At 39.1% G+C, this 121,896-nt stretch overlaps 2 protein-coding genes across 4 annotated transcripts; both read left to right on the top strand.

The window, feature by feature from the left end:
* Nucleotides 1-3,143: 3,143 nt before the first annotated feature.
* tfpia (tissue factor pathway inhibitor a) lies at nt 3,144-46,095 on the top strand. The gene is made up of 7 exons (XM_084908878.1): nt 3,144-3,276; nt 25,672-25,875; nt 38,791-38,967; nt 39,877-39,930; nt 40,647-40,721; nt 43,986-44,153; nt 44,550-46,095. Exons 1-7 carry the CDS (start codon nt 3,198-3,200, stop codon nt 44,636-44,638), a joined length of 846 nt encoding a protein of 281 aa, XP_084765004.1. The 5' UTR covers nt 3,144-3,197; the 3' UTR covers nt 44,639-46,095.
* Nucleotides 46,096-48,349: 2,254 nt separating this feature from the next.
* On the top strand, nt 48,350-81,543 carry LOC146370264 (calcitonin gene-related peptide type 1 receptor). 3 transcript variants are annotated; one of them, XM_084908876.1, is made up of 13 exons: nt 48,350-48,553; nt 65,614-65,722; nt 66,251-66,404; nt 66,541-66,651; nt 67,427-67,539; nt 69,896-69,987; nt 70,093-70,219; nt 70,388-70,541; nt 70,629-70,689; nt 70,824-70,890; nt 72,518-72,736; nt 73,351-73,392; nt 77,632-81,543. In XM_084908876.1, exons 2-13 carry the CDS (start codon nt 65,648-65,650, stop codon nt 77,851-77,853), a joined length of 1,437 nt encoding a protein of 478 aa, XP_084765002.1. In that variant the 5' UTR covers nt 48,350-48,553; nt 65,614-65,647; the 3' UTR covers nt 77,854-81,543. The 3 variants fall into 3 exon arrangements, with proteins under 3 accessions (XP_084765002.1, XP_084765001.1, XP_084765003.1); XM_084908875.1 differs by having other exon boundaries at nt 48,350-48,570; XM_084908877.1 differs by lacking the exon at nt 48,350-48,553 and having other exon boundaries at nt 65,611-65,726.
* Nucleotides 81,544-121,896: the final 40,353 nt, after the last annotated feature.

The following is a 121,896-nucleotide window of genomic DNA, read 5'->3' as shown; positions in this document are numbered from 1 at the left end:
TTTATCTTCCTTTGTGCCGTCGCTAATACAGTTGCCTATAATTGTGACTGGTCAGACACTGCTGGCACCTCCCCATTCATTCTTACAGAGTTGACAACCACCTTCAAGTGACACTTATCCTGATTACCCATCTTAGGGTAACTGAGTCCAGGTAATGGAAAGATACCCGGAGCATGCTGAGCTCTCTTCATAGTAGCCTCAGGGAATAAACCATAAGAATGAGGGTGGGGTTCTAAAAACAAACAAAATGGGGAGGATGCAAACACACTCCTAGTTGCTAAGGAAAAATAAAAGAGCACATGAATGATTCATTTAATGTAACACATCAATCTTTCAATCTATATTAATGAAAATGCATCCACTTGAACCACATGCACAATATGTTTTGAATCTATGTGAAAACACAATGACATTGGTCTATGAAAAAGGAAATAGTCACAGTTTACTAAGGGTGTGTTAATGTCACTTAGTCATACAGTTAATAGCATCTCCATAGGGGTTTCACCCTCAACTATCTTGGTTTGTTTTATTTTCATCATTTTATTGTGAAATAAAAAAAATCTTCCACTTTTCCCATTTTGCATCACACACACAAACTTCCATGCAGTCCCTCCAGGGAGCTGACCAAGTCTGACCACTATCCTGCTGCCGGCTGTTTACGAGCTCCATGGGAGCAACTGGGGTTTAGGAGGCTGGCTTGATGGCACCTCAGAGGGCCTTTGGGGAGAAGAAACAAATATTAACTTTCCCTGCAAAGATTTTTCCAGCTGTTCTGAGGACTTGAACTATGACCCGCTGTCAAAGTCTTGTTCGGAAAAAAAAAAAGTTTGTCTTGGCGACTGGAGAGAGCTCATAAAGTTTTAGTGGATCAGTCAGTTATGGAACAATGACAATTTACTTTTTTTTTTTTTGATAGTACCTGCTTTCTAAACACTAATGTAATTCAGTTGATCAACTGCAAAATTTATAACACGTATTTGTCTAAAAGCCCAACTCTCTAGTCAAGCCTTTGGGTAGTATGAAGTGTTTATGGTTGTAGCATTCAAGTAAATGTCTCCTATGCACGGATTAGTCATTAACACCAGTTTCTCAGGCTTCAGTATTTTCACAAACCATTTCCTTGTTAACAGTTTCCTGAAAGAAAAGCCAGAGAAAGAGTCATGCTGAATCACCTGAGCTCTACATTTGTTCTTTCAGCGATTCAAACTCATTGGTCAGACTTCTGTTCTGATCAAAATCACACCAGTTGCCACCACATTTAAAATAACAGAGTATGTTTTGTCAGTGTTCATGTTTCATGGCATGTTTGAACCTGAATCACAATCATTTCCTGAACCTAATCTAAATAGTTTTACAGTGTAAATCTCACCTGAAAAACAACTGGTGCCTAAACATCCAACGAAAAGAGTAAGGGGGGAAAAAAATCAGTGAATCAAAAAGTCACAACAAAGCAAAATAAAGCAGCAAACATAAAACTCATAAACAGGACACAAAGTGTAATCTCCTGGCTGACAAATACACTCTGCTGTCACCTCTCTGTCAACCCTAATGTGGATTTTATCACCTCTTTAGAGAAGACCATTTCTCTGTAACCAGTATCGCCATGAGTGGTGCATTAAGGCACCAATACCAAAGGACACCTTGTGCTTTTCTATAATGGCCCTGAGGGTGTAAACTATAACAACAAAAAGGAAAAACATAATAGCATTCCAGAAAACACCAAGACATAAAAACACAACATTATTCAATTTACTTGAGAATTAGGTAAAAAAAAAATTCTTGTTTTTGGCTATTTTCTGTTCCTGTGCTACTCTGAGCTATGCCCTGTGAAAGGATGGGAGAGTCAAGGGAGTATTTTAACAAAAGACATTAAACAAACTAATGTCTGTAGAAAAAATATTTTTAAACCTGAAAAGAATATTCCATAGCTTAAAAGAAATGTTTCCAGTTTACAGCAGATGAGATGTGGTGTGCAGCAGAGTTCGACTCTCCTTTTGGCCCGAGCCTTTCTGTGTGGGGCTTGCGTGTTCTCCCTGTGTTTGCGTGGGTTCTCTCTGAGGACTCCGGCTTCCTCCCACAGTCCAAAGACATGCTAGACACATGTCAACGTGTTAACTGGTGATTTTAAATTGGGCATAAGTGTGAATGGTTGCCTGTCTCTCTGCGTTAGGTGTACAGTACAGTACTGCACTCTCTCCCTATAGTAGCTGGGATACGCTCCAGCCCCCCTGCAACCCTGATAAGGATAAGCTGAAGAGAATGGATGGATCCTAAAACAACATAGCGTCTTAAGTGTTCACAGCACGGGGCAAACACCTTTAATCTCTGACAGATAAAGAACATCTCCACCAAAGTGTTCTATGTGACAGTCAAAGCACTGATTTTTTATTGTTGTTGACCCCCCAACTGTGACTCAAATCCTCAGCCTTGGCAGCAGTGCAGCCACCTGCATTTAACAAAGTGTGCTTTGTACATAAATCCACCCCAGTGGATGAATCCATCCAAGTTATGAACATTTGTGGGGAAAAGAGGCTTGCAGACTGTAATTTCAGGCTATATGAGCCAACTCAAAGCTCAATTACAGCTTGTGTCACCAGCAGAGGCCTGGAGGCGCTGGAAAAAGAAGTGTTTCAGAATCTTTCCAAAGGCTCAGGTACACATTTTCTGCATGAAGCAGACAGCTGAGGCTCTGTAATGCACTTCGGATGAAAATTTCTCATCACAGGGAGATGAATATGTGTCGCATCTTTGCAGCCCTTGAGGAGCTGCAAAGATGCAACCGGCTTGATGCAAGTTCATGAGTTCCCGAGCTTGTGTGTGAGAGAGATGGATTTTCTCCCGCTGTAAAGTTTCTGGCCAACCCTCTTATTACTCTTGTTATGATTACATTTATGTAACATTATTTACTTGAAAAACATGATAAGAGATATAATAAAACATTCCCATCTTCATACAATCCATTTCAATTCTTTGTAAGTGTTATGAGTCAGAGTTTATTCCCTTCTATCGATATATCCCAGGAAATTATTGGGAGTTTCAGTGACGTAGGCAGTGTCTACGGTCTCAGTGTTATCAAACGGAAGTACTCACCCTCCCATACACGTGCACAATCGTGAGCGCGCGCTACAGCACTTCAACTTGTTGAAGTTTCCCTCTGAACTTTACATTCCGCGCGGACCAGCCCCCCGTTCAGCAGCATGCCTCTCTCCAACAAGTGGTGGATTTTGTGCGCAGTTTTGCTCTCCTGCCTGGTCCGTTTTGGGTCTTGCAGAAAAGGTAAGACAAATAAGACAAAGTTTGTATGTGTATATGCATGCGGGTTCTTTTTTAAACTGGCTTTAGTTAGCTCGCAATTTGTTTTTGTTGCTATACGACCGTGCTTTAGGAGAAAGTTCTCCTCGCGAACCTCGTGCGTAAAATACGACTGCGCTCAGGGTTTATACATATTCACTTTCTTATATTTATCACTTAAGTTTTATTCCTGTTGAAATGCTGCATGGATGTGTTAGGCATTAATGCGTGTTATTGTGTACAGCAGTACAGTCCTGTACTATATTCATATATTCGTAAAAATTGCAACAAAAAAACATGTTAGAAATTACGCGTAAATGTTCAAATATACTCAATAGAAACTATTGTGTCAATTTTTTAAATTTTCTTTTTCCTTTTTATTTATTTTTTTGCTTAAGAAGTTTTTAAGTATTACGTGTAAAAATCCAGAAAATGTTGAGACGTGACCCCATACTTTAATCAATGTCTTTACTGAGGTCCTGGCAACAACGTTTGTTTTGCTGTGTGTGACCTTTTAAAGTCGAGATGTGGCGTCTGGAGAGGCCAAAGTCCAGAACAAATGCAGTTCTCATACTGGCCACGACCCACACCTGAACCGCTTGGCACCTCCTCTCGTTCTGTCACGTCGCAACAACAGCCTTGCGAGCTGTAATGAGACCGATGGGATTGGATGTCAGATACCCAACAAGCTGTGAAAGGTGTGAGTTGTGGCAGGTCTGGTCCAAAGTGGTGAAGAAAATGTAGCCTAATATTCTGCTTTCACTTCTCCTTTCCTGAAAGCAAATACCGGTAACATTCACTGTATATCTTTAATGTCAGTGTCTGCTTTCTTCTTATCTCTCAAAGACATACAGCTCCTTTTTGCATCATTTCCAAGCATGGAAGGAACATTTTAAAGCTATAATTAGAATTTGTAAGCCAGACGCTTTGTTATGTTGACAAACTTGACATTTCCCCTGATAAATACAAATGTACATTTAATGTCCAAGCATTTTCCTGGCTTCTTGTAAGATTTACATTTTAGTGAAACCCATGGAACAGTTTGAAGATGAGGGACTGCCAGAAAAGTTGATAGACCTTAATTGCAAATAGACTACGATAAAAATTTTCTTTGTAAAGATTGAATAACAACAAACTTAAAAACTGCTCTTAATGGGTGGCAACTTTCTAGTCCTTTGTCCAGAGGTGATTCAAACCCCATGTGGGGCCTGAGGCAAAACTTAGCTTTTTGATTCCACTGATACGACTCTGTGGAGTCTCCAAGCAACCTGTTGTGATTAATTACAATTCACTTAAAATGCACATACATGGAAGAATGCATTGTTCTATTCCGTAACCAGAAACTAAGTCCTATTCCTGCAATATAGTTTATTAACTTACACTCAATGTTGGTATTATAAAAAGCCCTGTACACTCTCAAGACTGTATTTATGATATGTGCTGTAATCTGTGAAAAATACTTCGTTATTGAGGCTGCTGAATATGTAGTGGGTCTGTAGCTCGACTACAAATTACAAAACAAACTGAGGAAGGAGAAAATTTTGACTGACTGGACTTTATTTAGTTGGAAATGTGTTAAAGCCCAGTAATTTATTTTGTCAGCCTTCAATTTTTTAGGTCTGTGGGATATAGAGTGGAACTCGGTTGCCACTCCCTGTGGGTTTGAATGAGAAATACAGTCATGTATCATCTGCATATAAATGGAAAACAACTTTAAATTACATTGCAGAGGGGCAGATTTAGACACGTTTTAAAACTCCAGAGTTGACAAAACACCAGAATCATAACCTCTGTAATGATATAATCAGAGCAAAACACCACTGATATGTTCCCGAGTGACCCAAAACATAATCTTTCCAATATAAGCTGCGAGAGAATACATTTCCCTCCAATGGTAATTGAGAAACTAATTTCACTTGTACAGAAGAATATTGTGGAAGCAAGACTTCTTATTTTTCAGATATACTTTTGACATTTTAGCGTTTACTGGACTGGATAGTAAAGAAAGTTTGCAGAAAAACTGGGAGAGAGTGTTTGGCATTGCCACAAAGGAAATGGCCTTGGGTTGGCTCAAACCAGTCACTCCAGTAGCTTTCAGCATATAGGTCACCTGCTTATTCAAGCGTCCTATATCAGCACCCATGACTTTTTTTTTTAAGCATCTAAGAGACATTATTTTCCCTAAACCATCATTTTCTATTTATTGATGATTAACATTGTAAACATACAGGTCTTTTTAACCTTAAGGCAACAACTTTAAAAATACTAAATGTTTTCTTAAAGTCATACAGATATTGTTATAGCAAACACGACCAGGGGCATTTTTATTTTTTAGCCACCCAGTAGTATGAGAAAGAAAATCTTCGGTAAATACAGAGAGACAATTTGTGTCTTTTGCCCTATAGTGGCCTTCAACAATGTTTTGCTCACAGAAGAACGTTAGCTTTTACTATTTGCATATCATTTAGGTGCTCTTGAGAGGTAATACAATAAGGGATTCACTGAGCCAGTTTGGGACTAAACATCGGTATCATTGGAGCACAGTTCTGGTCGTATCACTAATCGTCTCATGGAGGCGTAAACACTGTCTCATTAATTTGTGGAGGAATTTAATTAGAAGCTCGCTAGCTGTTTGAAGTGGCCCTTTTATTAGAAAGCCTCAGGCCATAGAAAGAAAACACTGTAGCATGTGCCATCTTAATTAGCGTCTGCAGTAAGGAGCAGACTTGAGAAAACTACAAGCCTTAGAATGTCACTAAAAACATTTTACCACAAGATCATTTCACCTATAACTGGAAAGTCTTCTCTGCACTGACTATTAGCTACAGACTAATGTTTCATGCTGGCAGTTTCTTTAATAAGGAATGTTAGTTTTGTCTCGACATGAAGCTCACCAAAAAGTGGCTCCACTGCAACATTACCAGCAGCCTTTCCTCAGGGTCATATAAGCATTAAAATGCAAGAGGCACGAAATCTCTCTCAGTGACGTAATTCATTGTTCTGCCTCTGTTCTCCGTTTGTGGATGTACCAACTCCTAGTTTTTCAAACTTTATACTTTCGAGAGAGAATTTTTTGTTCTGTTTTTTTATGCCTAACTTTTATGTAATTTCACTTTGCCATGCAGACTTCATTATTTCTTCTTCATAACTGACCCTTGTGGTCTTCAATGTCCCCACATACCCAACGCGTAATGGAAAAAGTAAACGAACTTACAAATTTTCCGCATCCGAACTTGCCGTGTACTGTATGTGCACACTGTATGTGTTGCATTTTTGCAGGAAATTTGGCTTCAAAAACACACTGTGAAAAGAAAAAATGAAGTTGACATCAAGACATGATTAGCTGGTCCTGTAAGAACGTGAGATTCTGGGTACATTCAGTTCTCATGAGAAAGCAGCAGCAGGAACAATTTCATGGTTTGATCCATGTTGAAGCTGTATCACGACCACTTTTATAAGTTTTCAGAATGTCAGTGAAGCAATTTGAGGTCTTGTTGGCAGATTTGGGAACACATCTTAGCAGGTAGAAAAATGATTTCAGAGAGCCAGTTGACCCGGAGCATGGTCTAGCTTTGTGTTTGAGGTAAAACATTATTGTTTTACTATTTCCAAATCACTGTATATTTAGTACTGGTGTGCGATTTGAGTTACGAATGTGCTTGATGCCAAATGTAGTGGTCTGATTGGTCAGATCGTTTTGTGCAGATTCAAAAAAATCAACCGTGTTTCTAAAAATTCTAAAATACCGCAAATTCATCCAGTGAAATTATGTGATTGGTATGTGTGGCTGCATTAAGAAAGGTGAGTCTGAAAAATGTTTTTAATGCACAAATTATTCACACAGGTTTTAGATGTTTTTACAGATGGAACTGAAGCCAAAAAGTGAAAATGCTAAAGGGAACATTTCTTGTAGACCTGCAGGTAGTGAAGAAAGGCATTGCAAAGTTTTGTTAACTTGGAAATTGCTGCAAGGCATGAATAATTAATAACATAAATGGGACTTTAAGAACATCTAAATTGCCTCCTAAAAACATGGAACTGCATCACCACCAGAAAAAAAAAAAGATAGAGCTTAAAAGTTCAGATTTGGGAAGCTTAGCACTCTGAGGATGCACTGTAAAAAACTTTATGGAAGGACATTTATATAGCACTTTTCCAGGCTTACTGATAACCTAAAGGCACATTCTATAATAGAGCCAAGTCTCCGTAAAGATATGGGCACAACAGACTCTGATTTCCTGTGTCTGGGTCTTATTTCATCCATTTTATTTTCTTGTGATGTTTCCTGTAGGCTGGGCAGAGGAACAGCTTTAGGTCCAAGCTGACTTAGCTTAATTCTTATCCCTCTCTTTCTGGGTCGATCACATTGCCTGCAGTGATTTTTGGACTGCATCCTCTGCCTGGCTGGTCAGATGATAAAGAGGTCAGCGATGGGCTCAAAGTCTCTTAATCCAGTCTCTGAGGAAAATTTTCGGGTATCTAGTGCATTGACTGTATCTTCATTTTGTTGAGTTCATAACTTTAGTGATACCTACACAACACTACAAAAGACACCCAGTACTGCTGTTTTAAAGCCTTTTCATCATTGAGAGGGAGTATTAGGCTCTTAAACTGAAAAACACTCAAGATTGTACTCTGTCCTGACCTAGGGCTGCTCGATTATGGCAAAAATGATAATCACGATTATTTTCACTGAAATTGAGATCTCGATTATTTGACGATATTTATTTAACAATAACAATGTATTGAATAATGACTTTAAAGATTGTAAAAAAATAATATAAAATAGTGTGCAAATACTGATAACAGTGCAAATGTTTGCAATATAAAAAATAAATGAAAAATGTAAACATCTATGTTTAGTGAACTTTGCAGTGTTGCTCTGCAGTGCAGCTACGACACTGTAGCAAAGTTTACACACTATGTCTACTTGATCCACGTCTGACTCCGCGAACCCATAATGTTTCCACACACTGAAGTTTTTTTTTTTTTACCTCTCTTTTCAACCAACGGCAGTCACTCTCCTCTCCAAATAACCTATGCTTAGCTTTCCGAGCTTCCCTTGGGTCCTCTTAATCAGCGGTCCCCAACCCCCGGGGCTCGGACGGGTACCGGTCCGTGAGTCGCTTGGTACCGGGCCGCGAGAGTTGAGGCTCAGGTGTGAAATGTATAGTTTTCAGGGTTTTTATCGGTTTTCAGCGTTATTTTGTTATTGTTTTTATTGTTAACTCGGTTTTCCTTGGTCTTTTCAGGTGTGTTATAAATAAATTTTCTTTTTTTCGGTACCGGTACTAGTTTTATTTTGTTGTATTTATCCGCGACACCTTAAAGGCCGGTCCATGAAAATATTGTCGGGCATAAACCGGTCCGTGGCGCAAAAAAGGTTGGGGACCGCTGCTCTTAATTGTTGTGACACGTGTTCGAAATGCAGAGAGGTGCGCTCGATTTGCCACACGAATCAGCGCGAGAGTAAAGCACGAGGGAGGGGCTAATAATCGGCTCAGTCATTTTTAATGATCGTTGAAAGCCCAGATCGTATTCGTGATTAAAATTCGATTAATTGAGCAGCCCTATCCTGACCTGACATGGATTTACTTTCTATAACACAATTTGAACGTCATGTAAAAGACCTGAGGATGGAGTTGAACTAGTCTAAAGACCTGAAACTTTCTCTTGAACATGCTTTGAGATATGACTGCAACCTGAGACTTCTTTCAGTTGCTCCTGTAAGGCATCACGACGGCGGGTCATTTGCCTCCATCTCAGTTTATCCCGAGCATCCTCCTCTGTCACACCAACCCTTTACATGTCCTCCTTCACTACATCTGTTCAGTTCAAGTCAGTGTGATTGATATAGCGTCAAATACAAACAACAATCACCTCAAGGTGGTTTTTACTATAAGGTAATAGTAGCCCTACAATACACAGAGTAACAATCATACAATCAGACAGCCCCCTATGAGCAAGAAGGGTTGGGAAAAGTTAATCTCTCCTTTAGTATTCTTAGCCCCTAGATTTAAAGTCTCTCACTTCCATTGTCCTACTTTTCCCTCATTCTTGCTGCCTCTAAACATGCCTTCCTCCTTTCGTCTACTTCCTCTGGCTTTGCCCAAGAACTTTAACCATCAAACTGATGGTCAACATCAGGAGGATGCATTCAACCAGATCATCACTTTTATGCAAAAATTATGCACAACAATTTTACACCAAATGTCCTTTCTGATGGGAACCTCCCCATTTATCCCATCTTGAGACCAGCAGTAGTGCATTGGTGTGTGACCCCCTGTGGCTGGGTTCTAAAAGACCTGCTACAAGGCTTGAAAATGAGGCAAAAGATTTAAATCAGCTACAACTTGAATTTCTTGAAGACAGGGTTGAGGCATGTTGTCTGCCATATTTCCATAACACATTAAATTGTCCCAGCACATCTGTTATTGTGGTAAAATATTTAAATAAATTTGCTTTTGTGGTGCTTTCTGTAGGGCGTGTGGTTTAAATAATAATGGTCATTAGTGGAATAAACTGTGTGAGTCATAATAACTGGAAGTTGTGCTGTAACAAGATAATTTAGAGCCCATTATTCGCAGCCTTTGAGTGTCTTTCCGGTTTTGTTACTTCAGCTTTCTGAGCGTTGCTGCCCTGTGCGACACCAAAAACATAAATATGTGACAATGTTCTGAAGTAGAAGCATATTTAATTAAATATGATTGTTTTATGTGGCCTACATCCTCAGCTTTTGCCCACCACAGTATCACTTTAAGTTAGGCAGAGTGTTAAAATTCTGCTTGAGGTGATGCCTCTAGCTTTGCTGGTTGACTAATTAAAATGTGTGTCTCATCTTTTTCTGTGAATATACAGTGCATATCGCTAAGAAATATAGCATGTGTAATTGTAGCCTACACACCTGCTTGAGCAGGAACCATAAACTCATTGTGATACACAGTTACATAATTTAATTGGCTGGGAACAGCTTCTTATTTTATTTGACCTCATGAACTTTAGAAAGTTACAAATTTCAGAGTTCAAAGGTCCTTGCTGATTCATCTGCTGCAGAATATAAAACACCTCAGCGTACATCAGAGCAGCAGGAACGCTAGTCGAGAGCCTATATAACACCTGCTTAATCTCTGAGCTTATTTTATATCTATGTGACAAACACCTTAATGAAAACTTAAGGTTGGGTTACTTAGGCCTTGATCTATAAAAAATGAGGACACAATGAGAAAACTCAGTCACTGAGAGGAAGAGTTCATATATTCATGCAATTTATTATTTTTGAACAATCGTTTGAATTTTTGTATTGATGTACTTGTCTTGATTTCATCTGTACAGGTGTTCCACACACTAACTCCTCTGACTGTAATGCTATGATATTTTACATTTGTCCTTACTACTGGCTTGCTGAACATAAGGATTCCTCTCAGGTCATGAGTATTTGGTCTTATTTGGAACAAGTTCTGAGTGTTGTGGGGCAAAGATTTATTCGCTGCTTTGTACATTGTTTGCGCAGTTCTGAGGTCAACCAAATCTTTAAATTTGAGAATATTTAATTTGATAAAAAGTGGATTTGATGGTTCTCTTGAAGTAGCTTTATTTAAACACAGAACTCCAAGAAATTGTCCGTACACTAAGAGTAAGTAACAGTAACACAACATTTCCACTTTTGATTTATGATGTGCAGAATACAGATACTTGGAAACCCAGAAACATTCCAGTGCAAAGTTGTTCTGGGCATCAGATCTTTGTGCCGCTATTACCCTATTTTCAGATAAAAAGCTGACTGCAGTGCGTTTTGGTGAATATACGTGTCCTTTGAGAGAAAATACCTGTCCACTCCAGTTTGACAGAGCTGGGGGAGATGATAAATGTACTCTAAGGAGCATCCAGCGCAGGTTAATCGGTGAGTCCTGTGCACTGTCACCTGTAGAAGCTGGCAAACGACACTACCTTGCCTCTGTATTTAGAGGGAAGATGCTGTCTCTATAATCATTTCTCAACTCACCTGACAATATTTCGCTAGTGTGTTCTTTCACAGCTACAGAGGCATAGCCAGAACATCTGGAAATGCATGTACCAATTGCTCAATAGGAGGAAAAAGTGGCTCAACAAGGGATAGAAACAGTACTTTCAGTATACTAGCTTCCCATTATAGGCGTCAGTGAACACATGGATGTACTTTTAATTTAAACTGTGTTGTTAAGTAATTTTAGGGCCACCCAGGAAAGGTTTGTAAAGAGACTCAAAGTCAGAAGGTCTTTTTTCCATTACTGAATATTCACTACCTGAAAAAAGGAATTTGTAATATCTTTATTGTAAACAGCAAGCAAAAATTTAGGTCTTAAGTTAACTCTGGGATAATATTCTCAACCTGGGTCAGATTCCTTAAAAAAAAGACCTGTTGCTATTCATAATTTTCAGTGAATGGCACAGAGACATGAAGGGAAAAACGTGTGCAAAAGTACAGATATTTATCTGGAACATGGACTTGGTTATACTAATAATTTTGTAGTTTTGGGATGTGAAAGACAAAAAAAGGATATTAATATTTTAATAATATATTAATAATAATTGAAAAAAAGAGCGTCCTAATTAGCTAACCTTACTTAGGGTCGCTGTACTCAGTAGGTTGATGACGTGAATTTGAATCAAAACGAATAATTTCAGTCGAAATGATCAAAACTGACAATCTGCTATTATTTGTGAACCGACAGAGTAGCAAGTTGTTACTGGCCTGGATTTAACAACCATCTGGCAAACCTGATAAAAATAACTGGAACACGTTGGAGAAAAACCTTTGTTTTGTCCTGCTGGCTGACGCTCCTATAATGACGTGACGTAACATGACAGCTCCGAATTCCACTGGTGTCACTCTGATGAATAAAGGCCATCTGTAGTTATGTAGGTTGTTAAAAGAGGCCCATTTGTGCCTTTTTTTTTTTTTTTAACAAGACATGTTTAATTTCTGCCTTTTGTGTTGTTGATGGTGTTGTTTCATCCCAAGTACAAAACCAAACAAAGCTGGCCTTTTGTTCAAAGCTTTTCGTCCCTTTATCTGTCCCTGCACAGTGTGCTCTATCTTGAAGGAGTCTGCGGCTGACGGAGCTTCATGCAAGCTGTAGCGACATTATTAACGTCGCTGTAGCTTGCAGGAAGCTTTAATCTCGTAAATGTTGAGTCATAATTGGCATTTTGCACAGGGGGTGAATGACACCGACATGGTAACTAATTAGGTCTGTAGCCTTATGCCTTCGCGAATGACTCACATTTGTTTGTTTAAAAAAAGATAGTGCTATCCTTTTTCCTTGACTCTGGAAAGTTTTTGCAGCCGAGCTCAACTGGCTGTCTGCAAGTGGATAAGGCTATGGTAGCATTTCCTGTTGGTGGAACTGACAATAAATGTAAGGTTTGTTTAAGGGGGAGTGTTTCAGGAAGTTATGCATCTCCCAGGATGCTGAACTTGTGGGAGATAATGGAAGTGGAAATATGGCTTGAGATATGGGAATGGTGGTAAATAACTTGTGCTATTGCATTATTTCGTTTTATATATAAATGCTGTATTTGTGTATGTTGGATTTATGTTGCTGGGGGAAAAAAAGAAAAAAGAAGAAGAATCTCATTTCTTAAGAAGGTGTGCTGACTTAACTGTGCTCTAGCATAGCAGCAAATATCAGCAGAGTGGACAAAAGGTTTGGGGAATAAAAGACAGAGGTGAACCAAGTCTGAACCTGTTGGAGGAGCAGTCAAGCAGAGTGCCTGATGAAAGGCCAATCACTTCTTCTGGTTTGTACCAGTTCAGACAAGGCACATGTGGATGATGGGTTTCTTGTTTTTGACTGCTTGACGTTGATAGTCACTGAAATTGAGCTTACGCCTCTTTCGCAGTCCCATGCTGCTCAGACTGATCTGATCTACTGAAACAACTCGAATGAAAGACCCGAATGAAATGTGAAAAACAACAGAGTGAGGTTGAGTTTATACCAAAGTTTAAGGCAAACGAAGGCGTCAGCTGTCCGGGCTCCGGGCTGCAGTTGGGTCTGTTTTTGTTTACCTTCAGCCGTGCAACCTTTAACTTAAATATTGCACACATATCAACACGCAGAGCAGTGTCAGGTTCAGAGCAAGTCCGTCAAATGCAAGTCCATCACAAAAATGAAAACACAACACACGCTGCACGAGTACACCATCTTTAAATGCCACCTGCGATCTTGGCTTTACCCCAGTGGTACTTTCAAATCAAGTGCAAAATCTTTACACAAAAACACAAGCAAACTGTAACAAATCTCGATACTGCTACTCGTTGATATTTCAAACATTGTTGAATGTATGAACTTGCGCAACTGAACTAAATATATGTAGGCAGTCTTAACGCCGACTGGGAGAGTTAAAAACATGCAATAAAAGGCAACGTTTTATTATGAGAAATGTGGCATTTATAACTCCACACTGAGATTTGTGAATATGTGCTCAGATGAACAGCAAGATATTGGTATTTCTGGGCTTCTGAGCATATTGAAATATAACAAATAATAAATTATCAAGTTGTATCTGAACACACTGTTTCTTAAGCCTCCCACTGTGTCTTTCTGTCTGCTATTTCTCTAAAAAATGAGTTTTCCATTTTACGCATAGTGCAAAGTCAGACACAATCAGTTTTTCCTCTGTATTTGTAACACCTCTGACTTATTCCCTACAGCTTCTTTCTTTTCCATGCACTGTAATGTGAACAGATTGGTACTGCTCAATTTTGAGAAACAAAACATTGTTTATTTCTCTTATTTGTGGTTTTGTTATTCGGTTTTAGTCATGGCAAAGCCATGACCGGGTCAGCCTGCTGGGCGCTCCGGACTGAAACATTTCATTGTCGTCTTGGTTGTTCTGACGATTGCATTATTTTTTTTTTTTTTCCACCCGCAGTGTCACCATTGTTTTGAGTTTTGATTTTCTATCATCTTCAGGTCATCTTCTATTATTGTGGTTTAACAATGATGCAAATACATAAATAGTCATTTCAACTGATGAAAACTCCACTAGGTTTAGAAATCATTGAACAGTCACAGCTGACAAAGCATCATAGCCACAGATTAAACATGGAAAAGCGACTAGCATCACTGGCACTGCGCAGGGGTTTGGGGCAAAACAGCACCAGAAAATGTTCAGTGAGCTACATTTTCATTCAATTTGTGTCTTTGGTGGGCTTTTTCATGTCTTGCATCATATTTATGGCAAATTCTTGCAGCTGTAATGATGTTTAGAGATAATAATACTTGAATAGGAAAAAAAAATATGTTATACGTTAACTATGGTGACAACTATGGAAGCCCGTTTCCACCACCAAAAAAAACCCCAACCAATTATCCATAACTCAAAATTTCGAGTTAGTGTTGCCAATCAGTAATCTATGTGAATTACATCAATTCCTTGTTAACCAGAAGCTGAAGCCCTCAGCTACAAATGCTACAGCTAACCAGTATTACAGCCAGTCATGAATGCACAAATTGTTGAGTATTTTCAGCATGGCTTCACAAATGACGAAATCCTTGTGTTATTAGCTGAATCGTTACTATCGTGGCGTTACTATCGTGGCGTTACTATCAGCAAACGTACTCTCGAAAGCGCCAAATTGTTGCAATCCGGTTTTGAGTGCGCATTCCTCTGCGCCATATCCTTCCGGGTAACAAGAAAATGACGTCATTATCGTAGATTACTGATTAGCAGAGCTAACTTGAAATTTCGAGTTACTTTTCTCAAAATTTTGAGTTAATAAGTCGAAATTTCGAGAAAGATAACGAGTTATGGATTGTTTTTTGTTTTTTTTGTTTGTTTGGTTTTTTGCCCTTAGTGGCGGAAACAGGCTTCCATACAAAAACAGTACTGTGCTAAGTAGCTTGCAATGCTGTATAATCTCAAGGTGTGTTCACATAGAAACTGAAGTTAAATTGAATTCGCTGTAATGTTTGTATTGTGTTGCCCTTGAAAGTCATAAAGCTGATTCATTGGAGCCTAACTGTCACAGGGTGAGAGGCTAGTTACACCCTGGACAGGTCATCAGCCTGTCACAGGGCGAACACAGAGACATGCAACCATTGCTCACATTCACACTCATTGTAATTATAGAATAACCAGTTATCCTAACCTTATGCACACAGTTCGCAGTATTCAACATATTTGAATAAAAAAATAAATGTTGTCATAGTTTTTTTTGTGGAGCTTTAAAAAGACATCATGTCATTTGTTAACCTCCAGGTCATGACTAAACCACTTAGGTGCAAAGTTGGGTTCAGGTTGCATTTCAGCCACCTGCTAACCAAGCACGTGTTAATTTGAGAAAGGCTTGATTACTGTTAGAGAGACTTAACCAAACCCAAATCATGTAATGCAGCGGTCCCCAACCCCCGGGCCTCGGACGGGTACCGGTCCGTGAGTCGTTTGGTACCGGGCCGCGAGAGTTGAGGCTCAGGTGTGAAATGTATGGTTTTCAGGGTTTTTATCGGTTTTCAGCGTTATTTTGTTATCGTTTTTATCGTTAACTCGGTTTTCCTGGGTCTTTTCACGTGTATTATGAATAACTCTTCTTTTTTTCAGTACCGGTACTAGTTTTATTTTGTTGTATTTTTCCGCGACACCTTAAAGGCCGGTCCATGAAAATATTGTCGGGCATAAACCGGTCCGTGGCGCAAAAAAGGTTGGGGACCGCTGATGTAATGGAATAATAGTGTTTCACAAAGGGGACAGTTTGGATAGATGTGAACCTAAACATACAGGTCAGTGGAGACCAGCTGGCTGTGAAGAGATTAAAAAATGAAATTAGTAAATGATCTCATTTTTCAAGCTTAAAATGTCTCTTTGTACTGGTTATATTTTATTTTCTATAAAACTGGTCTGCCCATGCTGCCATCCATCCTGCTAATCTTTTCAGTTGATAACATAATGGCGGTGACCATGAGACCGTGGATTGAAATGGATGCTGCTGATGTGAACAAAGTGGAAATAAAACAAAAGTGAACTTTCAGTGCCATTCGGCTGCGTTATCCTCAGGTGTCAGTGCAGGAGCAGAAGGCATAATCCTTCATATGAGAGCATGCTTTCAAACTTAACTTTTAGTCTCACTTCTCCAATCGGTAATAGAAGAAGGACTTTCTTTTCTCTCATCTGTTTGTCTGAATTATAACCTGACTGTAGAAAAAGGCTGCTGTATTGATCTCCTAATCTAATGAGTGTATCTACAGTACAATCGGTTGAGGATGGCATTTGCACAGATGGGGAATGAGCCACTTTCTCTCTGACCCATTGATTCAGCTGCACCATCAGAACCACATCAAAGCCAAAAACATTAATGACCGTAGTCCTTAGAATCCTTCAGGTTCTTTTCAGTGCTTCATTGTACCTGGAATATTGATGCATCTGGAAAAAAACAAAACAAAAACTTTTAGCTAAGTTACTTAAAACAGCCAGTATAGCAAACTGTGAACCTGCGTCATGATTGTGATGTGCAGGCCAGCATTGTTTTTCTTCAGCCATTTACACCTTCAGCAGCTATGGGTTGTCCTGTCTAAATTATGAGCTGTTTTTATCTTTCTTTAGAACAATAAATCCTCATATTAAAAAATTTAAATATTTCACGTGTACCAAATATAACATTTATGAAAGTTTACCTTCTTGAATGATGGATGTGAACGTGATCAGGGCTTATAGCTATGAACCAACAAATCCTGTAGCGAAGCCTCTGTACCTCTTTTTCTCTTTAACCTATGTTAGACTAATCTGATGTTGCCTCTGGTTCAGGTTTGATATTAGCAAAGACATCAGCATTTGGGGGCTCTTGATGCACTGACACCACCCTGTAAAATATGGCTGGCTTTCATTGTACGCACTCTGAGATAATCAGTTTTTTTTTTTTTTGTTACCCTGAAATAAATAAATGAACTGATTTATTCAGATAAATAGTTCTAATCGGTTAAAGACAGCAGTTACAAGTTTTAATCTAATCCGAGTGTGTTATATCAGCGTGCCTTGTAATGAAAGTTTTCCATTACTGGTCTCAACACTGCCATTTCTGAGAATGATTTGGTTGTCATTGCCAGTGACGTGATGAATAATTGTGAGTCTTTTTGTAGCTGGGACTTCCTCACTATGGCAGATGGTGCTGTTGTATTTTCTCCCCCAGCGGCTTTTGCAACTTATGTCAAACTTATGCCTGCATCATTGTCTGCCATATGCTCCTTCTGGACTGAGAAGTCAGTCTTCTCTCAAATTAAAGGGACCAGACTATAATTTTGCTCGTACCGATGTAAACTTAATTTCTTGCAGTGGCACACACAGGTGTGCAGATAACTGTCACTAACCTGCGGTTCAGCTAATCACACACATCCTATTAGAGTGGCATCCAGGAAACATGGTTTGTCTGGTTGATTGGCTGAGGACCGGCTGAACCAGACTCTAATTGGCACTGAGTGGGATTTTTTGGGGTCGGCAGTGTTTTGCCTTTGCAAATGTCACAGCACGGAATTGGAAGAATCACTGAAGCGAGAGGGATTTGTGGTTCCCACTATTGTTTTATTATCAAGACCAAGTGGGAAACAGGTAGAGGCTCAACTTAGATATTGCCAGGAATAGATAATGCCTTTGCAACGTGGAGTGATTTCCACCACTGAACTGAAATAGGAGAAAAAGTCTCTTCAGGTTTGCAAGATATATGAAAAAGAGTTAAGATCATAAAGAAAAGGCAGACAAAGTTTTTGGGTTTATCTCACCAGGCTCTCAGAGAAAGAGAAGAACAAGCTAACAAAGAAAAAGTGGCCCTGGGTTAAAAAAACAAAACAAAAACAAGGTAAGTGAAGATAAGTGTTAAATCTGGCTTGGCATGGACAAATGAGTCCACAAAAGCTATTGAGTTGTGGAGCAACAATTATCTTGCTCATTGCATCTCTCCTCCCTCCCCACCTGCCACGCCATCACAGAGGTTCTGATTAAAAATGCATGGATCCCACAAGCCTTTTGGATAATTAAGCAGGTTTTCTTGCAGCCTAAAGCAAAGCTCTGTTGCAATCTTTTTTAGCAACACCAGATAAAACATACTATACACCGAGATAAACAGAGCTCTGCATGATAACTTTGGTGTAAGTTTGGCGGCGATTGTGAAGTTTAACTTCACAAAGGTTTTTAACTTGGGTGTCTCCAGCAGCAGTCAAGCCACCAGTTGTGGCAGGGTTTTGTCTATTCTCTGTGAACTGAGCGATACAGGGACCCAACCCATGGCTGCCCAGACATGAACTGGTTCACTACTCACTCTGGCTTCAGGGTAGCCCCCGGTTTGTTTCCCGACCACACAACCTGAACTTTCAAAGCTTTTATTGTTTGTAGAAATGGCAACACTTTTGTCCTGGAGGCATGAACGTGTCAGTGTTTCAGGGGGATTCCTTTGATCTGCTGGCAAAAATACTTTAAAAGGTGCTTGAGGCCCTCTTTGATCTCTCAGCATGAAGAGCCATTGGAGGAACTTCCTCCTGCTTCCACGATTGATGCAGGAATCAGGTCATCTTTCTGTGGCAAAGACCCAGGTCTGTTGCTTTAATGAGCTGAATGCGGAATGATGTGCAGGATGATTTTTCCTGTGTAACCTTTTTTTTTTTTTTTTTTTTTTTTGCTGACCCACCCAGTATCTTGCCGTTTGTAGCCTCAAGCACACTAATTGTGTACACTTGCTAAAGTGAGCTCTGCTCTGTTAATAGATTAACCGAAAACAATTTGTGAGAGTGTAATTCAAAATGACATCATCTGCAGAAGAAATTCACCAGTTTGATTCTGCAAAAAAACAAACAAAAGAAAAATCTATTTATAATTTATTGTGCTTTTTTGTTAAAAACTGTGAAGTCACGCCTGCAACGAGGAAAAACAGACAGTGTTTAGTATAATTACTTCAAATAAATGTATTTCTTTCACCTAATAGATTGAGTTTTCCAACAGTCTACCCCACCCAAATATTAGAGCAGTGTTTTACAGCACTTATTGTCAATTTTTGTCCTTGATGCTTCCAAGGTTAAACAATCAAGTTTAAGTGATAAATTTAGTTTTTTACGTTTCCAGTACCAGTTTTTTTTCTAGTGTTCAGTTGTAGACATTTCCCTGATACTCTTTCCTTTTAAGTGGCTTAACTTACCCAACATTTAAACCTACGATGTCAATTACAGCTTCTGGAAACACTGCTAAGCCTGTTTTTTCAGGTTTTAATCTGGATGCGTAACACTGTCATAGATAACATCCAATCAGGAAGCAAATGCGGGTGTGTGTCAACTAGATGTCCTTCCCTGATTTGTCCCTTTTTGCCAGAGCTGACAAAGACTGTTAAAGACCTCGTGTGTAAATGCCAAAGCATTCAGGGAGCAGAGATGTATCCTTCTGTGCTCTAAAAAGAGAACGAAACTCTCCTGAAACCAAGTTACAAAACAAATGCATGTTTGGAAGTGTGTATGTATGTGCACACACACACACACACACACACAGGCAGAAACACATACGCAGTGAGGGTGGCCTTATTTGCTCTGAGGTCAGCTGTAAAATCTTGGGACACACTGTGACTCACTGACTCGCCCTCAGCCCTTTGTCCACTGGCCTCAGGGCAGGGCTCTGATAAACACACAGCATTCCTTAAGTCTCGGGCCTATCTACACTGGCACGCTGATGCATCCTTTTGATTTCTTCATAAATGTTTATGCATATTGACCCAAGTGTTGCAATCCAATATCAGTTTTATTTATTGGAATTTGCACTTGTTAAATATTTACTGAGACGAGTTAGTAAAGAAATGAATTTTCCATAAGCAGCTTTTTCAAGCAATGTTCACCATTTTTTTCCTGTCTTAAATAAACTCACCAACCAAGTAATGATTATTTTATCTCATCAAGCCTTAAAAGGAATGGGCATAAAAAAACCTCCTTTAAACTCATGGATCATGTCACTGATTGCAGATTGGGTCCTCGGGCAATGCACTCAGACATGAGTGAATCTGTAGTTTGTCAGGCTTTCTATGAAGACTGCCAGTGATGTTTCCTAAATCATTACTTCCACAGTTTGACGTACTGTTTTTAGTGCATAAGTAAGTAAACACATGGAGTACTCTATGAATACCTGAACTGTGTGCTCACAGTTGTCAAATAGCTGAGCGTGGATTAGCGCAGACGTCTTGCACTCGTGCGTGAGATAAGATAAAGAACTTAAAACGTATAGACTGAACACGATGTTGGCTACACAGGAATATGAAAGCCTCTTCAGCCAGTAGAAGGCGGACTCTTTATCAGCACGCGCCATGATGTCAGTGCTACTTAGCTTGGCACTAATAAAATCAGACATTGTGTTGTTTAGTATATGTGCCTGATAAGTGTTGTTTTCAGTGCACTGGAGGCATTTCTTATTGTGTTGATACTGTGGTCATTTATTCAGCTTAGTGAGTAAATGTTCTCTTTCTGCTGTTTCTTTTCAAATCTCAGCGCATGGGGAAATGTTAAAACCAGACTATTTCCCTTCCTGCAGCGAACATTCATACAGTTGATGCTATAGATGACAAATGCACTGGGAGCTGTCAAAACTGTGGCATTACTCTGCTCTTTATCTTTGTTTTCCATCTTTATTTGTCTCACTTTCCCAAGCTTGTCTTTTAGCACATCATGTTTAATTGTCATCCTGATGATGGTGCGTGCTCTTTCGTATTTTCTCTTCGACTCTTTCATGGGTTGCCTGTTTTTGTTTGCTGCTTTGTGGTAATTCAATCCTCTTTGCAAAGGGCCCTAGAAATGAAGACGCGGGATAATCTTCTGTTACACCGAACAAGCTGGGACTGGGTTTCAATCAGACTCAACCTGCCCAGGGAATTACAGAGGTGCTCAGCACAGCGCACATGTTGAGCAACTCAGATCTTTATCCGTCCATATGTGTACGTACAAATCTTGGCCAAGCTGAACTTGTCAGCAGTATTCAGACGAATAGCCATCAATAGAAATCTGACGTGCCTGAAATCTGCTTCCTGATTCATTACGCTTCATATTTCAAGAAGCATGCTAATAGGTCCAAGGATTTTTCTGATGCCTTTTGTGAACAATATTTACTTACCCTCTGTTCAACTCTGTAGAGGATTCCTGATGACAGATCCAGAGCTTTGGATGGATTTGTAGATTGCTCAGAGGGGTGTGAAAGTGTGTGTTTTTTTTTTTGTTTTTTTTTTATTGAATTTTACCCCGGCATACTTTAAAGATTTAATTTTAGTTTGCAAATTGCATCATGTAAAATACAGCTTATAGCTTTTTACATACATTTATTAATTTTTTGATCATAATATATAATTTTCCACCAAGAAAAACAGCTTGGATTGACAAAAATAAAAACAATATTATTGCTGTTCATTCAGAATTATTTAATGTTGAATCTCTTTGGCATTTAGCTGCAGTTCTATGATGCTGCTCAAGAAAACCTGAGCTGGAATGAGGGTGACTAGAAGATTGCTCATGTCACGCCAACCATTCAAAAACTCTCAGCATTTCTTTCTTTAATGGCATCTATGTAATTAATTTCAGCCTTTTCTTCTTTGCGGCACTCCTGATTGTACTTGATTGCACTGATGGGTTTTCCATTAAAAGGGTGCATAAAAAAGGAGGACTTCTTAATTGTAAAATACTGGAGGCAGTGGCGAATTTCATTTATGCTAGCCTACCATTGTTCAGAGGAAAAGCTACTGGGAATACCTGACATGACTCGTTATCTGCATCCATAAAAGGAATGCTTTGGAAATGATCTTTATTCTAACTTTATTCTGAACCTATCAAGAAAAAAATCTGATCGTTGCAGGTCTTGTCATTTTTTCCAATTTAAAAAAACAAACAAACCCCAAAACATTAAATGAAAATGTAGGATTGGGCAGGGGTCAGGCTTCAAATCAAAGGAACCGCTGTTGGCTGACATCTCATGACATGAAAAGAAAATGGCACTTGTTTGAGCTGAGTGTACTGTATGTGTCTTAACATGTGTCTTAAAGTTGTAAATCAATTCAGGTTTAATTATAGCATTTATTTATAACAGTCACCTCAAGGTATAAGGTAAAGATGCTGCAATAATAGAGAGAAAACCCCAACAATCAGATGACCCACTCTGAGCAAGCACTTGGCAACAGTGGGAAGGAAGGCTCAGGGAGGGGCGGCCATCTGCTGCGATTGGTTTAGGGTGAGGGGAGGGAGATAGAAAAAAGACGCTGTGGAAGAGAGCCAGAGATAAATAATTACTGATGAATAAATAGAAAATGGTGTATGAACACATAGAAAGGGAAATGAGGCACGTGAGGAAGAAACACTCATCATGGGAAGTCCCCAGCAGCCTAGGACAGTGTAATTACTTGAGGGTTCAGGGTCACCTGAAGCCGTAACTATTTGCTTTATCAAAAAGGAAAGCTTTAAGCCTGAAATTAAAAATAGAAGGTGTCTGTCTCCTGAATCCAAACAAATTCTTTAAAGGAAGTTTTGAGTCACCACATGGAATTGGCTGGAATTTTTTGGTTTCCCTGCAGAGAAAATGTCTTCATTTGTGTGTCAACGTTGTCTTCTGTTGTGTTTCTTTTACACTGCCTCCCAATGCTTCTGTCTGAATAATGAACATGAGTGATAGAAGAAAAGACTCCTTATTGCTTTGGTCTGGCTTAGAGGGGAGGAGCAGAAATCAATAGGAGGAACCTGTTTCCTTTCAGTCTCCTTGGAAAGTCAAATTCTGGCTTATTGACCATTGCTATTTACAAGACACTGTAACACAAAGCCCAGTCTGCACCATGTGTGCATTTTTATTTTTAAAGAATTTTTTGTGCTGTAACCATGGTAGCCCGAGGCATTCGATCTCAAAGAAGAGAGCAAACAATTGTGACTTGCCATCTTTCTCTTTAAAGTTTGTTCAGTGTGTTTCAGTACTAAGGTGCGTCCACATAGCCTGTGTGGGGTACCAGACAGACTCACTTCACCTATGTCAATGTGCAATTCCTCCCTGTCTGCTACTGCTTATCAGCCTCGGCAAGAGGAGCATGAACAAAAATACCACAAGACTCTTCAGGGAAACTCTGCTGGCCTCACCACATGCATTAGTAGTAACACAGGTTGGCTGGAAAGAAGGAGATTGGGAATATCTGATTGGTATCCCCAATGGCTGGTTGCAAGCTAGAATTGGACAGGTAAAGGAGGAGGACAGGCTGAAAGGATGAGCTGCTGCCCTCATTACCTTTCCTGGCAGAGTGAGTGTTTGTTGACTGCTGTGCTGATAGGAGAGGGGTTAGGGTAGGTCCCATTAGAGGACCTGTTTTGATGAAACTCTGTAGCTTTCAGAAAACAAACCTTGTTTTTTCATCCCAGCTGCAAAAATCTAAAGTGGGTGATTTTTTTTAAAACATCAATATATATATTACTAGATACATTATATAGCCTTGAAATCTTATTAATTCAGTTCTGTTCCTTGTGTATGCTGGTACAGTAATGCAGGAGTTAACAGTGTCACTTTACTGGAAGAAGGTTCCTGGTTTAAGCCCTCCAGCCAGGAGAGGCCTTTCTATAATTCCACTCTGATTCCACCCCCCATTTGCTTGTTAAATTATCTGGTGAATTTGTAGTTGTCTGACTGTGTTCTTCCTGTGATGGACCGGTGATCTATCCTGCTTCTACCATGCCTCTTTGCCTGCAGCCCGCAGGAGATGGCCCTCAGTTTGATAAGCTGTAAAAAATTGATCTTTCTTGTGCATTTTTGGTTGTTTTAACACTTGTCTTCACTTTACTTAGGATTTCCTTTTGTCTTTTAAGTAAGCCATTAATACAGTGGTTGCCTTAAGCATCTGAGTAAATGGAGGAAGACTGGGAGACTACCCCAGAAGCAGAGGCAGAAGTGAAAATGGCATAGGCACTGGAAATTTTGAGTGCTCACATGCAGCTCCAGCAGGAAATAGTTTTGGGTTGCATTGCATGTGTGAAAATGTCTCTAGAGAGCTCAGAACTTAACCAGTATTCTTGGAATTTTTGCCTCACAATGTGACTTGCTAATCAGATCTAGGACAAGTCCTGAGAATGACAGTGAAAATAACAATGAGTGACAAACGTGGCTATATTTACCTCAGACCTTCTCTGCAGAATAGGCAGCATAGGTGGAAATTGTCATGCATTCTTTAAGACAGTTGAGCACCACCACTTAATGGGGATCCATAGCAAAAGCAATCAATTTTTGTGTCTGTGTGCATTTGCGATATTATATTTTTTCATTGTGCAGGATTGCGCGAGTATTGATTCACACTCCCAGGTTTCAAAAATCACTCCTCTCTGTGCTCGTACGTGAAAAAAGCAGGGAAGGTAGGAAACACTGAGTGAGAGATTGCAACACATCGATTTATTTATTACATTAGCATGTGCAGAATCCATAAAGACATTTTTAAATGCTGTGGTTCAAGCTTTGACCATCTGCAAACCCCTTTTGGACAGATATCCAACAAACCAAAGAGATCTCAGTGGGTTTTGAAGTAACTGCACTGCTGCAGGCGAGCATAACAGAGACCTGACCTAAAAACAGCAGGGATGAGGACAGAGAAAGCTATTTCCCAGCAGCACACGGAGACAGTGATTTAACATTCGCAACGGTGGTTAGTAGAGCTCAGAGGGTTTCGTGTCACCTTTTTTTCATGGATCTGACAAAGCCAGCTTTTATAAATATTAATGACATTAGAGAACGCTGTCTGTGCAAAGCTCCATTGTCCACTGATCTTAAAAGTTGTGACCTCAACCGCCTAGTGATCAAGAAAGTTCACCTCAACAGGCCCGGTTATTTAACACTCTAATGATCCGGTCTCGCAGTTTGTGCAATAAATAATTTGATGTGCTGCAGTCCAAGCCATCGCTGTGTGCAGCATGCTGGGAAATTTGTGCTGCCTTCACTCAGTCTTTTCCTTCCAGCTGCCACCTACCTGGATCTGATCTGCTTTTATGTCGCAGGGGAGTTTTGCTGGTTGCTGGTGCTTCCATATTTTCAGTGCAAGTCCAAAAAAAAAGTATGCCAAAAGTAGAAGTTTTATTTTAAGTTATTGCATAAAAATAAAATATGTGAGTAGCTTTTCTGACTAAATATTTGCATATTTCTAATTATTTTGTCAGGTCACACGGCGTGCTGTTCTTGTGTCTAAAGTGTAAACGTCTGAAAGCTGACTGTCAGCTGTTTACACGAAAGTCTTTTAAAAATTATACTGCCATGCAACTTTACCTTATCTCAAAGCCTGAGGTTAGAGTTTGATGCTGTGACCTAATTTCTTTCCTCACAAAAAAAATCCATTTTACTGGATGCCAAAAGAAGCCGAGCACTAAAAGTTGTGTTCTTGTCCCACAACAGCACATGGAGTGCCAGCTGAACCCGTCATCTTCAGTGAGTTATGTGCCCTGAAGGACGAGCCGGGGCCGTGCAGGGCCATAAAGGACAGATACTTCTTCAATGTCGACTCCGGACGCTGTGAACTCTTCGAATATGGAGGCTGTGGGGGAAACCAGAACAATTTTGAGACTTTGGAAGAATGCGAGGAAACATGCCTCGTCTCGGGTGAGTCTAACTTTTTTTTGCTGACTAAATGATTTTTTTGACATTTTTTTGAAAACTCACTTGAGCAGTGAACACATCAATCAATCAATCAAGGCTTTATTCGCCACGTGCAGGTTGCCCTGCAGTGAAATGGGACCCCTCCCCCGACCTTACACAAACAACACAGACATCACATGGGGATACAGGTCGGAGATCGTTAGCGTTACAGAAAAAAAACACTACATATACACTACAATGGGAAAGTACAAGAGGAAAAAAAGAGACCTCTACTCATGCTGGGCTCCTGGGAGGACAGCATGAGAACAGGAAACAAAAAAACTCCTCTGCACAAAAAAGCACATAAATGTCCACAGCACAACATTATGGAACACGTGACAAGCCACAGGGTTGGGTGGGGGGTGAGGAGTAATCCGAAGCAAACACAGCAGCCATCCTGCCCAGCGCTACCATTCCAGCGCGGGCTCAGACCCGCCGTGTTCCCAGGAGGGCACAAGCATCGAAGGCGTTCGGAAAGGGAGGGGGGATCAGTGTATATGTATGTGTGTGCGTGTCCAGAGTTCAGCTGAGACGGTGTCCTTCGCCCTGCTAGGCTAAGTAAACAGTCTTCCAGCCAACCCAGGTGGCCTTGCATGGAATGGGAAGAACAGTCTAAATACAGTCGTTATCAGGGTGTTTTTGTTCGGCTCCAGCCTTGCGACCGCAGCTGGCGCCGAAAGGGTATCCACATGAAGTGATGGTGCTTTTTACTTTAGTGCGAACAGCTCATATGAATTTCAAAGCTGTTCTAACAGTCCAACACTGGTCTCTCAATCTCCCGTTGGAAAGCCGTGAGCTTCTCCATGATGTTATCAAACTTGCGCTCCGTGATGTTGTCATTCTTGTGCTCAAAGAGCCGATTCTGAGAACTCACGACCACAGTGAACTTCTCCAAGATGTGATCCAATTTGCGCTCAGAGATGTTATTCCGAGCGAGCCCCTCCAAGATGTAATCCAGTCTGTACTCAGAGATCTTATTCTGAGTATTCACGGCAGCCGTAAGCTTCTCCAAGATCTTATCCATGCTGCACTCAATGAGCCCATTTTGAGAAACTCACGCCTCTTCCCATCGTTTCAATCCCAGCGGGCAGCCTTGTGGGGGTTTGAACAGCCGGTTCCACTTTCTTAATTCTTCGATAAGTCAGGGCCAAGCCAGCTCCGATCAGCAAGAACCCTGTTATCATGGTTCCGAATAGGTAGATATCTTCAGCACTCAGGCTCACCCAAGCCCAAACTTCTCGTTGAGAAAGGGGTGTCAGTTGCATTTAGGGACCAGTTGATCAAATCCATAATTCCTCTTTTAGGTTTTAGAGAACAGACTGTGAGAGAGTGTTCCAGGGAAAAGTAATACAAAAAACACGAGACTAGACAAGGACATAAGAGGCTAAGCAGGGAAGCTAAGGGAGAGGAGGAGGAGGAGAAAAGTGTGACTGCCTTCGTCAAGAGCAAGAGCAGAAAAAAAGGACACCTATGACACACAGATAATTTTTCATAGTGAGCACGCTCAGACCGAGGATCGTGGCACTGTTGTTGTTAGCAAAGGATCATTTTTGTTTTCAAGGACTGCTGTTCCTCATTAGGCTTTATTGCCTCCTTGGGCATAAAATCCTATTATAAAGTCATTCTGCTGGTATGTTGCTAACACGGAACCTTGCCAGCACATTAATTCTGAACAGTTTCGCAGAAGCCATCTGGTTAATGTATAAAAGGAAACTTGGAAGATTGATTTAAGTTTCTGGGTCATAATTATGTATAATTTGACCTTTTTTTTTTTTTTTAATGAAAACTACCCAGCTTGACCCTGAAAAGGTCACTTAAAAAATTCACAACTGTCACCTTTTTTACTAGAGGGTAAAGATCTTACAGATATTTGAGAGAAATCCCCAACAGTCAAATTACTATGGGTGACTGCTCGGGGATGGTGGGAAGGAAGAACTTCCTTTTAACAAGAAGAGACCTCCAGCAGAGCCAGGCTCAGGAAGGGCCTGAAGCCAGCTGGGAGGTCTGGGGAAAACACAAAATTTAATGACATTCAGAATTACTATATGAAGATACTGTTAATGCTGAAGTGTATAGAGGATGACCCAAATGCTGCACAAGCCTGCATACAAACTAGAAAAAATAAAACACAACAAAACAAGACTATTTGGGTGAATTTTAATAACAAACAATACCCAGCATAAACAAAGTATGGCTCAGTCCAAAAAACAAACAAAAAAACATTTAGGAGGAGTAAAATACGACACGTAGACATGGCTATTTATACACACTGGGGTTGATAAGGAAGGTGGAGACAGGTGGGGAATGAGGCATAACTAAGCGTAATCATGATCCAGGAACTAGTTATCCGAATAAATCAGAAAATCACCGACAACCATTATTGATAAAAACACTGTGACACACAGAGGTAGTGGAAAGATGTGATTTTAGTGGGTCATGGGAAGTCCAGCAAAGCAAAGTCTGTAGTAGCATAATCAAGGAGGGTTCAAGGTCACCTGGCCCAGTCCGAACTATAAGCTTTATCAAAAAGGACAGTTTTAAACCTAATCTTAAAAACAGGCGAGAGACTGAAGCCAAACAAGGAAACGGCTCCTTAGAAAATTTTAGCATGGTACACTGATATCCTCGTCAGATATGACATTTGAAATTGGTTGTTTTTAGGCAGGAGACAAAGCTACCTTGCAAGTAGCTTTTATCACTAAATGGTAATTACATTAATAACAGAAAATCAGGATCTTTTTTTTTTTCAAATTGAGAGGGCTGCAAAATATTAGTCAGTATGCATTTAATAACTCCAAATGTGCTATTATTCACATGCTGAAGCATGAATTTGCATCATTAGCCTGTCTATTGTGTGTAAAGGACATGAAAAAGAAGGAGCAGCATTGTTCTTGGCTTTAGAAACTAAAAACTGTGCCTGTTTTTCCAAGGATTATAGCAAGAAACATGACTAGGATTAGCAAGGTAAGTAGCTCCATGGGTGCTAAGGTATCGGTACTTGTGCCAGCCACAGAAATCTCTAAAGTATTCATTATTATTAATGCTGAAATATATGTGCCATATTTCACTTTTGCATTCAGGATGTGATGCAAAAAATGTATTGAGGGAAAGCTAACAGAATATATAAGAATATAAGAATCTGTCTATCCTTCAAGCTCGGGTCATCTACCAGTGGCCTGGGATCTTAAGGGTCCTGCGCAATATCTTAGCTGTTCCTAGGACTGCGCTCTTCTGGACAGAGATCTCAGATATTGTTCATCTGGGATCTGCTGGAGCCACTCGCCTAGATTGGGAGTCACTGCACCTAGTGCTCAGATTACCACTGGGACCACTGTTACCTTCACCCTCCACATCTTCTAAAGCTCTTCGCTGAGCCCTTGGTATTTCTCCAGCTTCTTGTGTTCCTTCTTCCTGATGTTGTTGCATATTGATTCTTTTAGTGCAAAATATTAGTGTTCAAAAACAACTCTCTGTCACACTAAACAGTTATTTCTATAAAAATAAATGCAGTGTATAATTTAACCTTAAGCTAGAAAGCAACATGGGAACACTCAAGTAAAGTACCTTTAAACTGTGCTCATGAATAGTAAGTAAAAGTGTTTACTGACGTTTCCTTATGAGACCACAAAAGGATCTTGTGGAATAAAATAGTGGCTTCCTCCTGTTGCAAGAAGCCACTTTTAGTTGTTTTAGTCTTGAATGGCCTGTGAGCCTGCAGGATAGCTGTTTGTCTTATGCTGGAGCTCGGGATTACCAGTTACCTGTAGACACAAAGCTAGTTAGTCCCCTATGCTGGTGTCACAAGTTTGCATTTCAACAGACAAACACCCATTTTTTTATCCTCTTTATATCCCTGCTGTCTGGAAATAATATTCCAGAGCCACACCTCTGAAATCTCTGGAGCACTCTAAAGCCTTACAGGCCTCGTGTACATAGTTAAGGTTTCTAAGCCCAAAAATACAGTTTAATTCCCCAAACTGCCAAAGCTGTGTTCAACATCTAAAAGTGAAAGCAAACAGGAATCTGCTTACATCATGCAGTCACGCACCACAAACTGCCGGTAATAGGTTCGTCAGAGGCAATATAGCCATTTTAAATTGCATTTAGATTAGATAAAAACTATTACTGGGAAACACATGCATCAACCATATATACAGCAATCAAGATTGTACAGAAGGAAGAGGGCAAGAAGGAATGGCTTTTATAAGTAGTGTGCACATAGGCAGTGCTTGTTTATCTGTCTGAGTTGCTCGAATAATTTTAAGATGGGTGCAGATTCACCTCAGACTTACCGTAAAAGATTTGGGATGACTTTTTCTGGCTCAATTAGAGTGAAATCAACAATCTAGCTAAAAATACTTTTTGTCCCACTGGGTTCTGACTAGGAGGGAAGATTTTCTCTATGGTAGCGTTCCCAGGTAAAATCAAAATGCGGATGTAAAATTGTGGATATTTATAACACTGCTGCGGCTATTTCTCTCTCACTCCTCCCTGAAACATTGTGTGAGATGCCTGCTGCATATAGAGAAGATTGCAGATACTTCTATAAATTCCCATTAGGCTGTTGATAGCATGCAATCAGTGTTGCCATAAAGCACACCTGCTATTGTGCGCCAACTGTCAGATTGCAAAACAGACAAGTCGAGATGAGTTTCTTTTTTTCAACTCCCTTTTTTCTTGGTGAGATGGAAAATTTTATTCAACCCTCATTATTGCTAAACTTCGCTTAACCTCCACGCTGAAAGACGCAAGTTCAAACACGTTATGCGGTAGCTGTTTTTCTGTAGTGTGGCGTGACTGGGCTTAATGGATATATACACACACGCACATGCAAAAAAAGCTTAGAACTAAATCCTGAGTGCACTAAAAGTAAAGGTAGAAAGGCCACTCTGAGTATGAGTGTGTGTGTGTGAAACTATGAGTAAAAGATGGACTAAATAAAAGGAGTGACAGGACCCCTTCATTGATCCCTTCTGTATCCTCCCAAATCAATTGGTGACGGTGAAAGCACCGTGACACCTGCTAAGTGCAGCCTTGACAGCACAGCAATACATCCTGTCACTCATTGCACTGCACTTAGCTTTTGTTAAGTGGGACGACAGTAATATATCATAAAACTGTCGCACTTGAAAAGCAATCAAAGCCGCGATAATTAGCCCCGTTCACAATTGGAAGTTCAATTTATCCACAGTCAGGTTGTGCCGCAGCGCCTCACTCCAGAAGCACTTCAGGTGAATTCTGAAGTATGTGTTGTGAAAAACACTTGAAGTTGACAAAAGCGAACTTGGGAATGGGTGAGGAGCAGCTTTGTCTCGGTCCTGGAGCTGCGTGCAGAATTTATAGCATATAAATAATACACTTTTAATACTGAAGCATGTCTGATCAAAGTGGAATATGTTTCTCTCACAGTAAGAAACCTTTACTTTTAGCATGTTATGGGATGCTTAATGTAGACAAACAAGAGGATCATGACTGGATTTGCATCCTCCAACCATTGTTACATACAGGAAATGCCTCCATCTGATCCACACTATTGCGTGAGGCCACAGGATAACTGGTCTGTGTCTAAAGTCTCACACAAGTTTGAAACTTGCGGTCTTTTGGTTATAAAGAAAATATCACTGCATTAAATGCAGCTATAAATGTAACATATCTGTATGATGGCATTTAAAGGGCACTTCCAGGACGGCCTTTATTGGTTTTTGGTTGAACAAATAAAAACATGTTAGAGCGCACTACAAGCAAGGGACAGCGTGTAGTGGTGGCTTTTATCTAAATTGAATCGCACTTTCAGGAGTGTATCCTTTTTTTCCAGCGCTGGGTGATGACTTTGGTTTAAACTCAAAGTCGAAACTACAATGAAAGGAAATAAGCCAACAAATTGCTGTTTCATTCATGCTGATTCACAGCAGGCTTTAAATGCTTACAAACACAAATATAAAGGAATCTGGTGCGTGTATCATTCAAGAGCTTTAACTTGGTAACTATGTTAACTCAATACTTTTCACTTAAATATTTCTTACTTACAGTATTTTAGTTCAGGTTTGGGTAGCAGTGATGACTTGGTTAGCTTTTGGAAAATATTGTGGTTTGGCTTGTGATTGGCCATCTTCACTACAAGTTCTTTAAAAGGATCCATACGGGAGGAGTTATTACTGATGCCACAGGACACTTTATGAGTTGCAGCTTTGACAAAAGGGATCATGCATCACAATGATCCCACTAAAGCCAGATAACAAAACATTAAAGAATTTCATTTTATGAGAAGAGGCTACATAAAATGAAATTCTTTTTCATTTTATGTAGCCAGAAATCCAGGACTGTTTTATTTTATTTTTATTTTTTATTTTTTTATTTTTTTTATTTACATGAAAACTGCAGGATTCCTGTAAGTTCATTAAGAACAGCCATTCTTAGAAAGATATGTTGCCTTAATGACAACAACAGTTGCCAAGAATAATAACTAACTCTAAAGAGGAGAATGCAGAAAATTAAAACTAAGAATATATGCCAATTTGTTTTTAAAATACACACGTATCTTTCCATAGCACATACTGTATAGGTAAGATTGCTTTAAACAACTCAAGCCATTCATAACATAACTAAGTAGCCTTCAGGTCCACATTAGTAAAACGAATATCACATTTGTGTTATTCAGTCTGATGGGTTTGTAAATTAATTTGAAATTAACCTAAATTAGCATCAAAATTTCATTAGCACTACCTGTTAGTGTGCTCTCAACTATCCAATTGGCCTTTTACAGGATATGTTTGTTTGTATGATGGAGCACATTAAAACCTTCACTCAGCGACTCTGTATGGTTTTGCCAACAGGAATACAAAGCTAGACTTTTTCACAATGAAACCTTGAAAATGTGATCACTAATTCTCAGGAATCCGATCTTTAAGATCCAATGTCTTCCTCTGTGTTTTGACTCATTCTGTGCAGCAGGCCTGTCAAATCAGCAACCCTTTATTTCTCACTGCACATGGCAAAAAGTCTGCACACTCTGATTTGATTTATGCCACCTGTACCTTCTAAACTTCTTTACACCAGATGACAAAGACATAGACAGCTTGGCGAGAATCTTCTTGTAAAGGTCAGAAACCGATGTGAGGAACATTGTGGCTTACCCCAAAAAAATCACCAGGTCCAAAACTCTTCTTTTAGTTTGCTTTGCCTTTTATAGCTAAGCCCGCAGAGGTCAGGGAGACAAACAAGGGTTTCTCTGTCACTGATGTGCTTATTTGTACTTACCTCTTACATTCAGTGTGTGAGCACAGCTTTTTATACACCAAAGTGAAAAAAGAGATAGCAGCAAAACTGTAACTACACAAACGGTATTATATTGCTGGAGGTCTTTGAAATGTCAAATTTGTTAAGGGTGTGGAAAAGGCCTGTGTACTAAACAACATCATTATACAAGGGTAAGCTGTTTTTACATTGTTTTGCAGTGACTATTTGGGGACTGAATTATGTTTTGGAGGTGGTTAAGTAAACCAGTAAATAAATCTTACCCCCGAAATCCATCATTTTTGTTGATTTGTTTATTCCTCATACTCCAGCAGTGTATGAAATCTCAAAATCATAGAAATGTATTGTTTTTATTAAGGTTTTACAAATATGTTGTGACGTTATTATGCTAGATGAAAATTAGCAAAGGCAATGTTGTAATTTCCAGATTTGTCATCTCACTGCTGCTGGACACAGTGGTACAGAGGTGTGTTATTTGGGCTGTGACATAATGATGTTTGACAGGTTAAAGGTTTAGTTTGTTTAGTAACAGCATTTTCTTAAAGGATTTTTATACCACCTCATCTGTACTGTGCCTGAGGCTGTGGATAATGTGGAATTCAGTTATAGTTTATGTAATTTTGTGTCAGATGTTACATTTAAGAGCAGCAGAAAGCCATTTAGAGCACATATTAGGCAATATTTGCAATACTGTAAAGAGCATAAATGTAAAAGCACATCCAATTAGGTGGCCCAATAGATGTATGTAATATCAGTTTCATGTACTAGAGTTACATCAGCTGCCCTGATTCTGTACCTCTACAAGTAGTCTTTTGTTTTCCCTAATCTGAAGGGTTTCCAGTGAACCAGTAACCACAACGATGAGCATGACTGTGATTATAGTTCCCATCTAATTTGGGTTTCGTATGTTTCAATTAGAAGCTTCAATGTGGAGTTAAGGGAAATAAAACATATGCAGTAAGCAAAAATGCCAAACAATTTCTAGTTAGAGTTTCTTATTTAATTTCTTTATGCCAGTGAATTACTATATTGAAGAAGCTGGACAGTTAGTGAGGGAAATTCCCCACTGAAATCCATCCATTTAGTCTTATAGGAAACTGTTATGAGCCTTTCCACTGTTCACTGCATTCTTTCCTGATTCACTGGCAGAAGAATTGCTAATGACAAGAAAATGTTTTCAATAATAATTAGTTGCATTCTTGCTTAACTAACAGGCATGTGCAATTTTAGAAAGTAATTCGGGCCTTCCAATTATTGAGTTTTTTGACATTCTTTTTTTCTGCTGAGATAAGACAGACACTCATATAATATTTCTTCTCCTCGCAGCTCAGCCTGCAAGCCCTGACCTTTATCAGTTATAGGCTGGAAGCTGCATTTATTTATTACTTTTCAATCACAAAAATAGCATAATAACAATGTAATCAGAAGCATATCGCAATATATTTTGAATGAAAAAATTGCTGTTAAGATCTGTGTCTGTCATCATCAACTGGAATTCACAGGCTTCAATTATTTTTCCACCCTGAGTTTGTTTATTTTTCTTTATTTACTCTTCCATTACAGATCAGCTGTCTTTTCTATCCACATGAGGCTTCACTGAGAATGTGTAAGCACAATAAAGACCTTTCAAAATACGGTGACGTGTACTGACAAAAAGAAAATATGAAGGAAGAAGCAGAAAGAAAGTAAATGAGCAAGCGAAGAGATAAAGAAGCGATGGGCTGATCTGAAATGTAGTCTAAATATTCAGCTCGTCCCATCAAAAGAGTCATTGTACATTGTTCCAAAATCTCATCTGTCTCCTCGTTCTGCAGATAACATTTAGGCAAAATATGAAAACATACGTGTTTTTCTTTTTTTCTCCACACGTAATCCAGCTCAGCCCTCAGAATCTTTCACGGCTATCTTAAATATTAAAGTGTGCTTTGCTGAATGATGGGATGCTCTGTATGATTCATACCCAGTATTTGAGAAAAAAAATAAAAATAAAAAGCTGACCGATAATTCTCAAAACACAAATCACCTCTGCCACCGTCACGGCTTTAATAGAGAATTGTGCATTTGAATTATTCATCGCCGCTTTGCTCTGGTGAGTACGGAAGCCTGGCCCTTTGGCACAACTCTTTGCCCAAGCTTTTAAGTCAAAGTCACCTCATGAAACGTATTTAGATGTTACAATGATAGCATTTTAATCACAGTCAGCCTTCAGTGGAGAGTGATTATTCAAAGACTTAACAGATAAACCAAACAGACAGTGTGCGGCTTTAAGATATCACTTGGCAACCATATTAGTCCTCAGATGCTTGACCACAGTGACTTTAGACAGGTAGCAGCATTTATTTACGCACAGGTCAGAAGTCCCAGCAGAATTCTCATTTGGCTTCGAACAAGAGTGATTGATTTTGTGTTTTCTTGGCTTGTTAGTCAGTAAATCACACTCTCTGGGCGGCTAATTGTCGCAGTCTTGATGGAAACCAGTGATGGTTCAGTCTGTCCATTTAACTGTTGGTGAGCATTTCAAAGAGTGCTGAAGTTTTTAAGCTCAGACTGTTTGTTTTACTTTATCTGTGCAATTATGTTTCCACGCAGCTAAAATGTCACTTGAAGTAAACATTTATAAGCATACAGCTGAATACTAATGGATCAGTAGTGTGCTGATGACATGGTGTGTTTCCACCGATATAACTGCTGATAACTTTATGGATTGGTCATCAGGGTGCTTGGTTAAGGTCAGGGAAAGACCAGAGGAGAAACAAACAAAGCTCACGTTACTTGAGAAACAAAGTGTTATTTACTTTTGTTTAAAACCACAGTCCGTTCGTAACCTTAGCCAAAGTTGATTCTGTTCATCTGGACGTAGCGTGGGAAAAACGTTTCTCATCCAAGAGACTTCTTCAGTCTCCAAAGTGTTTTCGTTGCCTAACCTGAACCATAGATTGGTATTGTGAGCTGAGTGACCACCATCCACTCAGACCACCTTGATGCAGTTTATCGTTGCAACTTCATTATTAAAACAAACAAACATGTCTCTACATACATGGATAAAATCTTGCCTGGTTATCTACTAGACTCACAGGAAGCAGGCAGGCTGATGGTTCCCAGATTGCACCAAACGTACTGGAAAAACAGTTTGATGTAAATTCTTAGAAATTGGATCGACTTGTTTTTATAATTGAGGTTTACTAACTGAAATGAAAGTGCCACGATCAAATTTGTTAACAATCTTTTGCTGAAACATGTCATTTTTTTGTCCATTCTTTAGACAATGCAGTTACATTTCTGCTTTTGGCTAAGCTTTGCACAGGGGTTTTTCAGTTAATAACAATATAATATAGTTTGCTTTTCACACATTCTAACCTATTAAAATCCTTCTCCAGGTTGTCGTGTTGTTATTCAAGTAACACGAACACAAAATCTGATCTGAACATCCTAGTGTGTGACTAAAGTACCATTCCAACAGTGTCTTCACCGGTCCATGTAATGAACACATTCGACTGTTTTGTGCATAATTTACTCAGAAAATTAGTCTGGCATATTAAGTATTTTTTTTTGGAGACTGTGAGATCTCCACTTGAATGTAAAACAATAATTTGTGGGTTTGATGACAGCAGATGTTTGCACTTATCAATCCACTGATGTGAGGCTTAAGATGTTTACTTAATTTCTTTCACTGCCTTAACAATCTTTGGAATAAATATTCATTGAATAAAATGCACCACAAGTTTAATTTTAGATGTGAGGATAAAGATAATGATTACACTTTGATGATTATGCTTTTGCACCACGACAGGCATTTAGAGGATCCCATTACAATTTGATGTAATTGCAGAAATATTTTAATAAATGAATCACACACACACTGTGTGTCATGGACTGAATGACTGAGGGCTGAGGGGGCTTAGAGACACATGTTCTACTCTGTGAAGAGCCACGCTGATCAGTATATTGACAGCTTGTCGAGTTGCACCTGTATTAGTTGACAATGCCAGTCTAATGCAAGCGGTGCATTTCATACTATAGCCATGATTGGATTTCAGACTGAAATCAAGCTTTAGTCTGTTGCTTGTAATGGTTTGAAGTTTTGTGACGGCTTATTCAGTTAATCAGCAGGGTTCCCACATCCTCCCATCTCTGCAGTGGTCCATACTGCAGATGTTGGGAATTTCAGATTAAAGACATGGTGACTGCTGAGTGCATGCATAAGCATCCTTAGTTGGATTACCAAGTAATAAGCTTTCAGTTAAAGGCATAAAGCATAAAACAAATCTGAGATACTGTGAGTAAAAAAGACACACCGGAGCAGATTCAGAATTTAGATGAGCATCTAACTGTAGCTCAGAGGTGTAAGACCCTGGGCTCAGTACTCCGACACTCGAGGGAGATATTATACGCAACAAAAAGTGGAGAAGGGTAGAGCTGAAGTAAGAAGTAGAAAAGATATGATAGAAAAGAAAGCAGAGCCTTGGCAGGAGGAGGGAATGTGGGTCACCAGGGACAAGGGAACATAAGGAAGTTCTTGCTGGAAATGTTGACTCTTTGCCTTCTGTTGGATTGTATCTGAAACTTGACTGGAGAAGAAATGTCACTGTACCACTGGGGAGGCAAAAAGTGGGATATCTGTGACAGACTGCCCGGTGATTGCAAAGTGGTTCATGGCATGCAGTCAATTTACTGCACCTTGTACCGCGTACTGTTTTGAATAGGTTTATCTTCCCTCCCTGTGTCTTTGGTGTTGTGCCTGCTCCTTTTTTCTGTTTGGCAATTCTCATAAAGACATGTTTAATTGAATAGCACTGAACTTTTCTGCTCAAGGCCTTGCTTCGTACGCATATAAGGAAAAAGCCATCACTGGCTTTATCGGATGGTATTGCATACTTTTGAAAATAATTTGCCACTCAGTTAAACTACATTCATAGCAAATGAAAACCGAACTGAAGCAGCAAAGTTAATTGTGTTTCTTTTTGGTTTCAGTTGGCTTTTTTTTTTTTTTTAAGGAAATCAATTTCAGAGTCATTGAAGCTTTATGTTCTGAATAAAAATGAAAGAAACTGAAGTACCATTGATCCTACCAAACAAAGTGATGGTGGCTCTATATGTTATGGAATACTGAACACAGTTTGGCTCTTCTGTGGGACTTTCTTTAATGAAGATTGAACGATTGAAGTTTCATTGTCAAGCATTTTATATTTCAGATAGGAGTCAAATATGGAACAAAACTATGGACTTTCATGACTCAGAAAATGAACTGAAATGTCCAAAACCATTTTTAAGAGCTTGAAAAAAAAAAACCGCGACTGGACTTCTTAAAGTCTGATCTCATTCAGGAGGCTTCTTCAGTTCTAAAACCAAAAGGTGTCTCACGTATTTAAACCCTAGTGGGGTTTGTCCGTTAAGAGGCGGTTGCTGACCTACTATTAATCATGTGTGCTGTCACATGATCCAAGGTGTGAAAAAAGGTGTATGTCGTTACACCAGAGGGTTTGGGTGAAACCTCTGTGACACCTTGCCTCACCCTATCATACGACATATTAAAGTCATGCTATTATTATTACTATTTAGCAGCAAATTAATAATTACACGTTTCAAGAGAATTTATTGTAACTCTTCCCTCTTTTACTTTCTTAGATAAGAAGAACCCATGTCATTTACCCCAGGCTCCCGGTCCCTGTCGAGGGCTCGTGTCACGCTTCTTCTTTGACAGCTCAAGTCAGGAGTGCAAGCAGTTCTATTATGGAGGATGTTTTGGCAATGCCAACAATTTCAGGACCATGGCTGAGTGTCAGGCAAAATGTCTAAATCCAGGTAGGGATGCACTTGCATTCACTAATGCAGTTCACTGACTGTTGTTTTGAAGCGTTCTCCGATTTCTTCCATAGTCATATCTGCTTTTGATGAAGTCCTACATGAGGACCCAAAGATCACAGCCTTTCATTACAGCTTAATGGTCTTTATCCTTTGTATACAGAGAGTTCTCTAATCTTTTCATAATGTTAGAATCTGTAAAATTACATGTAAAGAAACATTATTTTTCTTTCTCACAGAGTGGAGAATCCTTTATTTTCTTTACTTACTTTATCAATCATTTTCTTTTGAAAGGTTCCGCTGGCACCAAATTGTATATCAGCACGTTATTTTAAGCATGTTATATGTTGTCTTTGTACCGATTTTGATTAAACACATGGTTTGAATAACTTGCAAATCATTTGGATTTTGTGTATATTTTACAAACAATAGCTTTCTTTTATTGGAAACATGGCCAGTTGCTGTGCATCAACAGAAAACCCATTTCAGTGAGGTGACATAATCAAAATAATTCTACCTCTGAAAATTAACTTTGTGATGACTTTTAGCTGACCGTGAAATCACATTCCACCTTGATTTAGCATTTAAATGGTTTTAAAGTGACCAAAGCATACTCAATTATACCAGACTTTAGGCATAAGTCGTTTAGATATTGAAATTTTGAGGAAAATAACGAGCAAGTCGCTCGGCTGTGACCAGTTCTGCCAAAAGACCGTGTTGTAGAGAGAATCGATTTTAATTCCACACAGACGAATGTTTGGTTTCATTTATAGATGAAATGTTTGCAAAACAACACCTTTTTGAGATGAATACAGCAGGACTGATGTTCTGTGGATGGCAGTCGAGACACATGTTCTCAGATGTTGCTTTTCTCTTTTGTCTGTGGCAATATTGTGAACCCTACCACAGCACCAGAATCTCCTTCTCCAAGAAAAGACGATGTTCAGCCAATCATCGAGACTGGTAAAGATGACTGTACACTGCACTCTGCCTATCTTCTTCTTCTTTCACCTGTTTCCTATTAGTGTCATCACATCAGGTCATCTTCCTCCATCTCACCCTATCCCTAGCATCCTCCTCTGCCACACCAGCCTTCTGCATGTCCTCCTTTACCACATCCTTTTCCTCTTTGTGGTCTTCCTCTTCTTCTCCTCCTTCCTGGCAGCTTCAGTATATCCACTATCTTCCACCTGCACATATATTCAAACCATCTCAACATTGCCTCTCTCTGTAATATTCTGTGTCTTAAGTAACTGATAAATATAATTATTACTGATGGCATCATTCCCCTTGCAACTGGGATTAAAAAAAGAAAACTGTAAAAACCAGAATGAGATGGGCGATTGATGGAGGCATTCAGCCTATGTTGGCATGACTGGAAGCAGAAGGACACAAAATGTCCAAAATTCAGTAAATACTGCACAGATGGACAAATTGCTATTTAGTAATAAGTAGTTACATATGCATGTCATTAGTTAATTAAAGCTTTAGAGTACCAGTTTTTTAATTTTATAAAGACGCAAGTAAGCTAATTCCAGTCTTTATGTAATCACTTTCCTGTTGCAATTCTGTTTTATGCACAGGTGCAAAATTTGCATTAATGATCACAACTGAGTCTAGCAAAGGAAGTAAATTTATTCACTGACTGATTGATGGCTTCCCATATTGTTGTATTTCAGGGGAACAAATTGCAGGGGAACAAATTGCAAATGCACCTTTGGTGCAAGGGAATGACACAAATCCAGAGACAAACGGTAAGAAAATTCCACATTTTCAAGGAGAACCCAATGAGAAATCTTGGATTTAGCATTTAGAATTAAGGCTAATTTGATTTTATTCATGCAAATTGGTTGTTAGGTTACTATTCTTCATAACTCCATAAACACAGAGGCTACATTTCTGAGAACAGCCAGGATTTCACTCAATGTTAGTCCCATAAAGCCAAGTAACACGAGTCAAGAATGTGATATCAATAACATCAGCCGGCTGTGTAGCTGATTTCACTTTTGAAGTAAACTTGATCAGTGAGAAAACTGTGAAAAGCTCTGCGACTAAGATACAGTCAGACAATGAAGCACAAAGCTAGAAGCAGTACACATAGTTTTCATTTATTACACAGAGTATTAGACACGTGGGATAGATTAATGGTCACAAGGCATGATTAAATCACTCATCTTGTCCTCAGAGTCATTGTTGAATTCTGAAATATGCTCAGACCTGAAAGTAAGCAATTCTAGGCCATTTATTAACTAGAGCAGTTTGTGCTGCCAAAAACTTTTTTGTTATAAAAAGAAGAAAAGAAATTGTCAAGGTGCAGTGATGCATAGATGGTAGACAGCTTGCAGAATTGCTTTTGTTGTGAAAAGCAAAGGGCAGAAACGGAGTGCATCAGTGTCCTCTTCCCACAACTCGTTTGTTACTTTCCCACTCACTAATTTTCGGTGTATTCGCAGTGTGGGAGCATAAATCACAGCTGTCCTGTTGCAAGGCTGTTTTGTACAGCTTGTAGGAAAGAACTGGGAGACCTGGCTCGTCTCCCATCGCCCTCTACTCATTCAAAGAGTTATAATTCTAAGAATTCAATTTCACTGTTGTCAAAAATATTGAGTAGAAGAGATTCAGGATAAGTTAGCCTCTGTAGTTCCACCATGGAATCAATCTTTTTCTTTTTGAGGGTAATTCTTTGATTTAAAAACAAAAAACAAAAACAAAAAAACCCCAAAACAAAACAAAAAACCCAAAGAACTCGTTGATCTAATAAAGTGTCTCTGAGAAGTAAAGTTGGTATGAATGTTAAACTTCCTATGATTTCAATTCATTAATCAGGTCTTTAAAAGACAGATTTAGAAAGTAGGTTTTGGTGATATTTGATGTCACAGTTCACTACTACGATGAACCGAGTTTGACTCTCAAAGTTACAAAAGCCAGAAATGAGCATGAGAGAATGTGGTGTGCATGCTGACGTCTGTCTGCCAAGCAGATGTTGCCATGTTGAAATCAAAGAAATCAAATCAAAGACTGACATCTTGTGGCTGCTCAGTGAAGCACACACTTTGGCTCTGTGGATCTCAGACTTTTTCAGGCATGAAACAGTTCTGGGCAGCTCCACTGCCCAGAAAGTCATTAAAATCATCTCATCAATAACAATAATAAAAAAAGGAATATAAACTTGAAATTTAGCTAAATAAAATAAAACACAATAGCATCATGAAAACCCTTTATATATTTGCCAGGTTGCCTGCACCCAGTTATGTGCCGTGACTAGTTATAGTTTCTCTGTTACTGTAACATGGGACATGACAAGTAACAGAAGACCACATTTTTTCCAGCAAAGCATGTTTATAAAAAGCAGCTGTAGAACTCACTGAATTATCTAATTAATTATTTTTATCAAAGAGAATTTGCAATGCAAACAGTGGCATGACTGGCATGAAACAACACTTTGGGCACCTCACAGCTGTGTATGAGAACTCAAAAGTCAGTCTGATGGGAGCTTAAATGAGCTTTAATCTGCCAGCTCCAGAATACAAAGTCTGTGTGATGTGTGTTTGTGCCCATGTGGACATATTGTTGCAGATAACTGATGAATTCATAGGCAGTGCGTGGGTGTCATTTGTGCTGTGTTTTGCACACTCCCAGGAGCATCTTTTGTGTCCTACATGTGAGAAAGGACAATATGAACAATGCCCTGACCCGGTTCTACCAACATGATCTATTTATGTGTGAGAACTTGTCATACTATATTTTGTTTGGAAGTTTAACACAGTGGTGGAATAATTCTTATATATTAACTGTTTGCCTAAAAGACTGAGGCTTTGTGGTGATTTAGGGGTTTGAATTCCTAGCCAGTATATCTGAGTTTGGGTTTCAGACCCAGTGTCAGAAGTTCTTATTGTTAGGCTGATTTCATTACCAAATGAGTCATTTTTGAGTATTAACTCTGATTATTATTTATTGTATAGAATTATTGCTTTTTCGTGTGTTTAATTCTCTCGGTGTAAGCAATTCCAGGCCATTCTTATCCTCTATCTTGTCTTTCTGTTTATTCCTTTGTCCTGTAGTGTTCTCCTATATCCATCTTCATGCATAATGTGAGTCTCATCTCTGTGTTTAGGATAGGTCTTTGAGGTTTAAAGGTTATTATTATTATTATTATTATTATTATTATTATTAATAATAATAATAATAATAATATTATTGTACGCTGAGATCATTTTAATGTTTGTCTTACCTGACCCTGGATTCTCACCTGTGTTAACTGTGTCACCTATGCCTTGTTCCCCACCTGTGTGTGTATAAATAGTCCTGCCCCTGTGTATATATTGTCTTTTGTCATTGTTTCCTGCAAGCCCTCCTGTGCTCTCTTGAGCTTCTGCAGTTGATTTCAGATTTTGGGCTTTGTTCATTTGCGATGTAGTTTCACCCTGAACAAAATCACTTTTTGTTGTTTATCCTGGATTTCTCTGCAGTGTGACATTATTTTTGGTATCACATCTATGATGTGACCTTATCTCAGTATTTAGCTTGCTAGGCTCAGCTAAATGCTGAACTTTTAAGGTCACTGTTTGTCAGTGAAAATAAGTGTGCATCAGTAGTGAAAAAGAGTCATTGCTCATGGGTCTCCAGTCAGAATATGGACTGCTGGGTATGCTGCTCTCACCCAGCAGAAAACTACAGAAAAAAATCAAAGAGGATGGCTTACACAGCAACTTCCACTCTCAGAATCTGTTACTCCAAGACTCAGCCTGAATATGCCGGTCAAAATCTTTTTCATGTGGATGAAGCCTAATGCAACAGTACACAAACTCCTGTGGAGTTCAAAGCTAAGGTGGATGCAAACAGGAATCATTCATCTTCCTCACCTTTAGGATTGTGGTATCTTCAGCCTATGTCTTAGCTCTCTAATAAAACTAACTTAGATCTAATTTAATCAAAGAATTATGTAACATTTTAAAGATGAAATGAAATAAAGTTGGTTGTTTGCCGTTTCTTGTGATTAACAGACTTCACTCTTTCAGAGCTGTGCTTCAGACCTGTGGACAAGGGGACCTGTAGTGGTTCAGAGAACAGATATGCATACATTCCAGAAAAAAAGCGATGCCAGTCATTTTCCTACAGCGGCTGTGGAGGGAATGAAAACAACTTCATAACCCGGAGACACTGCTTCCACAAATGCATCAGAAAGGGTAGGATTATTTTAAGAGATTCACTTTAATTCAATTCAGTTCAGTTTAGTTGATTTATATACTGCCAAATCACAACAGCAGTCGCCTGAAGGCACTTATGTTGGTAATAAACCTACAATAATACAAAGAAAACCCCCAACAGTCAAACATCCTCCTATGAGCAAGTACTTGGTGACAGTGGGAAGGAAAACCTCCCCTTTAACAGGAAAAAACCTCAAGCAGAACCAGGTTAAGACCCGGGATGATCAGAGGAAGACAGGACAATCTGAAACTGATCAGTTCCAAAGTTTGGCGTACCATGGCATGCTCATTCAGTTCATTTCTCTTTAATTTGTTGTCTTTAATTATTCCATTTTAAAAATCTAATATGAAGACATTTTGTGGTTTATGTTGCAGGTCATGGGAAGAGGATGACGATCCGAGTAAGGAGGAAAAACTTACACAACATTCTTAATTACTCAAGAAGAACACTCGACTCTGCGTGAGATTCCACTCTGCTGTCAGCTGTATTTATGCCAATATATGTTTTGTTTGGTTTTTTTTTTTTTTTTTTTTTTTTTTTTTTTTTTAGCTTTATGCATGTTTTTTTTTTTTTTTTTTTCTGCTCTGCAGCCAAGTCTGCCACAACCCCTTGACATCATTGGTCCTCTTAGAAATATGATTTTCTTGACTTGTTGAAACATGTTTATTCATCTCAGGAATAATTTGAGGTTTATGTCAATAAAAACTCTGTTCATTTTATTTTTGGTCAGACACATGAAAGTAATGCTGTGCTGCACTGTGCAGTTTGGAGTCATTGTTTAGAATCTGCATCTATATGATGTTCATTAAATGAGATCGTTAGAAGAAAAGACTGCGGGATCCCCCTGTGGTCTAGATACTGGTGGTGGTAGAGGAGAATAAGCAGATGATGATGATGATGACACTGATAGAGAATTTGGATCAAGCTCAAGGACAACCCTCACTGGTGGACATGGGGAGGAGCAGGAGTAGATTACAATATGTTGTAATGGAACTAGAGGCGTAGTAGATCACCCGGGTAGGATTGGCGACATGTGACAGCATGAAAACAGCCAAAGTAACAAAGAAAATGGAGAAGCAAGGATATCAACAAGAGGAATGTCACAGATCGGCTCTTTCTTACTGAAATCAAACACATTTTGAAATAAGGGGGGGGGGGGGGACTTTTTGAAGGAAAAAGTGTGACAAATGAAGCTAAAAGTGACACCAAAGAGGGATGATGTCCTTTCGTCCTAGATGAAGGTGCAGAATAATGATTGGACCCTGAAAAGAAACAAATGAGGACAGACATTTCAGAGGATTTATTTTTTTAAAAGAAAAAAGCTTCATAAAAACAAACAGAGTTAGCCACTGAGAAATATCATAAAGAGCCTTGTCCTGTTTGCTTGTCTGTGTGCGTCCCTTTGCCGCTCAGACTGCTGCTGCCATGACCTTTAATAAAGAGCTGCCATACATGAATGAAACATATACTGAACAGCTATAGCGTATACATGATGATCATGTCTTTATGATGTCTTTTCAATAATAACTTGCTCAGAAAAGGGCAAGCATAGCATCAAAGAATAATATTTCTGCCTTTCATTACAAAACATTAAAATTTATGACCTTAGCAGCAGCCTGAGTGACATACAGAGACACAAGAAACACAGAGACAGATGAGCTTTGATATCGCAGCAGGATAGTCGTGTTTTCGATTTACATCAGAATTTATGGAAAAAAAAAATAACATCTTACAAGCAGACTTTGAAATAATTGCTACACCGTGCTGCTGAGGACGGTGCTCTCTGTTGGTGTCGTTGTACATCAGGCAGCATCTCATATTCTTCTGTAGCACACTTGGCTTGGGATAACAGATCTTGTGTATAAATGATTTTTTAATTACCTAAATTTGATTTTTAATGAATTAAACTTATTATTCGCATTGTTTCTATGGCTTATTGACAAAAAACATTTGTTTGGCTGATGTTCATGCTCTGGGCACTAATGCTTTGCACTGCAGTTATTATATGTATACATATTTTATGTCTTTCTATTTTTACGATCAGATATTATCATTTCGATTTAAACTTCTCACTATAGCCTTAATGGGAATACATCTAATGCATATTTACTGTGTACGTACAGCAGCTGATGCTATTCTACTGTGGTATTGGCATAGTTTCTCTTCAGTGTGAACGGCAGCATTAAAGTTGTGCACAATTCTTCGTCCAGAATTGCATTTTTTTTAAGCAAATCCACAATCAAGAAACCATCACAGCTGTAAATCACTGTGAACAGGATAATGACTGTATTGTTGTTTGTTATTGATTTTTTATGACTTTAAATCAATGTTTTCAAGCTTTGGAATGTTGTTGGTAAGAAAAGCCAGAAGGGGGCAGTGTTGTGTAAAGAAAGAAGTTTGTGAGCAGCAGACAAACAGTGTGTTGTTTGCTGTACATGGCTGTAATGGATGGGACTGAAAGAGTTTATATAATACATTTCAACAATCCTATTGTGTTTTGGGTTTATTTACTCTCTTTCCATCTCTTTTAGTGTGAGTGACAAGTCCAGAGTTTTACACTGGAAAACAAAGAATAGCAAAATGGCCTTCAGAACTCTAAATAAGCCAACAGAAATCATTTAGAGTTGCAAGAATTGTCAACTGAACTATCAGCTTGATAACAACATAAAGCTGATAATTCACACCCTGCACGACTGTTGTGCAGGGTGGGGGTGAATTTTTTTAAGCATCCTTCTAGGTTACCTCTGTTGTAGTGCAGAATCCACAGCCTGCATATTTTCAGTGGAATCTGGGTAATTTTCAAGACTTGATCTCTGTTTTGTTATTGATTACTTTTTAGGGGCTTTTTATTCAAGTCTGTAAAAAAATGCTTTCATAAGCTGCACAAGACAATAATTTCAGAATGTCAAATCAATGCATCTCATGTGAAAGACATTCTCTATACTGACAAACCCACTGAGACGTATCACCTGATATAGTTTTAGTTTTATAGGATGGAACTTTCTCCTGTTTTGAGTGAAGAAACTCTGTTGAACCCATACACAATCATCGTTTAATAGTTAGCTGGTAAGCTGCTGGAATATATCGCTCTCATCGACAATAGAAATATAAGAGTGGTGCAAGAACTTTGTAAGTCTTTTTCCTCTAAAATGAAAAGTGGATCCAAATCATGCTAGCTAAGTGAGTCCAACAGCATAACAGAGACACAACATCCCATCAGTGCAGGATCAAGGGTTCAGATATTTCCTTCAGTCTGTTACGCCTCTGTTTGTGTGCTTTACCAGCTGGCGGTAACCCTCGTTGTGGCTGAAATCACTCAATATCAACTGAATTCTGAGTGTGTAAATCCACTTTGACACCGTGTTCAAATCATAATCTCACAGAGCAATTCCTTGTAGTTTACGGAAAATGCAGCCTCCTACAGAAACACATCTATAAGTAAATGCTAATGAGATTATGTTTTTACCTGTATTTCTAGCTTATAATACAATAAATCCTCATCATATGTCAGATCCCACAGTGGAATAATGTTTGTCTGTATCTTACTTTACTAGAAAGTGTCGATGTAGATATGTGGCCTGTCAAGAAAACACATTCCCCTGGCAGTAGACTCTTTTTGATGCATGTCATTTTATCGGTGCATATATGTTTATGGCTTTAGAAAGCATCTCCAGTACTTTCATAGCAGCAGTTTGGTTTGAAACTGCAGCTGGTTTGAAACAGAGAAGGTCAGAGAAGCAAAAGGGATTCAAAAGCTACAAAAAGTGCTTTTACCTGTGTGTGATCAGTAATGACCCATCCACCAAATAACGAAGAATCCATTTATAAGAAATGTATGAATGCGTGGTAGGCTAGATGCACAATTATAGATCACGGGTAGAAGTAAAATAAAATATAAGCCGATGTCTTAACCCAGCCATAAAGGAAGAAAATTAACAAAAAGGGAGGCTTAGACGTATGCTTTAAATGTCCCCGTGTTTAAAATGATCCATTTCATTGTTTCTGCAGGCTTGGAACGAAAAGATCACTCAAAATGCACAAAACAGTTTCCCCGGTGAAGTGCCCGTGAGCAAAAACACTCTTTGATAACACAAACTGTGTATACAAGCCTGCATTAGCGTGTAGGAGTGAAAGGGGCACATCATCCTGCACTGTGCCGAGCTCGCCACAGTTCGCAGGTCCTCAGCTGTAGCCTACAGTGTGATGTAACAGGAAGTAGTGGGTTGCCTTCCAACGTCAACCTGACAGCCGTCTGAGCTGCGCTCATTGAGCGCCGGAGGTCCACCGTGTCCAGTTCTCTGCGCTGAAGCCGAGGAGGAAAAGACGCTTTGGGGGACTGCTCTGAGAGTTTATTGCGGTTCCTGCCCCTGCGCTCCAGGTGGATTTTACTCTGTGGTAGGACGTGCTACAGTGGAGTGTGAATTGCGGTCTACGCGCTGTGTCTCTTCCATGTTTTGTAGGCAATTTGAGCCGCAGTCACGTCGAATGCAATTAGCGCAGAGGTGACAGGGAATTCTGTTGCTTTATCCAGGGCATTTCAACTGTATTTGCACTGAGGGAGCCGGGGAACATGCACTTATAGAATGGCTGAGCCCACTCTGAACGATGAGCATCCGCTTGAGCCGCATTGTCCCTCTGTCAGGAGCTGAATGTAAGAAATGTCGAGGTGTAGGAAGAAAATAAAGAAACGGCTTTGTTTGTGCGCTTTGGACACCGTTAGACCAACAAAGCGCGTTGTGCGTGATTATTTCTATCAAATGTATATATTAGTTCCGTCTAATGAGACATTCGCTCTCACCCCTGTCCCGTTTTCAGGTGGTTTTAAGATCTTTTCACACGCGCAGAAATGATAACACTGTTGGTAAATGAATTCAGAGGTTACATTTTAAGATGCATGCATGGCCGATTTAGATTTGACATGTAATCTATACATCTACTAATGACTGATACCTCATAGGAAGGGATAAGACGCAGTCAGGCGTTTGTTTTCTTTTTTACATTAATTAAACGGAATAAGAAAAAGACTCAGCTCCATTCAGCACCGAGGCTTTGATGTAAGCGACGGCCACTGGTTGCTAAATCATCTGCATGGTTACATAAGGGGCAGATTTGGACATGTTGGAAGTTTGTGGGCTGGACAGTGAAAGGGATCATGATGATGATGAATGATGGTTGTGATGATGGTGGTGTGTAGGAGGAGGATGTGATGACGATGGCCACAATTGGCGGACTATATTCTGCTGAGGAAAGATGCATTCGAGTCATTACAAGGGAGGTGACAGAGCAGAGGTAACTCCCAATCTGAAGCTGATTGGGTTTTTAACAGATGAGTTTCTAGATATGTTTGAAATCCGTGGGTTTTGCAATGTCGAGGTGGAGTATTCTCAGATGACTTCTTGTGTTTATTAAATGTTGTTTAGCCTAATTTAGCACTTTTGTTATGGTGATTGGGAAATATCAGCAGTTGAATTCATTCAAAAAGTTGAATTTTATTTGCTGCTCTGCTTTTAAATGTGCAATTTCAACTCATGCCTTAAGTATTTGAACTCTCCACGACCAATGAAAGAGGATGTTTGGAAAACTAAAAGAATTCAGTTAAATATTAAGTAAGATGCTTTGGTCACTTCAGATCATTTAAAATGTGATAAGTTTAAGATGCAGTAAAATTCGTTTCAAAGCACATGTTTGGCCCAAAGTTAACTTCTTCTTGGAATAAACACATTTTTAGATCTCATTTCAAGATGAACACTGATTAATATTTCATAAAAAGGGCTAACATAAACAACAGAAACAGACATTTCTAATTAAAAATGATTAAAACGTGCTTTAACTTTGGATTATTTTGTACAAAACCAGCAAAAAAGCTGGGTTTTTTTTCAGGGCTTTAACTTTGAAGGAGCTTCTTTTACTAGTTGCATGTCAGAAATCACTTTAACTAAAGTGTATTAATATTATTTAACAGTTTTCAAGAAAAATCAGAGAAATATTAAGCAGAAATATAGCAGCACTAGTTAATTTCTGCTTTACTGTCTCTGTGATGATCTCACAGATGTTCAGATTTGTCACGCACACCTCAAAAACAAAAACAGCCCATTACTCCAGTGCTCCACCCTGAATGTCACACCTAGTTAAATGTTCAAGTTCACATTATATGCACATGTTTATTCTTAAGTATAGGAAAGGTAAAATAACGTTGAGAAATGCCAGAAAGTAAGCCTAGTAAAACAGTGGATCTTCTTTCCTGCCCATGCATGTCGGCCGTCAAGACACTTTGGACAGTGAACGTATCGAAGCTGCCAGTTGGCAGGGCTGTCTGATGAGTCTTTGAGGCCATTTCGCTCTGACATCTTCCAGCGGCTCAGGCCTACACCAAATTCATGAGCCGATTGTGCAATGGGAGTGTCGTGCAGCTCATCACATTTAACCCATGCTGAGTGTTTACTGCCCACGTCTAGAAAGCAACTATTAAATGTGGGTGAGACAAAGATCTTGGCAGCAAAGCTCCCCAAACCTTTGCAGTCTTCATGATATTAGCAGAGCTTCTCCTACAGCCATGGCATTTAGAAAGCTGCGCCAGTGGCAGCTCATTTGCAGTGTAGCCGATTCATATGGAGAACCGTGAAAAAGAAATTTCTTCAGGCCTTAGAAGAAGCTCTCATGTGGCTTTTTTGTAGTGATAATACGTGTGTTGAAACTGGAGCTTTTTGTGAAGAATTTATCCTGTAAACTCCAGGTGACCTTCTCTGGTGAGTGCAAAGGCCATCCGATTCACAGTCACTAGCGTAATGATGATTCTCGTAAAACGTCACCACTCATAAATCACCAAGACACAGCTCCTGATTGATTCCTCTGTTATCTTCCTCATCCTGTTGGGGACACTTCAGACCTCTCAGACCTCTATAAAAACCTTCATGACCACAGGTTTCTTGCAGCACCTTTCACTGTCTGTCAGATGTATTTAAATTGATTCCCTATCATATTTCAAACTGAGTCACCACCTCTTTTATATATTATATATTTTCTTCCCTGCTCACTCAAGACTGAAGCTATCGCATTACACAAAAGCACAGTGATGTACATATTGCAGCACTCCCCTCAGCTTCTGGATTCAGTTTCAGGGATATGAAACCTTTTGAGGTAATTTTTCCACTCATACATTATGAAGGGTAAATGTATTTCTCATCTCCAGTTTAAATTGAGGTGCCTGATGGGACGTGTAACAGCCTAATGTCGTCGGGAGCAGCTTCAGGACGGCTTTGTTGCTGTGTAGTGATTGGCATTTTGAACTGCAGCGCTCTGCGAAGGATAGAAGGAAAAGGCTGCATGGTTTCTAAGGGTCTTCCATGTTTGTGTGAGCTAAACAAACTGAGTGATACAAGCTTCTTGATTTAGTGTGTGGGAGGGGGCTTCTGGCATACACAATAGAGGAAATGGTCCCTGGGAAGAGCTGCATGTTTGTCTTCCAAAGGTGAACCTGGAGTACTAGCAGATGAGTATAGAGCAATTTTTTTGTTTTTTTGTTTTGCCATATAAACTCATAGTAAATTCTTGGGGCTTTGATGGAAGATCATTAATAAATAATCTGTTACATTAAGTGCAGCGATTTCTTGTTTGAGAGAGCTTGTTTCCAACCACTTTACACTGCTTCACATTCCTCTTCCACTCTGCGTTTTCTGCAGCTCTGAGCAAATGTCTGCAGCAGCCATTTCTGTTGGATTTCCAATTAGCTAACTTACTCTAGCGTGAAAATACAACTATTATTACTGTCAAGCCCAGGCTGCCTTAAGCTGTGCCAAAAATCTCTCCATATTATTGTAGTTAATTGGTTTTCAAGGTTAATAAAAGTCTCAAATTGCTTGTTTCCCCATTGAAAAACACAATATGTTATTGTCTGTAGTCTGTGTAATGGTCAATATCATAATGTTGCTTTGTTTAAACATATAGGGAACTACAGCCACTGGGAAAAAGCTCTGTTTGCTGCAAGGGATTATTTGTGCATTGCAATACCATGAGTGGCCACTAGGAAAGATTAGCAGGAAGGATGACTAGAAGCAACTAAGGGTAATATTTAAAATTCATTACATTACAAGATTACGGATGTTAAAATGGTCTACAAGACAATTCTCTACAAAAGTCTTGAGCCACCTCTCATTTTTTTAAATATTTTGTTTCCAAAGAGTCAGACTTTTGTATTTTTTTTAAGTGATCTGGAGCAATGGTTGGCTCAAGACCTTTGCAGCCTATGGTCTAAATATACTGACTAGCCAATCTCAAAGCTAGATTTGGAGGTGTAGTACTGACATGACTCTCCTCCTTGTTATGGAGCTAGGATTCAAAATGTATTATAGAGCCTCTTAGCAGCTCACATGCAATTATTAACACCTCAGGACAGGAAAATACCTTATAAAAGCCTTAGCATGTGCACTGACAACCATAAAACTGCCCCAAATATTGCAAATGTGTCTGAGCTTTCTTTTTTGTGGCAATGAAAGGAAGTTCTGTAACATTTTAACTGTATATTTTTGTCATTAACATTAGAACAAAAAGGTAATCTGAGAACTCTAACATTTTATTTTGTAAAAAGTTACACCCAATACTACTAGTGACACAGTATCCATGTAACCATCAGACATGCATGAGACTGATGCTCTGCGTAGCGTTGAAGCCAGACAGAGCCACAGACCGTATAATGCACTAGATTTCCTGCTAATGCTGCTTTACTGTCCAGCTTACAGACAGGATCTTGTCTTGCTCTGGATCCTTATCTTGCTGACCTCTCTAGTGACTAAGCAGACATCTACTGGGGAGGTCTGCATGCTAGTTACTCCTCAGCCTTACCAAACAAACACTGTCTGCCTTCAACCTCTTGTAGCATGCAATAATTCTTTTACTTGTTAATTTTTTGTGGTTTGAATAGTTTGTCTTATTTTCTCCGATTAACACTTAATTTTCTCAATCTTTTTACAGGTAAAAGGTTTTTTTTTACTGAAAACAAGCGGTCCGTTATAAATTTAAAATAACTTTGCACCCTTTGTGACAGCAATAAGGGACAATGTCATGTAAAACTAACTGTAAATGACCATTATTCAGATATTCTCCACAAAAACAAATATATTTATTGAAGCTCTCATGTGTGGGCTAAGCTGTTAAAATGTTTTCGTTACACAAACCCAAGGCACACAGAGAAACTTGAACCGCTTAGTAGTGACGTGAATAGCACTTTCAGAGGTCAAGTCTAGGGCCCACAGCAAGCATACAGAGGATATTCCTTGGCTTCCTGTGGGCTGTTAATTTTGAGCTCCAGTGTTATTTTTGTCGTGGCACTACCCACAGGGAACCACTCATACAGGTCCCTGAGCAGCCTGTGCTCACTGTTGACTGTTGTTAAATGCTAAAAGAGGTTTTCAGCCAGAGATTAAATAATGCATCACAGAACAACCTTACTGCTTTTCTGCATTCAGAGTGTGTGTGTGTGTGTGTGTGTGTGTGCGTGTGTGTGTGTGTGTGTGTGTGTGTGGGGAGTGTTATGTGCTACCTCTGGAATTCAAGAATTCATTTTCTTAATGGAGAATAAGAGTGTGATATGAAGCTTTGGAAATGGTTGGATGTATGTAAATGAAATCGAACACAGGGGGGATTAAAGAATGGTGCTTGACTCGCTTGGAGAGAGATCCCAAAGGACATATTTCTGGGTTTATAATATTTCAACAGCACAAAGAAAAACAGCCAATAAGTGAGTGGAGGCTTCATTGATAAAATCCACAGAAATGAAGAAAGAAAGAAAGAAACTGGGAGAACACGTAAACACTGATTTAAAGCTTAAGGCAGTGTTTGGCCTGAAAATCCTCTGCTGGTTGCCATTTTAATGACCAAGAATCCCCTAAACAGACAGTTATGGAAATAAATTTGGTGAAAAGCAGCAGCTTGTTAGGATGTAGAAATGTCACCCAGAAACGCGGGAACAATTCTGCTGAGGAAGCTTAAGCTATTGTATAAATCTGTCAAGCTATCAGTGCATTTAAAGCACTTTACAAAGAAAGTCGAGTGACCTGTAAAAATGTGGCTCTATGCAGTGGAAAGAACGGGTGAAATTAACCACACATTCCCACCAGCCTGTGCTGTATGCACCAGGTTACACACTGGGCATGCTCAGGAGGTTATCCATGTGGTTGTATAGCTACTTCAAAACATTTACATCGCAACTGGAAGAGCAGCTATATGGATGCAGTGCGAGACGGAGCCTGGTTTATTTTTAACCAGAGTATTTTTATCTAGGTATTTGTACTATTTTTTCCTTTGCGCAGACCAGTGGCCTCTGGAACAGGATCCTTTTCCTATGCTAAGACCTTTAGTATGCAAAGGTAACTGAAGACAGCCTTGGTGTTTGTTATTTTTTGTTGTTGTCAAGATTAATGAGGACACGCTAATGAAACGAATTCACTTTCACATTTTGAGTAAAATCCAGTATTATCTCTTCAGCAATTCAACGCTTGTCTGCTGGCATGCTGCATCGTGTTCATCATTTTTTTTTTTTAAATCTCAGAGTTTTGGAAAGAAATGTGATTGTTTTTGTAGGCAGAACTGGATTAGAAGGATCAGTAGAACCGTAAGAAATATATGTAGATTGTTGGATTAGCTTAGTGAAGACAGGGGACAGGTTAAAACCGCTACAATGTAACATGGCTAAAAGATACTGCTATTTGAGCAAATAAAGAAAACTGTGTTGCCAGAATAGATTGGGCAGTCCTTGGATTTGAGTCCTTAAGTGTCTGGAACTCTGTTGAAGTGATGGGACATCATTGTTTTCAGAAAGAAACATTTCATTTGATGTATTAATACTGCTGATTCTATGGATAGGGCAAACGTCATCCTCAATGAGACCCCATATGTCATCTAAAGATGATACACAGTGATGCTCACCTCAAAAGGACAAGCAGATCCAAACCACACTAGCAAAAGGTCCTCCAGAGCAAGACGGTCACCATTTTTTTCCCTTTTCTTTCATCACCCATCAGTAACCTCCCTAGAGCGTAACTCCAAAGATCACTAGCGGGTTACGCCATGTCTCATCTGTGTTTTTAAAAAAAAAAATCTGTATTTTATGTTGTCCACACAGAAAACATTTAATAGTTCTAAGTAGTAGTTGTAGTACAGTACTCAGCTGTATTTTTAAAGGGTTCAAAGAAGGCTACTGTGTGAAAGTACTGCAGAGTATTGCTGTGCTGTCTACATGAGTTGCGACCCGGCTCAAAACCCACAACATGATGTGGAGACTGATATCAGAGTTTTAAGAAACATTCCTTTTTGTTTCAAATTACTTGATGGGCTTGGCTAAAACACTTACAGCCCAGTGAGCATAAAGCGTCAGCCCTCCATACACCACACCTCATCAGGAGTAGCCAATCAGCAATTAAACCCAGGCAACACCTGAGAGGGTCACACAGGGGTCACAGTGGTGTGCTGTGACATTAACCTGGTTCTTGAATGCTTTGGTTTAATATTTTAGATCTGTAACTAATGATAAAATGTCCTTGAGGTGGCAGTTGCTGTGAATTGAATTGAATCCTCTGTGTTGACTCCTGCTTTCTCACAGTCTTTAAGTCACTTTGTGATTTAAAAGGTTTGAAAATACAATGAATCAATTTTCAGAAAACCTTCACCTGTGTTTGAAATATTCAATTCATACTGAATCACTGGCACATAAGAAGCATTTTACTGATGTAATTGGACCACTCATAAGGTTTTTTTAAGTCTTTTATACAGTTTGATAGTTTATTAGAGTGGTTAACAATAAATTTGGGGTGACAGGAGCTGATTACGGGGTAGGAACAAAGGGGAAAAGCTCAGCTGCTGCACACAGGCACTGAATACTTGGCATAATTAGAACTATGCCTCAAAACTCTGCTTGCAGGATTCTTTTAAAGCCAACACATACTTGATATTTAGAACAAAAAATGTCACACGTAACCTTTTACTTTTCTTTTCGTTTAAGCGTAAAAGTGCATTTTTGTGATGTTTGTGTGTAGTCTTTGTGTGACTATTAATATTTCTAACATTAACTTTATCATCACCACTAAAGGTTATGTCACATGCCAAAAATGTATTTTCAACTAGTTTCACCTCCCCTAGCAGACAAAGAAACACCAACACTACTTCATAAAGATTCACCTATGCTCATCCAAATGTGGTCACATACACTGAAAAACTGCAAACATCCAAGTCTGACAGAAAAATCCTGTAATCCTCTGAACGTAGCCAAGAGTAAAATGGTAAATGGCCCGTATTTGTAAAGCGCTTTACTAGTCCCTAAAGACCCCAAAGCGCTTTACACATCCAGTCATTCACCCATTCACACACTGGTGATGGCAAGCTACATTGTAGCCACAGCCACCCTGGGGCGCACTGACAGAGGCGAGGCTGCCGGACACTGGCGCCACCGGGCCCTCTGACCACCACCAGTAGGCCACTGGTGAAGCGTCTTGCCCAAGCCGGGGCTCGAACCAGCAACCTTCCAATTACAAGGCGAACTCCCAACTCTTGAGCCACGATCGCCCTATTGCACTGCAAAACTGCAGAAGTACTGGGTGTATCTATATGTGGCAATAACAGAATGGTTGGGATGCATAACACATGGGCCCAGATGCACTGAGCAGCAAGTTCACGGTTTAATCCCTGACCTCAGACCATTTGCTGTATGACATTCCCGTAAATGCTTTCCTACAGTTCCTGGCTCAGCTGTTGCTGTCAAAAGCATAACAATGCCATAGTCTCCCCCAAAGTGATAGTGGTATAACAGAAGGACACATACTTTCAAATTCCTTGAACAGTCATAATTCCCCAAGATGTTTAGCTGCACATGCATTTCCCTATGCAGGCTCAGAGTCTTCACACTTCCCTAACTTGCTGTACAACATCTGGCATCATCCAACCATAAGCCTGTCCTTTCTTAGTTGCGGAGATGAGTTTTAGAATCCACTCTTTTCAGCACCGCCGTCATAAATAGATCCACGTGCTTGCCTTAAGGACACTGGCATGCTTGTGAGGGTGTGAATGAAATGACATGAATGTTTTGCTATCTGAGTTGCTGTCTATTTCAAAACCACAAGAACACAGCCCCCCTCCTGCCCTGTTAATGCAAAGAATATTGCATTGCTTTAGTCGGGGTGGGTGGAAGGAGATTTGTAGCAGTCTTTTCATGCAACAAAGAGGACTCCTCCTTCACATTAGTGTGGGAATGCTGTTGTTTTTCCAGACATCTGGTGATGCCCCTGGCAACTGGGAAGTCTGCTCTCATGTCCCAGGCTTGGTAAGATCAGTTGCTGTGAGGCTGAACTCCTATTCAGGCATGTTCACTCACATGGATAAAAGCTACACGTACAGCTGATCCTGTGGAAAACATCCAATAGCTAAATTTGGCCCTGTTAATCAGAAGGGAAGCTCTCAGAGGAACCGTGTTCTCACATCCTCATGTTTTTTGGGTTTGTCACTCTTGTTTCCCGTATATTCGCGGTCAGCATCATTTAAAGACATGCAGATTTTTCCTTTCTCAGAATTTCCTCTTTCACAGACCCTCCTCTGTCCTCTAAAATAATTATCAGCCTGCGATAATGCACTAAAACGGTGTAAAGCCAAGCAGGTAGGAACGCTTCCACTACTCCTTGTCAGAACGGCTCTGTTTAAATAATCCATTTTGTGTCGGAGGAAATGAAGATTGTGTACACTTTGCAGCCACAAACATGATAAAAGAGGGGTTATAAGTAATTGTCAGTCATAATGAGTAATTCTTATTGTATGTAATTGTATGCTAGTTGTTCGTTTGGAATGATGTACTGCACTTGAAGTACTCATTTTCTCAACAAATGTGTACACTGGCTTATGAAGGCACAGACCAAGGACATGTGCTGCTGTAATACAGACTATGATAATGAGTGTCTAGAGAGAGAGTGGTTTGCTGTCACCAAAAGAATCATTTTTATTTCTGTACTTGCTACAACCTGTTTTCAAGTCATAGAGAGTCCTTCATGTTTTTAAACAAAAGCCGTGCACTGAATTTCAAATCTAACAGCTAGAAAACAAAACACATATTGTACTGAACATCACAGTGGGAGCACATGGTGAGACTAAACGTGGTCTGTGTATAGGCACATTTTATACATTTTATGAAATGTTTCTTTTCAGTTCACGACACCATTTGTATACACTGTAGGTCCATGTTTTAAAGATTGCGGTCAGGCTTGAGCACCCTCTGAATCCCAAGCATCAAGCCCCTCATGCAGACATCATCCACTGCAGCGGTCGCCAACCTTTTTTGTGACGTGGACCGGTTTATGTCCGACAATATTTTCGCGGACCGGCCTTTAAGGTGTCGTGGATAAATACAACAAAATAAAACCAGTACTGGTACCAAAAGAAGAAGATTTATTCATAACACACAGGAAAAGACCCAGGGAAACCGAGTTAATGATAAAAACGCTAAAAAAATAATGATAAAAACCCTGCAAACCATACATTTCACACCCGAGCTTCAACTCTCGTAGCATGGTACCAAACGACCAGGCCGTTTGGTACTATAGGCTATTGACTACTAAATCTGTGCTTGAAACGTGTGTCCACACACCAAATCTTCCCTGACTCTGTGTGTACTGACATGGTAAATGATGGCATGACTGATATGGAATTAGTTCCAGAAGGCACAACTCTGCTGTTTATCTTGTCTCATCTCTTGTTTACAGAGCAAGCATAGGACACTCAAGACCTCTATACCCCAGTGACCAGATTTGTGCGTAGCTCTCAAAGGCCGATAACAGTGTTTTACAAACATTGCAATGTAACAGCACAGCATCATTATCATCATTTATCTTTTCATTTTGCACTTCTTTGCTTATCTTCCAGCAGAGAGTAAAACTGATCACTTTACATAATATTTTTGTGATGGATTATTCTTTTCTCTGATTCACTTACTATTGTTTAAAATATGGTCAGCTACTATTGCAAATATTGTTTGAAGAAGAATTGTTTCATAATTGCGTCTTTTTTTTAATCAAATTTGCCGTAGACAGAACAGGAATAAATCTTGGCGGCATCTTTTGCAAGCAGAGGTTTAATCAGCTCCCAGTACCTGCTTCCCGCTCCGCTTAATCCCATATCCATGCTATAGATTGAAACAGTAATGCAGTTACTGGCCTTTACCAGCCTAAAGGTTCTCCGAATGCCACTGAGCTGAACTTGATGGAACTTGGTGTGCAGGGCGCCAAACATCCTGTGAGTACAAAAAGATGTTTACAGTGGAGCATAACATCTCTGCAGGGACAGTGGGAGTTGATAAGTGCAGGCTGGGCTCTGGCACTGGGTGAGAAGACGGCAGATGTTATACAGGCTGTTTTTTCTGGGTAACTTTCTGCTTGCAGATGTAGTAGGTGATGTCATCTCTTGTGTAAAGTGTACATGACTAACCACTTCAGTGAAACACTCTGAGGTACTACAGATAATAGTGGACCACCTACAGTTTGCACTGGTCTGTTGTTGGATAAAGTTGACCCAAACAGATCAATAATCAAGTGCTGTGCCTCTGTGGAGGCTGCTCTCCTGGTTTTGAGCTGCAATTAGCAGAAACATGTTTATGAAGTTTGCGAAATAGTTGCAAATCAAATGTCCAAAATTTTCCATTTTGTTTCTATCTACACGAATATGGAAAACAAAAAAGTATTCAGTCTTAGGATGAAGTAAAAGAGAGAAGTTTTCATTTTCTTAAGAACTCTAAAAACAATTCTTTCTTTAAAAAGACTTGTGGGAAGTCTGAGTGCTGTCCTGGACTGTGTCACGATAACGCCAGCCCGCTGCTACAGCTGTTGAGCTCTCATTACCTCCATAATAGCAGCATTAATAGGACATAGAGACATAGTAAAAGTTAAGTGCATGAATGTAAACACAGACAAACCACAAGGATTATGTAACAGAGTCATCAAGAGGATTATGTGACAGACGTGGCAGATAATCAGAGGGATCCTTTTTTTCTCTGTAGCTAACAGCAGGGACACTACTGGTATTATTATACTAGTAGTAATAATAACAGTTTTATCTGCAAGGCTCTGTAGTTAAGTACACAGTTAAATGGATCGGGTTGTTTAATTAACCAAGAGCTTATTTTGTGTCTGTGTAAAACTGTGTGTGTATAAGCACAGAATTAGGGATGGGAATTAATAAGAAAATAGTGGTTCCAATTCCATTATCAATATCACTTCATGGATTCCATTCAATTCCTGGCTTTTTTTTGGCTCTGCTTTAAGAATCACCACCATTGCTAAACAGCATATCAAAGACATCATGTTCACTCTAATTAATTGCATGCTGTGTGCATAATGTATTACATATTTTACACAGAACACTGTAACACACACAAAGTTGTGTTAGCAGCATAATGCAGTTGTTTTTGTCCTAGTCATGAATTTATTAATTTTATTTGAAAATGCAATAAAAAAAATTTCCGCTGTCCAAAGTTGTTCCACAAACCCCCACACAGGATTGAACCAGCTGAATGTGAAATGATGCCCACAAAGCAGGCTGTGATGGGAGCACAGTGAGAGCTGCACGTAGGCTTACACAGAATAGCTGTTCTGATCACACAGTATGTGGCACTGCTGGTGGATCATGCTCTGTTTTCTGTTTACTGCAGAAGTTCAGTAGCAGTGTTCCATTTTTCTCACAATTGCTTATTAATTAGTTGTGTTGGAGCACACATAATTAACATTTTCTCTCTCAGAATCATTTCAACAAGTAATGTCTATTTAAAGCATAGTTTCTGACATCACTGACATTTCTATGAAGTCTTGTCATAGCTTGTTTAAGGCTATTTTTGATAAAAAAGATATTTGATATGTGTTATAGCTTGAGAGTGAATATTAAATGTGAAATTTCCACCATGACATGCAGGAAAGTCACCACATGTACTGTTAGTTAAATGGTACAGTATTATCAGTTAAAAACAATAACGTGCATGCACGCACACATGCACGCACACATGCACGCACACATGCACGCACACATACACACGCACACATACACACGCACAGTCTGATGTCTATTCTGTGTTGCCTGAAATGATGCATCCTCTGTATCACTGCTAATGTATTTATATTAAAAAACTTGCCAAGAAACAGCTGGGGTTCTTGACAGAGTAGGGCTGTGTGTCTGTGTGTGTTTGTGCATTTTTGTGTGTTTGACTGTGTGCGAGCGTGACAGAGCAGCTGATCTTTTCCTGGCTGTTTCTAATTTGTACATCACCATAATGTTTTACAATCCCACTTTCAGTAAGTCCCTCCTCTGTCTCAGCTTAATGCTGTTTTAACTCTGAGCAGACTTGAGGAGCACTGAGCCAGCCAGTCCCTTTGGTGACTGAGCAGCGTGGGGACCTGTGTGGGAATAAAAGCTACTTTCACCTGCTCCTTATTCAGAAGGGTATCGCCACTGCAGGCTGCTCTGCATGTTTGATTTGGCAGTGTTTTTGCACTGGGATGCCCTTTCTGAGCCAACCCCAAAGGAATTTGTGTCTACCTCCAGCACTGAAGTAAGGCTCTTTTGCTTGTTAGGCAAATGTGAAAACCACTATGAGAATAAACAGGGTCAGTTTTCTCTCTGGAATACTGATTGATGGGTGGTCAAAGGAGCTTGCAAAGAAAAGCGTCTGGACTTCTTTAAGTTACTTGAAGACGTTTCACCTCTCATCCGAGAAGCTTCTTCAGTTCTAAGGTCAAATGGTGGAGAGTCCCAGATATAAACCTAGTGGGAGTATCCCCCCACACAGGGACAAAAGGACCCCCTGATGATCCTCTAATCGCCTGAGCCAAGGTGTGAAACTGGGTGTGGGTCCCAATCAGCCAGAGTTTCGGGTGTGTTCATTGTGAAACCTGGCCCCACCTTATCATGCGAATTCCTGAGGTCAGATGGCCCAGGATGTGAGTGGGCGTTAAGGCGTCTGGGAAGGGATCTCAAAACTGGATTATAGATGGCAGAGAGTTGGTGTCGTAAACCCCCGCCTCTGTTCAAAGATGGTCGCTCACAGTGGACATAGATGGCTTCTTTCACTCCTCTTTCAAACCATCTGTCCTCTCTGTCCAAAATGTGAACATTGGCATCCTCGAAAGAGTGTCCTTTATCCTTAAGATGCAGATGGACTGCTGAGTCTTGTCCTGTGGAGGTGGCTCTTCTGTGTTGTGCCATGCGCTTGTGAAGTGGCTGTTTGGTCTCTCCAATGTAGAGGTCTTCAGTTCTAAGCTCTTCAGACCTTAGAACTGAAGAAGCTTCTCGGATGAGAGGTGAAACGTCTTCAAGCAACTTAAAGAAGTCCAGACGCTTTTCTTTGCAAGCTCCTTTGACTACGATGACCTGGATGACTGAGAACCTTCACAGACTGATTGATGGGTGTAGTGTACTGGCCAGTGAAATATCAATATGAAAGCAGGGGGATCCCAGGGGGATTATTCTATTCACACATCATCACAGCTGAGAATTTGTATCTTTTTTATTGTATTGATAAGCCATTGTATCGTATGGACCTTAATGATCTTCTAGAACCATATCACCCCATTACAGCTCTTTGCTCTCACACTGCAGGCTTACTTGTTGTTGTTCCTAGAGTATTTAAAAGTAGAATGGGAGGCAGAGCCTTCGGTTTTCAGGCCCTACTTCTGTGGAACCAGTTTCTAGTTTGGATTCAGGAGACCGACACTATCTCTACTTTTAAGATTAGGCTTAAAACTTTCTTTTTGGTAAAGCATATGGTTAAGGCTGGATCAGGTGACCATGAGTCCTCCCTTAGTTACGCTGCAATAGGTGTAGGCTGCTGGGGAATTCCCATGATGCATTGAGTATTTCTGCTTCAGTCACCTCCCTGAGCCTGGTTCTGCTAGAGGTTTCCTCCTGTTAAAAGGGAGTTTTTCCTTCCCACTGTCGCCAAAGCACTTACTCATATGGAGTTGTCTAATTGTTGGGGTTTTCTCTGTATTATTGTAGGGTCTTTACCTTACAATGCAAAGTGCCTTGAAGCCACTGTTGTTGTGATTTCATGCTATGTAAATAAAACTGAATTGAAACTAGTTTGGCATTCTTCTAAAGTCTCAGTAACACAGGCCCAGAGACTGATTAGCAACCACCTGGTACCATAATTACCAGTTACAAGAGAAAAATAAATATTACTTGACCAAATGGCAAGATGTTGCTGGCAGTCGCCGTGGAATCAGTTGCTAAAGCCTTATTCACACAGGTCTAAAGACCCGTCAAAGACCCTGGAAACTGCTGCCCACTAGTGACTATTCCACAACTGGTTGGTGAGAGGTTGCTGGAGGTTGGACTGTCACTAGAGTGAAATTGGTTGCAAAGGGTTAAACACTTTCAGTAAACCCCTCTTCTGCCTCCTTTTAACTGTGAGCAGACTTGAGGAGACGCTGCATCAGCATCTTCTGTGACTGAGCTGCAGATAGAGCTGTGAGAATGAAATGGGTCAAATCTCTCTCTAATGTACTGACTGATGTCTGTGCTGCTCCCCCGACTTTTCTTTAGTCTGTTCTGTGACTGTAAGGTTCAAGTAACTAAGCAGTGAATATTTCAGCTCTTCATCCAGATGCAATGCTCACAGGAGAGGCAGCTGATTATATTGCTGAGTGTATAATTGGTAATTAAAATGTTTCCAAAAGAGAAACTTATAAATGGAATTAGTCTACAACTCATTATAGGTGTGTCCCACAAACGGAATGTGAGTCTGTGGGAAACACTGCTCTGGTTCACATAAAGCGACCCTGCACACCTGTTTCTGATACTTTTGAGAATGTAAAGTGCAGACAAGCAACTTTGGAGGGAGAATGGGGTAGGCGGGGTATGATTATGTCATGTGCTACAATAAAAGTTTAAACATAGGCCTGACTGTTCTGCATGCGATTGATCACAGAAAGTTAAAAACATTCATCTGTAACATATGCAGTGATGGTTGAGATAGTCTTCTAACTACATCACTAGATGCAAATAGCAACATCGTCCCAGTTATCTGGAGCTGAGCTTTACTGCTTGGGATATTGTGGATTTGTTTGCTGGTTAAAGAGAAGAGCACCGGTTGGTCTGCAGCTTCATAAGAAGCTTGATTATCATTCTGCTAGTAAGCTTTAGATCAGTTTCGTGTTCTAATTATCTTCCTGTGTATTAAAAAGCCCCTAAAACACACACAACTTGGTTTTCCCTATATCCCCGCTCTAGTGTTGGTTTGGCTTTTTCATTCCATTTCAGCAAACTTAATCAGACTTCAGATGTTGCAAATAAAAGTGACCTACAGGTGACCTAGTTCCTTTAGGGTATGAAGGATGTTATTAAATTTCACTAACCTATTCCTGCACGCCATATCATTATCCTGGGGATCAGGTTCTCTCTCTGTCTCCCATTCTCAAGCTTGTTACCCACCGAAAGCCTCGCTGCCACAAGAACCTATTGATTTGAATTGTTAGCAATGGTAACAACTTATCTCAGGTTATCTTGGTGCCAGTACAGCGTTTCTTCCTCATGCTGTGATATATTTGTACATTTGCATCACAGGTTTTAGACGTGTAACTCCAAGTCAAACATAAGCCGCTTAAACTATCTAAAGCTACCCGAGCATTAGTAAACCCACTGTTTTGCAAAGCAAATCTGTAGAACCTGAGGGATATGCTTCTATTTGAATTTTCTCTCATCTGCTATTCCACAGCCTTGTCATGAAATCCCAGTGGCCTGCAGCTTTGCTGCAAACAATCTTATGGGATTCTGCTTTGATGAGGTGCAACATTGCACCCACTAACAGATTTATAAGTGCTGTCAGAATTTATGATGGACTGCAAAGCAAAAGAAGTTTGGCTTACAAAACACACGCGGCAGTAGGAACAGGAGATTTTAAGCCTGTACTGTGCTTACAAGACTTTTACCACTTCCTTTGATTGATACGGCTTTGTTGGGTTGATTACAGCTGCTTATTTTTTCAGCTGTGCGTTCCCTTGAATACTATGCCAAAAAGCTACATCACAGGAGCCTGTAATTCCAAGCTGACCTAACATGGAGAGCGAGGGCATGTTATATTGCTGTTTATTGGGAGAACATACTGTACAGTGCTTTGCTGTAGTTAATCCTCGGTATTAAAACAAACTGATTCGGCCAAGTTCTTGTTACAAAGTTTCTTTTGGTCACAGAATAAATTTGTTGCATTTAATGATTCAGTAAATTTTCTAACTCAGCTGATGTGCCGAACTGGAAAAACAGAAACTTAATGAACATTTAGCAAAGGTCAACTCACTCTTATCCACTTAGACTATTCAGTGTCATTCCAGTGTCATCTTATATATAAGAAGGGCCTTTTTTATGAGGACATTTTATTACATTTTAATGATTATCTAATGTTAATGTTTAATTATTTGCTTTCCATTGCAGGTCTGCAGTTTGTAAATCATCGTCCAGCTCTGAAATGGCTGACAGGAAGTTGGATGGCTTTGGACAGATTTGGATGGTAGCGCTCATACTGCTGTGTAATCCAGCAGTGGTAGGTCAGCCAAAATGCACACAAGACACAGTTTAGTTCTTACTGATCTAAATTTCATAAATACAGCAACCACCTATAATTCTACCTCAGAGAGTTATGTACTGCTAGGCCGTTTATGTTTGATGTTATCCTTTAAAGGACAAAAAATGCAGCTTCAGGTTGGTGTTTGGACACATCTGTGCACCAATACTTCGGCATAGATGTCATAGTTTCCATGCAGCGCAACTGACTTTAATGAATCACTAAGTATGACTCCTTTTTCCTGCATTTGGTAGTATGTGTTGACTGTTTTAGACTAATGCATCACCAGAGGGTTCGCAAGTACATAACCAAAGATGGCTCGGAGACATCTTTACTCATTTTAAACATAACCAACAGTACTTTTTGTACCCTCTCACTGAGCGAGAATTTATACACTTGTTTCTTTTACTTGGTTTCTGTTGCACTGTACCATAACATATCTCTCATTCTACTTTGTAAAGCTTAAAAAAATGAGTGGATTTCTACTTTTTCTCACCTGTCTTGTAGTTTATGGTGAAGGCAAGTCTGGCGATCAATGAAACCCAGCAGCAGGCTTCAACCAGTGTCTACGATGACATTACGGTCACCAGGAACAAGATAGTCACAGCCCAGTTTGAGTGCTATCAAAAGTTAATGAAAGAAAATACCCTCAGCAGACAAGGTAAAGCTGTCGTGATTGAAATTGGTTAAGAGAACCCTACTTTCAAAATTCTATAAATCTATTCTTCAATTCTTAGTTTGCAATGTTCCAAATGTGAAAAGCAAAAAAGCTCTTAAAATGATGTCTGTGTTTTTAGAACCTGTGTGCAATCGCACGTGGGACGGCTGGCTTTGCTGGGATGACACCAAAGCAGGAGTTACATCCGAGCAGCACTGCCCGGACTACTTCCAGGATTTTGATCCATCAGGTGAGATCTGCAGCTTCTAGCAGCCAATTTTCTTCATCCACCTGCAGATTTACAGATGACGAGTTACTCTGATGATTATTCCTTGTTGTGGCTTTCAGGTCCTCATTCATAACTTTGAAGGCCTTTAGTAAAAAAACAAAAGCCCAAACCAAGATAACACTTATTATATCACCAAGGTTAAAGCTCTCCAGAACCACAAAAGGTATTATGTAACAGATTTCGCAGGCTGAGGGGAGCTCTTCATGATTAATGACTGTTCTTCATGTATAAATTTGCTTCACCTTTTAGCTTGAATTTTTCTAAGTGAAAAAAGCAAAGACTATACCTCACACTCTGCTCACACACTGAATGTAAATACCAATTACAGCAAATGGCCATGAAGCAGAAAAGCTCTGTTCTCAGTATTAACACAGGAAGCAGCATTTGTAATTTTTAGTGTATTAAATGTGTATTAAATCACTGACTTCAGCTCCTTCTGTTAATGAGGCAGAGTTTTTGTGTGTGTGATTATTAACTTATGCGTGTATGGAGTGGTGTAAATACATCACTGTTTATTACAGTAAATTTGATTTAAGCTTCTGGGGACTTCTTAACCACATTCAGTCAACTGCAACCATCAACAGGATGTGCAGGTTTATAATTAGATTTCATTCTTCTAATTGATGTTTTCATTAGCTCCATCCATATTGATGTTTTTCTTTTTCATCTGCCTCTACCGTCTACTGGAAAAATCAGAATAATGCATTTAAATTATTTACCACTTTTTGTTCTGCAGAGATGGTCACAAAGATTTGCACTGACAGTGGTCAATGGTTTCTGCATCCGGAGAGCAACAGGACATGGACCAACTACACCCGCTGCAATGAGCACACTGTAGAAGGCAGAATAGTAGGTTGAAAATGGCAGTAGGTAGGATTGAGTTTATATGTTAGATAATCAACAATAGGAAAAGTATGGCTTTGATGGCCATGTGATGTGGTTGTGAGGGGCTCTGCACGCTCTGAACACCACAGCATGTCTGCTTGGTGACCAAATACAGGCTGGAATTTGTTCTGCTTTTTTAAACCTTTGTGTATATTTTTTAAATTATTTCTGTAAATGTAGTCATTATAACTGGCTTAATAACTAATTTGTATTTAGATTTCTCTTTTTCTGTTACATTTAGACTTACAGACTCTTACTTTCTCCTTTCACATTCCACACACGCACATCTACGCTGAACATAGATGTTCACACAGTCATGCACCTTGATGAGTCAGTGGCACATCTCCAGCCAGTAAATGCAAAGAAATGACTAATTTACACCTACACGTTCTTTAGACTTTCTCATTTTCTCTTCACTCTCTCACCTATTTAGAGCCACTCGTTGTATAATATTTCATTGTCTTTCATTTTCCACACTGCTAGAATTACTGGAAAGTAAGTGAACCAAAATAAGGTTGTTATTAAAATAAATGTTTGTTTTTTTACCTTTTTACTTGAAGAAATTAGTTCAGTCATTGCTTTAACAGCTTCTCCACGGTTAAGGCTGTGGTCTCAAGGTTTAAAATTGAATCCCAGCCTGGGAACACATCCTATGGGACCTCACCTGCTTATCTGAATTATAAAACTTTCTGTTTGTAAAAATTCCAGTGTCTGGTTCTACCTTCCAGTTACATAAATGTGGTTTCTTCTTTAAAAGTTCCCTTAATGAGTCTTGTTCCTTTGCTTGGTGTGCATTGTTGCTCCTGTTGCAAATATGTACAGTACTGTGCAAAAGTCTTGAACCACATCTCATTTCTTTATATTTTGCTAGGAAAATGAATCGATGCAAAAATGTATTGAAACGTATGGAAACATATATGGCAATACAGCATACCAGACAAAAACAGAGTTTGTACAGTTCTAATGAGCTTGAAAGTCAACATCTGGTATGACCACTTTTATTCTTTAAACATAGCCTGAACTCTCTAAGGCATCTTGAATTTCTTTAAGTAGTCTTTAGAAATAGTTCTCCTGGCATCTTGAAGGGCATTCAAAGCACTTCTTTGGACGTTGCTGCCTTTTGTTCATTTCATTGTCGAGACAATCCCACATTGGTTCGTTAATGTTGAGGTCTGGGCTCTGATAACACTCCATTGTATGTTTTTATACCTGTTGTGTGTTATCAGTCAGATGCTTTCTAAAATATATACAATGGTAAATCAAATTATGATGTTACATTAATGTGTTCAAAGTTCCACCAATTTTGACAAGTTCAGACCACTGGCTGAAATATAGGCTCCACCATGTTTTACAGATGACTGTAGACACTCGTATTGAAAATAACTTGAACCAAAAATTATGCCACTGACTTTCAGTCTAGTTCTTGTGTAATTTAGGAGACTTCAGCCCTTTCTCACCATTTCCCTTCATTATGAATAGCTCCTTGATAGCCACCCTTCCACTGAGACCATTTCTGATGAGGCTTCAGTAACAGCAGACAGATCAATTGAAGACCTGGATGCATCTCTCAGGTTCTGTGTCAGGACTTATGTTCCCTCAGATTTCTTAAGGACACACTGCACACATTGCTGAGATATGCCAAGTTTTCCTCTTTTAGTTTTCTTTGGGTATTTCCGTGTTCATGCAAAAGCACTTTCTTTGCATAAGCAATACTGTTTTTGTTTTTTTGTTTTTAAAACTGTGTTTGACAGCCAACGTAAAGGTTCAAAATAAATCTTTTGTAAATCCAAGCTAAAGAGATGGGAATAATGTTTTTTTTGTTTTGTTTTTTGTTTTTTTTGCCAACACGCTGTTAGTAACAAAGAAACTAAAGATAACATTTAATTTCTTTGCTAAAAACAACAATAATAATAACATTTGTCTAAAAATGGTCAGGTACAAGGACTGAAAATTGACTGAAAAAAATAGTGAAAAAAGCAGCCAGTCCAAGCAGTCCAAAGAAAAACTCTAAAACTCCTTCATGAAAGCGTTCAGAAGTATTTCTCAAAGTCTTTAAAAAATACATCAGTATTGTGTTTTTCTCCTTGGACACAAGGAGAAACTATATTATAATTGTACTGTACTATTATTTCCTGTAACTGGTTCATAAAAAAACCCATCAGCTTGAAATTATAAATATTAAAAGACAAATGGAACATTTTCAAGAGCCTTTCAGTGCAAATGCTGAGATGTATGTTGATGCTTAGTCAAGTAGCCATTTGGAGAAAGATAATCAGATTATAGCCTGATAACCTAATTTCCATCTGTTGTTTCTTTTCAGACTGCAATGAACCTTTTCTACCTTGCCCTCATAGGCCATGGGCTGTCTCTGACTTCCCTCCTCATCTCCCTAGCAATTTTTTTCCATTTCAAGTGAGTCAACTTCTGTTATATGAGCGACTTCCATAGACGGATGCTTCTCAGTCTGTGCATAACATAAAAGCGTTGTGGCATAACTTCAGTTTTCTGTTTTTCCAGGAGTTTGAGCTGTCAAAGGATCACCCTTCATAAGAACCTCTTCTTCTCTTTTGTTCTGAACTCTGTGATCACCATCATTTTGCTGAGTGCAGTGGCCAACAACCAGGAGGTCGTGCAGAGGAATCCAGTCAGTTTCTTATTATTTGTATTGATTCACTTGACTGTAGCCTCACAAATGTCTCTATTAGTTTAATGTGCATCATTACACCGGTCATTCTAGTTTAATATTAAACTTAATCAATTGCTATAAAACAGCAGCTGGTATCCACATGTATTATGTGTTTTCCTTCCTCAGACAAGCTGTAAAGTGTCCCAGTTTATTCACCTGTACCTGTTTGGCTGTAATTACTTCTGGATGCTGTGTGAGGGGATATATTTGCACACTCTCATCGTGGTGGCAGTGTTTGCTGAGAAGCAGCATCTGATGTGGTACTATCTCCTAGGATGGGGTAAGAAGAGGATATCAGTCAGCTAATCACTACATTTTTCTAACTGAAGGGTCTTTCTTTACCTAACTTGCTCACTTTGTTTTGCAGGCTTTCCTCTTATCCCAGCCACCATACATGCCGTAGCTCGGAGCTACTACTACAACGACAAGTGAGTTAACGCCAATGCTTGTGCAAGCAGTTCTCCTGTATAATATTGTATCACAGATTGCTGTGATAGATTTGCTGTTATGTGATGCAACGTTACTGTTGTGTAAACCTTTTTCGTACTGCTCTCCTCTGCAGCTGCTGGATTAGCTCAAAAACATCACTGCTCTACATCATCCACGGCCCCATCTGTGCTGCTCTTTTGGTAAGAATGCTACTTCTTTTCTTTCCTAACCCCAATCAGTTTCAACAAATAATTCACTATATATCTATTTACTAGAATAAACCAGCTGATTTGTTTCATGTTTCTCTTGCCACACTGTTTGTTGCGCAAAGAGTACAATAAGCTGCTTTTGTCCTCCTCTGAGGGGACTCTGTGAGGGGTCCTGTGAGCAGGACACAGTCTCAGAACATGCATAAATGTGTTTGTCTTGTGAAATCAATGCATCTTCCCCTTTGAGAATCCACCCACTGGTCCCCAAGCTTATGTTGTTTTCTAGGAATTCACCTAATCAGCACATTGGAGCATGCTTCAGAGAACGCTGGTCCCTTAGGACAGTCTGTACTAAATGTTCAGCCTCCAACATCCTTTAAAATGTTATGTGTAGGTTTCCTATCCTTACCGTGTATCAGAAGTAGACTCAGTGTCTTATAATACTGCAGTAACGGAAACTGAAGACTTTCTCGGCTTATTAGAAAAAGCAAACATTCCTCTTTGATTTTTTGTTAACACTTGTCTTGTTAGGATTGACGTGTTTAAAGAAATGATGCATAAAAGTAAGTAAGTAAGTTTATTTATTAAGCTCTTTTCATAGACAGGTAGTCACAAAGCGCTGCACGCAGAGATTAAAATAAACAGTACGATAAATAGCAAAATGCACAATATACACAATATAGAGTTTAAATGTAAATTAAAAATATAAAAATGTAAAAAGCATTGGTCAACAGAAAGCTTGTTTAAACAGTAAAGTTTTTAACTGTTTTTTAAAGGATTCCACAGAGTCAACCAAACGTAGTTGTAGAGGTAGACTGTTCCACAGCCTTGGTGCCACAGACTGAAAGGCTCTGTCCCCTTTCGTCTTCAGACGTGTTCTGGGAGCAACCAACAAACTCTGAGTCTGTGAGCGGAGACAGCGAGCAGTAGTGTATTTTGTGAGAAGCTTGGATAAATAATCTGGGGCTTGGCCATTTAGTGCTCTGTACGTTAAAACAATAATTTTAAAACGAATTCTAAAATCTATTGGGAGCCAATGTAAAGAACATAAAATAGGAGTGATGTGAGCTCGCTTGCTAGAGCGAGTTAGTAGTCTGGCTGCTGCGTTTTGTATAGCTTGGAGGCGAGAAAGAGATGATTTATCCAAGCTGGTAAACAGGGAATTACAATAATCTAAACGCGATGACACAAATGCATGGACAATACAAAGAAGCTTTGTAGTCTCTTAATAATTCAAATACAGTACTGTGCAAAAGTTTTGATTTCTTTATCATTTGCTTCCAATGAACTAGAAGTACTTGTAATATTTTAGAAGTGGTCTTAAGCAATAGTTCTCCGGGCTGAATGTCTTTCAACATTTTCAGTCCAGTCCTTGTACCAGACTATTTTCAGAGGAATCAGCATGATGTGCATTGTGCCCTTAAAAAAATCTGAGGAAACTCCTCAAGAGGAGGACAAAAAAGAATAACCTACAGCAAGTAAACAGTGTCTAACAAGCATGTCACCAAGAAAGTGCCATACTGCTCTTTATGCTCTTATACTTGAGCCATTGCTTGTTTTCACATCCTATCAAAAGACTAGACTGTAATGCTGATTTATATATGACTTCCCCCTTTAGGTTAATTTGTTCTTTCTACTCAACATCGTGCGAGTTCTCATCACCAAACTGAAGGTGACCCATCAAGCAGAATCAAGTCTGTACATGAAAGCTGTGAGAGCCACGCTCATCCTGGTCCCTCTGCTTGGAATTCAGTACGTCCTGCTTCCCTACAAGCCAGAGGGACGGGTCTCTTCGGAAATATATGACTACATCATGCACATACTCATGCATTACCAGGTGAGACAGCGGTTATTAATCAGTGTGAAGGTTTGAGGGGATTCTCGTCATTTCTACACATTCATATAGAGCATAGAAAGCCGACTGCCTGTGGCATCTACGGCAGTCTTTAACTGTTCTGTTTGTGTAGTTCTGTTGTCATTCTATCATGCATATTTATTTTATTATGAAAATTGATTGCTTTGTCTCCTTCAGTGCTTGAGACATGTATTTTAATAAAATCATTTGTTAAATGGACATTAACCTCATTGTTTTCTAGCTTTTAACAACAGTCAAACATTCTCATTAGCCAGAGAAAAGACTTTGTTTGTCCAGCCCAGGCAAGAACAGCAGGAAGTAAGGCACAAATTATCTGAGCTGAAAGAGACTGAAATCCGTTGGATGTTGATGAAGCGTTATCTGATCATCTTGAGCTGTCCCAGTGTGCACAGTGCAGGGAAAATGTCTTGAGTAACAGCCTGAATCAGCTTTCAAAATGTATTCACTTTGACCTCTTAAGTTTCCCTGCTTCACAGCACTTTAGACCCTAAGATGTTGTCTACAAACGACTTTCCTGAGACCAATTAGCAAGCTGTATGTCATCTCTCTTTTAATGTTTCTTTTTTTCATTACAGGGTCTGCTTGTGGCCACCATCTTCTGCTTTTTCAATGGAGAAGTAAGACGGGGTTATGCCCTTTTATTATTCTTTTTTTTTTTTTTTTAGATATTTCAACACATGTACACACCCTATCCCACACTTGTGCTGACCTCATGGTTGAGAAGGGTCATGCGTTGACAGGGTCATTCCCCCGGTGCTATTCTTCCAATGTTGGGGAAACTAATATGTAGTCATAACATTTCAGGCTACCAGCTTGATTACACTGAATGAAATTACAGCAAAGATATCCTAGAGAATAATCTAGCATGTTAAATTAAAAACTCTTGGAATGGGCTGTCCAAAGTACACCTTTGTTCAAAGGTCTTACTTTTTTGTCAGACCCCCCCAAAAAAAGAAAATGCTGGTGATGCAAAAGTTTAGGAATGTTATCTTTCATTTTCTACAACCCATGAAACTTCAGTCCAGGTCAGCGAATTACTAAAGTAGCTTACATCATCTTTGAGCATTTAGTAATAAATGGTAAAAATAAATCAAAACCTATGATTCTGGATGCTTGCAAATGCATTGTTTCTACTTGCTTTCCCTGTGGTTACAACTGAAAAAAAAAGAGCTTACAGTAGATTAAAGGAAGGTCAATTACAGCAGAGAAGCAATTTTTAAAATAAAATAAAATCACCTGAATCTATGCCCCAAGCTTGCTTGTGCTTACAGCTGTTGAGTAAAGACAAAAGTCAGACTACTTCTCCAGCATTGCTCTCCAAACACTGAAAATTATGCTGCTAGCAAGCAGCCATGAGCTACATGCTGATTACTGTCAATTTTGCAGGCAATTGGTCTGCACAGAACTTGACTTGATGTGAATGGTTTACAAGATCCACTAAGTAACTTCCCTTTGATATTTATCTTATGATTTTACTACCATAGTGTGTCCTAACCTTGTGCTCATTATACGCTCAAAGAAAAAGTGGCATTGTTATTTCTGTACTCAGAAACACTGACTCAGTAAGGCACAATAGAACGATGCTTTAATCAAAACACGTTTTTCTCAAAGAGAGCTTCAGAGAGAATTTACAGTGAAAGATAAACAATGCTATGTGAAGAAATGGGTCATGCATGTTCCAAGTTTTGCTTTCAGGAGTGCCTCAACTCTTCATGAAATAGATACACCAGTGTGCTGGAACCATCACACAGCTGCTGCAGACTTGTTGCTGCACATCCATGATGTGACATGTCCTGCCACATCCGAGAGGTGCTCTGTTAGACATAGATTTGGTGAATGTGGAGGCCATTTCAGTACAGTGAACTCATGTTTACTTTGCTAGAAGCAGGCATTAGGAGACGGGCACACTGTGGCAATAGAGGGATGGGCATGGTCAGCAACAACAGTCTGGCTGTGAAATTAGCACCAAGGGGCCCAAAATGTGACAAGAAAGTATATCTCACTCCATATCTCAGACCACCACCAGCAGCCTGAATTGTTTGCATGCTTTCATGTTGTTTACACTAGTTTCTGACCTTACCATCCGAATGCTGCAGCAGAAATTGATGCTATTCAATCTTTTTCAATCTTCCATTGTCTGATTTTTGTGAGCCTGTGTGAAACATAGTCAGTTTCCTGTTCTTAGCTACCAAAACTGGTCGTCTGCTGCTGCACTCCATCTGCTTCAAGTTTCGGAGTATTTGCGTTTAGATATACTCTACTGCATCCCTTAGCTGTAATGAATGGCTATTTGAGTGACTGTTGCCATCAGCTGAAAGCAGTCTGGTCATTGTCCTCTGACATTTGAAGTCAACAAGGCTTTTCTCCAAGAGAACACCCGCTCAGTCAATATTTTCTCTTTTTGGACCATTCTCTGTAAACTCTAGAGATGGTTGTGTAGGTTACAGCCCGTCTGGCACCAACAACCATGACCCTTCAGCAGATTGTCAGTCTGAATGCCTACATGCTGTTGCTGCCATATGTTTGACTAATAAGGCATTTTTACAAAATAGCAGTTGAATTGATGTCCCTAATAAAGTGTCTCTGTGTCACAAGAATCTAATGAAGAACTAGAAAACAGAAGCACCCCTCCCCTGGTTCTCTGTGTATATATGTGCCCAACTAACCCACAAGCTGTTTGTTCTCCTTTTCGTACCCTGTCTTCCTCCCTCTTTTTCAATTCTTTCACCTCTCATTAGTGCATTGAGATCTGACTGACCCAAGTCCCTAAGGCCTTGGCCAAACCCCAACCTCAGTACATGCTTACTGCATCTGCCATTGTCTACTAGAAACGTTGTCTAAATAGTCTCAAGTAGTGAATTACCATCCAAAAAATGAAGACATCAATATTATGCTGTGGTTAGCATAACAGCACACTATTTTAGAGTTAGGTAGACTCTCAAATTGCCCTCGAATTTATTACAGTTGTGCAAAAAATTTCCATGATGCCCTGCCGTTGTTCGTCGAGCAAAAACTAAAGCATCTAAAGCCCTTGTGTTACTTGGTACTTCTAGCTTTAAGCTAGGCTAGCCATGTCTCTGCTGTTTCTTGGTTGCTTACCAACAATCCTCCTGAGACTCTATCACGTCCCAAAGGATGAAGTCATTTTAAGATCATATTTAAAATTGTGGGAAATAAACAGATGCGCTTTCTCTCATAGATTAAGGTGATAAGAGGCATATCCCGCAAAGTGACGTCTTTTAGAAGTCATTTTTGGACGTATAATTTTGGTCCGCTGAAGGGGTTGTTTTGTAACAACAAGCGACGTCTTTTGTCTACATCCATTATACTTGTGTTGATGTCCGTATGACTTCCATGTATGGAATATTTATAGTACAAACAAATAAGTTAATTAAAATTAAAATAATTAATTAATTAAAATAAATAAAACAGTTAAAGCAAAACTGGAACATTAAAAATAACAAGCAAAACAAAAAAAAAGATAACAAACAATAAATCATGTAATCAAGTAATCCATATATTTATATGTATCATGTTGATAACAACAATTTTTATATTTTTAAATAAAAAAATATTAAATTTATTAATCATGTAAATTTCCTGCACCTATCATAGACATCCACATGACCTCCAAAAATATTACCCAGTCTAAAGTTCAAATGTTGAACATCATATTAACGTCCAGGTTGGGTCATGGTTAGACGCCAAAACTGTGGACCTTGTTTGGACATCGCATAGATGTCCAGAATCGGTCATGGACCAATGGACCCAATATAGACATTATCTGAACGTCTATCCGACGTCCATTGTTTAGTGGTGTTATCATGTCTGTGAGTCATTTTAAAGGTTTCATATCAGCACAGATAAAAGAAGAAATGCAGTTCTTTGCAGGGGAATATTTTCCTATTTTCTTTCCCGAGTATCAGAAAATGTGAAAATGCTTATCAATTTTTATTTCTACTACTGCTTCAACTTTTCAAGTTTCGGATAATATACAATCATCATCTTCATATTTAAGAAATTCATCAATGAATTTCTTATACCGCTTTATCAATTAATTGTCTTTGAGTCAACTATTTCACTAACTATGTGATAATCAGTTGTTTCATGCTTACACAATTGGAGCTAGAAAGCTTTTAGCCTATATAAACATTAAGACAAAAACTTCACCTTAACTTTGGCTCTGTCTAAAGCACAGCTGTCGAACTCCAGTCCTCGAGGTCCGGTGTCCTGACATCTTTACACGTGTCCATGCTGCAACACACCTGAATAAAATTTAGTAGTTCCTTACCTCTATAGAACTTGACTATAGGCTGATGTGGCAATTCAGCCATCTGATTTGTGTTACAGCAGCTTCAGAGTGAATGAACACTGTGCAATAAAAGTAGTTTTAGAATTATTTTTTTTTTAAACTTACACTTTTATTAAAATATACTTGTGTAGGGTTGGGGGTTGCCACCTTGGCATACAGTCAAGTCTTGCTAATGACCTACAAATTTTATTCAGGTGTGTTGCAGCAGGGACACTGCTGTAAAAGTTTCAGGATACCGGCCCTTGAAGGTTAAAAGAATTCTGTTAACTGTTGTTTACCAATGTTGTCCTAAGATTTTACAAAAGTGTAATTGTCAGAAAGTCACCCTAGACTTTTCACAGATGTGCATGGAGAAGCTGGTGCCAAAAAATAAACCAAAAACCGAAGCAAAAAAACCCCAAAACATCTAAATATTTATTTTTCTATTTTGTTCTGCCATCTTATGCAAAATTACTTTGGGCTTATCACTTGAACTCTCAGGCTTTATATCACCTTTGTAAGCTTTCCTGTCAGCTAATATCTGATATATGATCCCTCTGGTCAGGTCCAAGCTGTTCTGAGGCGGCACTGGAACCAGTATCATATCCAGTTTGGCAGCAGCATAGGAAACCACTCGGATGCCCTGCGCTCAGCTTCCTACACAGCTTCCTCCATCACTGAGGTACAGGGCTGCTACAGCATCGACGGTCACTCGGAACACATGAACGGCAAAGGCTGCCACGACTCAGATGCCTCCATACTCAAGTCAGACAGCCCCTTCGCCTGACACAAACAGTGCTCTCAGACTCTGTCCATCCCACCATCACCCTTAAAATCTGCCACATGCTTGGAGCTCGCCATCCGGGAAAACTGGCCACTTGAGGGGAAAAAAGGATTGTCCATCCGGGCTGTCATGCATCTGAAGGAAATTATGACTTCTTATCCACACCAACACAGGTCCTTTAACTGTACTGTACGGTGAGCTTGATACAGCTACTCCTGTGCTGTGCTTTGTCTACAATTTGCATCTGAACTGCTTTACTTGGACTACGATGCTTTCAGATCTTTCAGCCTGACTAAATCATTTTTAAATCAATAATTACTGACTGCTTGATTATCCTCCCGGGTTCATGTTGTGCACAAAAGGCCTTTGGTTACACTGTAAATTCTTTTGACACAGTTAGTGCCAAACCAAGAAATCTTGCCTGCCTCATTTATTTTTTCATTATCAATAATGAATCAGATAGGACGTCTAACATGTGCATATTGAAGTATTAAACATATCTGTATCTTTCACATGTTAAACTTAATTTATCAACATATTCTTGTTTATTAAATGAAAATGGATTAAATATCATACAGTATTTATGAAAGGTTTATATGTTACATGTTTGTTTTTTTATTTTCAAAATTAAATACTGCTATAACTTGCCAGCAGCACAGAAACTTTTCTTTGTTTCAGTGTTTGTTCCTGTGTGTGCAGTTCATGCAGGCGATTTTGGTTCGCACCACTAGCTCACGCTCTTCATTTCTAGTCATGCTGATGTTTGCACCTGCTCAAGTGATCCTTACTAACGTGTGCATCAGTTAGGCCACATGGTTGCAATGTTTACGGAATATTATCAAAGAGAAGCCACATTTGAATGTTGACAGCCAATGGTGTGTTTCATTTGAACTTGGAATTTTCCCAACCAAAAGTTTGTTTTTTGTTTTTTAACTGGAACACCCCCCTCAAATCTGACTTCCAATTCGGAAGGTTGGAGAATTCCCACCAACAACGATTTTACAATCCAGTATAGCAGTGCATGTAATCTGTAAAGCTTATATTGCTGAATAAACCATATTCAGAGCATTGACCACGTTTTGTGTGTGAACATGCAGCAGTGGTGTTTTCCAGCTTATAAAATAAGCAAAGCGCTATATTGCTAGTCAAGGATGAATGGCTCTATCTTGCGAAGGAGCAGAACGCCGCTAGGACGCACTCGGCTCGGGAGTGACATCACACCCCACTCTGATGTGCAACTTCCAAGGCAAATGAAATGCAGCATTTGTTTAAAGCCTTGGCTCCTTTAAGCACACATCACATTTACTTTTACTGCTGTCTTTATCCTTACCCCTCTTAAAGCATAATAATTAAGATGTCAACAGTACTCAGTTTTCAGACAGAATGCAGGAAGTTAATTGGATGACGTGCTGCTTTTTCCAGTACCGTAGTAGGAAGAAAATTAAATCAAATTGAAGAAGACCAGAATTACCGATTTGTAAGAAACTCAATTTATTTGAGAACTTCAGGCCGCTAAATCCCGATATAGGTGGGATTACTTTTGCATTTTGTCCCCGTCTTTTTACAGGATAGTCATGCTACGAAACAATATCTTAAGGCCAGTATGAACGTTTGAATTCAGTGATCATATAATCAGTTTGCACATAAAAAATGAAAAGTGCAATAGAACCAGGCAAAATCGTGATGCAAATGAAGCAAGCAACATTAATGTCCACTAACGTGTCCTGCTACACTGAAGAAATTAAAAATGGCAAAAGAGAAGAAGCATTAGATCTCTGTGAAGTGTCAAGGAATAACGTTCCTTATTTTCATGCATGAGCAAATTATACAAATCTCCAAAACTTCCACTGCCTGTTTGTTTTAGGTCTGACTGGTGCTTTCTCAGTTACTTTGATATGAATCCTACCTGGGGCAAAACCCTTCTTACCTCAGTGAACCAAATCTTTATAGTGATTAGTGGATAAAAATGCATGCATTAATTTAGCCTACTCTTATTCCCAGGGTTGAAATACTGATGTTTTGTCAAAGCCACTGGAGTCTCCAATACTTACAAGGTTGTGGTACTACAACACACCTAGTTTAAGGGGTCTCTTGTCCCCAAATCATCACATATTGACACTTGTAGAGGAGCTCTTGGTGTTGTATTTAACCACACTGGTTTAGAGCAATTTTTATACATGCAGGGTTATGAATTTACAAACCATGGTCCCTTCCTATGCCTGGTAGTTTTACTATTTACTACTATTATTTCTGATATTTCTGTATGGGACGCCAGTGACATCTGATAGAATGTCGATATTTTGTGACCAGGGATGAAAACACACAATTTACTCTTCTTTTTGTGATTTATTTAAAGGCTAAAAGTATTTTATTCCCCGAGAGTGAGGTATAAAGAAGACATTAAGGGTTAAGGTATATGATTTTATTTTTTGGAAAGAGCCCTCTGCTTTAGCACAGTGCTAATGCTAGTCTGCACACAGCCTTATTAAGAAGTATACATGATAAACTTGTCACATTTTACACCACAAAACACTAAAAATTGTAAAAATGTGTACTGATAAAACAGTTTGAAAGCATTTACTTCATTTTTAAATGTGTGTTCTTAGTGCTCATTCACATCACAGAACCTTCTTTGAACTTTTGTTTCTTTTTTTTATTTGTCTTTTTTCTCTTCACTGTAAATCATTTTAACACATTTTCCATAATGCTGGGAACACATGTCACTATCAGTCAATGTAAATATTTTGTAAATCTAACATTTCTGCAAAGAGGACAAGTGTGAAGTGTGCGTATGCATGATTTATATATACAGTATAAATGAGTACAGTATACTCATGAAAGCATTCAACCACTGTCTGTGTTTTGTTTTTTTTAATGGTAGTAACTCTTTCATAAGATTCATTTGTGAAAAATCTCATGGATATCTGAAATAACCACCAATGAAAAGGTCAATACATTTACATTGCTAGCTATTCATTTATGTATGATAACTGTTGTATGTTTCCATTGTCAGTCTTTAATACAGCTGTGACTTAAAGCACTTATTTCTTCACTAAACAATGAATTGGCATATTTTTAAGAAACATTATTAGTAAGTGGTTAATGTTTGAGGCAGAACCAATCAGTTTGCGTCATATGTTCTCAGTATTCATTCTGTATTGATTCTATGTGAGATCAGGCTTTAATATCCGACATACAGTTTGTAGTTTTATCATATCAGATCTGCAGGACAGTTTCTTCATTTAAACATAAACAATACAATCTGCATGTATGGTTGACGCTGTACTGCTTTGCAGCACGTGATTCATGTACAATGGGAAAGCTATAAAGTATCCATAAATAGTCATTTATTGTGTAGGAATGCCTCATAATCATTGATGAAAGTAATTTCAGATTTGTGGAAACGCCATAGGCTTTTGGTAAATGTAGTAAATCTTGTGTATCATTTAAGTTGTGTATTTATGTGTGAAATGTTTTCATATGACTCTTCAAAGGATTTGTGATGTCCCCGATGACACTTGGTAAAATGTTGTAAAGTATGACAAAAGTATTGAGGACTATGTCTGTAGGTTTTGTTTATACTGTACTGTATCTAACTTTGGTAGTCTTGACACATTGACTTCACACTGCTGTTTGAATGTAAATGGTTTTGTTTTATTCTCTGGATGTGAAGAACGTATACACATATATTTACGTACAATGTCTCTTTTTTTATTATTTCACTGAATTAGACAATGTCGCTATCTTGTGTGTATCTACATACTAATACAGTATGTAGATACACAATATACTATATTAGTATACAATGCAATGTCTATGCAATAGTTAAATTGCTGTGCTGCAGCAACTGCGTCCGAATTTGTGGAGGAATTTCTGAACTTCTATTTAAAATCGTTGAGGTTCTGGCTGGACTCTGAATGTAAACAGTGAATTTCTGTGAGATGGCAACAGATATGACAAACTAAGCAGACTGACTTTATGCACTGAAGTTGCTTCGAAGATAGCAACTGACTGCAAGTGGTTGCAGACTAGTCCCCATCTCTCAAAGGCAACAGTAACAATAATTATGGTTGTGCCACAGTCTCTAACCACCGGTTTCCTTAATTTGACTGTATGATTAGCAAAAGATACCCAAGCTAAAGACCTGCATCAAACTGCAGTACAATGCCCATAAAAAGTCCTGTTCAGTTTGCTAAACTCTCGCCTGCATCATTCTACAGCCATTCAAGCAAATCTATTCAATTTAATACTTCGGTGTAACATTTCATATCATTCTCACTTGTCCCATCTACTATATACTTGATTTATGAGTTTTGTGTTGAAGTGAAACATCCCAAAAGAACACAGTGTAACTGAATTGTGTAGTTGATTTGACACGTCTGGGACTCTGTAGTGGGGGCTGTTGTAATGAGAAACATCTGCTATGTTGCCAAAGAGTCCCCACTGAAACCGTCAAAGCGAACAAACAAGCTTCATTTTTTTTATGTTGTTCCGTTCCCGAATCCCTTAAGCGTTGGGTAATTTCTGAAGAGTCTATTAAAAAAATCATGTGATAATGGGAGATTATGACTAACACCATATTAATACAAATTACTTAATTTAACCTAGTTTATGAGCAACATATTAACAGGTGACTAAGTGCACAAAACTTGAAAGTGTTGCAAAGTACAGAAAGACCATGAGGTGCAATAATATTTTTTTTATTAACATTGCACAGACAAGTTGAATTTTATAGAGTGAAAAATGATTCATGGTCCCGCACTTTGATACGTTTTTCTACAAATCTATAACCTGTCATGTCTTATGCATTTAGAACTGTCTTAATTCTTCATGGCACGGACTGAACTAAGCGTAGGATTCCTCACAGATTTTGGTCCATGGCTGCTGGCTGATGGTCAATCCAGCTGGAAGCTGCGGTACCATCAGTATAATGACAGTAGCATGGGTTGCTCTGATCTGCTTAAACGCTGACTAGGAAAACTGAGCAATACATACTTTAAAATATGAAAATATGAGTTTTTTAACAGATATTTTACCTTGATTATGTATTACAAACATCAGCCATCCACAACCTTAGCATGTTTTTATGTGTATAAGCTCCATTGACAAACCATGTCTCAGTGAATTTACTCTTTAATTTGGAATTAATGTTCATGCAAATCGAGACAATGTAGGGCTTAACACTGAATACAACCCTAATGCTACTAATGCTGTTCTTGGTATAATGTTCATAAATATTTCAAATAAGCAAGGTCTTAATGGAATATTTAGCGGTATAATATTATTTATGGGACTATAAGAGATTATATTGATGAGAGTGTGCACTTTAGCAGCGCACTATACTTTTAAGCATAAAATTCTGCTAAACAAAGTTGTCTACTCAAATGAGTACAAAACTGTACAACGCTATAAAGGTAAAGAAAATCCAGCCTTCTACAGTATGCATCCTGCTTTGTCCAATTAAGACTCCCGGCACCACACATTTACTGCCCCACTGCTTACAACAGGCCAAGCTGACATATGGAATTTCTTATGACCCTTATCTGGCTCAGCATGTGGCAAGACAGGTTCGCTCAAAGCCACAACATGCCACCTGGGCAAAAGTTTTAAAAATATAATTTTCCCTCAGTGGTGAAGAATTGTTAAGAAACACAATTCCAGTAGTTATATGTCAGCAGACATTTCATGTCTTTTTCTTTGCTGCTTCTGGCTTGTATCCCTCTTACGTGACCTGAATAAGTAACTATGTACACTACTGGCTGAAAAAAAGGGGGAGAGACTGCTTTAGGTTCCTGTCACCTGCACTTAGCCTCAAAAGCTGTGGTACAGCTGTACACTCCACACAGTGCACAACAGGGAGTTGTGTTTTTTTTATTTTCTTTTTGACATTGTGTACTTTCTTCTGCACCTTCACCCAAATGAGCAATATTTCATATAAATGGCTCAAAGCATAAATAACAAAAATAAAAATAAAATTAGGGAACAAGTCTGTTAAACTTCAGGGGATGTCAAGCTGTCCAGTTAGGCAGCATTAGTCATTGTGAATCAATTTGACATCCTTTGGTGCAAAAGAAACAGGTACCAACATGTCTGTCCACTGGAGAGGAAACGACAAGATCAAAAGAAATGGTTTTGCAGTTGGTAGCCTGCTCACTCCTTATCCTGACTAATTTTTTCCTATTTTTACTTTCTACTAATGTATGAGACAAATACTAGCATGAGATGGTACCTGCAGCCCATTGAGATGGCACTGGTACTCCAGTTCCTCTAAAATGATACATCTATACATGCTGTAGAGGAGATAAACCAGGGCCACGGATGAGCGTCAACCCGGCAAACAGGACTTGCATCTGTTCCTTTGTGTTTCAGAACAAACTGTCAGAATCAGCCTCCATCAGGGTGACATGAGGTCCTTCCTTGGGACCTGTGTTCAAAGCTCAGCACAGTGCAGCGTGATTTGCTTTTCCCAGAGAACATTAAAACTGGCAGGTCCACTGCTGGCACCTCATTTACTTCACAGATGAGAGAAGGTTCCCACTGAGCACACGTAACAGATGTCAAGAAGTTTGTAGGCACAAACTTGTTATTGCACAAACGTGTTATTTCAAATGGACTCTCCATCGTTTCTGCCTCCATAGTTTCTGGACTTTCCATCGTTTGAGATCACTGTATAGCTGTCTAGCCCAGTGATTCCCTACTAGAGAAAGACCCCAGCCACCGAAGATTAGCTAAATGAATACGTTTGATTAGAGTAGCTAGCTAACAGTTTGCTGAAAATAACAGTACATGGATAAAGATGTGATTAAATAGTTAAAATAGCTTTCTAAAAATATGATTAAGAATTAAAATTATAAGTAAATTATATGGAGAACCAAATTTAATTGCAAACAACAATTTCAGTTATTTTTTTTATTGAATAGCAACAGTTGCTAGCTAAACAGTTTTGCAGATCGTTTTGGTTAATTGATCACCAAGCAATATTTGTTCATGCAAACCCGCCGTAACTGTGTGGGCTAGTCCAACCGGAACAGTATGGAGGGGAGATATGTTCTTCCGGTGTACAGCCATTATGTTTATCGTGTGCTGGAGTACGCATTAAAGTTTACAGCGGAATAACATCCAGAGTGATCATTGGCTCATCGCACCACACGAGAATGCTGCAAGTTTGGATAGCAGTTCATTGTTACCTAACAGAATAAGTATGATGCCAACAGCTCAAACAGAAATATCACACATAATGGACAAACAGATATGTGTAATGAAATGAATGGCTGTTAAATGGAGTAAATTCTGAAATCAGTGGATGAATGTAAATAGTCCAGATTCAGTCTGTAACAAGCTCAATAGGATATAGCTGAACAACAAATGATGTTGTTAGCAAAGGGTTGTTTTTAAATTAGATGTGCTCTCACTGCTCCTTTACATTAAAAAACTAGACATTACTGGTGTTCTTGGCAACTTTTGCCGGTTGCTGCTCCAATAACCTTTCTTTTCACAAGACAGCTTTTGCTAGGTATGCTACCTACTCAGCACCAACATCATACATAACTGTCACCGCTGCACCAAAATGACACTGTCACATGTGTTTAAACTGAACTGAAACCATAAAATGAGTGAGAATTTCATTTTGAAACAGCCGATGCCTCATTACACCAAAATGTACTTCAGCTTTGCATAGCAAGAATGGCAACAACATGAGCTTCCCATTAAGGAAAACCAGTTACCCTCTTCATTCATTTCACCACAACAATACAGTCCACACCCCGAAACTGCACACCACTGACAAAACTGCAAAGGATGTGGAGGGGCGCCGATGTGTGCGCTCGTCACCATCTAATCGCCCCCCAACATGCACCCCTTCATGACAGCAGAGGAAATGGGAACAACAGGAGGTCTTTGGCTTAATGGAAACATTTACCCTGACTGATACTGATAGCTGCTGTATACACACAGCAGAAGGGACACTGGAAAGAGGCCAAAGAAGTTTGTTTACGTTAGGGGGAACTCACAATTTAATATTTGCAGGTCACACAGGCGAGATTTTAAAGAATGTAGGCTGAGTGTAGGGTGAGTCTGTGTCATAGAAGCACGGATAACTCCCACACCTACCATATATCAACACAATCTGCATTGTTCCTCAAATATTTATACGGAGATTCATCAATGTCAAAGAAAGGACAATTTTTTAATAAGAACGCTTTCGTTTGATTTACTCTTTTAGGGATGCAGATAAAAATAAAGAAGAGAAATAAAGACAAACTATATTAGTTTTGTTTTGTGGCTTCACCTTTAATCCATCCATCGCTTTTGTAATTTTCCATGCATCCGTATATTCATGCATTCCTCTAGGAGGAGTCATTTGACTCACTTATCCTGGGAAGGAGGATCAGAGACACAGCCTAAACATCCTTTTCTTCAGCTTCCCTCTGGGGCTTTCACAGGGATACCATATAGCCAAATAAATCTGAACGTTTTATGTCTGACATGGGGTTAGATAATACACGTCGAAACAGACCTTGTGACCATATATTTTTAGCAATCGTGGGAAACTCATGCCTTTAGATATATGATGGAATAAATGCATGGAGTTTTTAACCCCAAGAGACCGTTTCCTATATAAAGACTGAAATGGTCATCAGTACAGTAGCAGCATTTAAAACAGTTACTCGGTTTGTCAATTTTTGTACTACATTTCATCAGTGTAGCAATTAATATGCCTCAAGGATGGTCTGAGTGAGGCAATTAAAGGCTTAGCTGCACTTCAGACTCGTGGATTGAGCAGTTCAGTAACATGCCAACATGTTCATTTTAGCTGCTTTACATTCTTGCTAATTCATTTTAAACCATTTCTTTTAGCCATGTTAGTCGTGTGGGTGATTGATCACTTTGTTGAAGACTAAAATGTGAATAGATTTGCATTAAACAGGGTTCAGGTAGACTTGTTTCCTACATTTATTTTAGACACTTGTGCAAAACTGAGATGGTAGGCACGGCGAGTATTGTGTTTGACAGCATTTTAGCATTCTAGCATTTTATTATGATGGCATGGGCATGCTACATTAGCTTAAAGCTATTGTGATCAAATATTCTGTCTAGTGCTTCAAACGTTAAGTCAGTCTGCAGTTCATTTTAAGTTCACGTTGGGAAATATTCATCCTACTGTATTTAATAAATGAGTTTATCCTCCTGTGGTTAGTCAAATTGGTTTTAATAGGACATTATCTGGGAAATCTGACTTATTACTTTAGCACAATAATATACCAGGAAATTGAACCTGACTCTGTCTGACCCCCCACCCCCTTCCTTCATGCACTCCTCCCTTGTGCTGTGATTATCTCCCCAGGCTTCTCTTTATATCCTGCAGCTTACATGTTGGGGCTACTTTGCTTCACGGTATAGACAGGTGCAGATATCTGAGAATCTTGGGGTCGCTTCTCTCTCTGGCCATGTGTCACATGAGGGGTTCATCAAGCCTCCACATTCCTTGGGAAACACTCAAAGGGGGTGATCTGGTGTGCAAGGACACCGTGACATTGTGACGCTATAAGGGGAGGAAATGTTTGAGAGACATAATTAATGTCAGTGAGTTAGAGTTTGTGAGAGGAGTTAAATATCAACTGAGAAATAACTATATTGTATAATAGTTGGTGCCACCACACATCTATTGGTTTATCTTTAGAGTCAGCTATTTCAGGTTTCAACATTCAAAAAATTGTTGCCGTTTCATTCATATTAAATTCAAATTAAGTTGAGGTGAAAACTGGCAATGAACTTGCACAAATTAAAGTATCAGAAGCACAAGAAACAAACAAAGAAATGCTACAGTACTACAGTACACTGATGGGATGAAACAGCAGAGCTAGAGCTTAACAAATAATATACTAATAATTTAAATTAATTAATATAATGTACCAGCAGAGCAAACTGTATTATTGCATTTGTATGCATGCGGTTTTATTCAAATTTGTACCGTTGCAGACAAAATACTGTGTTGCAACTACATAGAAATGTCAGAGGTTAATTTGACCCAAAAACAGAAAGTATCTCGATTATTTGTGGATAAGCGTGTTCAACTCAGCGTACACACTTTTTGTTTAAGAGAAGTTTCTGTCAGCAGCTTTCAGCCATATTAGCTGATGCTCTGTCTGTGAGTCTAAATCCAGCGTGTAGAGCTTCCAGGAAGTCCTAATGCACATCAGCCAGAAAGACGCTTGGCAGCTGACGATGGGAAGCGTAATGACAGGTGTATCATAACAGTGGCATGGACACTGCAGAAAGTGAGAATGGAAGGATAAGCTGTGACAGAGTTTTTGCATGTGGGAAATTAGAGCCGTGTGTCTTTCTATGTGAGCATTGTTGGCGTGTGTTACAGAATATTTTCGTCATGAACGAATGCAGTTCTGTATGCACATATTACCAAACATCCATACTCAAAAGTACTGTAATTCTGTCTTCAATTCAGTCCTGAAAAAATGCACGCTTTGCAGATTTGCAGTTCATGCCAGTCTTGGATTTGTGCCCATAGCAACAAAAATACACTCAGAGTGTACTGTAATGATCACACTTCCTCTGCCCTTGGATTTGACACCCGAGGTTTATGGATTTAACTCCTTGCTAAATCTGTCGCATGGAACCCAGAACAGATCAGCAGTCCAGCTGACACTAACACCATTGGGACTTGTTCCAGTTGGTCCTCCGGTGGAAGATCTTCTGCAGATTTCTTTTGTTTGTTTGATGCAAAAACAAGATCACATTTACAAACTGAAATAATCCAAGATCTTAAACTGGTGATACGCAAATTATTGTTAAAGGTTAGAAGTTGTGTTAAATACGAATAAATACTGTTAAACACAGCCCACGCTTGTTGGTTAGGTGGCCTATTGCATTCAAATGTGATGTATCAATAAGATGGATTTTCTTTAAATCTTCCGACTTATCATAGTCCCACCAGCTCATTCTCATTTCCAGAGTGTCATTCTGTTAAAGCTGCTCAAGGTGTACTGAAGGTGTCTCTCTGCCCCGATGAGTTGGAACTCCTAAGTCTTCATTTGCCTTGGAAGAGAGCTAAAGTATAGGGGTTTAACCTAAACCAAGATCTTTTCCTAAACCTAATGAAGTCAGTAAAAGGTATCCAGCGAGTGAGAGCGAAGTCCAAAATGCAAAAAGTACCAGTGACATGTGAACCATGGTCTCGTGCTGCACAAAGCTGCAATTTAGCAAGCGCACAATTCTAAAATATATGAATGTGTAAGCACAAAGACTTTTTTCTCCCTCTTTCTCCATTGTTTCCACCTCCCTGTTTCAGTTCCTTGGCTGGCACACTTGACCTCAATAAAACACTCAACAAGCTGCAGTATATATTACCCAGTCCTGCAACTCACTCCACTCTGCATTGCTCTGTTGAACTTTCTGTTAGCGATGTCAAGGCCATCTTCTCTTACTGATTAATGATTTCTAGTTTTAACTTTGCTCTCCTTCTATGCTCAGCAGACCTTGTTTTTTCCCCTGTTGTCAGCTTCCCCACATCATGCCAAATCTGCACCCCCCCCCCGTTTTATATTGTGTCAAATGTCTTTTCATCAAAAATACCAGCCAAATACCTGAAATGTAGAAATTAGCAGACGTTAATGTAGTAATGCACAAAAATTAAATATCTGTGATAATGGTATTTACTTAACAATCAGGTAGTTTGTTGCTCTTGTGTGAAGACAAAACAAAGTTTTGTCAAAGCAAAGTCATTTACCAAGCCATGCTGGAATGTTCAACAATTTACACAGTTCCTCTCAGTTAAGCTGAGAAAAGGGGAAGAGGTGGCTTGTTTGTGGAGCCGATTGTTCGGGACATCTGCTAACAAGACAGACTGCAGAATGGTAGCTCTTCTATCACACGAGGAAATGTCTGTCCAGGCTGGTCACTACAGAGAGCCCACAAGTCTTCCGACAATTGTGCAGGAGAAAAAAAACATTGCCTTTAAGGACATATATTTTCTTATCTTGCAGACATGAAGATAATTACGTTTCTCCAACAAACTTATGTTGAGTGATGTTTGGTGGGGAGAAAACACACCAAGAAAACCAAACCATAATCACACTTATCTTAACCTCAAGTTCATTTCCTGCTAAATTCATTTTCTTGCTTATGGTAAGCAGGTCTTCTGCACTGTATGAGTTGTAAAATGGCCTTTTTATAATTATAACCATTTTAATATATGTTTAAAATGTTTTAATATAATTTTCTTTTTGTAATTAATTACTGTAACCATGGCTTACTGCTTTTGTAGATGATACATACTTTGAGTTCATTAATAATTACCAAACAAATATAAGACTATGTAAGACTTTGGCAATCATAACAGATTTAAAACTGAAACATATGATAAATGTTGACGGGATAAATTACATCAAATCAAACATACCCAAAACTTCAGATCTATTTTATATGAAATTGTAGAAATCTATACAAAAAATCTTCAGTAAATTACAATAAATCATTTAAAAAATCAATATTAATTAGACTTTATATACATCAAGATATTTTTAAACAATACAGGAACAAGACGCTTCTAAATGTGTGTGTCCATCAACAGCACTGCGCAGTGTCAGAGTTAGCAAGACCTCATTCAGCAATTAAATTGTTCTTGTTGTGGTGATTTGACACATTGGTACTAAACTGCTGTGTGTGCACTTTAGTAAGGGACATGGGTTGTGTTCAATTATGAACAATCAATAAATGCAAGATCAGATTGTTGTTGTGCTCCAGTCTGCATGGAGGCAGGAGAATGCATTGGGCATTTACTTGATCTCTAATGGCTGGCTAATGGGACCTGGAGAAATTGTTTTATGCATCTCGCATTCTCTTATTGCCTTATTCTAAACTCAAATTTCTTCTGTAATACAAAAATCCAAATGAAAGGAAATTCAGTGATAAGCTTCATTTTATTAGTGTGTAATTTTCTTTTGTTAAATTAAAGCACGGAGGCTTCAGGATTTTTATATCCTGTCTACAAAGTGTCCGATAATAATTTGCACATGTGCCAGAAATAATCAAAGATTACAGAGAATTCAAGTGGATTTTCAATTTCACAGGAGCCGACAGTGGATTTAACTAGAGAGGGGATTTCAGTGCCTGCAGAGGTTCTTCATCTGGCTCCCGGCAAGAGCACAAGAAAACAATCAGCACTGGTGGCATACTGCAAAGAAGAATTCCAAACAGCACTGGCACGGCATTAGAGATCACCTTACCCAGCAGCAGACTGTGCAGTTGGTTCTGCATGACCCAGTTTAAGGACAGGTCATCTAAATACACTAGGTTAGGGTGATGAACTGCTGTTGGAATGGCAAGCTGTATTTCACATGGAGACATTCATAATGTCGCTCTTTTGCAGAGGTGTTATTGCCTTAGTGATAAAATAAAAATCATTAAAAACAAAATGCAGTTCTTTCTTTTTGCGAGCTGTTCAGGGTTCATCCACACATGCATTTCTTTTTAAATTTAGATTTATTTGTTTACTTGTTTATCCCATACATCTTCACTACTACATTTTAATACTCCTGTCGGTCTCCCAGTTTTGCTGCAAGTATTCGAGGATTGTGTTGTAATCTGGATGGAGAGGAAACAGAGACTTTAAAATTTGTCATGCAGTCATGATGTTCTTCATGTCATTAGGTCTCGTCAGTCCCCAAACGACACCAAAACATTAAGGCTAGGCTCATATCCCTATTGAGATTTTATCTATCCTGTCGGGTGCTCTTTTCTTATTGCTGGCTTCCCCTGGCGCTGGATAATTTTCCCAGTAATATGTATTTGCTTTCTGTCTACTCCCAGTCTGTTTTCTAACACCATTTCCTCCTAACATTGCCGTTACCACTCCAAGCAGGCAAATCTCTGGTTTCCCTCTTGTTATTGCTTTTCTTCTTCTGTATTTTCTACAAGAATCCAGCACTCTGCTTCAGGTACGCCTGAATTGTCATGCATGTGAGGTGTATATAAATGCTTATTAATAAAGACGGGAATTATTTCTGGAATAGTGTGTAAATACTCTTCTGAACAAAGACTGTTTTTTTAAAAAAAAAAAAAAAAATCACCAAATTAGATAAAAAGCCCTCGTTTGAATGAAGTGTGTCACACCTCTCTGCAGCTCCTACTAGACTTCTAGTGGCAGCACAAGAGTCTCCAGTGGTGCAAATGTCCACACTTGACAAGGTGCAGATAAAGGCATGTCTAGGTTCATTGGGAGGGCGACCACATCTTATTAGACTTCATCGAGCTCTCTTGGCAGCTGTTGCTGGCATTTTATCAGGCAGGATAAAAGCCCGTTACAGTTGTGAGAGGTTTTTATTTAAGTAAACATGAGGCTGAGGTGATTTTATGTTACTAAAACTAAACGTAGTTTGAGGTTTTAAAAAGCAGACTGCAGAAATTATTTCATATTCTGACCGAATTTAATGTATTATAGGTCAGTAAGTAAACAGCGTCTTGTCTGTTTGTTCCACGCAGCATTTATAGCTTGAGTTGCTATAGCTGTGATAGATAGATTTAAAGATTGGATTCCAGATTTCTCTGTTGATGAAAATTCAAGGTGGGTAACGATGACTAAGAGGACCACGCTGAATAAAATTAATCACTTCTCCCTTCCTGTTTTTAAGAGTCCAAACTGACATACATTTATATGTTTCATATATATGTTTTATATGGTTCACTAGATTAAAATGGAAGTTTCTCATCTCAGAATTTAAAGTTAGACTCAAGTCCTTGTTTTCGGGTAAAAGACCCTGGGGAAGAAAAGGAAATGTACCCCCCCCCCACACACACACACCCCTTCCTACTTAATGTTTTTTCCAGCCCCTTTAACCTTTCATGGGAATCCGCTAGTGCCGTGCCTGAGGACTACTGGTGGAAATACAAAAAATCCACAAATCCCAAATGTAGCTGGTGCCTTGTGGATAATAATTCGTTTTATGGTTAAATTATTGTTGCTCCCTGAAAATGGAAGTGAAATAGTGACAAAAGCATTTTGATAACATGGTTTGATTGTTTTAGAATTAGAATGTCATATTTACACTTATAATCTCGGAAAGGCATCGAGTTCTGGTGAGTTGTCTGTTTGCTTGTGCTTAAAAAAAATGCTCCAGATTTCCTTCTGATTAATCTCCTGCACATCCACAGATAAGACTTTCCTATAAACACAGGATGGATTGTTTACCAAACGTCTTGTCATTCCCGTACCCTTTGCCCATAACAGGATGTAATTAAAGAAATTATATTTAATGTTGACGCCATTATATAACTGCTGCTGGGATTTTGCATCAGATACCTGCCAGTAATGAAATAAATGAACAAAAACCTCATAAATAACAGAGGTTAACAAGGCGTATTTGTGGACATTTGCACTAGTCACAAGCACAGAATAAGAATAAATTGTACGCGCTGAATCCAGTTGATTGATCAGATTATCGAGGTTGAAGCGTGCGTGTGCAGCTGGTCAAATCAAATTAACACTCAGCAATGTTGAGCTCTTATTGCTGCAGTCTGATTTAAACAAGCAGATTTAATCTTGTCTCTTTTGTTTCAGAGTCCATGACTTGGATGTTACGTGGATGTTTGATCTTCACTGTGCACAATGATATTTGTGCTTGAAAAGAAAGGTCTGTTTCCACATCACTCAACTGTTCCTCATAATCCTTGTGATGCATTTACAGTGTTGTAATGCTCTCTAAACTACAGACAAGAAAAGCAGGAAGAAGCAACAATATGCAGGTCTCGCATTGCTGAAAACGAACCACAAACAGTGGAGCCATACCAAGTGGTAAATTAAAACAAATCAATCATAACCAATGTCAAAGGTAACGAGGTGTCTCTGCGGCTGCTTCAGATTAGGGAGGATGGGTCATTGCTGGAAATCTTTCACTTTCTGACCTGCTATATAAACTTATATTTTAAAAAGAATACAGTGTGTGCTCGCCCTTGGGTTCAGCTAAATATTTGAATTTGTGCTAGTACACTTAGTCTGGAAGATTTAACAGAGAATGGGCTGCACTCTGAAGAAATAATGTATATTTACAAAGGAAAGTTTTCTTAAAGCTCGAGTTTATGGAAAAATATTAGACTCAAACTGTTATTTAAAACAGAGTGTCCTTCTAGGTCCTAAAACATGTCATCGAGGGATATTTTAACAAGCTTAAAGTATAGCACAAATAAATCTAAACACATTATAAGCTTGTATGGAGAGTTATTTATTTAGAGATTACTTTCTTACAAGTCACTGCCAGAATAGCTTTTATCCCCGAGTGATCTTTCTTCTCTGGGACATCAGTTTATATCAGGACGAAGCTTCATTATATAACACATTTATCAAGATCTGTGACTGAAAGAAATAAATACATCTACGGCTGATTATTTGGTAGAAGACTGTTCTGTTCTAAAAATCGAGTTATTGCTTCCTTTTTATGTTTGCCCAGATAAGAAAAGACGAATTCTAAAAAAAAAAAAATTCTGCATCTAAAAAGGTATATTATAATAGAATCAACCCAAAGTAAAGTCCACTTTGTTGTTTCAGGGCTGCTGAATGTTAGGTAAGGATGTAATGATGTAATGAGGGCATTAAAAAAGACAAAAACAAAACAAAACTGTAGCGTTCATAGACAAAAACTCTGTATCTGAGTATCTGACGCAGTGTTCTCGTCTAGTCCAGATAGTTCCAGCACTGCAGCATGAATGACTCATCATAACAATGACTAACATGACCTGCGAGCACACTTCAAGTGACAGTCAACTCAGGGATAGAATATAATTTGCTCTCGAAATGATGCATTTTTTAAAAGAGAGAGAGAGAGAGCGAGAGAGATACAATTCTGCCCACCCACGATTTCAAGTACTCACACACAGGTTTTAATGGGTTTCTAGAATAGTCCAGCCACCCCTACTCACTGCACATACACACCAAATGCCTATGTGCAGAAAGAGAGTCTGACCACTTCATTTTGCTTTTTGATTGAGTAATCCAAGAGCTGTAGCTGGTAAATAAAAAATCAAGTCCAGATTGATTTTTGAATTTTTTCACAGGAGGACGTGCATTTTCATGCACGACTGCCACAGGGGACTGGGACAACGACCCCCGAGCGTATGAAAAGAGGGTAATTTGCTGCTACTCAAAATGTTATCAACACAATCTCAAGCTCTGGATCTTAGATGATATTTGTTACTGATCTGTAATTACACCCAGTCAGAATGAAGCAGCTTTGATCTAAGTATAATTACTGGCATACTAAGAAAGAGACTAATGAAGAAGATATAGCACACATATACGCATATATGCATGTATGCAAATAACTTCCGGTAAACAGACAGAGGCAAAGTCAAAAGAGGCAGATGGCAAGTGGTTTGATAAGATGCATGTGGGAGGGTGTGGTTTATTGTCACAAAGCAGTACTAAGTAGGTGAACAACAGGATGCTGTGTTGCTCCTACAACATGTTGTTGAAGCAAAAGAGGGAGCGTTTAGCCACTACAAGCAACATAATCAGAATCAGAGCATGGAGTAGATGTATGTGATATGGTGCAGGACATGTATGAGGACAGTGATACATTCAAAGTGGGGGTCAGGTTACATCATGCATCAGCTCTGAGCCCCTTCTTGTTTGCAGTGGTGATGGACAGGCTGGACTCTCCGTGCACTGTGATCTTTGCAGATGACACTGTGGTCTGTACTGAGAGAAGGAATCTGGTAGAAGAGAGTCTGGTAACATGGAGGTATGCTCTGGAGATAAGTGGACTGAAAGTCAGCAGAAGGAAGATTGAATACGTGTGTGTGTCAAGGAGGCAGATGGAATAGAGAAGATGCAAGACCTGTCTTGCATCTTCTCTTCTCTATCGCACGAGTGCAGGCAGGGTGGGGTGGAGAGATTAGATGAGTGTCGGGGGGATTTTTGATAGGATTGCAGCAACAGGGAAAAGGAAGGTTTACAAAATGGTAGTGATGTACTGTATCATCACTGGAGACAGTGGCTCTGACAAAAAGACAGGAGGAAAAGCTGGAGGTGGCAGAGCTGAAGCTTAGGTCGAGCAGTTTGAAGACAGCGCTAGAGAGGCAAGGCTGAGATGGTCTGAACATGTTTAAAGGAGGGATAGTGGATATATTGGACAATGTTTGGCAGAAGTAGGGCCAGTCACCTACTAATCAGAACGTTGGTGGTTCGATCCGTGTTTGCTCCAGCGTGCATGCCACATATCCTTTCACAAAATACCAACTCAAGTTACTCTCTGATGCGTCCATCAGATGTTAGATAGAAAGCACTTCCAGAGGAAAAGCATAGAAAAAAGTGATTTATGAATGTGAATGAGGTGAACGAGGCAAGTACAAAAAGCTCAGTTAGATTAGAGCAGCACTACATAAGAACCATGCTGAAGACCAAGCTGTCAGGCATGTAGGGGTGTGACAGAAGTAGAAAGAAGCGATAGGGGAAGATGGAGGTGAATTGTGGCAACCCCTGAATCCACCAGCTGAAAGAAAATTCAACAAAGTAAAATATAATCAATCAAATCACCAAAACATAGGGCCGGCCACTAAGGGTCAAAGCTCTGAAACACTGATTTGATTATGGCTCTTCAAACTGAGCCTTAGTTTATCAGTAGAAAACACATGTGATGTGCTTGTAGTTAACTGATGAGAAAGACTAAAATCTGAGGTGGACTAATACTCCTTTCCCAGGCCGAGTATTTTCTTTTAAAAGGTAGAGTCCTGGGAAGTTTGTGAATCACTCATTGTGGCTGCAACTTGTTACCAGATGTTGCAGCCACAATGACATACATCCCATAGCTGTGATTAACGTACTGCATTGAACCATAAATTGTCTAGATGTGCATAAGTTTCAGAATAACAGCTGTCCAAATATTGTGCATCATGTTCACTACCCTAAAAGAAACGTGTTAAAGGTCTGGTTCAAGCTGTAATCTCTCTGGATCTCCTTTATCACTGCAGAGTTGCTTAGATAAGTAAAGGTTAGCAGCTAAAGGAAAGTCACAGCAGCAATTTGGACTTAAGAATGCTCTTAAATTCAAACTCTAAAACTCTAGAACATAACTTCTTTTTTGATTCATTTATGTAATCACGCCATATTAAAGCAAAGTTAAATTAGGCTAAAAGAGCTTAATTTAAACAGATATGCGTGCCACCTGGCTAATTATTCCAGTAAATCCAAATAACTGGCCTCCTTTCAAGGCCTCCTTCTGAAATAAATTACTAGAATTTTTGTGTATCCCCTTGTTTAATTATAATCATTACCTTACCAATATTCTCTTTGTTTTGCAAAGTATAATACAATGTAATAAAAGTAATCAGGACAACAGGATAAAGGCAAACCAAAATTGTAGAAGTATGTCAAGAAAAAACAAAGTATCAATCTGAAACTTAGGAAGTAAAAGATATCAGATCATTCAGGCCGAGGTCCTCGTGCATGCTGTTTGAAACTGACTAGGTTTAAAGGCAAAGGCTAAAGAATTCGTCTTTAATCTCCAGCCAAAAAAATGCTAACCGAAAAACAACTGCTGGTCAACCTGAGGCTACAGTCAGGCTCATCTAGAGTTTAAACAGCTGCCTCTTTGGATTACACTGCTGATTTATTTGAAATGTGAAAAGGGAGCGCTGCTATTCATATCAGGCCGAGGGCTTCAGGGAGCTGAACGGTTTTAACCTCATAGCCACCAGGGAACCCTTGAACAGGCTTCACACATTGTCATAGTGCTCAGTGCCACCGGCTCCTGTTCTTACAACTTTAACATCTGCTAAGCAAGAAAAAAAATGCTGTTTGTAATTTAATTTGTTTCAATAGAAAGGGAAATTTTAATCTTTAATCCATGTGGCTTCACTATATCACAAAATCATTAAGTATAACTTAAAATGTTTCCATTCCATGACAGTCCATGTTTTAATACTGCATCTGTAAGCAACACTGATTAGATTGACTTTTAGTGAAGTGACAGTCTGGACAGATGCTAAAGTGCTCCTTAAAGTGAGAGATAGTGGAAGAATGGCTGATAATTGTATGAGGGTTCAAAAACACCAGGGATCTTTTTATGTTTCAGGCTGATATCTAGCAAACAAAGAAAAAAGTGACAGATAAATTGGTCAAATTGGAAATCTATTTTTTGACGTGTAAACTGGAGAAGCTGGTGCTAAGGACCATCTGCTTTTTCTCCAGACCTACGGGCAGTCCAAGGAATGCCTGAAACTGTAGGAAGGAAATAATAATGAGGTGACGGGAACATAAATCAGATAAACAAAATAAACACAGGCTGTATATCTATATTTTTATACTTTTTGTTTGTTTTGGGGGTTCTTTTAGGGCCAGAAGTTTAAGGGCATTGAACTCTAAAAATTTGCAGCATCTTAATTTTTTTCATGACAGATAAATGATGGTAGGGAATGGAAATGAACTCATACTTCTGTACAGTTTCTTAGTTGAATACATCTGTTCGGCATGTATATTTGTCCTAATGTTAAGATTTGTGGTTAAATGGGTTGGTTTAGGGGGTACTAACTTTGTGTGTGTGTGTAAGAACATAATGGCTTTGCTTGCTTTGCCGATTTTCCTTGAATGGCTCAAGTTTTCAGTTTGCCTTATCTTCTCATCTCGTCCTAAGGACATCAGCTGCCCTTGGCAGCACAGATGGGGCATTCATCTAAACACAGACCTAATACAATAGGGCTGTTTATAATTTTTTTTTTCTGTTACACTAAGATTTACAGTGAGTTTCATTTTATTTGTCGGAGTTTGTTTCCTGCTTGTGTGATTTGCTGATATTGTGACAACTTGATGTGTAAGCCACGTTTCATGTGAGGAATGCTGTGGGATTTTCAGAGTATGGTGTAATAATTGTTTGACCGTTGAAGTTTTCTACCATTTTATTATATTTTTACATGAGTCATATATTACTTATAATCCAGTGACTCCCCTTTCTAGCGTTTGTTTTGGATTTAGTCTGTGTTCTGTTCAGCAAATCATTTTAAGAACTCTTTTCTATGCTATGTATTGAATGTTTCTCTGTCTTCAAAGTCACAGCTTGAATGTTTCAACTTTTAGTTGCACCATAAATCTTTTATATTCTGAGATTCAATCAGCAGCAGATGTAAAAGCAAGTGAATAAAAGGCATCAAGGGTAACAATTGCTGGAATAGTGTTCCATTAGGACCACAGATATAATAGCAGATTGCATTCTCAGATTTCCTTTAGAATTGCTTTTGCTCTCTCACAGCACTGATTTTAAGCCTCCAAGGTCAACAAGTGGAGGAAGTCAAAGTGCTATGAACGTCATCACATCTGAATAATGATATGGGTGAGTCCGAAATGGAAAATAAAGAGGCAATTAAATTAAATACCAATACACTGTGGCTGTGAAACAAGGGTATGGTGAGTGAAAATAAGAACATTCGTGTGTTCTCAAGATGTTTGAAAGGACAAGGTGGAGCTAAGATAAACAAATACACACACAAAGACGTGTAATTCTTACAAGTGTAAAGTCTGTGTTTAAAAAAATAAATACCATTATGGTGGGGTCATTGTAAATACAGGCCCTGAATTCCATCCATGCAATTTCAATAGATGTTTTCTGTGCGTACTATAGTATCACACGCAGCTGACGGAGTGACGGTTCTATGTCTGTCATTTTGTAGAAGACAGGTGCAGCGGATACAGATATGCTCATGAGCACTGTGCCAACTGTGTGATATTATTGTTTCTAGCTCTTACAATATGTACAGACTTAAAACTCTAATTTTTAAATAGCATTTGTTTAATACATGCCACTTGGTCATATTGACATCAGGGTGGTTTATCTTTTTTTTGTACTTGAGTGGCAAAAAAAAAAAAAAAGTGAAGTGAATGTTTGCAGTTTTAATTTTCCGTTAAAAGGAAAAATAAAACTGTATGTGTCTCGTTTGGAAATGTTGCCTGTAATATATTTTATGTTAAAGCTTTTGAAAATAATAAGGCAAAACGTTGCTGGAGCTTTAAATTCTTTATACTTAAATGTCCGAATCAAATAAGCTTTGAAACAATATTTTAAATAATAATACAGCATCTGGGATAAAAGGTAGAGTTTGTATGACAAAAAAAAATATCTTTTACAATATATAAATATAATAAACCACCAAGCTGTCAATAAATTTGTAAATTGCTCTGATTGTTTCTTGAAGTGCTTGATTCTCCAGGACTCTGTAAGCCTTAATATGGTAAACATGACCATTTGACTTTTGTCTGTTTGAATGGTGCTCTCTGTTTTTGTATTAGCCATCCACCACAGGACACTATACAAAGTATCATTGAAGTGTTCTTTGGCTGTTTAGGAGCACTTTTGCATTTTCTAAAAATATATGCCAGAACAGACGTGATGTCCATGCAGATCAGCACTCACATTCAACAAAATGTCATATCTTCCATTCAACCCCTCTCAGGGGCTTTGCACATCATCTACTCCAGAGATTAACTGCATCCCAAAGTGCTCTTTGAGTGGCAGTGGAGTGTCATGTGAAACAAGATACATTGAACTAAGCCAACCCAGTATTGTAATGGGGATGCACTATGTGGAAACTTCCGGCATGTGTTGAAAAGCAAGTTCCTTTGCTCTTGTTTTAGACCTGGAGCGATGTGGAACGTCTGCTTCACCCTTTGAAAGCATAGCTTTCATGAACTTATTTGGGGGGGTCCCAGCATTGCCATAATGTTAATGCCTTTTTCCTGCAAAAACAGTCATGTTTATGTGATAGTTGATGTCTATGATTACTGTGGGTAAAGCAAATGGGATTTGGTAGTGCAACTCAGGGTTGAGAGGTCTGCAGTTTTCCCACAAAACTGAGCTGCTGTTGAAGGGTAAAATGGCCTGTATTTATATAGCGCTTTAATAAGGACCCCAAAGCGCTTTACATATCCAGTCATCCACCCATTCATGCACACATTCACACCCTGGTGATGGCAAGTGTTACGACCCGGCTCAAAAGCTGCAACATAAAAAAGGAGATGAATACCAGAGTGTTAGTGAGAAGAGGCTTTATCTTAAAATGGCATAGCAGGTTGGCTCAAATGGCTGGTGCCACCAAGGCAGAGACTAGTGAGCTCCCTGGACGCCTGCCTCAGGTATGCTTTTATCCACACCTGACTAGGTGCGGCCAATTAGCACCAGCTGAACACACTGAGCAGATTAGAGGCTGCAGAGGGACGTAACACAAGCTACATTGTAGCCACAGCCACCCTGGGGCGCACTGACAGAGGCGAGGCTGCCGGACACTGGCACCACCGGGCCCTCTGACCACCACCAGTAGGCACCGGGTGAAGTGTCTTGCCCAAGGACACAACGACCGAGACTGTCCAAGCCGGGGCTTGAACCGGCAACCTTCCGATTACAAGGCAATTCAATTCAATTCAATTTTATTTATATAGCGCCAAATCACAACAAAAGTCGCCTCAAGGCGCTTCATAGATACAGAGAAAAACCCAACAATCATATGACCCCCTATGAGCAAGCACTTTGGCGACAGTGGGAAGGAAAAACTCCCTTTTAACAGGAAGAAACCTCTGGCAGAACCAGGCTCAGGGAGGGGCGGCCATCTGCTGCGACCGGTTGGGGTGAGAGAAGGAAGACAGGATAAAAGACATGCTGTGGAAGAGAGACAGAGCTTAATAACAGATATGATTCAATGCAGAGAGGTCTATTAATACATAGTGAGTGAGAAAGGTGACTGGAAAGGAAAAACTCAATGCATCATGGGAATCCCCCGGCAGCCTACGTCTATTGCAGCATAACTAAGGGAGGATTCAGGGTCACCTGGTCCAGCCCTAACTGTATGCTTTAGCAAAAAGGAAAGTTTTAAGCCTAATCTTAAAAGTAGAGATAGTGTCTGTCTCCCGAATCCAAACTGGAAGCTGGTTCCACAGAAGAGGGGCCTGAAAACTGAAGGCTCTGCCTCCCATTCTACTTTTAAATACTCTAGGAACAACAAGTAGGCCTGCAGAGCGAGAGCGAAGTGCTCTAATAGGGTGATATGGTACTACAAGGTCATAAAGATAAGATGGGGCCTGATTATTTAAGACCTTGTATGTGAGGAGCAGGATTTTGAATTCAATTCTGGACTTAACAGGAAGCCAATGAAGGGAAGCCAAAACAGGAGAAATATGCTCTCTCCTTCTAGTCCCTGTCAGTACTCTTGCTGCAGCATTTTGGATTAGCTGAAGGCTTTTCAGTGAGTTTTTTGGACATCCTGATAATAATGAATTACAGTAGTCCAGCCTGGAAGTAATAAATGCATGAACTAGTTTTTCAGCGTCACTCTGAGACAGGATATTTCTAATTTTAGAGATGTTGCGCAAATGGAAGAAAGCAGTCTTACATATTTGTTTAATATGTGCGTTGAAGGACATGTCCTGGTCAAAAATGACTCCAAGGTTCCTCACAGCGTTACTGGAGGCCAAGGCAATGCCATCCAGAGTATGAATCTGGTTAGATACCATATTTCTAAGATTTTCAGGGCCGAGTACAATAACCTCAGTTTTATCTGAATTAAGAAGCAGAAAGTTAGCGGCCATCCAGGTCTTTATGTCTTTAAGACATTCCTGCAGTTTAACTAATTGGTGTGTGTTATCTGGCTTCATGGACAGATAGAGCTGGGTGTCATCGGCATAGCAGTGAAAATGTATGCTATGTCTTCTAATGATGCTGCCTAAGGGAAGCATGTATAATGTAAACAGAATTGGTCCTAGCACTGAACCCTGTGGAACTCCATAATTAACCTCAGTGTGTGAAGAGGACTCTCCATTTACATGCACAAATTGGAGTCTATTAGATAGATATGATACAAACCACTGCAGTGCAGTACCTGTAATACCTACAGCATGTTCTAATTGCTCTAATAGGATATTATGGTCAACAGTATCGAACGCTGCACTGAGGTCTAGCAGGACAAGCGCAGAGATGAGTCCACTGTCAGAGGCCATAAGAAGATCATTTGTAACCTTCACTAAAGCTGTTTCTGTGCTGTGATGAGCTCTGAAACCTGACTGAAACTCTTCAAATAAACCATTCCTCTGCAGATGATCTGTTAGCTGTTTGACAACTACTCTTTCAAGGATTTTTGATATGAAAGGAAGGTTGGAGATTGGCCTATAATTAGCTAAGACTGCTGGGTCTAGAGATGGCTTTTTGAGTAAAGGTTTAACTACAGCCAGCTTGAAGGCCTGTGGTACATAGCCGATTATTAGAGATAGGTTGATCATATTTAAGATCGAAGAATTAATTAATGGCAGGACTTCTTTGAGCAGTTTTGTAGGAATGGGGTCTAAAAGACACGTTGATGGTTTGGAGGAAGTAATTATTGAAGTTAACTCAGAAAGATCAATTGGAGAAAAAGAGTCTAACTTAACATCAATGGTACTAAGAGTAGCTGTAGATAATATTACATCTGTGGGATGATTACTGGTAATTTTTTCTCTAATGATAAAAATTTTATTTGTGAAGAAGTTCATGAAGTCATTACTAGTTAACGTTAAAGGGATGGTTGGCTCAACAGAGCTCTGACTCTTTGTCAGCCTGGCTACAGTGCTGAAGAGAAACCTGGGGTTGTTCTTATTTTCTTCAATCAGTGATGAATAGTAAGATGTTCTGGCTTTGCGGAGGGCTTTCTTATAAAGCAGCAAACTATTTCTCCAGGCTAAATGATGATCCTCTAAATTTGTGACACGCCATTTCCTCTCCAGATTACGAGTCATCTGCTTTAGGGTACGTGTTTGAGAATTATACCACGGAGTCAGGTACTTCTGATTAGAGACCTTAGTTTTTACTGGAGCTACAGTATCCAGAGTCGTACGTAGTGAGGAGGTGAAATTATTAACAAGATAATCGACCTCTGTTGGGGTAGCGTTCAGATAGCTGCTCTGCTCTGTGTTGGTACAGGGCATTGAAGATGATAACAGTGGGTGGATTATATTCTTAAACTTAGTTACAGCGCTTTCAGAAAGACATCTACTTTGATAAAATCTACTCTCCACCGCTGTGTAATCAATTATTGTAAATGTAAATGTTATCAGGAAATGATCAGACAGGAGAGGGTTTTCAGGAAACACTGTTAAAGGCAAACTTCCAACTCTTGAGCCACGATCGCCCTTTAGCCAAAGAGTAAGTTAACTAGTAGATCGGAAGAAACCTCTAGTCAAAACTTATTTTTTTAAAGTTAAATTCAGGATTTTAAAAGAAAATTATTTATTTATACTAAAATCTTACCAGAAGCACAAAAATTTGTGTCTGGTAAATTTTAGTAACAGGTACTGTAAGCCAGTGTGAGTGTGCATTACTCACTCTGGTAGCACAAAGTAATGAACATTAGGGAGTTAGGCGTCACTTAGCCTGTACTCATATATGCTGAACGCAATTCTTCAACAAGAAATAAGCTAGATTAATCAAAACAAGTAAACTCGACTCTACACCCAGTCACTCAAATTTCAAGTTGAGGACAAAAAAAATAAGTGGATTAAAGAAGCCTAAAGTTCATCAGTTTATCAGTTCATCAACTGTTTAGTGATGCCTCTTCAGAATTCAGACCCAGTGGAAGGATTGCTGTCAATAAGCCAAGGAAGGGGAACAAGGAGAAGAGGCACATTACACAAGAACTGCACTAAAACGTGGTGGTCACAGATCTTATGAAGGTCATCCAAATTTGAAAATTCTTGGCTTGGTTCAAATCATCGTCAGTATGCAGGATATCAGGAGATTGGTATAACAGTGAGTTATGAATGGAGGAATGTATGGATTGACCATCCAAAAGCATTGGATTATTGATGGCTTCATTTTTCAGCACAACAATGATCCCAAACACACTCCATCTGAATAGAAAAACGCACAGGGGAATGATATCATTCATGGACTGGCCTCCCCAGCATTACTTCTTGGTAGAATAGGAACAAAAGACAGAAGAGCTTTGATTGTCTTTCAAGAAACACGGAGAACTATTCCAGAACACAAAGAAATTAGAATAAAGTTGCTCAGAGAGTTCAGGCTGTGCTGAACTCACTTTAGCAAATGCCAATTACTGAACCTTTGTAGAATTCTACAAACTCTGTCTTTGACTTATGTACTGTATTTTTATGTATGCTTGCAGATATTTTCATTTCCCTAACAAAATCTAAAGAAATAAACAATGACCCAAGACCTTTCATTTGCATAAAACTGCAAAATGCACACTGTATGATTTTCACTTATATTGTCGCACTCTACAGTCAGGTATTTCTATTACTGCCTAGCATTCTAAACAGTCTTAATACTCCCTTTAGCCCATCACTCAGGCACTTTACCCCATCAAAGTGTCGACTTTCACAGAATTAATTGCAAGTCGGTTGTCACTGGCTGTGAAAGCAAATGAAAATCAGTCACAAGTCTGTCTGAACCAAGATAAAGGCTGACTTGATTATCTTCTTTACAAGTGCCTGTAGTTGATTTTGTTTATTCATTGTTATTCAGATGGAAATCTGAAAGGAGGGTTCTTATAATTATCTTGTTAATCATACAATGCACCAGTCTGGAAATGTCATTGTATTGTAGGAAAAAGATGAAAAAAAAAACAGTAGATTTGACAGCACTTTATTGAACTGTTTAGTATTTGTGCATGTGTTGCATCTCTATTTGTGTAAATACATCTGCAATAACAGCTTTCCGTTTATGTTGTTACAACTTTGTCAGAATCGAAAAGAATAGCTACACTTTTAAAATTTACTCTGCAATTTTAAGAAAGCAATGATGTAGCAGAGGACTGAGCTAAAGAACTGAATGATATAGGGGCTTAAACATATACATTTGCTTGTTATTATATTTATTTTACTATATTAGTTTTATAGTAGCCTCCCATGCCTGTACAGAAATGCACAGAAAAGAGTTCATGTATTGCAAAAAAACAAACAAACAAAAAAAAACATCTGCATTCTCTATGGGCCACTTTTGCTTTTTTGCTTCTTCTTAAAAAAAAACAAAACAAAAACACCCATCCTGCACATAGTTATGAATAAGTCATGTTTTTTAAACATTTAATCTGGAACTTCATTCAACACAGCTCAAGGTTCTGCACTCTGTTCATGTAATATAACAAGAGACCGTTCTCATTCAATGCAACAAATGTTTTGTTGACTGAAAATCAAAGAAAGATTTTATCCGCTCAAGACAGAATTTTTCTTTATTGTTTCATTTCGGGGAAATGGTTTGTTTTTCATCCAGTTAAAGAGGTCGGTGCGAGTTACACTGCACAGATGTGGGAAATTAATTTTGCCACAGCTCTTGAATGTTCAGGCAACTTATGTGTTCATGTGGAAAAAAACAAGAGAAGATGCAGAAAACCATTCTGACAGGAAAAGGAATTGCATATCTTGTGCAGTGGTGATTTTTCTTGTTTAGGAATTACCACTTCACAGGACAGGAAGGAACGTCCCTTGAGAATAGCATTGCATAACTAGTTAGCAGTGTTTCCAGACAGACTTTAAGATGAGTGCTTTTTCTGGGCATGTGGAGCCACTTTATACACCTTTCTATGCTCCGAATGTCATAAGCTTATTGGTGAGCAGTTAAACACCACAGACTGTTTATGATATTTATTGATTATATTTTATGATTTAGAGTGGCACATTTTTGTCATAGCAAAGGATTCAGGTTGAAGCACAGATGTTTTTAAAGGCATTTTCTTAGTCTTTGGATAAAAGCAGACAGTCACACAAACACAGGGACATGTACATCCATTTAGTGTGGCTTATGCTCTTGTGGTTCACAGGGGAAAAAATCAAATGGTTTTGGGATCAACCCTGATCAAAAACATGAAAATGGTTAAAATACAGTATGACTCATACCCATCCTACTCCTTTGCTTCTCTAGCTGTCTGTCAGGGGACTTTGTTTTGATTGTTTTGATAATTAGAATTTGGATTCCCCTCAGCTGTTAATACAACCTTTCTGTTGGAGCCATCAGTGCTTGTTTAGTGGTAATAGTGGCTGAATTAAAAGCTAATGCCTGCAGCATAAGTGTTTGTCTCCTGAGTAATAAAGACTGTCTGGCAATAGTTATGCAACATATGGTATTTTCTGCCGTTAAGATGTATTCCCTTGTGCATCTCAGCTTTGCAGCTAGTACACTTTAGGTCTGTACATAACTAGAAAGTGCTTGATGATTATATAGCAGTATAGAAATTGCTGCCTTTTATTTTGGCCTTCAAAAGTTACATAACAATTTGATGGCACTGTTTAATGACAATTTTATCTCCACATGAAGCAAAAAGAGAAAACATTTGCAGAACTTTCCAAAATAATAATCATCATCATCATCATCATCATCATCTGCAAATAAACAAACAGAAGAACATGGCACAGGAAAGATTGCTTAAAGGCTTCTGACTGGTATAAATGTTTAGATACATTATCTTTTTCTTTTCTTTTCTTTTCTGTTTGAGAGCAGTTGCCCTTAATATGATCATTTTCGGTGGAGATCAAGTAAATGTTAATTATTAATGCATTCTCAGGTTCACACCACAAAACATATATTTATATATAAAAACAGGTCTCCAGTGAAAAGAGACAAGCACTACCTCTTAGGAAAAATGAGCTAATGATAACATGTCACGATCTCCACAGCACCACCAATCAGAATAAGCAAATCAGATCATGTGATATCCAAACAGATCTAGTTCCATGTATCAGGGTCCTTTTAGAAAGATGTCTTAGTGTTGTTTGCTAACTTCATGCACTGCTTTTTATCGTGACTAATTTGACATGACAGTTGTTCTCTCTTTGCAGCTATTTACTTTTGCTAGTTGTGGAATAGCCTTTGTTTATTCCTTATTCTGTTCTTGTTATCAATGAAGTGTTTTGTCATTGTTGTTGCTTCTGCTGTGTATTTATCGCTGATCATCTTGTTCTTTGTTTTGTTTTGTTTCCATTTTCTGATTTCATCAGTTTCTGTTTGCATCTTCAGACATTTTGCAACTGTTTTCTGTCGTCCAAAAGAAATTGTTAAAAACCAGTTGCCTGACTTATTTTTGAAAACATTCAGTGAGCATTGAATGTCCCATTTCACTGTAATTGAAGTGAAGTCTGAACAAAGACATTAAAAAAGTAAAATCTTGTTGAAACATTGTTTTTACAATGCTAAAGTAACAATTGCCAGTTTTGTAGAACTGAGGATCATTTACAGCATAATTCACAGAAACCTGGTTTCTAGTATCCTGTGTTCAACTGATTTAAAGATGCAAGCTTTGTGGACTGCTTTGTACTTTTGTATTTTATTGTATTTCAATGGTTTTATGTCCTTCGTACACTCTGTGCAGAAAGCCACACTTCCACTGTGCTGAGCTGTGCCGAACTGACTGCAACCTCTGACCTCAGAGCCGAGAATCCCCCAGCTGTTTGTACTTGGCTAATCTCCGCTCTAGCAGTGACCCCTCGCTGCCCTGAAAGTGTAATTTATGATGCTTGTCAATATTGTATTATGAAGAGTTCCAGCTATTCTTCCAGCTGTTACTGAGCTGCTGAAACAGTGATGGATTATTTTAGTCAAGAGATCTCCTTGCTGCACAGTTTACACAGTCGTAACACTCTATAAACTGTGCAGCAACTGTGCAGAAAATTAGGGAATATTAGGAGATTGCAATGCTATTTATCCTGTAAGCTATGATATTATTATATTTAGATGACATGAGTCGTCAGAAATAGAGGACAGTTTTCCGAGAAGAGCAGAGTTCAGAGTTTTAGGAAATATCGTACGGGAAATGTCTTTCTCGTGCACTGTAATTATATCAGTGTTCTGCTGTAAAGAACTGCAAGCCAGTATGTGTAGAAACAAGCTGGAGACCAACAGGTGCATCCACTCGGTCTCAAAACACACATGTAAATGGAAATATTTTGGAACAACAAAAGGAAGTTCTAAAATATAATTTTTCAGTCCCGGCGGGAAACATTAGGCAGATGGATGCTTGGCAGGGTTTGTCCTAATTTAGGAAACATGTTTTCTTTCTGCTACATGTGCTTAAACCTTAAAACTAAGTTTTCTCAATAATTTTATGATGAATACTTATTCTGCATCAAAGAAAATGCTGATTGAGCACAAAAAGGTGAAAATTTGTCGTTCCACCACATTACAATTTTGAAATATTTTTGATAGTGAATCTTTGAATTGCTAAGACACACCAGAAAGTGTTCATGACTTTACTGAATAGGTGGTGTTAAAAGCCTGTTGCTAAAAAACCATCTGGCAGTCTACCAGAACTGCTGCTGAGACTGCTAAAACATTACTTGTGTTTTATTATCAATATTGAAACAGGATTTCCAACTTTCACACATTTTCCATGAGGCCCTCAGATCAAGCCTCTATGGCATGCTCTAAATCCGAACAAACAAATCTAATGCCAAGATATCATAAATCCATTCCTTGTTGGCCATATATTTGTCACTTTCCTTAGTAGCGTGGCATGTCTTTAAAAATATAAACATCATCAAAGTCAATATTGTGATATTAGAGTGCAATTTATGATGGCTGCCTGAAGCCACTATTTTTGCTTGTTATAAGAGTCGCTGGTGAAAACTGGCTACACCAATCACCAGAATATGGGATATACATGATTTTCTGAGAGTTTTTTTTCAGTTCATTTAGCACTAATTCATCACATAATTCACTTGAAGCTGCTTAATACTGTAAGGTAAAGACACTACAGTAATAGAAAGAAACCCCAGCAATCACATATCCCTCTATGAGCAAGTCTTTGGTGAGAGTAGTGACAGCAAAACACTCACTAGCTAGTACAGCCAATCCTTCTATATAATAGTTTTGCATGAAAATCAGATAACAAAGTCATTTTTTAAAGTTAACCATATTAGAATGACATGTATGGTTACTGGAAGCTTATCCCAGCATACTGTATGTGTGCAGACTGAAAACCTGTGGTTGATTTTGCTCAGAATAAAACAAACAAAAAAAAAACTTCATTAATGTATTTTTAAATAAATGTGTTGTACTTTTAAGGGCACTTGTTATATTATGAAGTGGATTGATCTTGTGCTGTTCCCTTATTCTAGCATATCTACCTTTTAGTATTTGCAGGTAAACAGAATTAATTTCAGATAAAATACATTGAATTCAGATTTAATTACTACATTTTTAGTTGCAGGCTGCATTATAAAGTGTACCAAATAAGGAAATATGTGTTCATTTGAGACCTGATTTCATTATTTTTCGGTCTAGATGTGGGTTATTTCTGGATGTATTTTTGATTCTGATGGGATTCATAGTTGTCTCATTACTTTTGAATCGTTTCCTTGTTCCTGATGAAAGTTGGAGTTGTTTTTATTTTTTAATCATTTTCAGGTGTTTTTGATTTGGTTTCATTGTGAACCTATGATCTGGTTTGTTGTTGGTAGTTCACTTTTTGTACTCTTATTAAGCCATATAGTTCTACATATAAAGTTTATTATTTGTGGTTTCCTTTAATGGTATAGTTACTAATAGTATAGTTAATTCCTGTGGTTTGTGCTTAGTTTTGCTTCCTCCCCCACTTTGATCATTGCCTTGATTGCCCACACCTGTGTCTAGTTTTCCCCAGCTGTCTCCACTTTCCTAATAATCCCCATCTTTATAAATAACCCTGCCCTCCCCTCAGCGTTTGTTAGTCTTCTGTTAAGCGCCACCATGTGTTAGTCCCCTGCGCTTGCCTGAGCTAAATTTGAATTTGTTCTCCTTGTTATTGGAATTAATTTAGATTCTGTTTCTAAGAACTGTGAACCAAGCAAAATAAAGGCTGCTCTTCTGTTTAATCAGTCTGCATCCAGAATTTGGATTGGACTCCTTAAACTGTAATCCATGAACATGTTAATGCATCTAAATGTCCATCTGAGTTTGTTCTGATAGATAAAGCATAATAGGTCAACTTTAAGGTGATGCTACTGCTGGAATTTAAAAAAAATGCTTCGGACATTCACTGCATTAATTCTTTACTAAGCCAACTTTAAATTTTAACATTCTGCTGTTTCAGGTGGAAACGTCTGCGAGTGCTCATGGTGAGACTTGCATTATAAATAAGTAGGCTTGCCCGAAAGTAACCAAGAGAGAAAACAAGGCAGAACAATAGAAATAGAAAGTGTGAAAGTTCAAGTTCCTGTTCTTCTGTTGTCCCTCTCCTTGAGTTAGAGTGTGTGAAAGAGACGCTTTGGGTGTGTCATAAAGTAGGAAATGGGATTGGGGGATGTTGAAGCCTCAATCTGCACATTGCAGGAAACCGAGCCAGAAAAGGAGGAAATGGTGACACATTTTTGTGGTAATGCTAGCAAGACTGTGTCAGCTCACCAGAGTCAGCTTTAGCATGTTTTTACTTTGAAGATGTCTAAACAAAATTCCACTGTTAATGCATGTGGCAGATAACATCAGTAAAGAGACTAAAGAAAGGGAAGGAACTGATTGCGGAAGGAAGTTCTAATGGTGCCGACTGTCTGCTGACTGGCTTGCAAAGTAAGAGTCAGAAAGGGTGGAGAAGAAGTGGTCACCACAGAATAATTCTTGGCTAGGATCAGCAACTTTGAGAAAACTGCAAAATATGACAATCCTTTAATCTTTTCCACCAGTAGTTATTACACTTAAACACCACACATCACAAATAAATGTCTGAAGGAGATGTCCAAGGCATTTGTTTCCCTGTGTGTGTAACCTTCCAGTCTCATCTAAGCCAAATTAAGCTGGTTGTAGCATCATATTTAAGAGTGCTATTTATCTTATCTAAGTCTGCTTTAAGCACTAAAAAAGACTTGCAATATTGTGATCAGTGCATCTGAAATGTTTGAGGATATTCCATGTGTGATATTCAAGAGGTTGGTGGTAATACAAATGGCCACACTCTGCATGTACGTTAATACAAAACCAATGCTTGGTCACAAGCCAGAACAAGAATTCCTGTCTCTCACTATAGGAATCACTCTCATCTTTAAAAAAAAAAAAAAAAAAAAGTGCAGCAGGCACTGTCTTCCTGCATTAAATGAAATCCAGATGTTAAACCAGAAAATTCTCACAGAATGAGAAAAGATGTATGTGCGTGCATCCGACAAGTGAAAACATAACCATACCCTACATACCACAGGCCTACCATAAATAACAAATATCATTATGAAACCCTCTAATGTGTAGTGAAGCTTTTTCTCAAAAGAGAGATATATCAGCCTTTTGTTTGCTCATTTACTGGCTCTCATGCCACATTTCTTTAGAACAATGATAAGCCGACTGGTCCAAACAGGGGTGTTTAGTATTTAAAGATGACAGATTTTACACATGCAATTACTCTCACTCTAAAAAGGAAAGCAAATGATATGAGAATTAAAGCTAGCACCTGAAGCCCTGATAGCCCAAAAGCACATGTGTTGTGCCTCAGAGCAAAGTTACCAGGACAACTGATGACCTGCTTGCATGTGTTTGCTGAACCCTGGTTATGGTTCTTCCTTTGAGATTTAGGCTAGGAAGGAAATGTGTTACACACTGCAACCTCTGTGTGGCCTGCAGAGTATCAGAAATAAAATAGACACTCGGAGTGCCATCAAACCATCATAGAAGCAAATCAGCAAATTACACCTATCTTTTTGGTTTGGTCTGTTTGTTTGTTTGTTTGTTTGTTTGTTTGTTTGTTTTTAAATGCATTTTGACAGTACTGATGATTCTAATTCTTTAAAATTCTTTTAAAACAGCAAAACAAAATGATATATGCAGTGCCATGCTTTCAGAACATGTCTGCTGCAGTTACAAGACAGAAAACTTGCAGGGCAAATGTTCTTTACTTTGAGCACTGGGACTTCCCTGTGTAAACATTCACATCTTCAGATCTATGGATCATTGCTGTCATTAGGACAAGCAGGAAAACAAGCTACTTGGTAGGTGCAGCTGCAAAATCAGTCCTGTAGGATCAAACTGAGTAAGATCAATAAACATAATAGCCTTTGGCTTCAGGCACAATCAGGAATACATCAAGCCTGCCCAGACATCAATGCTACATCTTTTTTCGCTGCTGTAAGTTAGAAGACCGCTACTTCAAAGGTGCTCTCTGTTCACCAGGCATCAATTTGAGCAGAAAGTTCTCCTGTGACTTGCACGCTCACTTCAGCACGCAGATTGGTGGTGTTTAAACATCACAGGGAATGTGATAAAATGTGCTTCCCAACTTGAGTCGGCTTAAAAAAGATTTTATTTCACTGTGCCAGGTAAAACTATCACTAGTCAACTAATTTGATTGATGCGCTAATTAGTTTAATTTAGAGAATGTCTGCATTGTTGGGAGTGACCGCTTACACACAATTATTAACTTAATATAATGTATAAATGCAGCTGAACATTTGCAAAAAAATAATATTACTGAAATTTGCCTTAGCCAAATAACTTCAGGCATTTTTGAAAATGTATATTCATAACATCCCAAGGTTCCATGTGGCTGTCCATGTTTCAGTTAAAGAGGAGATAGAATATATTCACACTTTTTTTTTTTAAAGATAACACAGATGGCTGTAGGATAAGGTATTGCAATCTTAAAATGTATCTACAGTAACATCTTTGTTCAGAGCCACGACACCTTGGAGTCACTAACACGTTTGTCCTGCATCAAGACAGTGAAGAGATCCAAACCCAACCTTAGAGGGTCACAAGTACCTGTACTCCTAGAGCTGGTTCCACACCTGGGTAAATGGTAGGGGTGTGTCTGGTGTAAAATCTGTGCCCAATCAACATGCAGACCCTTTGGAAAATAAGGGGTCTGCTGAAAGAACCTAATCACTTTGTTTTAGTTCATTACTTTGTGCTGATCACGTGACCTTACACAGTGGTACGGCTCATTTGACAGCATCCTAAAAATAACATTCCCATACAGCTAATGTGAATTATCAATTGCATTTGGAAGAAAATGGGAAAAGCATGCGTTAGGAGGCAGTGAGGGTGGTAGAACCAGAATCCCCAAGGTTTTCATCAGGCTTTTATATTTCGTTCATAATGCAGTTTTGTTGTACAGGAATGTCATTTTTAGGAGACTGGGCTCACTAAATGTCTGCTGTTGTAGCCCATTTGTGACCAAGCTGAATGTCTTTTCCTCATGCTGATTGTATTATGTCCCAAATCCACAGGGCTCCTGCTAGACAGTTGTGGCTATCCCAAAAGAAAATTGGCTTTGGCATGGAAACAAAAGGGGCCAAAGGGCAGTGAAAATGCTCAAATAGTTTTGCTCAAGCTCAAATTTTATCTTTTTTCCCTTGTTCTTTCTGTTTTTTTTCCCTTCATAAGTAACCCCCTGCTGTCTAGAGATAACATTAGTACAGTTCAGTGTGTGATGGTAATGTCACGCGGGAGGAGGGTGAAAGACACAGACAAGTGACGACAATCCAGAGTTGCAAAATTTTCAGTCAGCATATCAGTTGCCATTTTCCTGCGACTCACTACACTTTTTCAGGCAGTATATCCCACTGCCAGTGCTACCTTGATTCTCTCAGACATGCAAGCATGCCTTCGGCATTTGTGCTACTTTATTAAGGAGTGCAGCCAATGTTTGCACATCCTCCTCAGTAAGACAGGGGTTTGTGCTAATATATGACATCATGCAACGTTTAATGTTAAATATTAACTTGCAGTTACATGACAATGCCTCTCAATCTGATGTTGCAGAGTAACACCAAAATAATAATATGCTCTTCACTGGTTTCAATACTGGGCAGTGTCTTAGGCCGTATACGTTCTTGATTAAGGGAATGGCAGATCAGCACTGAGATCATCATTGGGTGGCTAATGTGCTTTATGAACATAAACCATTGGCTAACATATGAGTTACAGAAGACCAACCATTTCTACACAAAGTGTTTCAGAGATGATACCAGACAGGAGAAAGGAGTCAGATTGTGAAATGAGTAGTGCAGCCATGCCAATAACTCACATCACCTCTCATCTTTGGGGAAATAAGAGTTTGGGAGGGGAAGTATGACAAATAAAGTGCATGCTTTTAACTTTAGTCCACTACATTCAGCATCCCAAAGGGATCATGTCAAAAATGGTTATTGTGTCATTCCTTGCACCTAGACTGCATTTTTTTAAAGTCTCAGTGCCCATGACTGTGTTTAAATACAAGGCGCTGGTTTCCATTTACGATAGCTGTAGCTTATAGCTTCACCAGAAATCATGTTGAAAGCTACAGAATGTGTTTGTATCTGTGTTGTGTACATGTAGTGTATTTGTGCCATTTGTGAGGGCAAAATTGAGTTTAAGGCCTTTGGAGTAAGATTTTTTGGAAAGGTGTGGGAATGTATCAGCCCTCTGCCGCCACATTCTTCACAAAGCTGTTTAAGGGGTTAAGACTTTAGGTTAGGATAAGGGCTGGGCTACGGCTTTCAATTGATTGCTGGGTTTTATTCAGGGCTGGAGAATGCATGATGTCAGTGAGAATGCTTTTACTCACTGACATTTAAAATAGAATGGGAGGCAGAGCCTTCAGCTTTCAAACCTGAATTCTGTGGAACCAGCTTCCAATTTGGATTCGGGAGACATACACTGTCTCTGCTTTTAAGATTAGGCTTAAAACGTTCCTTTTTGATTAAGCATATATAGTTAGGGCTGGGTCCTTAGTTACACACTCCCTTAGTTCCCCTTTTTTCACTCATTATGTGTAATATTGTAGTCTTTATCTTACAATAAAAAGTCCTTCAGGCCAACAGTTGTTGTGATTTGGAGCTATGTAAATACAATTTAATTTAATTCAATTAAACTTTAAATCATATAGTTGAATAAGGACAAATGGGCCCCCTGAAGTCTAGATGCTGGTGGTGGTGAAGATGATGGCTTGGCTGGAACTCTGAGTGACCAGGGTGAGTCAGAGAGGTCGCATGAATGAGAATCTGAGAGACAGGATATGATTTAAAGCAAACAGGATGTAGGCTGATTTGTTTGCAGAAGGTTGGCAAAAAGATGACTGGTCTATGACGTCAGCATTGAATTTGGTGGCGCGGGAACGTGGAAGTGATGCAGAGACCAAAGTAGCAGCCAAACACTGAAGAGCAGGTAGATGAGTCTTATTCTCATCCTTATCTTTACAGCTTTACTGAGCTCATGTTGAAGCTTCACTTTGCTGGTGATTATACATTTGATATTTTTCCTCATTGGCTGTCGGAAACTCAGAATTGCAATCAATGTAAAGCCTGTACTTGAGGGGCCCTGCTCTAGGCCTCTGGTGGGATAGGCTGCCCATTGCCTCTGGTTCTCTGGGGCCCTCGCCCTTTAGCTCTGAGGGCGCTGCCTTTGCCTACTGTGGTGGACATGTTGTTCTCAGGATGTGTGGCCTCAGGACTTTAGTACTCTTGAGGGAGGCCCAGGTCTCCTGGGTCTTTCTGTCTCACACAACAAGATTATTTATTTATTTTTTCTTAAAGTTGAGAAGTTGCCCACCCATTTTGTTTTTCTACCTCTGATCTGACCTATTTTTTCCCCTAATTTCTCGCGCTTTTTCTTTTATCTCTTTTTTTTCAGTTGTGTCTACAAAATGACCATATATAAGGTTTTGTCACTGTAATTGGCCGCCATCTAAGACACTGAAGCAATGTCAAGCCTGAGCCTTTGTCTCTTAGGGATTCAGTTTATGTCCCCTTTGATATTTAAACACTTGCCAAAGATTTCTAGGGGCATAGAGGTCAGGAAATAAAAACTGCAACATAATATGACTGCAATATTGACCAAAAACCTATAGACTTTATCCAAGACCCAGTAAGAGAAACGAATAATTGATACAAGCCATACACCTCATTCACAAACTAAATTTAGAGGTTTTTTTTTTTTTTTTTTTTTAAAGCCAATGTGGCATTTAATAGGTCATGAGGAGGTCAGTGGTCAACAATACAAAAAGGGTAACATGAGGTTATCTAAGGATTTACTCTTATCATAATTCCAAATGGTCGTTCTGCTATAGATAGCCTCAGTCTCATCTCCCTGGGTTGTGAGTGGACTCTTCAACATTATTTGGCTCAATTAAACTGCCATTTGAAACTTTGCCCCAATCTCATATTATCTCATTTGGAGCCATGGCTGCACATACACACAATCATCTGTGTGCAGCCACCAATTTGCAATTTAGCCCCATCTCCAGAGCTAGGAGGAAGGATTTATTTCCATTATTTTCAAAGCTGAATGCTGCGTGTCTGCTTATTGTTTTGCAGATAAACCAGAGCTGGCTGGCCCTCAGAAGACTATTCAGTGTTCAAGCAATTTTATTAAAGCTTTAATCATTGGTGCAATATCTTTTCCATCTATCGTTAAATGAGCAGATGTGTTCAGAGCTCACATCCAGAACCCGAGCGTGGCTTTTACAGAGTGATCAAACCGTCAGTTTGCCTGTTTTGACCCTTATCTGACTCGATGCAGGTGTCAGACCACAAACATGGTACCTCAAACACATTATCCCAGCATGGACTGCCTGCTTCCTTTTATTTGTACAGCTGAAGGCCTGCTCGCCTTGGTTGAAATGCACTGATGATGCACTTGCATTGCCAAATACATGGGGACATGTAGCCACATGACCATGAGAAACTCAGGAAAAACAAACATGTGTGTCCTTGGCTTCGCTTAGTATGCTTTCCCTCATTCACTGCTGTTGTATCTTTTTACAATGTGCTTTGGGCTGTTTGATTTCCACATTCATCACACAGTGCCCACACATGCAGCAACTTTTCCCATGACTCATAAATCACCTTACCCATATAGAATCTGCAAAGAGCTGCATTTTTTGGTCATCCTACTTTTGAATTCTCACAATTTATCAACTCCTACTATTTACTGTTTGCACAGCAGTATGCACAGGCCACATACTGTAAGAGCTAGAGCTTTATGCTTTTTATAGAACTCCTCTCACACTTTGATTCTAGTCTATTGTACTTAGTGTTACGCTTATATAGTGGTTGTATATACAGCTCACTCCGGTCTCTGAACATTTTCAGGAAAGACTCATGAACCTGCTGCTCTACTAATATGATTCTCATGCTACCTTCTGTACAGATGCTTTGTCACAGAACATTTTCTTCTTGCCGAATTTGGATGTTTGTAACAGATATAATACCTAATAATTTTAAAGTGGCTGTCAGTGTGGCTGTTTCACCTTGCAGCATATGGTAAAAAAATTATCTCTAATATTAATATCTCTATAATTGTCAACTTAAAGTCTGTAAAGATATCAAGTTATGCATCATAAACATTTGAAATCCTGTTCTTTGCTACCCAACGCCCAGTATTCTTTTCTTTTCTCACTTAGGGCCTCCTTAATTTCAAGAAATATGTCTGACATGTATGTATGCATCTACACTTCGATCTCAGACTGCAGGCTTTCTTGTGTGTCCTCCAGTTTTCGATAGTAAAATGGGAGACGGATCCCTCAGCAATCAGCTCCCAGTTTGGCTTTATCAGATAGACAGCCTTATTACTTTTTTTTTTTTTTTTTTTTTTTTGCCTGTCCCGTTTGGCTCTTTTGCCATCAGAATTATTGTCTAAAGGTGAAGAAAGATGCCCAACGGATTTACTTTACCAAATGGACCGTCCCACCCTTGCCGTAATGGTCTATTTGATTCACCTTTTATTGTTTATTTTATTTTATTTTCACTTGCTAAATACAGGACAGACTTGACTGGGGAAAAGAAAGGGGGGAAAGAAAGAGGGAAAGAAAAACAGCAGAGAAGAGGGACGGGAAAAAGCAAAAACCAACAAAATAAGCAGACAAAAAAACATATCAATCACCTGGATCACCTGTTGAGAAAGAAAAAAAGAGAAAACAAGCAGAAGAAAAAGAGAGCAATATAATAAACAACATCACGATGATCTATGGGAATATAACAGTAAATACTAAATATTAAACATTATTGTGCAGCACGTAAGATCGACAGTGCACAGTGTGCTTTGAGGTAGGAGCCAAAAAGGGTGTAGTTTGTGTGTGTGTGAGCACCCGTGTGTACACCTGTGAGCATGAGCGCGCTTGTATTTAAAAGGTTCCTTCATGTAATGATCTGCTAGAGGGTGTAGGGAGCCACAGCCCCGTCCTCCAGGGCATGAAGCAGGTTTGGAGGAGATCAAAACTCCAGACATCCAGAGGCCCCCAGAACACAAGAGACCAAGGAAGACCAACAGAGGAGCAGCCACGCCACTGTCCCAGAAAGAGCTGAGGAGAGCCCCAGATGAAGGGTCACTCAGCAGCCGCGGAGCAGAAGCCAGGGGGGGTTGCAGTGACGTGCCCGTGAGCTATAACTCTTGAGCTATAAGCCTTATTACTTTTAAGATTAGACTTCAACCTTTAGTTTTTATAGGAGGGTCAGGTGACCTCAAACATCCCCAGTCACAAGGGTCACTAGTCACTTGGGAAAAAACTATTTTATTATATTGGTGGCTGTGTGTAAAATCGATTGCCAAATCCCTTGTGAACTAGCAAAGGTTATCAATGCCTGTGTGACTGCAGCCTCATGCTGCTACAGGGTCAGAGTGTTTGGGATGCATGCAGCAGCTCTACTCAGCTCCGCTTTTTCAGCACCCGTCATTTATGCCACTTTTGGATATAATTATCTTTATTCCTAACATTCATTCACTCTCATCTCTCTCTTTCACATCACCCTCCATAGTACAACCTTCTGCTGTAATTGGTTGAAGGGAGATTAATAGCTTGGTGAGCTGTACTGAAATGAAAGGCAGAGTTTTCAATGTCACGAAAGTGGGTCTCTTACCTGACCAACTTTTGCTGAACATATAACCTGTTCCCGACCATGACAGCTTATGTTCAGAGTTTAGATTCAATGTTTTCATTGATGCTGTTATTTAAAATATGGTTAAAGTGAGATTTGTATGTGCACGTTGTTACAGCGTACCTTACTAACATCACAAATTAAGACCAGCTGTAAAATTACAGCAGTTTAAACTGTGCATCACTTGGTCATTTGGATGTTCATGTATGCACTTGATGATTGTGATGCAGATAATGTATAGATGTTTTTAATGCTTAAATGTTTTAATACTTGTTAGTCTCTTTAACTTGAAATTACTAGAACACAGGAAACCGACCAAGAAAACTTAATGTTATTTAAATGTTAGTATCCCATAGTAACATTTGTCCTTCCCATTGTCACTAGAGTGCTTGTGCATAGGGGTTCATTTTTTTTTTTTTTTTTTTTTTTGAGTGTGTCACCAGCTATTACCCAGAGTAAGGTGCATTGAAACAGTCAAGACTGGAGGATATAAAAGGATGAGTGACCTTTTCTAAATCAGCAGGGGGAAAGAAATGACCTGATTCTAGATGGATATCTCACTCGGGCAAAACACAATGTACCACTTTATTCACCCAAGCATCAAAGGGCAAATCAAAAATAACACGAAGGTTCTGGGCAGACAACCTGAACCTGAAAACCTGAACCTGAAAACCATCCTACAGGAGCAGTGAGAGTGAAAATTGTGGAATTAGCTACAAATCCACTTGTAGTAAAGAGAACAGCATAGATGCATCGTTCACATCGTTCACAGCACATTTTAACCTAGTGTAGCTGATTTAACAGTAACATTTAATTTTAAGAACAACTCTAAATGTGCTGCCTTTTTTCCAGTCTTTAAAGTACATGAAAATGCACGCGCACACACCCAAAGTTTCATTAATCATCCATCTGTTTAACTGAAATTAAGCATAACATGATAAACAGGTCACTGTCAACAAACATCCTTATTGAAACTAAAATCATATAACTGAATGTCTGTGAAATGTTTAACCACAACAGGCTGCAGACACGGTCAAATCCAGGCTCTTTACTGAGCAGTTCTTGTGACATACATCAGTCCCAGACCTGTGTGAGAAACAGCTGCTCTGCATTTGCAACCAAGCCAAATAAATACTGAAAGAGGTTCCAGAAAAATTTTATAAGGAAATCTGGTGTTCTGTCTGTGCAAGAGGGTATGTTTGCATGTCATTCAGTCCGCTGTGAAAGGCTCAAATTGCACGTCCACTATCGTAAATCAATTGGCCGTTTTCTTAAGGCTTGAAGAGCGATCAGCAACCATCTTTGATCCACCCTGTCTGCAAAGCACATGTATTGTTCACAGACAATCACAATCCTTTGGTCTTTTGAAATAAATGAGCATTAACACAATCTGGGATTGTGCAGTCATATAATTACGTAATGAGAGTAGATGTGCTGCCATGTTTACAAGTTTGTAGGCATGCTAGCTGTGTGGAGCAATGTGGGCAGCTCCGTCAATCCACACTGAAATACCTCTAAAACTCTCAATACTGATTACTTTTTCTTCCCAATGTAAGGTTAAATTGTTTTTGAGATTACATTAAAACTATCAATAGGTATTAGTTAAGTCAGAGATCTCAGTTGGCCAATGAAATACCTCCACAAACTTAAAGCAACATAAACTTTTCTTCACACCCTCCAACAGCAAGTATTAAATTCACTTTGGTGAAGAGTCATAAAATGATAACTTACCCTAACATCAAATATATGCATGTTTGTCTCTTTCCTTAAGTGTTGTTGATTCATTGAGAATCTGTGTTGGTCAAAGGAAGGTGTTTCTCTTCTCTTGCATACAATGGAAGTATTCACCATCTGGTGCTGGGAGAAGTACAATATCAGTCTGAACAACTCAACAGCAGTGTCATGACATTGTTGCCAAAAAAAAAAAATCCACAGGGCCTGCTGTGAGCAGAATCAAGTAGGAATTATTTGCTGTATAAAGCACTACACCCACCAGTGAAAGCAAGCATGCAGCTAACATTACTGTTCAGCCTCGGCGGATGCCATTGATTTTTACATCCTGTCAAGCTTCCTCGTTCACAGTGATGTAGTTGGCGTAGTTCAGTAGAAAGTTTCTAGAAAGAGACACTGCTGCTGAGTTTTTCATATCTATTCCTGAGCACAACAAAGCCAGTAACATTTAGTTTCATAACAAGAGAAGGCAGACGGCTAATATCTCCAAATCAATACAGATGGATAAATCGCATGATAGGCCAGAGAGAACTTAATTTTAATAGGTC

Source organism: Perissodus microlepis, chromosome 16 (genome assembly GCF_051167445.1).
Source record: "Perissodus microlepis isolate ML-2025 ecotype Zambia chromosome 16, ASM5116744v1, whole genome shotgun sequence".
In the NCBI taxonomy this organism is placed as follows: domain Eukaryota; kingdom Metazoa; phylum Chordata; class Actinopteri; order Cichliformes; family Cichlidae; genus Perissodus; species Perissodus microlepis.
This window is presented reverse-complemented; position numbering and strand designations above follow the sequence as displayed.

Bases quoted from the DNA above. Each gene is read 5' to 3' on its own strand.
- tfpia (XM_084908878.1), top strand. From the start codon at position 3,198: ATGCCTCTCTCCAACAAGTGGTGGATTTTGTGCGCAGTTTTGCTCTCC. The intron at 39,931-40,646 runs GTAAAGATGACT...GTTGTATTTCAG, and splicing joins TCAGCCAATCATCGAGACTG to GGGAACAAATTGCAGGGGAA. The intron at 40,722-43,985 runs GTAAGAAAATTC...TCACTCTTTCAG, and splicing joins CACAAATCCAGAGACAAACG to AGCTGTGCTTCAGACCTGTG.
- LOC146370264 (XM_084908876.1), top strand. From the start codon at position 65,648: ATGGCTGACAGGAAGTTGGATGGCTTTGGACAGATTTGGATGGTAGCG. The intron at 66,652-67,426 runs GTGAGATCTGCA...TTTGTTCTGCAG, and splicing joins CCAGGATTTTGATCCATCAG to AGATGGTCACAAAGATTTGC. The intron at 70,891-72,517 runs GTAAGAATGCTA...TTCCCCCTTTAG, and splicing joins CCATCTGTGCTGCTCTTTTG to GTTAATTTGTTCTTTCTACT.